General features: G+C 41.5%; 5 protein-coding genes and 1 long non-coding RNA gene across 12 annotated transcripts; 2 read left to right on the top strand and 4 right to left on the bottom strand.

The window, feature by feature from the left end:
• Positions 1–71,423: 71,423 nt before the first annotated feature.
• Positions 71,424–83,872, bottom strand: LOC147269445 (uncharacterized). Of its 3 annotated transcripts, XR_015110031.1 has the most exons (5): positions 83,139–83,872; positions 80,018–80,132; positions 72,010–72,112; positions 71,607–71,925; positions 71,424–71,525 (listed from the first exon to the last, which is right to left on the bottom strand). It is a non-coding gene; the product is annotated as an uncharacterized LOC147269445 (long non-coding RNA). The 3 variants fall into 3 exon arrangements; XR_015110029.1 differs by having other exon boundaries at positions 80,018–83,871; XR_015110030.1 differs by lacking the exon at positions 72,010–72,112 and having other exon boundaries at positions 80,018–83,870.
• Positions 80,917–87,037, top strand: foxf1 (forkhead box F1). The gene is made up of 2 exons (XM_086184958.1): positions 80,917–82,185; positions 83,175–87,037. The coding sequence occupies exons 1-2, from the start codon at positions 81,207–81,209 to the stop codon at positions 83,336–83,338; spliced, it is 1,143 nt and encodes a 380-aa protein (XP_086041084.1). The 5' UTR covers positions 80,917–81,206; the 3' UTR covers positions 83,339–87,037.
• mthfsd (methenyltetrahydrofolate synthetase domain containing) lies at positions 84,947–94,205 on the bottom strand. Of its 2 annotated transcripts, none has more exons than XM_086184946.1 (8): positions 94,065–94,205; positions 93,871–93,974; positions 92,313–92,426; positions 91,382–91,495; positions 91,172–91,262; positions 90,056–90,168; positions 89,149–89,274; positions 84,947–87,882 (listed from the first exon to the last, which is right to left on the bottom strand). In XM_086184946.1, exons 1-8 carry the CDS (start codon positions 94,090–94,092, stop codon positions 87,142–87,144), a joined length of 1,431 nt encoding a protein of 476 aa, XP_086041072.1. In that variant the 5' UTR covers positions 94,093–94,205; the 3' UTR covers positions 84,947–87,141. The 2 variants fall into 2 exon arrangements, with proteins under 2 accessions (XP_086041072.1, XP_086041065.1); XM_086184939.1 differs by lacking the exon at positions 92,313–92,426 and adding an exon at positions 92,496–92,609 and having other exon boundaries at positions 84,949–87,882.
• A 3,401-nt stretch (positions 94,206–97,606) lies between these two features.
• Positions 97,607–113,063, top strand: dbndd1 (dysbindin domain containing 1). The gene is made up of 4 exons (XM_086184902.1): positions 97,607–97,936; positions 101,921–102,064; positions 106,595–106,732; positions 111,809–113,063. Exons 1-4 carry the CDS (start codon positions 97,906–97,908, stop codon positions 111,961–111,963), a joined length of 468 nt encoding a protein of 155 aa, XP_086041028.1. The 5' UTR covers positions 97,607–97,905; the 3' UTR covers positions 111,964–113,063.
• LOC147269441 (mitochondrial inner membrane m-AAA protease component AFG3L2-like) lies at positions 112,181–126,657 on the bottom strand. 3 transcript variants are annotated; one of them, XM_086184746.1, is made up of 17 exons: positions 126,462–126,657; positions 123,554–123,647; positions 123,393–123,452; positions 123,196–123,314; positions 122,267–122,416; positions 122,096–122,170; positions 121,258–121,382; positions 120,898–121,171; positions 120,685–120,822; positions 120,400–120,553; positions 120,211–120,318; positions 119,046–119,171; positions 118,847–118,957; positions 117,924–118,039; positions 117,619–117,819; positions 116,584–116,778; positions 112,181–116,089 (listed from the first exon to the last, which is right to left on the bottom strand). In XM_086184746.1, the coding sequence occupies exons 1-17, from the start codon at positions 126,579–126,581 to the stop codon at positions 115,865–115,867; spliced, it is 2,391 nt and encodes a 796-aa protein (XP_086040872.1). In that variant the 5' UTR covers positions 126,582–126,657; the 3' UTR covers positions 112,181–115,864. The 3 variants fall into 3 exon arrangements, with proteins under 3 accessions (XP_086040872.1, XP_086040882.1, XP_086040891.1); XM_086184756.1 differs by having other exon boundaries at positions 123,554–123,644; XM_086184765.1 differs by lacking the exons at positions 123,554–123,647; positions 126,462–126,657 and having other exon boundaries at positions 122,267–122,361; positions 123,196–123,481.
• Positions 126,658–129,185: 2,528 nt separating this feature from the next.
• Positions 129,186–138,893, bottom strand: def8 (differentially expressed in FDCP 8 homolog). 2 transcript variants are annotated; one of them, XM_086184823.1, is made up of 13 exons: positions 138,754–138,888; positions 137,122–137,155; positions 136,964–137,036; positions 134,370–134,464; positions 133,560–133,709; positions 132,995–133,136; positions 132,663–132,827; positions 132,242–132,369; positions 131,409–131,522; positions 131,076–131,156; positions 130,288–130,428; positions 129,979–130,088; positions 129,186–129,354 (listed from the first exon to the last, which is right to left on the bottom strand). In XM_086184823.1, the coding sequence occupies exons 1-13, from the start codon at positions 138,765–138,767 to the stop codon at positions 129,261–129,263; spliced, it is 1,341 nt and encodes a 446-aa protein (XP_086040949.1). In that variant the 5' UTR covers positions 138,768–138,888; the 3' UTR covers positions 129,186–129,260. The 2 variants fall into 2 exon arrangements, with proteins under 2 accessions (XP_086040949.1, XP_086040959.1); XM_086184833.1 differs by lacking the exon at positions 137,122–137,155 and having other exon boundaries at positions 136,964–137,086; positions 138,754–138,893.
• Positions 138,894–144,179: the final 5,286 nt, after the last annotated feature.

Below are 144,179 nucleotides of genomic sequence, written 5' to 3'. Positions count from 1 at the left end.
ATTATTACTTAAATACTGAGTTGAGACTCTTGAACATCTTTTGTCTAAAATTAGGATTTCATGATGTGATATCCCAGATAATTCAACCATAGTAGATATTATACATATACCTGCTGATTTCTTTTCCAACTCAAAGAAAAAGAAACAATTTCCACCAAGTTCACCACAGAACATCTTTCAAAACAAGCACTAGGCTGGGTTTAAGGTGATGTAAACACAGATCTATTTCTGTGGCTATGACACACAGTGGTTTCTCTGGAAAAGGAACAGCAGCCCAACATTACAACAAAGGAGGCCACACAGACAGTGGCGGTTAGAACATCATTCTGGACCCAGACGTGGACAGACAGATGGACAAAGCGATGTAGGGAAAAGATCATGATTGCCAGCGATATACCCCATACGTCCCAAATTGTGAAAGTTAATAGCATGCTCATTTATGGGCGAAATCACGGGTGGACTTAGAGCTGATCCTCCGTGTAGGACAAGTGACTGCACATACGAGGAAATAATTTAAGTGTGAATTTAATTTGATGTTTATTTGAGTTTTCCAAAAATCACCTCCATGACAGAGAATAAAGAAGTGAGAAACAAACATTTCAGCGCAGTGGAGAGGAAGAAACGAGCCAGATCACTGTGGTAAAGTCAGCCTGACACAGAGACACAGAACAGACAAAGAGCTCCTCTCATAAACTTGGCAGTCTGGCAAACACTAGTGTACAGTGACACACACACACACACACTGCAACCTGGACCAGTAAATATATTTTACTTCACTTAGGAACACTGACCCATGGAGGGAATTGAAAATGTGGGTGTATCTGAAAGTGTTTTATCAGTAGTAGGGTTTCTCTGTCCACCACCTAGTAGGGATCGATCAGACAGCAGACAGTTAAGGGCAAACGTCACCCACACACTCCTCCTCTTAGTGAGTTTTGGCCCACCCAATTTACCCCATCAATCAATGGATTAGGGGCCAAAAACTCTCCTCCCTAATCCAACAACCTCCCCTCTCACCCCAAACACACAAACATATCACAACTTTGTTGGCTGTGCTGTTGTATGTCTCATAAGAGCGAGAGGTGAGTTGCATGTGATGCACAATCTTGCACCAAAGAGTTGTTTGGTCAGTTTGCAGATTTGCTCATGTCTGTACAAACAAGGTTCGTTACTGGACAAGCATGCACACAAATCCACGCTGACATGTTGAACAGCACAGGCATGCTATTCTCTTCATCACCCGCGTGGCAGCTGGAAGATAAAGAGCAGACGATGCACGCAATGTGGACACATTTGAATGTGTTTTATAAGCAAATAGTCATGAAGTGTCTGATCAACAAAGGTAGTGTGTGGTTTGGTTTAATTTGCCAACAGTTTTTAGGGTTATCAAGTTTCAGCTGAGTCAAGACTCGGGCAGATGGCTGGTCAGTGTGTGAGGTAGAATCTTGGAGAGGGCTTCTTCTCCGGGGGAGTCAACCAGAGTCATAGATCACTTGAAGACAACTATCAGAGAAGGTCAGCCACTAAGAGGAGGCCCAGAAAGATTGAGGGTGATATGGTTGAAGTGCGTATTGTCTGGCTGATAATACATATGTCAGCGCAGCAAGCTTTTCTTACGTATTGGTCATTTCTGCTTCTGCCATGACTCCACTGAAGAACCACTATAATGTTGCATTTACATGAATGTGGAATCTCCAGCTTCCCGCAGACGACAGCTGGAGACGCACACTGATGATGACTAACCAGCCATGCAAACGTCATCAGATTCACAAACAGATAGTAACTACTTAATGTCGAACATTAACAGTGACGGCAACCTTAAACATTGATGTCATCTCTGTGAGCCACTGAGTCAAATAACTTCGCTATGATTCAGCAGCAACATTTAAAGAAAAACGTCTGGGTTGACAAAACAACACGTGTCATGGAGTAAAAGCACTCACTGAGATGATGATGCGTTTATTGGACAAGTATCTTGACACAGAGCCCCCTGCTTCTACGGGGAGTCAGTTCAGTTCATTATCAGACTGACTGTGGTAAATAATGGTAAGACATGTCTACTATTCTTTCCTCCTTCATGTCACCCTTCCGATCTTCAGGCTCTGCTTCTGGTTTATTTCTACCCTGTTCGGGTCAAGTGTGACGCACGTTAGTAATGGCTAAGAAAATAACTGATGCTTTTTATTGCTGTGGAGTCATCCCAACAGTAAAGAAATGTCCCTCGTAAGTATTTGGGTCTTCCGCCTGGACCTCAGTACTGTGCAAACAGTGGAACCTGCTTGGCCAAGAGGCCAATGCCAACACCGCAGAAAGAAAAAAAAAAAAAGACATTATTCTGGTGTGGAACTGTGGTATGTTGGGATTCAAGGCCAGAAGGTTTAATATAACTATATTGCAAAAACAATACAAAAAAATACTATTTATCACACTGGGGCAGGGTTACATATAGTAATCACAATAATTGTCCACGACCATGAACGTAATCACCCCCTGTTCTCTGTAACATTAGAAAGGTGGAAGTGAAGATTATACACAAACATCAGGCTGTTTGATTTATTTAAATGCTTGATTTTCTGAACTGAATATTGTTTTGAAATGCATTAATATAAAATCTTATTAAAAGGTTGTTATTAAAATTACTGGGCATACAATTGTGTGCCATTGCAGACATGCTTTTCTTTTATGCTCATCTCGAGTTAAAGTAATATCAACATTGTATCGTGCAACATAGCAACAAAAGGTTCATATGCCATGCTCGAATCTGATATTCAGACATGTTTAAAGCCTGATATACAGGCAATTATTGTTAGCTTGATAAAAAGACAAATAGCTTGAAATACACAGAGCTTAGCTGGATATTCAAAAGCCATTAATTTGATATACTGACCAAAGTTAGCATAAACACAAAGGTGTTTAGCTTGAAATACACACAGATTTTAGCGACACATGCAAATTTGTTAGCTTGACAAATATAAGCTAGATATAAAGACAAAGGTTTTTATTTGAGCTTGATATACAGATATTCAATATTCCCTTGGTACAAAGACAAAGGATGTAAGCTTGATAAACGGTCGCATAATGCTCATCCACCATGTGCATTTACAGAAGCCAATGGGCCTGCAGTTACGACAACAAAATGACTACTGCTAAAAAAAAAAAAAAAAAAAGTGTTCATTTATCAGCCTTGTTTTTATTACGCTGACATGAAGGGTTAGTAGTTCAGATAATGCAATTCATAAGCACAAGTGAAAACAATGTGATAGAATGATGCAAGGTCATGTTTTGTGTGTGTGTGTTTTCATGTGTGCAAACATATATGTGTTTGTGGCTCCAACACATATGTGTGTGTGTGTGTGTGTGTGTGTGTGTGTGTGTGTGTGTGTGTGTGTGTGTGTGTTGTGTGTGTGTTAAGCTGCCACTGCTTGCCTGCCAGCACGTCCCCTGCAGGGATACTGATAGTCATTCAGATAAGCTCCATCTCCATTTACAATCACAGCTCCTGAGATAGAGTCTTTTTTCTCTAATAAGTAAATTACCTCTAATACCTTCTGTGCTGTACTTGGCTGCTCTCAGCCTGCTCGGGCCCTTATGGAAACCAGATGTTTTACCAGCCTGCCAACGCATACATGCACCATCTAATGTATGCTGGGGCAACACACAACCAGCTAACACGCAGACATTCACATGCATGCACATGTGCTCACTGGATGTGATAGGAAGCTTTGCATCTTTTTTCCACTTTCTGTTTATTTCCAATTTTACACACTTCCCTCATCTCAACTCCCCTTTACCTCTCTCTTTCCTCTCCTCATTTCACCTTTGTCCCCATCCTTTTATCAGTACGGCCAGCTTCATCCCCAACGGAATAATTTCTTTCACACAATAACAAACACTCACTTTGTATGAGGTTACGGGCCACATTCAGGCTGCTAATGAAGGTATCAATCGATCTTGAGGTGTAACTAGCTGGGGGGGCACTTGTTGATCAATAGCCCCACCTGGAAGACGTATTTATCCACGCTGGCTGTTTGACATTCCTCAAGAGTTGTGTATCAATAATGTAAACATCGCGAGGCTGTTAACTTTCTGCTAATGATATACTCTCGGCTTACGGATGTATCCATCGTTGGTTGATGATGTAGAACGAGAGGGTTAAACTGATACCATGTGCAGTGGTCAAAGTTTGATGTGTGTGGCTGCTACAGAAAAATCATATGTGTTTGTGTGTAAAAAAGAAAGTGTGTTTATGTGTGCATAGTGGTGGTTTGTGGGTACGGGGGGTTCGTGGATGCTCGCACTCACTGATCATCTTTACTCGGTGTTGTGCCATATGTGCAAGCGGACATACTGTTTCTTACCATGTGGTTTCCAAAAATACAGAGGTATGGACACACTCACTCCCCTACACCTCCACCCTACTAGACAAACACACAGCCAAACACTCAGCACAGACACAGTGAGAAAGCACAGGCTGACCCTCCATGTATGCTGCTGCCTGTGATCCGTATCTATTTCTGTGGGTTTTACAGGCAGCTTCACACCGCCTCGTCACACATCGTCACACTGAAGGCCCCTGAACACTGAGTCTTTGTACAGCCACAGCAGTGCGTGGGAAGAACCTTTAGCCACACACGCCACACCTTTCAAATCTGTGCCCACGAGTGTGTGTCACTCATTCTCTCACTCGTGGAAAGGATCCAGGTACATTAAGACTCAAGGTACTTTTACAGTATAGACATATTTCATGTTTTATTCTTGTCTGACAGCTGGGGTTACTAATTTTTGTGGATCATTAAAAAATATCACATCATGTTGAATTATCAAAACAAGCTGCACCTTGGGCTTACAGTTCTTACAGTTAAGGTTTTTGTCTGAACTTTTAATTCTAATCTTACTTACAGTACAGTGATATTTCTTAAATATTTTTTGGTATTGTGTGTGTGTGTGTGTGTGTGTGTGTGTGTGTGTGTGTGTGTGTGTGTGTGTGTGTGTGTGTGTGTGTGTGTGCATGCTTATTTGTGAGTGTGTGTATACATGGGGATGAAAATCCTAAATGGAGGACAGTGGTCTAAGTATTGGTGCAGTGTAGGGCAAATGAGACCCATCTGGAAGCTATTGGCAGAGGCTGAAGCCCCCCAGCTACAAAAGCTTCTGCCCTCCTTATCCTCCTTTTATAGGGCAAAAGCCACCTTTCCTTCTCTCTCTCCCCATCCTTGTCTCTGTGTCTCTCCATCCATGTCCCTCACTCTCTGAGGTGCAAACTAATTGTTGGGCAAAGAAATGTACATGCAACGTACAAGAATGACTGACATCACACACACACACACACACACACACACACACACACACACACACACACACACACTCTTGTTACAGGCAGCATCTCTTCCATTCTGACCCCAGAGGGAAGTGGTGGACCAAGCTAAAGATCCCTATCATCGTGGCCCCAGAGACACTGGGCTGATTATCAGTGTGTGTGTGTGTGTGTGTGTGTGTGTGTTCATGTGTATGCGAGGGTTTGTGGAAGACAAGCTCGGTCCCTGGAGAGAGGTGCATGGAGAGGAACCCTGAGGCCACAGGAAATCCACAGAGACAGACAGACTGAGAGAGTGAAGCCTGTCAGAGAGAGCAGAGGAGACGTAGAAAAGAAGAGTGAAGGAAATAGAAGTTGAGTGCGTCTGTCTGCTGTTGTCTACTTTGACACATACAGAAACAGACAGACGATCCATCAACATACAGACTGATGGACAAGTGTACAGTCCAAAGCGAGGGGAGGCTCATAACCAGCGGAGCTATCAATCTTCTGCATTGTAATGTTTATTATGACACACAGCTGGAGATCTTGAGGCTTTAGAACCTCCCAAGGAAAATCAAAACTTTTCATGTGCGTTACTTTATTTCAGTGCACACCAGCTTCTACCACGCAAGACAGTTTTGGAGTTGCTTTCAAGACCAGCTGGAACAGAATTTTGAGAGCATCAGGAACTACTGTATTATGACATATTTCTAAGTACAACAGGATAGAAAGGTGGAAAATAAGAATAATTTGACTGGAACACTGAAAAGTCATCGTATCCAGAGCGTATCACAGTAATGTTAGCTGAGGCTCTGGCGGTATTTTGGGGAAAGTTTAAGGTGGCGAAGAGCCAAAGACACACTGATGTACCAGTTTTTGTTAACCCGCTAACAAACGTAGCTCCTCAGCTACTAAACACGTACATGCAGCTAAAAGCTGAAGTCGGACAGACGGTTGGATACTGTGATATTATTGGTTGTAATTAGTTGGTGCATCTGTCATATTTTGTTGTACAGGAAGACAAAATGATTGGATTTCACAAAAAAATATTTTTTTTGGGGGGGGGGTGTATATTGTTGAAAAGAAGAATGATGTCATCAAGTAAATGAACTAAAAGTGTTAAAAAGTTATTTTTCATTTCAGCTGCTCATGTGAATGTGGATTCAGGAGGCCACAGTCCGAGAGGCTACAGCTGGCCAGCTCTCATGACTCAAGACCTTCTGCTTCTCTCAGCTCAGAGCCAACTTTGGGTGTCCAGCTATTTATATCTATTGAAACTTTATTGGGTGAAACAGCCGACCCATGTATGTTTCCCCCTGTGAAAGAGTTGCTTTGTAGAGGGGAGCCGCCAGGCCAATCCATGGCCCCTCAGCACGTCTCGACGGGGCAGTGTTTCCTCCTCACCCCTCGCCATGAAGGTTTTTCATGTGGGTATATTGTGATTTCACTCAGGCTGCTCCTGTGGCCTTTAACAGTTCACTTCCACTCCCAGTGTAGAAACTTCATGTCCATGCACTCATGTTGTAGAAGACCACCCACACAACCACACATTCATCTGCTTTCTCATTCGCTCCTTTTTCTCTGTCTCACATGCATAGAATCATGCTCACAGACAGAGCGCTATCTAAACAGAACAATCATCATCTTTGCATTTATCTTAAATGATGGAAAAAAAAATCCTAAATGGAGAACAAGGAAAAATCAATAAAAAAGAAAGTGGAAAGGTTGTGTCTAAAATGCTTCCCTCTGTGCTCTTTCGCCTAAATCCTTAAGTGGCTATGTGTCCTGTCTGTCTCTGTGTTTGATTACTGTGACTGGGCACTGTGCTCAGTCTGGGAACTCTAAAGCTTTGATGGACTCCATTTGGTTCCTAATCCCTTGGTGTGTTATCTGTCTGAAATGCCTGGCCCCTCCATCTACATCTACCCGCTTCTCCTTACCCCCACTGCCCCAGGCTTCAGCCAGCATCACCTGAGGCCCTGGACCGAGACAAGCATTTGCTCTGCTCTGGTTACCACAGCAGGCTACAGGGTGACACACACACACACACACACACACACACACACACACACACACACACACACACACACACACACACACACACACACACACACACACACACACACACACACACACACACACACACACACACACACACACACACACACACACACACACAAAAACCCTGAAAATGCATTCAACCATGAAGGGGTGAGTCAGTTCACCCATATTGAGCATTATGCAAAGTATGTTAATTTGTGGTGTCAATAATTAGAAAACACAGAATAATCAACATACTGTACCTGTACAGGGCTCCTCTGGGTGCAGAGTGTAGGGCAATGAATCCCCTCTCACTGGAGGGAATTGCGCTCATGTGATAAACCACTCAGCTATGTGCTCCCCTCGTTAATAAATAAGTAAAATTCAACAATGATCTTCATTATGAAGATGATCTCTTATTTTGATTCACTGCTTTATTCTGATTGATGGGTGGTTGTTGTGAATACTGAATCGGGAAATATTTTTTGAATTGTGAATAATGATGCTGCCATCTAAACGAACAATACGAAGCTATAAAATGGTATCTACGTTCCATAGAACTGTGGGTAGTGGATGGAGAAGATAATAAGAATAAAAAATAACGTGCAATTTGCATTTAGGATAGTTTTGTTGTAAATGTAGAGTACAGACAGATTTGCTCAATGCTTTAATGTTCTTAACTGTAATCTTTTTCCATAATTGAAGAAATATAAATTTGAAAAGAAGTTGCATTTTATTGTTCAGAAAAAAATATCCTGAAGTGTATTCTTATTCAATAGCATGTTCAGAAACATGCAAACACGCACGGAGCCACACACAGAGAGGTTTTAGAGACATCCTGGATATCAGATAGATGACGGATCCTCCAAGGCTCTAAAACAGAGCTTGCAAATTACCATCACCTCCTCCAACCTTCCACATGTATGCCTACTTTCTTCCCTTTTTCCCTTCTCCATTATACGCAGTCTCTCATATTACATCGTATAGGTTTTGTATGGTTTACAAGACAATTAACTCCGGAGAAAGCCTCGTAAGACAGGAAGAGCAGAGCTGCTCCTGAAAAAGCTTCCCAGTGATACTGTTTTTACTGGAGGAAGGAAAAAGAAATTTTGCACATTTATCAAGAAGAACACGAGAGTGATGTTATTTGGAATATGGACAGTTTACATCACACTTGTCCAGTTTTCATTCTATATCTAAACTGTCGGTGAGGGATTTGATTTTAAATTGATATTGATTCCATCAGCTTATTTTACAAATACTCCAGGTTAAGAACATTAACTTTACATGCCAAAGCTTTAAATAGGCTAAAGAGGTTGAAGTTAACGTTATGTAGCAGGCGGAAAGGCTCTGGGCTCGAGATGACACCAGTTCCCACTTGTGTAAAATGATGTTCAACTATCCTCTTCCTGTCTAACCTAACTGTGTGTGTGTGTGTGTGTGTGTGTGTGAGAGAGAGAAAGAGAGAGAGAAAGAGAAAGAGAGAGAGAGAAAGAGAGAAAACAAACAGGCACACAAAAATTCTTAAATTCTTGGTAGGCTATAGACTATAGTGTGTGGGCGTGTGTCCACATGAACGTACGTGTGTGTGTGTGTGTGTGCGCGTGTGCGTGTAAGTAAGGGACAGATAGAAGACAGAAAGTATCTTGTTAGGTAAACTGTTTGACATTCACGTGGAGGATGTGATAAACAGGAAACATTGAGACCTCCCGCAGAGTCCTGCAGCCACACGCCAGGGTCATATCAAACATCACCAATATAAACACGTCTGATACACGGACATTTATACTTATCAACTCTGTCAAAACATCAAAGTGTCGCACAGACATCGTCTCCCCGCATATAGAGCCACACGCACCCCGACAACTTCACCCAGAGCTTATTTTTCCAAATACTGTAAGTAATTTGCCCATCGTATTGTACATTAAAATAAATGACGGTGAATATACTTTTTATCCTCAGCACCATCTGTCCATCTCCCATAGGGGAGTGCTACCTTAAAACCATCCGATAGAGTGCAGAGGTTGTAGTCTACAGTGAAAACTGAGGGAAAAGTCAAAGAACGAGGCATAAATGACCTGTTTCTGTGTGTGGTACATCACTCTGGCAGTCATGTGGTAAATATTGTGTTTCCTGTCTCCTCCTTAACTGTTTTGGTAATTGGCTTGTGTTAACCCTGTGACCCAGTGACTGCAGGCCCAGGCCAGGCCAGTGTGTGTGTGTGTGTGTGTGGGTGTGTGTGAGTGTGAGTGTGAGTGAGAGAGAGAGAGAGAAAGAAGAGGGAGCACGGCATTTTGCTATGATTTGATTAGTGTACATGATCAGATAAAGGAAGCAACTAATAAACCCATTTTGGTTTAATAGAAAATGCTAGTTGGCTGTGTACATTTTTTTAGAGTGGACTTTTGTCCATCCATCCATCCATCCATAGTCTTCTGCTTATTTCTATTATTAAGGGTCGCAGGGGGGCTGGAGCCTATCCCAGTGTCAACCGGCGAGAGGCGGGGTTCAGCCTGGACAGGTCACCAGTCTATCACAGGACCAACACAGAGACAGACAACCATTCACACTCACAGTTTTTTAGTTTAGTTTATTTATGTTTATATAGCACTTTTCATACAGCGACTGCAACACAAAGTGCTTCACATAAATAAGAGAAAACAGGCAACATTAAATAAAATATAAAACAATACAATAAATAAATGTTAAGAACCCAGCCTTCCCAACCCACATGACCACATACATGCATACACCACCCCCCCCCACACACATACACACACGCATACACACAACCACACCTACAGTCAATTTAGAGTAACAATTAACTTTGTCCCCTCTTGATGTCTTTGGACTGTGGGAGGAAGCTGGAGTACCAGAGAGAACCCACAAAGGAACAGGGTGAACATGCAGACTCACACAGAAAAATCCTGTGCGTGAGCCGGGACTTGAACCTGGAACCTTCTTGCTGTGAGGCCACAGTGCTGACCACTGCACCACCGTGCCGCGAGTGGACTTTTAAATTTGACTTATGTTGTATCGTTTGCTGTTGGTTTCTTTCTGATATCACGGTCTGTTTAAAAGCAGTAAATCTCTATGTATGATTCCTATGATTTGCTTTTAAAATATCAAATGCTTGGAAAAAGACTTTTCAGAGAACGAGAGGGAAAGAGTGAAAAAAATGTGCTGTGGAGGAGAAACTGGCAGAGAGAACACATCAAATATTTTTTGATTGACAGTTGATTGATGTCTGCATCAGGAGCTCCCGTCAGACTGTCCTGCCAAGTTCAGTTGAAGCAGGTCCAATCAACTCACAACTACTGCAGTAAAGCCACTGATGTTAACCCTGTCGCGGCAGGTCAGGAGGTACCTTCTCACCCTTTATAAGCTGTTCTGTATAAAAATGTCAGTTGAAAGCATATTTGTAACTCTATAACCCACAAAGCAAAATCTGACTTGACTCCAAGATCCCTCGTCTGCAATGATTTGTATTTTCCATGTCATGTACACGAGGAAATAAATTATTGTAACTAAATGCCATGATTACAAGTAAACATCTACTGTGTGGGCATGTGCGTGTGTGCATGCAGTTAGTCAGAGCAAGGCGAAGCTCGGGGGCTGAGACTGGGGCCAGTTAGCCTGCTGAGTGGTTGGAGATACAGAACAAATGGGCAATTACAGCGCTCCCCTGTACCTCGTTTTCCAGGGAGGCTGATTAGATTGGCTGTGACATGATAACAGGCCATGTGCTCCATCTCTCTTCCGATCAAGTCATCCTCCACCATGGCGCGGCCAAAAGGGAGCAGCATTCCGTCATATAAGATATTGACTTTAGGGTTACAGGAGAGTCGAGGATCAGAGAATCTGATCTGTTTCGAGTGAAAGGTGAGGAAATACCAGCAGCACAACAACGCATCTCTTATGACACAAGCACATGTCAGCTGATTTTCACTTGAAGGTTCATTTGATTGGCAAACACACCCTCTGAACGGGGTTAGACATGTTCAGACTTGCATGCGCTCATGTAAAAAATGCAGAATTTTAATATCAATGCTTGGTGAAATAAATTGGTGATATAGGTCAGGGTTAGTATTCATTTACAGACATTTATACAGTTGAGGCTTAACCCCAAAAAGAATTCATCAACAGTGAGAAAAGCTTTTTTTATTTTGACCGCGCCTAAGAAAACATTTTTAGCTGTAGCATGTGCATAAGAAATATTTTTTCTCCAAAAAACTTCAATAATGTAGAATAAAAAAAAAACCAATTCATTAGATTTATTTTTTGTATAAGTTCTGCACACGTGAAATCCCCCCCCCCCCCCCCCCCCCACTCCAGCATGTTGTAGTAAAAATGTGCAAAATCCTCATGGCACAGTTTTGTTTGTGGCTGAGAGGGAACACTGGCTGGAACGCCTGGATATGTATTTTGCAGAAATTGGTGTTAAATGAAACAGCATGAGCTGAACCGAGGTGACATCACACCGGTTGAGCAGTCCAATCGTGTGCCGTTTCAATAGACGTCCAATTAGGCCGCCTGCACTTTCACTCACCCATCCGGCCCTATCGCAGTCAGACGTGGAGGTCTGTCCAAACAAAACATCTCTTTGTTTCCACTGGCACTGGCCACTCCAAAGCCCTGGCCCCAGCTCAGCCCATTCACCCATTCTGTAAAACTAATCTAAGATTGAGGCCATGTGTCGGAGTATGTGTTAGGAGTAGCGTTTTTGGGGGAATTTTATCCAGGGAAATTAACATGCAGAGTAGCATCAGCTCCAGAGTGAACACTTAATGCCAGAATTAGCGAGGAATTAATCCTCCGTTATACAAGGGATGGAACTCCAAAGTAAACTGAGTGTATATTTCACGAATATAAACATGTATTTCAGCGTACCTCTGCTGTTTGGGGTAAAACTATGAATGTGAAGAATTAAAAAGCGACATGAATGGTGTGAATTTTTATGGTTATTTATTTATTTATCCTTTTTAACTGTTCAAGTAACAATAATAAGTTGGAACTGTTCAACGTTCCCTCGTCTCTAAATCAGTGGGTTTCCACTGTGTCATGGGTTGTGTGACATCACAAAACGTGGGTGGAAAAACAATAAAGATATTAGAAGAAATGTAAAAGCGAGGAATAATATAAAAATGCAACTAACGAAAATTGTTTCATAGCAAATAAATACATCACTAGGGCTGTTTTGTGTTCAGTGTTTAAGATCTGGCCCCCAGGGGCTCCATATCTTCCTTGTGAGCTCTTTCAGGCTGTTCTGGGATGTCATCGTGGCAATGAGTTTGCAATCTCACTGACAATTCTGACTTCATCCCAGGATAAAGTCGTGCACGCAGGTATTAGATAAAGGCAAAGACAGGGGTCAGACTTACACTGTCGTAGAAATGACATCACAGCGCCTTGTATTAGTTGTTATTAATGGAGTATTAAATACGTTTCTGCTGGGAATCATCAGGTATTAGTCTGTTTTTTTCTCTCCATAATCCCTCCCTCTTCTCATGAAGACGGTAAACATGACCCCATCTGAGCTCACTGTTAGTCACCAGTCTCTCCCTGGTCCTCTGGTCAAGCTGGGCTCATTCCTCAGCTGCAGGCAACAGGTTTCATCTTTACTAAGTGCAGCTCCACAGTGGGCTCAGCAGAGACATGCTCCATCAGCTGGTCTCTCACTTTCCTTGCCCATGCCTGGAGCTTTGTCATCCCAAGGGTGGTAACAATCTCCTCGTGAAACTGCTTAAGATTTACTTTGAGGTTCTGAGGAGCAGAGAAGGGACTCCATGATAGACCAGACTTGCCCATCTCTGCCCCCTCAGCTGCTGATGAAGGTTCTCAATAGAGCTGGGCATCACCACTGACCTCCCGATACGATACGATTTTGATACACTAGGTCCCAAGTCGATACGATTCGATACAATATACGATACGATATTTTAGTTACAATACCAATTTTGCTTTGGTAATGGAAGAGATTCTCAAATGACTAATGCTGTAAATTCAATTGTAAAAGTAACCCTCTCACCTGCTGCATAATTAAATATTAATATTTACATTGAGAACTGACCATTAAACAATAGTTATACAACATCATGCACTTTTTATTTAAATATATGACCGACTGTCATTCAAAACAAAAGGGCAACTTAGACTTCCACAAACTGTCAGCAGCTCAGCAAGATGACTCGCAGTGTGGCGAGCTTCAATCGCCCGCGTTTGTAAAACGTGGGATATGAGGGACCAGTTACTGTCAGTGTGACGAGAGGTGATGGTCAAGTAGGAATCCGTAGCTCTGCTTGTCCAGCTGTCGCAAGTGATTTCATTGCAGTTGTGACGTTGTTTTTAACATCTCTGTATCTATGAGATTGTGACTTGACTCAGCTGTTTCCGTGTCAGAAGCACATAGCGTGGTTCCGGTGTCTGGACGAGGTGTCTGAAGCCTACATTTTCTACCACACAGTATGGTGTGAGATCCTTGCAGATAAAAATTGCCAGAGCCAAAGTGATGTTCTCTGCACATGGAGGCGTGGACGGAAACTTCATCCCAAATGCTTTCTCCAGCGAGGGTTGTTGCAGTGACTTGTAGTGTCCTGGTTGTTGACTCTTGGTGATGCCTAGTCAAATTACTCCAGATTAGTTGTATTTCCGTTGTACTTAACCTCTACTTTGCACATTTTGCACACAGCATTATTTTTGTCAAGTTGGGCGCAGTTTTCTTGCTTCTTAAAGCCGAGGTGCTGCCAGACATCGGCTCTTAAATTTGCCGGAGAGTAAAGTTGCGCTTCCGCCATCTTGTTGTTCTCTGATCGGAGGCACATGGCCTGGATCTCGCGAGATCTGATAATCTGACTGCAATAACGTTGCACTACGCACTAAATCACGCGAGACTAAAGGGGCAAACACAAACAAAAAAATAAACGGGTAAAATCTAATGCACTTTAAAAGATTGATACTGGGATTTATGTATCGATAATCTTTCCTACCAATGTATATCGATAAAATATCGGTATATAGACATTTTTAACCCACCTCTTTTGTTCAGCTTCTATCTCTTCTAGCCTCTTCTGATATTAATGACACTGGGCTCTCAGGTCTGTAATCATTTGAAGAGAGACACAAACGTCTTCTGAATATTTCCTCTTTCTTTGAGCTCGGACACTCTTGTAGCGGGCGTTATATTCTCTATCGTCAGATCATCTGGGTCTGGGGTCTGACATTGTGTCGTCCCCTGGAGATGTTCAAGGACAGCACTCAGGACCAATACCTTTGTTTTGTAGTAATTTCTCTCACATTTACTTTGACATAAATAGCTCTGCTTTCGTCATTCTCAGTTCTTTCGTGAGATTCATCTCCAAGTCCTCAAAGAAGGAACTGATGCCATCGGTCACACGTGCTGGGTTAAAAGCTTCCCTTTTTGCTCCTGTGTGTGATCTCCTGCCTGTGGACTGGTGTTTTAGTCAGTTTTGATCATTTAACCACCAAATCTGTTATCAAAGCAGCTTGGATCAGAGGGACATGTGAATGAACGTGTCAGTGAAACAATGGACACCACAAGACCTACGACCTGCCCCTCAACCACCTGTGATGCCATGATGCTCCTCAATTATTGCAACAAGAATTCAGCACACACAAAAACTCAACTAAACTTTAAAGAACCCATAACATGAGCAAAGCTCCTCCATGAACAGAGGACAGGATGTTATTACAGATGAATCCAGATTTGACTTCATGATTTGGGAAAAGTAAAATTTGTTGATTTTACTCAAGAGCCTCACAAAAAAAAATAGTGTCGGTAAATTATTATAACGTGACAAAAACAATTGTCTAAATATCCCTCAGCAGGTTTTGTGCTGATAGTTGACAGTTTATTTTTCATATATAAAATTAGTCGATTTTTAGTCGAAATTTGAGGGCTTCAGTCGACCAAGAATTTCTTTGGTTGATTACAGCCCTAATATACAGAGAATTAGTTTTAAAGCCCAAAAAGGTTTTACATTTTAAAGCTTTACTGAAAAGCAGAAACACATAAACAAAAATACATACAATCTATGTAATAAATTAACAATGAAAGTTATCTGACTCTGTTTGCATTTGTTTAGCAAGGCGTACTTAGATTATACACATTTCTTATGTTATTATACACTATTACACACCGTACCACAGAATGTGAATGAATAATAATCACTGCAGATACACTGGTCTGTATGCAGCATTACCTTGACAGTGCAGAGACTTGCTATTATGGTCCGTCCTGAGGGACCAGGACAGAGAAATATGAGCGGTATCTGCAGCGACACGGCCACGACCCCGGTGTGTAAACAGTGTCTTGTGTGTTGAGACAGAAGAGGACAGAGTGGGACGAGGCCCTGCTCCATCCAACAGACGCCTCGCTCCTCCACACTGCTGTGAAACATCCTGCGCATGAGTGAGATGATGAGAGAACAGGACTGAACAGTTGAGCGTGTCAAAGAGAAGGAGTGAAATAATGGAGAATATGAGATTCGACGTCTAAGTATAATGAGTTGAAAAAAAAGGTCTTGCAAGTTCAGTGTACCATTATCCTATTCTTGCACACAGATTGTATTATTCTCACATTTTTTTATTGATTTAATTTAATTGTCCCTAACATTTAATGTATAAGATGTTAGACTCTAAATGTATCATGATGGTTAAATTCAGGATAAATTTGGTACAGAAAGAGAAAATAAACCCATTTTTTTTTGGGTCATGAACTAGCAATCTATGTCTCACTGTAATAGTTGGCCCAAATCTGAGAAAAAAATGTAGAATTTTTTTAAAAAAAGCAGGGAGACAAAAATAAATCCTGTCAATATATAAGAATAAAAACTAAATAGGACTGTATCCTGAGAGTCACTCAGAGCTCCACATCTTCTAGCTGTGCCAGCAAAACGTATTCAGAAATCAACTGTATGACAAGTGAGGAGGGAGATTTTTATAATATTCTCAGTTAACCTAAAAGTGTTTATGAAAATTAAATACATTCTTTTTACTGATGTTTTGCCTTTGAGATAAATTACAAGATTTTTTTTTTTTTAAATTAAAACTTAATTTCATTCAGTGCAAAGAGCATGAACCCGCCCAAACCCGGGAAAGTCAAAAGACTACATTTTCTTTCATATTTTACTGTTCTGGCCTGAAATGTGGTTCTTCATGCTACTGCAGCACAGCTTATAGGTCATAGTTTACACGTAAGCAGACTAACGGGTATTGAACAAATTACCTCCTTGTTGGAAGTAATAATTATGAAGGTAAAAACACTATCAGTTACAGAGAGAGAGAGAGAGAGAGAGAGAGAGAGAGAGAGAGAGAGAGAGAGGAGAACTTGGCCGTTCTCCTGGGTGGTCCCAGTGAGGAGCAACAGAGAGGATGGGCAAAGAGGCAGATCTAAACTGTAAACCATCTTCAGTCTACAATTCTGGCACCAGCCAAAGGAACAGCCTATGAGTTCTGCATCAGAGCTGAGAGAGAAAAGTCACTGCAACAGTGACGGACACGAGATCAAGAATGGAACATGTTGGAGAGAATAAAGGTGATGAGTCATTAGAGCGCAGAAACTAAGGAGTGTGTGTAAGTCAGGGTTTCACCTACGCACTTACATTTTCATGAAAATTTCAACTCATCAGATACGCAGGTACTATATTTGTAAGCTGTTTGCTGACTAAGGGGATGAGACAGCCACACACACACACACACACACATATATATACAGTACACTAAGAGCTACAACAAGTAGGAAATGACACAATTTGCTTGCGATTCCAACTGTCAAACATGAGGACATTGACCCCAGCTGAAAGGGAGCAGTGTAACCTCAGAGCAATCAACTGTATGCTTAAACAGGCCCAGCAGTTTACCTTGTCCACAGCAGCACAGACCCACGAGAAGGTGGGGGAGCTGGCAGGCTGAGGTCAGACCATGCGGGGGGGGGGGGGGGGGGGTATGTGTATGTGGGGGGGCCTGTTTAGTGACAAATCCCCCTCCTGGATGCCCATTGTGAAACATACATGTCTGGCTCTCTCCCGGTTTTCTCTGGTCCACTGGGGAAGGAGCATGCTGAACTGGATGGGAGAGAGAGGGGAGCAGAGCTGGCTGGCAGGCACTCATCATCCCTCACCACAGGAAATTAAAGCAAACAATCAAGACCTTACATCCTGTCCATGAGACCACACAACGCTCTGATCAGGAAAGTTTGTTACTCTGTTTTTGCGTGCTTGTGTGTGTGTGTATGTGTGTGCACCTAGTAATACTTAGTTTGTGGGGACATTTATCTATCCCAGTCACATGCTTTGAAATGAAATGCAACTTCCTGTAACAGATTATAAACATCTTAGGGTGAAGACATGCGAGGTTAAGGTTAGTCTTAGAGTTTGGCAAGAGAAAGAATATTTTCCTATACCAAAGAAGAATAAAATCATGTTTGCAATGTCCATGTCAATAAAAAAATGACAAAACTACAATTGCAGCACGACTTTCCATATTTAATCTGCCCTTGACTTTGTCTTTCTGCCAGTGAGACAGAATTGAATATTGAAAGTACACTAATCCTGTAGAGTGTTTGAACAAACTTGATTCATAAACAAGGCCGATCCTTAAAATTAAAACTGCTGGTCTAAACTTGACTGCAAAACCAAAAATCTATGTATTGTCAAAAATGTCATGTATCACTTAATTTGGAATGATTGTGCCAATGCAATAAGAAAAAGAAAACTTAAGAGTTCTTACAATACTGACCTAAAAAAATGTTCCTTTAGTGAGATGTTATTTGTTGAGCAATTCTGTCTTGAATTTAGTGTAATGAGGTTTGTTGAACAGAAATTTCACTAAAATACTTGGCACGACAGGTATCCATCTGTGCTGAATATTTGACTGATGCAATGTGTGTCACATGACGATGCTCGTCCAACCTCAGCCTCTACACCTCACCCGTTCCTCTCCTCATATCCTTGTCCTCTCCTTTGTGTCCTCCTGTCTTAATCTGTCTACTTCCCCCGGTTCTCTGTACTCCCTCCTTCCTCCACCCCCCCCCCCCCCCCCAAGGGGTTCTCAGGTTACCACGCGTCACTGGTCCAGACAAGCTGGGGATTCTTTCAACGGGCAAATTACAGGCAATTAGGAGCCCAAAGGATAACATTTAGTGTGCAGGGGAAGGCCAACGCAAGAGGAGAGTAGGATTGTGCTGTGGAACACCCAGATCTTGGACAGTGTGTGTGTGTGTGTGTGTGTGTGTGTGTGTGTGTGTGTGTGTGTGTTTGTTTGTGAGTTCTAGGTGGACATACACATGTGCAGATTAAGTCCTGATAACCACCACTCAAGTCCCGCAGACAGGATAATCCAGCTGCTTTGCCCCCGACGTCGCTGCTTCATCTAACCCTCCGAAAATACAACAGAGTAGCAGATGGGCTAACTGAATAACAGCCTTATAAACTAAAGAGGTCTTCAAGAGTTTTGCAACTTCAAACCACTATGTCTCCCAGTACTGTGTGCAAGAGCAAGAAGCGAGAGAGGCAGAGAGAGAGAGAGAGAGAGAGCGAGAGAGAGAAAACTGTTAGTATGTGCTGCCATTGTGCATTTACCACTCTGAACCAACAGCGAGAGAAGACTGAGGAGATTAGATCTGAATTGGATGAATAAAGAGGAATGGAAAAATGTATCTCAGCATCTCCACATGATGGGATTTGATTTCTCTGAGTATCTCAAATGAGCCCAATTTATGCTGGGGGAGCTTTGTGCTAAATGCACATTTGGTTTGTGTTCTGTTTGAGTGGAGTTCAGAAGGTCAACGTCATCTCACTGATCACCGCTAACAAGATGAGGTTTCATCAAACACTGAGGAGAATATCTGAAAACCACTCCAGGTGGATTTTTACGTTTATTGGAGAAATGTTTCACCACTAAAATGTATGATTTTTTTTTTTACCAAGTACTGTAGTTGCTTTTAAATGTGTGAAATTCATGAATTTTTTTTTTCCACCAGCATGACTTTTCTGTGAATTCTGAATCCAGAAAAACTAGCCAAGTACTTGCTACAGGAAACCGAACATTAACAACACAAAACCATATTAAATCGCATCATCCAGTATAATCCAAGTCTTCTTTATTCAGTTATATGCTCAATAATGCACAAACACTTTGATTGGAGCTGAAAACAGCCAAACGAAAATATTTTCAGTTAGAGCACGAGCATAATCGAGTTATAGCCACAGCAATTTTAATTATGTTGTTTGGGTTTTTGTTTTTTTTTAGCTTAAGATATGTAAGAAGGAATTTTAGCTTAAAAAAGACTTGTATTGTATTTGCTTCTTCTAAATGTTGTTCATGTTCATATTCCGTTAACTTCAAGCAAAAAATCTCCAGTTAGCTTCTTCAGAGGAACCGAGAAGTCATGCAAGAAAAAAAAAAAGTTTTATAAATAAAAAAAATATATAAGTATTTTACAACAGACATGACACTTTCTGACCCTTTAAGTCTAATAAAACCCCAGAAATCTCTTCAAACAAATATGACATTTCCATATCTTGGATTCTCTGTTCCAGTCTTGGACAACCCTCATCTGGCAAGTATGGTACATGTTCAACCTGTTCACTTCTCCAACTGCTCCGGAATTAGCAAACTATTACATCAAATTACCCATCGCTGTAATTAGGTGAGAAAGAAAGAGTACAAGCAAGAGAGGATGAGTACAGAGAGGACGCTGCACTCTACAGCTGTGAACAAATGGGGAGCCAAAATCATAATTCCAGGCCTATCATTGTAATCACAGCTCCATCACAAATGGATTTTGTCAGGGCATGCCAAGTCCACTAAGAGCTGCTCCAGTTAAACATTAAGCAGCTGGTCTCCCTCTTTTTTGCATTCTCTCGTTCTCTTGCACACGCACACACATACATAAAACACACACACACACATACATACATTACATGGCTTTGTTTGTGTATTTGCGAAGAATATTTTTTTTGCAGCGTGAGCATACCTGTGTGTGCGCCTATGTTTATTTGTGAATGTGTGTGTGTGTGTGTGTGTACGTGTGTGTGTATGTGTGTGTGTTTGGAGTAAAGCTGGAGCTGGTTTGGATTAGTTCTGTGTCTTGTTCAATCTGACAACAGTGACGTGTGCCCCGATGGCCTGCACTATTGTAGCAGTGTGAGTGCGTGCATCGATGCTTTTGTTTTTGTGTGCATGTTTGTGTGTGTGTGTGTGTGTGTGTATGTGTGTGTGAGCGTGCGTGAGTGCGTGAACTTGTGTTTGTACCTGCCGCCTCACCGCTGGCTGGGAATGCAGGGAATTCTTCGGACTCTGACCCCACCCTGTCCCACTAGCCCAGCCCACTCCAGAGGGACATTGATGGGGAGTGATGGGGGTGCTCATGAGATGTGGAAGGAGGTGGGGTGGTGCTGGGGGGGTAGTGACAGTTCAGTAACACTCACCAGAGCCTGCCGTCCCCTGTTGTAGAGTGGCATCGCCCACCCTCAGTGCCAGAAGGGAGAGTTTATTTTTCTAGCTCCTGCTCTCCCGAGCGCTGGCTGCAGAGGACCACCGAGCGTGGGGTCTCTCTGCCTAGGCCCTAAGCCTCTTCTCCGCTGGCCGGAAATATTGGGGAGGGGCAACAAAAAAAAAAATGCTTGTGACCTCCACTTAAGGAGAAGTAAACACACGGCTGTGGTAGTTTAATCAAAAGTGCATGCACTCTTCTTTCACTGTCATGGGGGGGGTGGGGCGTGGGGGGGGGGTGGTATGGGAGTGCTGTAAACAAGGAGGCTTCTTGGACGGGAATGTGGTTATGCCAGGACTGAGGCCTTTAATGATTTCCTGCATGCTGAAATATACATGAAGAAAAATAAACATGCCTAAAATGTCCAAATTGTAATACGATGCCTTATATGTAAAATGAAAATAGATAAATAAATAAAATTGAACGATATCATGAGTCCTGCACACATGCTGCATCTGGTTAGAGAGGTTTATAATGATACATATCATATAGGTGCTTTCTGTATTTTACTCACTGATTCTAGTTGTGTATAAAAACATGTCTCATCATTGAGAATATCTCCATTTGAAATCAGATCCAATCTTCCTCCCAGCAATTAAATCTCACACCACTAATAACCGCCATCTGTTTGACATCATATTTATTTTACAAGGAGGAAGTCTATACCTCGTTTCCCATGTTCTCTTTTAAATCCATCAGCTTCTACTGACCCATGGGATTCTGATGAACTTTTCAATTTTTATTCTATTCATTCGTTTGAAAATTGACACTCATTTTAAGTGCATATTCAGACAATTAAACTAAAACTAGAGTTTAAATAGAAACTAAGTTGAACCACACATTACAAATTTTGTACATCTTTGTCTTATGACATTATTTTAAGTGTTTGAAAATGCTAAGAAGCTGAAAATTAAAACAAAATATTTGTCATCTAATGTGTAACGTAATTTTAATTCTATTCAAATAGATTTTAATATGTTTAGAGACATGTATTGCACCGGAAAAGATATCGAAGTCAAGGTACAAATACAGATGACCGTCCACTTACAGAAAAATTAGAATTTTCTGGTTGTGTATTTAACAGTAAAACTTATGCACTCTGAGTTAATTTAGTCAGTGGGGAAAGATTGTGCTGAGCAATTTCTCAGCTCATAAATATCAGTCCCAGTAAAATATCACTGAGCATAAATTAAAGCTGGGAGCAGTTTGATATTCCAGTAAAATGTCTGAAGCACAGGTGCATAATCATGCTGATAGAGGGTAGGAGGAGGGAGGGAGACACCAGCGATTACACCACTGGTCTCTGCGCTGCCAACAGTTACACAATGTTCTTCACATATCAGTGCGTGAGACATGTTTTCCACTGAAGATGTACTTAACCATCTCTATCACATGCCCTCACTTCCACCCAGTTCACAGATGAAATACAATAATAAGTCTCTTCAGTCAGTGTCCCCTCTCCGGTGTGTTTTACGTTGTCCTTCGGTTGACCTCATCCCTTCTCCCTGCTTCTCCTCACTTCCTGACATTTTATGGCAAGCGGACACAGAGATGTCCCGAGACTGAAAACCACACTGACCATTTAAAACACACACCGGACTGTACATTACTAATGCTAGAAAATAAACACTCCTCTCTCACGGGGGGCTGTGTGCAACCTGGCCTTCCTGTCTAGACCAGTGGAGAGAGGGTTAATGAACCGCTGAACGCAGTCTGAACATTGGCTATGGCATCGATCGTGAACTCGTTCCTCCTGAAACAGACCATCACACCTCCGCAAACACCTTCATGTCTTCTGTACTACCCCACTAACTCCCTCGCCCTCAGCAGCCCGCCTCCTCTTCCTCCTCTCGCTCTTCAACCACCAACTTAGACCAACTGTCACTCAGGAATTCTTCCTCCCCCCACCCACATCTCTTATTCTCTTGCACATGCGCTCTCTCTTTCCATGGAGAAGCGCCGTTTATACGACAGCCCAAGAATAAATGGTGGTCAGCAGTTCAGCATGTTGGCTCATCCAGCTCTGTAAATATGGATGACCGATTCAGCCAGAGGGAAAATGTGTGAGGATCTCAAACAGCGGCTGGATCTCTCTGCCAACAGAGCACCTGGACGGTGTTAATCACAGCTTAACATAAATACCGCTTCAAAATGATGGCGCACAAGCACAGTACATACAAACTGTCTTCTTTATGTGCGGGGACACATGCATGTAAGTACCACACAGACACTCACTGATGTAATAGCGCCTACGCAGCATCCATTAATGTGCTTTCCATAATAGAGACGGACATGGATAAAGGAGAGTACCTCCCACCAGCCTGATATTCAGGCTGAGAGCAACTTCAGTGAAGGGAAGATTTCATTTTGGCCAAACCAGACTGATGCATCCAGTGGCTTTGCCATCATTTTCTTTCCATTAGGATTCCCAAAACATTTTGCATAGGTTTAGCAAAACTCGCAAAGACAAACCGGCAGCTGGTCAATATTGAGAATAAAAATGATTTATGTACTGACAGTTAGTTATTGTTAGGTGTCCTGACAAAATGTGCAGTTGATAAAAAGTTCAGTCCTCCAAATGAATCCTTGTTCGCTTATTATTGTAACAAAAACACCAGCTATGCAAGAGAAATTACTACAATTCTGTATTTCTCCACTCATGGCAAATATTTTGGATATTTTTTTGAGAAAATTTATAAATTACCAAAATATATCATGCATTAACCACACACATGCCTTATAGATCACACTCACATGTAGGAGAATTGAATGAACATACGAGACGGGGAGATGAGACTTGTCAGTTTCCACTAAAATCTTTTTTTTTTTTTTTAACATGGCATTTTCATAACATACAACATAGAGCAAAAACTTCAAATACTGACATTTACAAATGTAAAACCAAATTTACAACATATCACGCCGATATTACATTACAGCCCCCTCCTTTTAGCAGTACACTAGCTTTAGCTTAGTTGGTTTAGCAGCAAGATTGAAAAAATGTATTCCAAGGAATTCTTAAATGTACGTGCAGATGATAAATAACACATTTTGTAACAATCCCCAAAATGTGTTGTTGTCAGTGAAGAATGAAAATGTAATTGTTTGAAAGAGCAGCCAAGATTGAAATGTTTGCACATTTACCTACCGGAACATGATATACAATACAAATATGTTGTTGTTGTTGTTAAAAAAAGAAACACACATTTTGAATCATACCCTGCTATATAAACTTGTAACCACACACTGAGTCACTTTACTCTTCACTACAAACCAGTTTACTCTCTGAAGCAGTCTAAATCAATCTTATGGCGTTTGGCCATCCCAGTATTTATCTCTCCGGGACCTGGACTTGGCCGTAATACATCATCCTCGCTGTCACTTAAAATACAGTCAGTTTGGTAACAAGTAAACACACGCTGTTGCACATCAGCCAAAGCTCTCCCAGCTCTCCAGTGGAGGGGGCCCTTGGTTCAGCGTCTCTACCCAGCCAGTGCCAGTGTTTGTCAGGCAAGCAGGAGTTCACAGCTGACAGTGACAATGTTTTTTACGGCCCAGTCTCGGAGCTGAAATAAACATAGTTACCAAGAGAGGCGTGTGTGTGTGTGTGTGCGCGTGAGTGTTTTAGAGTGTGTGTGTGTGTGTGTGTGTGTGTGTGCGCGTGAGTGTTTTAGAGTGTGTGTGTGTGTGTGTGTGTGTGTGTGTGTGCGCGTGAGTGTTTTAGAGTGTGTGTGTGTGTGTGTGTGTGTGTGTGTGTGGTGTGCATGAGAGAGTGAGCTAGATCAGTCAAAAAAGAAAGATATCTGTTTAAACTCCTTCAGTGCAGCCAGGCCACACAGCAGGCCTGATGCTTCATTTCAGTACTTCAGGTTACACAATCAGGTCATCCTCTCATACCTGCAATACTTGACATTTTTTAGACTTTTTCATCCTAATATACAGTTTGAAACCTTACCGTATCTAACCGTGTTATTGCTGTAGATGAATTCAACTTTGACTGGCTACAATAATAAAGCATAACAGTTTTCCAGACTCCATACGTTAGTTATACAGCTATTGACGACTGAATAATGGCATTATATATTCTTTTATTCTGCCTGCCGAATTCATCTGTAAGCCTACTTACTGCTGAGCAGAATATTTCCCATCAGATTTACCGTATGGCATTCTCTGAATTGTTTGCTTACGCTCCTGCATAATAAGCCCACAATCTTGCAACCGCAGTGTCCAAGCTTCGACCACAACAGAGCAGGTCTTGGTTTTCTGGATGGAGTCTGGTTTTGCTGGAGACGGACAAGATGACGGTGTGTGGCACAAAACTAGTTTGCAGATGTTCATTACTGCAAACGCATTACAACAAGGAGAATGTTTTTATCTTATGATTTTTGTCTTTCATAGACAGTGTATAAACATTGGAGTGTACAGTAAATGATAGGAATTTGATGACAGAAATGAGAAAATACACCTTAATGAGTTATATAGAGACCAATACTTTAAACTAGGGAAATGTTAAAATATCCTGATTTGATCACAAAGAAGTTGGTAATAAACCTTTTGGGGTTTTTTTATTTTGAAAGATTTGCTTTTAATAGTACTTTTCTTGTATTTGGGCCCATTTGTATGCACGTTGACAGAAGAACCAAATCTTTGACCTTTATTCTGGGTGAGGTAGTGCAATGGTCTCACTTCTCCTGTGGAACCAGCTGGAGTCTCTTTCCTCCCAGCCCATTAGCATGCTGTAAATCCAGCTGTGTCTATGTCAGACAACAGGCCTGAAGCAGAGCAGATTACTGGCTCCTCCTGCCTCACATCTCAACCGCACTGGAAGAGAAGCAGCGTACTATGATCAACAATTTAGTTTTTCTTCAGGGAAAAAGAGAGAGTTATTCAGTCCCTTGGTTTAAAATGAAATATGTATATATCAGCGTCCTGTCTGAAATGACATGAGTGAGAAATTTATTTTATCTCCTCACCTGCTACATTCAGAATATTGGCCATAAAATAAAGGTAACCCCTGTGAGGTGACAGTGGAAGTGTCGGGATCAAGATAAATCATATTGTTTCATGAAAAATGATGAAAATGAAACGAGATATTCAATTCCATCCAAATGCACTGTTCTTTTTTTGTTTTTTGCTATATTGACATTGATGTCAAGACCCCTGGGGAGGAGGCTCTGTTTCCCAAGAGGGTGATGGTTGAGTTTTCTTTCAATCTCTAATAATCAATTTGTGATCTACTGAGAGTACAGATCTAAAAACTGCCTCCACCACAGAGGTAGTATCATTGGTGAGTTTGATTCTGTTAGCAGGATCAGGATAAAACTATGGGACCAAATTTCCCCAGACTTAGAGGAGGGTGGACCAAGGATGAACCCTCTAAAATTTGTGGGAGGTCTGTTGAAACAACAACAACATCAAAAAGACATTACTGAAGTTGCTGCCCCATGATGGATGTCTCCTGACACTCATCTTGTCAGGGTCTTTTTCGAGTGTTCTTTGAGGCTGGTTCATCAATGCGGTCCTCCAGAGGTAAAATAGATCCAAGGTGTTGAGGAGGACTCTTGTGTCTGGCCCTTGTTCACATCTCCACAGAGCTTCTGGTAAATGGACTGCATTTGTAGAACGCTTCTCTCCAAAACTTTACAGTGTCGCCACATTCAAACAAATGCAACTTCACTTTTTGGTTTCATTTCATTCTAGTCCTCCATTAGTATCACGATGTAGATCTGAGGGGATGTCAAGCTTTGTGATGGAGTCCTTCCTTAGTGGTGTTTATTTCCTCTTGGAGGTCTGAATACGCCTTCTGAATTTTTGCTTCATCATGCTGGGAGTGTGTGTGTGTGTGTGTGTGCGTGTGTGTGTGTGTGTGTGGCTGTTTTGATGCAATGATAGCAGAAAGCCTCCTGTTTAAAACTGGTCCTCTCTTTCAGTGCTGTACCCGTTAATGCACAAGTACATTTAGGACATTGAGGCTGTCAGAGCAGGTAAACGGACACACATTTGATGACCAGTGAGGTTATGAGACCCATAACTAACCCGTCTACTCACACATTGATTAACCCTGAGAGTGTTTGGCCATTAGAGCCTGATCTACACAAATTAAATCAATATGTGAACTCTGTGATTAGTGTCAAAAGTATTACAACGCCTTTCACTCAGAAACCAGAGCATGGTACATTCCAGTCCTGCTCCCCACGTATCTGGTATGAAATACAAATACTGGACGATGAGGAGATGCAGGCATGGGGGTTATCGAGCAGTGACATTTTGTGCCCTGTCGATTTGGAGAACATGTCATCCGTGTGCTCCTTCTCCTCTCACCTGCTTAGTCCTTCTCTCTTACACACTCATAATCAGTTAAAACAATATTTCTCCATGGTCAAATGTCCATGGCGCTTGAGCAGTGACACAATTCTCCCCAGTGGGAGGCAGATCAGAACTCTGTACTCTCGCAGACCTCCCTGAAACCCACTGCTGCCTTTCTCTACCTGCAACAGCAACCATACAAGCAAATAACCGACAAGAGCAAAGGGCAGCATTACAACAGAGGCTTTCTCCTGGTGTAGACAGAGCTTTGCCAACTCTAAACACAAGCCACAGACATAAATGCCTGCTGTGTATCACAGTGTCCAGAATGCCAAAAAGGCCAACAGCAGGAAAAACAAAGGAGAGAGGAGGGTTACAGTACAATGGCAGGGCTGATGGAAGAATGGGGAGGTAACATGATGGAATTTTACCAACCACACTGTGTGTGGTGAGGACACAGAGGCAGTGTAATAGTGTGATTTCTTTGCTCCCTCTCCACCTCTGACTCATTGGCATTGGCCTTACTGAAAACAAGATCACTTTCTTTTTTTTCTTCTTAGCTGATTAATTCTCCTCAGTTCAGAAGCTCTGAACTTCAGACCTCAAGGTGAATTTGCTCTGTCCCTCTGGAGACAAAAGTTTCCAGAGAGGCATAATAATCTAAATTGCAGGGTCACAATTGAGATATGATATCATGTATCTGTGTTAGAGCTGGCTGACATGAAGGCAGGGACTGAGCAGGAAGTTAGTGATAGGAACAAATTGTTAACAGGAAGGAAATGTTTAAGTCCAGATAGCCCCTGACTCTACTGTAATATAGCTCACATTATAAGACACTGTCAAACTTTGCTACTGATCCGTAAGTTGGTATTTTTGAAAGAAAAAAACCTTAGCAAATATTTGACACATACACGCTAATTTAGTTTGTCTGCTTTACATTGTTTTCCTGTAATATCATCCGTCAAATACATGACACAGTGACAATCTTCCTACTGTAAAGCATGAGTACAAACATCATCAACCCTCGTCACTGTATTTTTGAGGTGAGGCTTCACCTTGTACTCTAAAATAAAATGGATTTTAAACTGGTAATAAACTCAACAACAAGTCATGTTTCTGAGGAGTTTCCACCACTTAAATTTATTTTATGAAAATAGTGAAGTTTGGGCCCGAGACACAAACACAACACATCAGTATTTAAGGATCAGTCAAAATGACCAGCAGGTGGCAGTGCATGCGGAAACTATTCCCTCAATGATGCAAGTCAATTAGCCTTATTCAGAAGAAATAAACCAAAAAATGCAACTACTGTAGGTTTCAGGAATGTAAATATAAAAGTTTTATCAGAATTTTAAAATTTTATCAGTGAACACATCCTGAACAAGGAATGGGACAGCGTGGAATTTTCATATTTCATGTCTTTGGTGGTGTATTTGCATTTTATATTAATAAAAACCAAAATGGATGCCAAAACATCACTGTGCCACTACTTGAGACTTATGATGTCCTTCAAAATAAAAGCAGAGGATCTGAAATTCAGTACAGACCTCCTCTCTCAGTGTTTTTCCATGCACCACTCAAAACAGCTCTGTGACCCACTTTTAGGACATGATCCACCAGTTGAGAACCACAGTTCCAGACAGGTTCTGGAACGATGTAAAGTACAATAAAAAACTGTGCATACACTGTTGCCCCTATACCTTTACTTTATTCCAGGCGAAATGACATTCGAGCTAAAGTGTGTGGACTCTTTTCTTATTTCTATCCTGAAAACCTAAGGCACAGAATTTTGCCAACAAGATGTGGGTTAAATGACACTTGCAGATGTTATTTGTTTCCACATTGTGATTTTTTATGACTCTTCAAGGACACGGGGTGTAGAAAAGAGATTAAATGGGATTTGCCATACGGAACAAAACACTAAGTTCCAGAAAGTAATAGTAAACAACTGCCCGCATGGCAACTTATCTGACAGCCATTAGAGAACGCTTCTCCACAGGAAAACTTAAGTTTAAAAGTGAAAAGGCAATTTATGTTTGAATTATTTACATGTAAGCTATATGAGATATATCATAATGAACTTATTGACAAGTTTTTGTTGCAAATGGAGTGTATAACGCGGTGTGGCCGCCCAGGCGGGAAGGTGCACATGTGGGCAGCAGCCCTGCAGTGGTAGACTGAGCCTACGGAGGTCTGGAGCTGCTCCCTCCTCTCTCCACAGGTTTAGTCTACATGACTGGAGAACTACGGGCACATCTGGATCTGACCACCACAAAGACTACGCCAGGGCACGTGCACCCCTGGACCTAAATAACATTACAGGCTGAAGTAGCAACATGGAGAGAGGAAGTAACTGTTGACTGATTCCATCAAAACACAACCTCACAAACTCACCTGGTGTCGGGTCATACCTCTCAAAGGTGTGTTGTATTTTGCATTTACAGCATTACATGCAGAGGCTGCACCACATCGTCAAGAAGACCTTAGATTCTGCAACTACAGTTTAGAAATGAGTGACCATGTGTATGTGTGTATACACTACAGTATGCATCTGGTTGTGTGAGAATGCAGGTAACATGGAGGCACACTGAGACGCGAGCTAGAGGATCAAAAAGGGATATGGAGCAGAGTGGTCTCTCATGGTTTACTTGCCGGCGGGGCTCCTGTCTCTCACAATGTCTGCTCAGTTACAAAGAGGGACGCAGCATCATATATGGATTACTAGTTTAACTGAAAATCTGCTTTGCCTCTTAAATCCAATTTATTATTTCATACATTTATTTACTGAACGTTAAGTTATATGAGATAACTTTTTATGGTTAAATATTCAAGGTGTTTTGCAATTAGATTATGAGTTGACCTTATTAAACCCCTCCCAAGTCATTTTTATGACACGAGACTTTGATTTATTACTTTAGTATTTCAGGAAATCTTGTGCTGACAACAAACATGATGTATTTTGCATGTCACAGTATCAGGAAGACAACACTTTATCCTGCAAAACATGTGGAGTAGCCTGGCTGGATGCCAAGCAACCGATAGAAAGAAAAAAAATATATCTGATGAATGTTTGCAAATGAAGAAGGAATATGAAAATAGTCTTCAGGAAATGTTCGTTCACTTGACTAAGAAACAGAACCTGGTGCCCAGTGCAAACTATCTACATCCATATAAAAGTCAGAGGGCCGGTATTGCCTTGCTGTGATTTGATGGAAAAAGCTAATGTTACAGTCTTCCTGCACAGTCTGCTCCACACACGTTAGTCATTACAGTGAGTGGGGGATTGTGGGAACTGTGGTCCTTAGAACAGTGCTGACTTCAACGCAACCAGAGGGGCCGCCAAAGTGACGAGCTATTTCACAGAGTTTTTTACTCAGCTTCTACAAATCCACACTCAAACATCTACTTTCCTCACGGATAAAATTTAATATTTCATTCTTTGGTGACACATGAGGGAGACCAGGAGCATCCAAAGTCCCGTGTAATGGCAAAATTCCAGCAGCCTCACTCGGATGTCCCCTCTTCCTGCTATTCTATATATGTCACCAGTCCTTTTGGAAGGGGGCTCTTGAGGGTGCCTTGCTGGCGAGATATTTGTCTTAACACACTCACGCACACTTGGCATGCACATACACTGATCCACACAGGTCACACAGAAGGTGTGCACATCCAAATAGGCATATGTGTGAAGGAACAGTTGTAGAGTTTGGGTATGATGGTGAGGAATGGCAGCCGTGGGATGTGGTCTGACACCTCTTGCTGTCTTTGTCGCTGTCAGCCATGGGAAACACTGCAGCCCAGCAGAGCTCCGGCCAGAGGCTGACGTGATGGGGCAGGATATGTTTCCAGTGGTGAGGTTTAACCATGCATGCGGACATGCTCAGAGACCTGTGGAGGAAATTCTCAGCACCCCTTGGCCTCTTTGTCTCCTGGGTGTCGGGAGTGCTGTGCCCCAGCTGGCCACACACGCACACAAGTATATCATTTATATTATATATATTTCTATATATATATATATATATATATATATATATATATATATATATTTCTATATATATATATATATATATATATATATATATATATATATATATATATATATATATATATATATTTCTATATATATATATTTCTATATATATATATATATATATATATATATATATATATATATATATATATATATATATATATATATATATACACACACACACACACACACACACACACACACACACACAGTACCTGTATTTAATTGTTAATTGACAGTTGCTCATTGTTAATTGACAGTTGCTCATTGTTAATTGACAGTTGCTCATTGTTAATTGACAGTTGCTCACTGTGGAATCTTCTGAACTAAAAATTAAGTTTCCAACCTAAATGCCTTCCTGATGACCTGGAGGATCAGCGAATGACCCCTTGGTAACCATATTATTATATCATCTGATTATATCACTTAACACAAAAGTTAAGGGATTTAAACTGTTCTGCTGTGGCAGTTATGACCCTGTTGCTCTCTATAAATTCAAGCTTGGGATAAAAGCCTCAGTCTTTCACATTCAAAAGCATCTGGAATTTTAATTGTTCCCATTGCACCGAACATTGGTTTCCTCTGACAAGAATATGAGTGGTTTCTGCGCTTAATGGAGAGTGACAATCCTTTAGAGTCTCACTACATGGCCACACATTTTCACTCACAAACTGTAGTCTTCCATTCAGTCACCCCTTTTTTTTTTTCCTCTCGGTCCCTCACTCTCTCCAAGAAACCTAGCCCCTCTAAGACCCCCATCCCTCTAACCATCTCTGGCTCTCTGATAGAATTAGGGAGTCCTTGAACCATGGTGATCGTACTTCCTGAAGCAATTACTATTAAAAAGAAGTTGCTAGAGAGCTGAGCATGCAGAGCACTGCAGTGGCGAGGGGGCTGTTTACAGTAGAGCTGAGCGAGGAGCCTGGTGACACCCAGGAGCAGCCTGAGGTGCCTTCAACAGGCTGGTAGATGCTGGAGTCAGTCAGAGTCACAGATGGTAGAGAGCTCCAGTCTGTTTCTACCAGAACCAAGTTGTCAAGGGTTACCAACATGATATGAAATGTAAGGAGAGATTTACATTACAGACAGATCACCAGAATGGAAAGGTCCCATTACACACACACACACACACACACACAAATAAACATAGGCACACACACAGGTATGCTCGCGCTGCAGAAAAAAATGTTCTTCACAAATACACAAACAAATCCATGTAATGTATTTGTGTGTGTTTTATGTATGTGTGCGTGTGCAAAAGAACAAGAGAAGAGATCAACAGATGGAAACGTCCCATCACACAGACACACACACACACACACACACACACACACACACACATACACACAGCATACCATGCATAATAGAATCAGGTTGAGTAATCGTTGGCTGTATAGATGTACCAAAATTTTAAAAAACAATTGACTCACTTTGAGAATATTTATTTGAAATAGTGATTTTTCTCTGTGTGGCCATGTATTTTACAGAAATGTCAGACCTAAAAGTGAGTGCAAAAAAATGCCCCAATGTCAAGAATGAATAAAAATCATAAATATATTTCATTTAGTCTAGTAATGCTGCATTATTCGTTCCTATTTTGAGATCTTAATAACACAAACCTATAGATGGCTTGTGGCTGAACGTCTGCAGCTTTCTGTTTTTCTTTTTAACTTCCACACTTAAGTAGTATGTCATTTTATTCAATATTATGGTCTTCAGGACAATTTCAAGCATAAACCAGCTGTTTATTTTTGGAATGGTCTGCATTAAATCTAATTTGTGCAGGATGGGTGCTGGCAGACCCTGGAATCCCCTGCAGCTTTGGAGGAGGAAGAGGAGGAATGTGACCCCCAAAGGTCAGCAGTCCCCTCTCCCAGGTTATAGGGGCTCCCGCACAAGGGCTGGGCCGGGGTCATAGGTCAGTCGGCTCGCTCATTCTACCCTGCCCTGGCGCCTGCCGGCACAGCCCTCAATTTGTAAAGCGGTAGAGGGTGACCCCAGAGGGCCCCTCCTGGCTTCCCTGGCCAAACACAGGCCTTAAACACTACCAGCCTCCCCCTGATTCCCTTGTCTCCCCATCCCAAACGTGGACCTATAGTCAAACACACACACACACTCAACACCAATCCGTCCTTAATAAGAGGAATTACCCCAGGCAGGGGCAGAGAAGAAGAGGCGGGGAGCAGGTATGCCGCCATCTCCGCCTCATTACTCAGTGGATTTATGTAGGATAATACGCCCCGTGTGTAGTGGCGCACTTGGGTGCTTAACTCCTTGACCTGCAATGTAAAAAAGTAAATTAATAAATACAAAGCTATTCTGTCTGTGGAAATCTGCCACGTCATTAGCACCAGATAGAAGCACACATCTGCGACTTCTCTGATACTTCACTGAATCCACAGCCTGGCATTCATACAAAAACAGAATATTTTCTTCCTACTTGTGAGAAAAGCTCCCCTCACTGATGCCAGCTTCAGCCGCTTGCACTTTGGAAAAAGCCATGGTACCCTTCAACTTCTGTCTGCCTCTGAGTGAGTTGCCAGCCTGTCTGTTTCCCTTGATGAGAGAGGCAGAACTGTTTCTGATACTGACTGTTACAGAGACACCAATTATCCTGGCCAATGAGGACAGGCCTCTGACAGCATAATTACAGGCAGCTTTGCCTCGCAGCAACCATATGCCTGGGTATGGCTACCAGTCACCAAGCAATTGGAAAAAGGAGACGAAAGGGAGGCAGAGTCAGAACATGGGGGTGGGTCTGAAGGTGTCCTAATCCACAAGGACCCAATGTCCTGTCTTGTCACAGACTCTGGGGCCTCTACACGGACTGCTGAGAGTCTGATTCAGCCCAGCTGGAGGAAGCGAGCGATCAGAGTTCAGTTGGTGCAGACAGAAGTAAAGTAAACAGCCGTGGTCATTGGGCAGGCCGTTAGCAGGCCTCGGACAGGTGAGCAGGGGCCGGGAAGACCACACACATTCACATACAGCCAGACCACACAGGGGCCGGGGCTCAGGGGCCTACACACGCAAGCACAAACCCCATCGACAGGGCTCCCCTGTGGGCAAAAGCACGCTGCAGGTCAGGGCAGAGCAACATGGAGCAACATGGAGCAAAGAGGAACAACAAACTGGCACAGAGCTGGTGAGGTGCCCTCAAACTGTAGGTCCTGATTAGCTTGACTTGGTTTTAGGGAGAAGCTGACACTTCTACCCACTGATGTGAGACATCATCCTCAGAGTATTATTACAGAGCAGAGCTGGGAGAAAGTAAACACAAACAGGAAGAGATTCATAAGAATTCTGCTGTTCCACTGCCAAATCGTAAAGTGCCATTTGCAGAGTATCCTCCTTCATGGTGGAGCCATGCTCCCTCTCTCCCTCTCCTTGGGAAAACCACATTTGCATTAGCAGAATAATCACATCAGGATGATAAACCAAAAGTCACAGACGTCGCAAATAAGCAAATGTCAAAAATATTTGTTTTAAGGTTTTGTTGTTTGACAGAGGAAATAACCACATAGAAGGAGAGACTTGGTTTTTATCAGATTTTTAGTTTTCACATTAAGAATCTACTATGTTTCATGGACTTGCTAATTAATATTTTGTTTACGTGACTTTGGATAAAAAAAACTAGATGAAAATTATGGGTCTGTGGTAACTTGATATAGAGCTGATTTTGTTGACCGGAGTCATATTTCAAGAAAATAAGTCATAATGGGTTGATAAAAGAAAAAAAGTGTTTGGGTGTTGTTTAAACCCATCAACATCAAAGACTTTATAATATTAAGAATGGGCCTTTTTTTCATACTTTCTTGCAAACGATTTCATTTCAGGGAAAAAACCTTATTATACTACACTAATCTCTCCTTGTCTCTCCTCCCACATACACACACACACACACACACACACACACACACACTGGCAAACACATTAGCACGCGAAGGCTAAACAAAAATAAATATATACCACACAAACACACTCACACAGACAGACACACACACACACACACACACACTCTCTCTCCCTTTCTCTCTCTCTTTCCACACGTCCACACAACCATCAGTCTCTTGGTTTATCTGGACAATGTCAGAATGACCCACGGGAGATGCTGTGAATGTGTATGTGTGTGTGTGTGTGTGTGTGTGTGTGTGTGTGTGTGTGTGTGTGTGTGGGCGTGCGTGCGTGCGTGCGTGTGTGTGTATCACCCTGACATAGGGTGGAGTGGGGAGTAATGCTCTCAATCACAATTACTCCCCACTGCCACCAGTCATCATGCTGCCTGCCTCGCTTCACCTTACCATGCGTGCGTGTACACACACACACACACACACACACACACACACACACACACACACACACACACACACACACAAACACACACACACACAGTGAAACATGCGGTCAGCATTTTTTCTGGAAAGACACGATGTTCTCTGAGCTCAGCAGCGAGTCCAGGCTCACCTCCACTGAGGATCTAGTGCAGCTGTCAGGGGGATCAGGCCGAGCAGGGCTGGACTGCACCATCTGCTTACAACACACACCCTTGTATGCATCAGTAATCCTCAGCACCATGCCTCCCTCTTCTTTCATCGCTTATCTCCATATTTAATACCACATTTATGATAACGAATGACAGGTAGCTGGGGCTGTGAGCCTTCCTCATCTGGCCTTTATCTCATAATGGTACGAGCTGCATTCTTCCCTCTAGCCCACGGCCCTGTAAGCCTTGATAAATCTTGGTCGCAGGGTGAGCAAACTACTCAATAAAAGTTTTTCTAGGATTTTAATGCGTTGTGCAAGTAAACAAGAGGAATGCTAATAGCAACATGGTTGATTTTTGATTCAACTGATTCAAGAGTTGTTTGGTGGAAAGAAAGCCTCCCAGCTAAGTCCAGCTGATGATGACATCAGTTAGTTGCTAGTTTGTGAAGCTCTTTTGAGCTAAGCAAGACAGACCGCTTCAGTTGGGGGGGGGGGGGGGGGGGGGCAAGTTTGACAAGGACATGGGTAGGGTTCAGTGTCTGGGCAGGAGGCTGAGGTCAGATAGGTTAGAAGAAGCTGGGGTTTGAGGTCATGGATGAGCGTATGACGGAAGGCTTGTTCTCATACGTAGATGATGCACTTATGAGGCAGACCGAGGATTTACTGTGATGGTTGTCTTGGGTCAGGGTTGGGGGAAGTCTGAGGGGGTCGGTGGTGCTGAGAAGTGGGAGCATTGCAGTTTCAGGGGGAGCTGGACACTCCTTATCTGGTGGCAAGGAGCTGGTGAAGGTCATGGAGCAGTGAAATATGGCTGTCAGGTATCGGGGAAGAATAACACAGACTCTGTCCTTCCTGCCTCAAGAGCGTCTGGGTCCCCAGCCGGTGCCACAATGGGGTCATCATACACATCAGTACGTTTCTGTGAGACAGAAAACTCTAACAGGCCTTACCCTATACAAATACCAGCCAGATTTTCATAAGTGCAGCGACATAATAACAATTAATTATAGTAAAATTTATTGGCTACTTTTACAAATTCAATGAAGCAGTGGTAAAATGTAACTTTTTACAGTTTTTATAACATGAACATTGTTGTCTTTTTCTGTTGGGCCCACTAAATTTGTAAGTTTCAGGCACAGGATTTCTCAAGCTCAATAATTTTCTGTTGTATTTCATGTATTTATTCGGACTTCATGTGCTGCCATGCTATAATTTAACCAACCGAGAGGCCTTGGCCCAAAGACCTGAGAGGACGAATATAACATAACCTGTTTTAAGTCGCCTGAGTCAGTGGTCACTCTGATTGAAAGTTGAAAGACTTTGGCTCTGATTCATCTATTGTTTGACCAGACAGGAGAAGTCCTCAGCTCTCTAAATTAGTACTTAATGAGACTCGCACGTAGGCTACTTCCCTCTGACCCCCGACATCCTCAAGCTTGTCCCTTGGTTCCTCTTCGGAAAAGGAGGACCACCTGGCGAGGAAACTTTTCTAAGGGAGTAGGGGCGCAGGAAGGCTGGAGAGAGTGTGACTCAAACACGGGTATTTGATCCTGAGACTCAACACTTCTGCTGCGTTGGCTGGAATACTGCCAACCTGGAGTGTGTGCATGCACCGTGAACTCGGAAAATCAACAAATCAAAAATGACGTCTGGTATTTCACCAAATAGTCTTACTAAGTCGTATTAGTATTATGAATTAGGTTTTGATTTGTTTTAATTAACAGACTTGGTTAACAAAACATTGTCTATGCCTGTAGTACTTTAGTATTGTGTCCCTTTGTTATTATCATTATTAGTAGTAGTAGTAGTAGTAGGTGATCGCTAGGAAAAACACTTTCTTTTTCTGCATCAAGCTTAACAATGGATATCATATCATTTGTAGCAATATTAGCTGAATCTTTCGAATGGTTACTGACGTTATTGATAGTAGTTTTGCTGTCTAAGAGGATATTTTCTAGCTTATTTAGAGAATATTCATGTGAAAAAAGAATCAGTGGCTTTGGGTGTAATATCCATATTCAGAGTTCTCGTTTAGGTTTGCCAGACAAAGTTGGACAGATGGACTTACAGTACAGTGTGTGTCTGGCTTTAACTTGAAGAAGAACACAATCCAACTTTCACTGCTTTCCACTGCTTTTTTTCTGTTATTATTGCTGTCTAACTTGTCCAGTACCGACGACTCTTCGCACGGGTTATGACCAATACATCACGCATGAAACATTAAAGTCTGCTCTCAAAATAGCACCTGCACTGGAGCTGAAACACAGATGGTGGTGAGGTTCTGTTTGGGCAGTGAATGAATTTCCATGCCCTTTCATATCAAACTCTGAGTGTGTACAAATATATATGGTTTTTTTTCTGAAATCTAAAATAACGCATTTGCCAATCAAAAAAGACGTACGCCCATCACAAAGAATGGAGAATGTATTTTTAAAAATACTTTATCAATCAGGCTTCATGATTAGATGTAAGTTTGTAAAGTAAGACAAAAAATGTTTTAAAAAATCTATTTATCGATTAAATTGCCTTTCAAAAAATTTATAAATCAATATTTTGAGATTTTATTTCTCCTGCTAAAATGACTCATAATATTTCAGTTACAGCTGGAGTTTTAGTTTACAGTTTCAACGTTTGCAGTAAACGAGTTAAAGCTCAGACATATATGTTCTACAAAGTTTTACCCTTAAAAATAATAATTTCCAGCAGTTTAATCACTTTATGTCAAACAATGATGAGCAAGTAGAAAAAGTCTCAATACATTTACTATTTGTTCATGATGTTTGCTCACAGTAGAACACACACACACACACGCGTGCGCACACACACACACACACACACAGAATCTGCAGCTGTATGAGCAAAGGTTTGCTACAGACCCCTCTAGATGGCGATCACATACTTTAAGGGTCTGTGGGATGTGATCTGAAGACAGATCCATGAATGAAAAAGAAAATCATGTGTTCTGTAATTTGCATTTCAACTAATATAAAACATCAGTTGAGTTATTTTGTTTGAATGATGTGTGTTTGTGTGTTGGCACAGACAGTGGTGGAGACCTTGTGTGTTTGATTTATTATTTTGAGTGCATAAATGTTGCACCAAACTGGAAATTCTGGAGAAATTCTATTAAGAACCGGGGGAAATTTAGGTACGTGTAGGGCGTGCGCACACACACACACACGCAAATACACACACACACACACACACTGACCGGGTCATCATTCAGAGACACTTTGGTCTGCCTGTTGCCCTTTCACATATTTTCACATATCTGCTGAGCTAAATGCTCATAATTGATGCATCTGTCTGTCAGCTGGCAGCACATGATTGGGCTAAAACAGTCCCGTGAAGAGAGAAGGGAAGGGTTGGGGGGTGGGTTGTATGAAGCAGAGTCTCACAGACCCCTTATATCTAATGATTTGGGGTCCCAGGGTCCCAGGCTTCATGGCTGTGTGGTCCAGAGCAGACACAGCAGGCTCAGTGAAAACTAGCCCCCCTCTGGGACAGAAACAACATTCATTCTTGAGATCAAATAGCAGCATAACACTCAAGTCCACATCAGATCTCACTACAGCACAAGAGACCTGTTATGTCGCTCAATATTGAACAGAGAGAAGCATTTAGAAATGTGCCAGATCAGTGTCACCGAAGTGTGGAAAAACCTTCATCTAATAAAGAATTTGATCCTTTACATTTAGGGGGAAAAAATGGCCACACTCAGTGATTTCAATTTAAAAAAAAATTAACATATATTTTGGGGAATTCATGATTTCTAGAAAGGAATTTGTTAATTGCTGGTGTTTCTCAAGTGTCCCAGTTTTTCCTTCCTCTATATATAGAAACGGTAATGGAATACAACCCTGTGGAATCCAGAGATGGAATAAAAGCCAAGGGGATCTGAGTGATTGCTACTATAAAACGTCTCCCAGGCCTTGTAGAGCTGTAAAGGACAAAGAGAGATAGTTGGACATGCAGGCCTGTTCTCAGGCTGCAAACATGCGCATGAATGTTTTTAATGCAGCTCCATCTCTCAGACTTCGCCCTCGTCTCCCTCTCTCTCTCTCTTTTTCTCCTGTTTTGTCTTCCCTTGTCTTTGCAAAAACTCTCTCTAACTCTCTTTTTCCTCAGTGTCTCTTTTGGTTTATGTCTCTCTTTGTGGAAGGCATCCAGCAATGACAGGCCTATTTATGGGTATGTGTGTGTGAGTGTGAGCCTGTGCGTGCTTGTGTGTGTATTGGCGGGGGGTTAAGGCACAAGTCGTCAGGGGGAAACAGTAACCAGAGAGTGTCCCTGAAGTGTCGGAGGGGGTCACAGAGAATCAGGGTTCTTCTGCGACCCATCACAGAGCAGAGCGGTCAGCAAGGAGTTCTTATCACACAGAAGTGTCATTTACAAGTCAACAACACGGGGACACACACGTGCATGAGCAGCCATGATAAACAGCATTGTACTATTGGTTATATTAGTTAGATAAGCATGTTGAATGTCAAATACGTGAACAAGGCAACCCATTCTTTATATAATCACACATCCATTATTTGTGAAAAAAGGAACAAAAACATGTAAGGAGCAAGTGTAGCTGCACAAAAGTCAACCATGAGAACAAACACAAAAAGACTGAGATCATAAAGATCAGGAAAATTACCAGGATCATATATTGTATGTAAATACATAATCAAAACCAGGTTGAAGGTGAGTAAAGGGTGTTTTTTTTTCTCACTCAATTTGAGGGTCTAAAGACAGAGGCTGTTGTACCTTACCCAAATGTGCCTAAAGTGTTATTTGCAAATGTGGGTTATATAAATAGAATTTGGTTTGATTTTGATTCAAATGTGTCATGTCAACATAATCTTATAAAACACTTAAATGGTATTGTATGACAAATTATGCACAATTTTTCGTGTATAATCCTGTCAATGTCCTAGGAACCATCAGTGCAAAGCCCCCTGAGAACCTGAAGAAAATGCTGGACATCAATTTTATTCTCAGTGGAAATTGTTGGATTTCAAGACAGTCCTGACAATACACTTTGGGCTCCCAGTTAGGGTCAAGGAATGATCTGAGTTTGTGTTAGAATACAAATAAACAAGTCAGATGTATTAGAAATAGCTGTAAATGTCTGTACGAATCGCTACAGATACTGAAAATTATCACTGGAAAAATGGCTGCAAATCTCCTGAAAACTTGCTCATGATTGCGTGGATTATACACAAAGTTTAGTGCATTTCTTTTTCTGTATGACTAAATGGGAAAAGGCTGCATATGTGGGCAAATGCTCCCAAAAGGAAAATAAATTATGAATCATATAGGCATTTAATCAAAATTCACTCTTTTTCTTTTCACTCTTTATGTGCAGAGTGAATTGATGCTTATGTGGTTGAGTACTCAAATACTTTAATTCTAGCCTTCTGTTTGTGTAGTGTGTCTCCAACTCTCGGGTGTGTGTGCGCGTGCTTGTGTGTGTGTGTGTGTGTGTGTGTGTGTGTGTGTGTGTGTGTGTGTGTGTGTGTAGGCAGTTGGGGGAGCAGCACAGTATGAGGAGAATTCATGTTTGTCAGCTCTCAGAGAGGTCTCAAATGTCTGTTTTCCTGACGTGTGATCCATAAATATTTGAAGTGGAAAGGGCTGTGCTTGTTGTAGGACAAATCTAATTAACCCAGAACTTCCTAAGGGTTTCTCCGTCTGTGAGGCTGCGTGGGTGTCTTTTACATCACCAATTCACCTCCTTAAAAGGGTCTGACTTCTGATTTAAGCCACTCAATTGTTGATAAATCTATCAGTCACCTAAATCATAGTTTTGATATTGATAACCATGAAGGAGGTGTTAAGGAAAAACTGTCAAATTTTGCTAAAGAAACAGTCATTTGTTCTTTTTAAGTGGGCAGCTTTTAGGTTGTTTTGTTTTTTTATACTCACAATAGTTTGTTTTCAAAGTATCAGAGGGGCTGCAAAAAGCTGCACGGAATATGATTGCCGCTGCAGAGAAAAGAGAAAAATGGAGACATCCATATAACTGTGAGACAATCCTTTTTCTGTTATTCTGTCCTGTTTCTCATCAGACAATCCATATAAAGTTCAAATTACGCTTCTTGGCATTGTAGTTTCCTCCAGCCCATGTCTGTGTGTTTGCTACACAACTACAGAAGCCTGTGATTCACTGCATTATACATCTCTCCCCTTGCTGTTCTCAATCTGACCCGGGCAGGAAACCTAGTGCCTCTGAAATACCAAAGTACTGCTGATTCCAAGATAGTCTTCCATCCTTTTAGCCAGATGAGACACGAGGCCTCTTCTCCTGAAAAAACCAGCGCTGGAACGCCCAATTGAAAAGACGGCTTGGGCGAGGATGTAGGGAATGAAAAGCTGTGCATGGATCTCATTCATGAGGGCTGGGGTTGCTGATTTCATTAGAGTGCACCACACTATTAGAGCCGCCTCAGTTTGCTTTGCACTCGCTCCGAGCCTCACATTTCCATAATGCAGGAGAGGATTCAGTTTCACACAAGAGGAGCACGCTCAAACCATTTCCGCTATAAACCACTTGCTTAAGTTATTATACATTTTTACAATAAATACAAAGGGAAATGCGGCCAGGCTCTTGTTAAAGGAGGTTAGTTCTAAAGCCACGTCAACCCACATGACGTTCTTATTCATACTGAGTCATGTGTCGAATTATTCTCCGACAGAAAAACACTCATGGTGTCTTTTTTTAGATCTTGTTCCACTATTTTTATCCGCTACACTGTCAGCTTTTTTAGCAGCTGCCGGAGTTGAAATAAGGTGAATGAAGGTGCTTGGTAACAGGTACGTCTTCAACGGCAAGATCACAAAATGTGCTGCAAAGGAGAACGGCCTCACAGACAAGAAATGAGCTCAGTTTAGGTCTGCGCTCTCGGCGCTGCCAGCAGTTATTAAACACACAGACGGAAGGCTAACGCCTGCTCCAGATGTTCCAGCACAAGCAGCAACAGGGAATTGGATGAGACCTTGAATTAAAAAGTATCACACACCGAGCATAGAGTGCACTTCCCCTGTGCCCCTTAGAAGTGCTATTCCATTTCACTGCATACCACCAACAGTGTAGCGCTGAGGCAGGATCATGAGAGCGCCAATTAGGAGCTGTTGGACAGGATAGAGAGTTTAAGAACAATACTGCCTTTATTGGGATTTCTCAGTAGCCAGCCGGTTAGCACAGACAGTGTATGTATGTTGATAGTGGTCCTCATGAAGCTGCCTTTGAAACACAGTTTCAGTTTCATTTTTGTGTTTATTGATCAAAGCATCTGCTAAAAGGAATCCTCTCTTTTTCACTACAGGCTCTGGTTCCAAATATTATTTATTTATATACATATGTTAAATTAGCCAGTAAGCACTCTCCCACTGCTAGCAAAGAGGCTACATTGACACACTCTATCATCAAAACCTGTTCACACATTTTCTGCTCAAACAACAAAAAAATAATTTTCTTGCGATCCAAAACACGATCCATCCACCTGCAGAAGCTTAACACTTCGCTTTCCAATTAAAATACACACATCAATATTAATATTATCAATATTAAAACACATACATTGCATCAACATGTGCTACAATCCTCTCAGAAATATGAACCATTAAATTGAAAGTAGCCCTTCAACTGACCACTGATACGGAAGACAATCAAGATGATTTCTGGAAGCCCAAATATTCCTCTTCAAACCATTTCGCGTAAACTGAAGGAATTTGATGAAAACAAAAATATAAATATCTTAAAGGCCTCAAACAGTTCTCAGAATCCAGGCTCCACAATTTGATCCAGATAACACCAAAAGTTAGTCAGTTAACCTGATCCCTACGAACTTCTTCAAATACGCATTCAAGTTTCTATGTTTGCGTGGAACCATTGGTTGGAGTGTGAAGTTTCAGTCATCAGGCACCACAGGGACGAAGTCAGTTCAGTTTAATTCATTTTCAGTGATGAAACTAATGTTCGCAGCTTTGCTGACATGCACGTGTTTGCTCTGACACAAAGGGCTTGCTGGGACAAGAAAGTGTACTTGGAAGCAGCTTAAAAAAAAAAAATTTTACACTTAACAGAAGTTCAGAGCAAAAATAAAAACAGACTCAACTACATAGACACTTCTGTTAAATAATTACTTTTTAAGAAATACATGACTATCATTTAATAGTAAAAATGCTCCACTCAAATGCTGCTTACCTCTTAGTGCGCTGATGACGAACGCTTATTTTTACTTGAGTCAGCTTTTTAATTATCTACATGCAATTCATATATTTTTTACACTTTTACATGTATTTACAAACTTTTTCTTCTCCATTGTCCTCCTGAGAAATTCCCTCACACACACATATATTTAATATGAAATCTATGTTATCGTGTTTGACGAGGGATTCAAGGGTATTTGCCTGCATTTGTAAGTTTGGATGCTACACGTTTTGGAGCTGTGGTGCTGATGAAAGGCTATACATCACTTAAAAAATAAGATTATAAAAAGTTGTTTAGTCTAAGTGGTTGTTTAGTTCAGACCACCTGAGGCTCTGACTGACTGGCGGACAGACGGAGAGAGAGTTGGTTTGGGTGAGCGTTCTCTTATCCCCACAGTCCCTCACGGCAGCAATCAACCTTGTCATGTTAAGAACTTTGACGTTTTGTCTTTGTATTTATTATGAATCACATATGTGTCATTGTGAAGAAAATCACTTAGCTTTGCTTTGCTCTTATCGTGATGTTACCTCAGACATTAGCGCCCATCGCTAAGTGGCGATTTGCATTTCACACTCGGAGCCAAAGTCATACGTATTCATATTGCATATTTGCAGTGCATATTGTATTCACAAGTGTGACTGTGTAGGTGAATGAATCACTCGCGGTGCATGCGAGGTTTCCCAGCTCGCACAAAAGGCCACAAGTGATTCACCCCGATTAATACAGCCTCAGAAGTTTTAACTAGTCCATCTTAAGTGGTGCCGCGCTTCAGTTACAAGAGGAAAACCAGCATGTATGAACCGGATGAGCTGACAAGCATCAAAGAATGTCTTTGTAGATAGTATAATTATTTAACCAGTTGTTGAAAACTATACCCTAATGGATAGATACACATTTGTGGAGTTTTAAGGCTTGAAATAATCGCTCTTCTTTTCCCTTGTCTCCCTCATTTGGTCTTATCTTTGTTGTAGTACTTGATGGTGAGACAGTGGGAGATCATGGAGGCAAATAGAGAACATACATGCCATGTCGTCAAGTCAGATAAGAGACTACTCAGAGTGTGTGTGCGTGTGTGTGTGTGTGTGTGTGTGTGTGTATGTGTGTGTGGCGTAGAATAGTCTGGGTCCCTGATTGCCTTTGCCAGGCTTCCCACATTAAAGTGGCCTCTGCCCCAGGGAAGACATTCCTGACTACATGGCAAAATGGAGAGGGGTGGGGACTATGGTCAGGAGAGGAGCAGATATGGAAGAGGGGAGTCAAGCTGGAGGTTGAGGGCATTTAGGTGAAAAGGGGCTGCCAAAACAACTCCCAGGCTTCATCTGGCCTGCATCCAACTGTCTCACACACACTTGTTCAGTTTCTCTCTAACAAACACACACATCGGCCCAAATCGCCCCCGCCACATGTTCCTAAGTGCGGACCGCACAGGGGGTAGCCCCTCCACCACCCCGCCCCCCCCCCCCCCCATATCCCATTCCTCTCTTCCCCCTCTCAGCTTTAATTGAGAAGACAAATGGATCTTTCAGTGCTCACTACCGCGCCACCATACATCAGTCATGACAATGTTAGCTTTATAACGGTGGGCTCGCTGTGAGCCGAACCATATGTTTGGTCTGCGCCGCACGCACGAGCAAACACCTCAATGCTATGCTAATGGCGCCCCAGTAATTGCCTGTTGTTTTATTATTAAAGGTAATTTAGAAGCTAATGGAATACATTCAACATTGTGCATCCGCCCCACCCAGACAACATTTTTGAGGGCCCACTCTTTTTGTGCTGGGTTTCGAAAGACTGATTTGTTCTCTTCTGAAATGAAACATTCTTTATCATGACTGAGTGGATTAAATGAATTGGTGGTTTAGTTTGAATTGGTTGCTTATTATTGTGTGTAATTTTTGTTACTTTGTCCGCCGAGACTTTACAGATTGATCCAGATATGGAGCAAAGGCTGAGTTACGGAGGTCTGGCAGTCATGGGCCACATGCACAGGTTGTGTACACAACAAGTGCAGCGCATTTCTCACCTGTGACAGGAACTAAGCAAACGCATGTTTAAAATGAAAAATCTCAACATGCGTAGAGGTAACAGAGAGAGATCACTAGCATTACAGGTGCTAACTAGAGCCAATAATGCAGTAAGAACGTCAACCTGCAGCTTGAAAAAACATTTACTGATTGCATTTATGTATATAAGTGACTTGAAGAGATCAGCTGAAGTGAAAAGATAAAAGTTATACTCAAGGAATGAAACAGTTACCTGTATGCAAATGCACGGACAGCAACAAACAGCAGCATATAGAATCATGCTACACATTCATACGGATGAGTGGAAACAAACCAGCGAAGCCTGATGAATTAAAGGCTTGATAAAGAGTCGTGTGAATATGATAAGTCTGAAGTTTAGCTATCAAGGAATATGACAGAGCTTCATCCTAAAGAAAAGCAGATACTCCTGAGACATGTCAGAACATGTCGCATCCAAAAACCAAGAATCTGCCACAAGGTTTACAAATGTGCTGTGCCACAGTGGGGAGGTTTTTGTTTTTTTATAAAGCTCTGTGGATACACGCTCACACACACACAGTGAGAAAAATGTTTATCAGTTCATCCTTCAGTTTTTTTCTCCTTTTAATCTCCAGTGAGTTCTCAGTTTAGATACATTTTCATTCCTCATCACTTCTATTATGTGTCGTTTCGTTTTTGTGTCACCGACTGTGACGCCAGCTCAGTACCCTGGGATCATCTAAAGCTGAGTAATCATCATTGCTGCTCTTCCTGGTCCATGCTCCCATGGTCTTTCATGCCTGGCGTCCGGCATGCCTATCCTCTGACTGGACTTAATGTCATCTGGGGCCCAAAACACCAAAATAACAATCTTCCCTTGCCTCATCTGCTCACTCTTACCATTCAAATCTGTTTTCCACTGTCCACCAGTTAGCCAGATGGGACAAACGTCTCAGAAAGTGTTGCCCTGACCGCTCACCACAAGCCTGTTGTGTATTTTATCACATCATTTGCGCTTGTTAAGATGTGTAGTGACATTGTAGGATTTTGAATCAAACTACAACTATTAAACTCCATCTCCAACTGTTTCTACTCTCTCTCTCTCTCGCTCTCTCTCTCTCTCTCTCGTTCCCAGGAGCATTTGAACATTAGCCAGAGTTTTTATCAGAGGGTTTCCAGCAGGCTCCAGCAGGCCTTCCCAGGAGAGGAGACCACAGGAAGTCGTAGGATGATAAAACTGGGCCATTAGTTGGCCAGCACAGGACCCTAGGGTTCATTACCCCACCCCCCCCACCCCCCCTTGTAATCTTACTGCAACAAAACATAATCCTGAACACACCTCACACCCATTACATTATCCATCTGTGCTGGTTTATCATTTACACTTATAAATTTGAGCTATGCTAAAATTCTGCCTGTGATACTGACTGGTCATTTTCATTCATTATTTGAAATCACACAGACAAATCTGAAAAGTGGGGAAGGAAACTTTTTCAAAAAAAGCTGCCATAACTGCATAGGAGGGAGATGAAAAACATCAACGTAGCAAAGAAAAGTCACGTTTTGACGGTATTGTCACCGCTTTTATCATTCTTCATAGAGCACTGGCCGTTGACCTCACTCCACCACACTATTCTGCTCTTAAGTTGTTTTCACACCTGCATAAATTTCTTAGCTCGGGTTTGAATCAGTTGATGAATTTGTAAACTTGAGGCGTCTTCTCCTTGGTTTAGTTTGTTTTCATAGAAGATGTTCGACACCAGGAACCAGGCTGAGAATTCCTCTTCAGCAGGTCTTTTTTTTTTTTTGGAAGGGTTATTCAAGTATGCTTCAAGTGTTCACACCTGCCCGAAACAAACCTCACCAATCAGGCAATCGCTACAGCGTTCATTTCAAGCAACTAAGAATGTATGAAAGCAACCTTAGAGAGCAAAGAGAATACTAGGTGATAGAGCTTGTAGTCCGATACTGTTCTTTTGAACACTAAGAACACTTTAAATGTTCCCCTGCTGCATTAAGCAATTACTCAGCACTTTGCCAAGCAGCATGAGTGGGTGCAAAGAGGACATAAGGATAAAAACAGCTGCCTGTGAGGTGACGTCATGGCCTTGAGTGCCACTGATTTATCTCCCAAGAATAGTACACAAAAACATGGCGCTGCAGGTCTTGAATAGTAATGTGTGGATGCAGATAATTAATTGGCAGTGATGTCTTGTGGAAGTGATGACAGCTGATAGAGAGAACAGCTGGAAGCGACAGTGACACCAGAGCTCAGCACCACGTAGCACTCAGCAACAGGGCTGATACCAGAGCTCAGGAACCACCAGTGGAGGGATTCGTGCTTCATGATGTTCAATGAACTGCTGCGTTTCCTTGTTTTAAAAGCAAAGTAGGAATTTAAAGTAGGTAAGTTTGCTCCAGTACATTTAAGAATAGTCTTTGACCGTCTCGTGATATTAAAGTGGCTGTAGCGAGGTACAAAACAGTCTAAATATCATTTTACCTGTCAGGCTTGTGTCTTAAACAGGTCCTAACCCTGTGTTGCCTCCTTTAACAACCAAGAGTACTTCATTTGAACTGACTCACTTTCAGTTGACTAAATTCAGCCTTCTTTATGGGGAGTACTGTAGGTCTATAAAATGTTGTTCTTTGTTGCATTCCTTTGCCAATCCAGAGAGAGCAGCCAAATGACCCTGATGCTCTTGGGACCCCCCATCCCCTCTCCCGTCATACCAGCAGATCAGCCCAGCCAGTTTCCTTATCTGTCCACCACTCAATTACCCTGTGGTACAGGGGGCATTTGAAGACTCAGACACGCAGCCTGGAGGTTACATTGGGCTGAACTGGGAGGAGGCACAAGTTGGCCCCTTAACCCTCCAACACAAAGATAAGACAACGGAGCAGCGTGTTGGTGTTAGCGGAATCTATTGGCAGAATTTGAATAGGCTGTTGAGAACTAAGTTTTCATTAGCATAGAATAACTTCAAACTAACTGACGCATTTTCGCGAGTCAGAATGAAACCTTACAGAGAGCAGGTCTTCCTACAGGAGCTCAGAGTGGACAAACCAGCACCTTTTAAGTTTAGTTTGCTCTTGGTAGTTTCATTACGTCTATATCCATTTGGGAATCGGCTTTAAGTTAAAATTTTACTGTCATCCATTGTCAGCCTGTCAACCAGCGATTGATGGGCAACCAGAGAAAATGAGATAGGATTAACACAATATTTCTGTAATTGATCCAAATGTCATTCAGAAAACAAGTTCTTTACAACTTGTTTGTCATCAGTGCAAAGTGGAATCATGTTCTAATGATTTCTGAAATTTTGGAATGTTCCTTTCACTTACACCCTAGGATGGCTATGGAAGTCAGAGCTGTGTGTGCGCCTCCAAAGCATTTGATTTTACAACATATCTCAAGCTTTTTGCCATACTTTAATACAGAAATTGATTTTTTTTTAATCTACATAGGAGTTACTGGGCCCCTGCTATTCCTCCTTTTTTGTGTGTGAGAGATAAATACTTACAGTACAGTAAACAGTACCAGAAACCATTTGCGACCTAATGCTCTGAGTTCCCACAACAGGACTTCAATCAAGACTGTGCAGTTATTTTCTTTTTTCCAATTGTATTTGAGTTATCCAAGGCTAATTATAGGTTCCTGGAGCTGGCTAACAATTTTGTGCTGAAAGAAGAACAAGAAATAAGATCGTAGCGGACTGACCCTGCAAACTACCGTAGTTGTCCAGCAGGAGGGGTCAAATGAGAAGTAGCAATCTCCATCTTCACCACTAGGTGTCACTAGATCTGACACGCTGGCATCATCTCCATGACAACAGCGCCTCTTATGTCAGTCTCCTGTTTCATTCCAGAATTATACGAATTTTTCTGAATCCCACTATTCAAACGGAGTTTTGTCACGACGTCCGATAGCACAAGGTTTGTGGTTTGGTTCGAGGGATGTCTCATTTCTCTTCCTCCTCTCTCAACCAATGGAGTTCTACTGCAGTTTCCAGTGAAGACTGACTGACAAAATTGTGTTTGACAGGTTTCTGAAGATGTGCATACCAAAGGTAGGTTTGAACTTGAATTAACTTTTTGACCATGTGGGGCAACAAAAACAAGCACTGAACTCAACATGGACACGTCACCTTTTAAGTTTATATAGCAAACAGCTGCTTATTTACACATTCATCTGCAGCAGAGCAACATCACCATTCATCTGGAGTCGTGTTTCTGTCCACCTAGTAACTTTAAGTCCAATATTAACTCACTTTTTTCCACCAACTGAGAGGAAAGTACTTTACTCTTAACTTGCCAAATGCTGTACTACATTCAGTGTATTTGCTGTTTGGATTTAAGAGATGTTTTTCTCAATACATGTGCTGCTCTGGATTAAAATGTATATATATATATATATATATATATATATATATATATATAATGACAATACGAAGGTGTAAGATTGAACAGCTAAATAATAAATAACAGCTATTTGATGAAATATTCAAAAATAGTAACAGAACCAACAACAACGAAAAAGTTTCTGAAAATAACACTTTCTGTACAACCATTCTTCAAGGGTTTTTAATTTAATAAAAATAGTAAAGTAGTTAAGAAATGTTTAGTTAGCAACTCAAGTGACAACTCCTGCTGGATACTAACACATCTTGATTTTTTTTTTTTAATCAAATTTCATAAACACATACGTATATGTTTTCTCTCAAACTAGATAAATGAGAATGAAATATTCAGGAGTTCACAAACTGAGTTCCTTTTATGTTTTTCCCCGGAATAGTAACTATTTTTTGTGCACTTACTTAGTGGTATGCATGAGTCTTCCTACCAGAGATGGAGAGAGTCAGGGAGATACAGAAGTGGGATGGAGCAGGAGGAGCGTGTGGCTGAACGTAGAGAGGAGGACAGCACAGAGGGCTTGTCATGCCTGTGTGTCTGCGTCCGCAGGATGTTTCCCTCCTTTTAAGGCAGCGATGATGTGGGTACTTGTGCTGGTCTGCAGTTCAGTTGCAGAGAGCAATTTTGTAGGATTGCTCAGATTTCCAAGGAACCACATCGTTATTATCCTTAAGTGTTGTAATACTTTTAGATGTCACTACTTAAAAGCTAAAAAAATCTTGCTTTTAAAAATGTTTTCATCCCTCCAGCAGTTTGTATGTAACCTCTAGTCCTTTTATCAAAGTATCATTTTAAATGAATTGAAGGTCCATTATTCATCTCTTCCAACAGGCTCACTGCAGCACTTATGTAATACTAAATTGAATATACCAATGTCTTATAAATGGGCACAAATTCTATTTTTCCTCATAACAGGACTTTCAAACTAGTGCACTTCAACTGGAAGTGTTTCACGGCTAAAACCCAATGTCCCTAACTTATTTTTTTTTATCATTATTGACAACAGCTTCTTGACATGACTTTCACTGTTGGGATATAATGTTTTATGATTTGTCACAACAGTTACCATCTGGTTAGATTTAGGCACACAAAAGACTTTGTTAAACTTGGAAAACATTGTCAGATAGGTTAAAGTTGTGAAACCCTGTTTTATAAATGAGACTAAAACACCCACCTCCTGCTGTAAATTCATGATTTGTTCCTCATTTTTTAACTGCAGTCGATACTGCCAGTAACATGACTTGTTGAACTGGGGCTGCGGTGCAGGGACAAAATTTACTTACAATTGAAATTTTTTGCTGAGAAAGTCATGCTGCTTGTCGGGGGAGGGGGGATTTCTGACCATGTACAGACATCCATATATTAAATTGAATGACTGTTACACGAACTGCAGTGAGCCTCTTCCCCATTTGAACTGACTCTCAGCACCACCAACATGGCAGATCAGCTCTGATTCTGTCACTGTGTCACATTATCTTTCATCCACAGACGTAGATTTATCGGTCTGTCAGCACCCGCCTGCCTCCTTTGAGCTATCACACCCTCAGTGTCCTCACCTGTCCATCCATCACGGCCACGACGCTCGGTGGCATCACTGGCTGTTTGCATGTTATCAGAATTTGGAGGGGTGGAGTTGAGACTGAAACCAGCTGTGGGCGACTTGTGCAGGACTCAGCACTCCGTCAGCTGACACGAGCTTGACACGGTGACAGCGGCTGAGCTCAACCTCTCCTGCATGTCTGCAATAAGCACTACTGAGGTTACAGTTTGCCTCTCTGTGTAATAATCAAGCAATATGCACATGGGAAGTTTTTAATATGAAGCACATGGTCAGCTGGAATTACTAGGGGATTCAATATGTTGCTCAAGGACACTACAGCAGAGCAGATCATTACTGACATGAGGGTTTGCACCAGGCTGCTTTGGTTGAAGGGTGGTCTCTCCACTCACTACAACACTCTGCCAGCCTGGATGCCATCGATAGAGAAAGATTTAACAAAGACTTTGTAGGTTTGGGTATGCTTGCATGTGGTTCTCATATGCATGTGTGCAGACATTCAACTTCAGCAATGTTCTCCCCTCTCTCTTTTTCTTCATGTGTGTTCCACGTGTTCCAGCCACATATATGCAAATATTTATACCGGGTGTAAAATGTTCTTGATCTCCCTCCCCTGTTTACTCTCCTGTTCTTTCTCTCAGCCGACTCTCACACTGACCTTTTTTTTATCCTGACTGAGAGTGACAGGAGGGAGGGGGCATGGAGTCATGGGGCAGAAAAAGAGCAAGTGAGCATAGAGTGAGGTCAGGCCAAGAGAGAGCGAGAGAGTAAGGTGAGGAGAGAGACACATGTAGTGAGTGGGGGAACAGGGAGAGCTTTCAGTGTGATGGATGACTTGTCATCTTATAAAAATCAAAAGCCCAATCTCCCAACTCCTCTTTTAGCAAAAGCCTACGATGCAGTCGTGCAATGAGGCCCATTGGGCTAATTGTGGAGTAATTTGACATCTGTTGACGTCTGAAAACGTGTTAGCTACTACTGAGAGAAAGAGAGAGAGAGAGAGAAAGAGAGAAAGAGAGAGAGAGAGAGAGAGAGTGGGGGAGGGAATTATCCTTGATTTCAAAATGAGGCACATGCCGCTGACCACGCTAGGCGCACACGCTTCTGAAATGGGAACAAAAACACGGATCCAGTTACAGAACAAAGTATCACATTTGCGGTCTTTGTCATCAGCTTTGCTACAGTTTGATCAATGGGATTTGAGTATAATCAGCCTGAAACATGAAGTAATGTGTTACTGAAACTAATGAGCTTTCTGCTGGGTGGCCTGTAACACACCACACACATGCTAAACATATATCCTGCTTATCTTTTACACACCGATTTACGTTCATCTCTGTCATGATCAATAAAACGGCTCTGTAAAATAATGATGGACTTAAATCATCATCAACATGGATAAAAATTCCACAGTCAGGATAAGGGATAATTCTTATTTAGCAGCTGTATTGCAAAAGATACCTCTCTGGACATATGCAGAGTTTTATTGAACTATTAAATCCTTAAAATCTCAGGAACAGAGGAAACATTTCTGCGGTCAAGGCCAGTATGCGGATTATTTTTCAACAATTGACATTTCTAGGTTGCTAACAGGGTGCTAAAAGCTAACATGTCTCCTGCTGAGTCCTTCAACTCTACATTTCGTACTGCGTAAAGGTTGTATGACCATGGCAAGGAAATAGAGGTAGAAACTGGATTCTTTTCCAGTGTTTTGGCAAAAGTTGTGGAAGAGGCCTTAGGGTCATTAGTGAGGCTGGCATGAGAAGTTGAACGAGATCTGTTAAACACTCTCCAATTATTCAGCAGGAATGAAGACAGTATTTCCCTGAATTGAATCACAAAGGCAGTCTTATCCTCTTTTAAATGGCAGCTGTCAAAATAGTTCCTCTAACGTGAAGTAGCCAGGAAGCAGAGGCACGTTGCAGGTCTCTGCCCATAAATGAACTGCTGGCCCTGGTATGTATGTGGACCTCTGCACCCTTTCTCACTCTTTGCTGTGACCTTGCAACAGAGCTGCCAGACTGCTGCCAGCCTCCTCTGTGCGGTCTTGATGAACACCTAGCTGGTGAAGTAACCTCGTGGTAAACAACAAAGCAAATATAACAAATAGTAAGGAAAGGATGTGGTGAGCAGATAAGAGCGGTAATGGAAAATTGCCGCATAAATGAAGACGCCAAGGCTCAACTGGAGGATGAGGGAGAAGAAAACAACAGAGAAATGTCCTCTCCATGCACCAGTGGATGACATCACAGCACTCCCAGCTTCCATTAGGGCCTAATAAATGAAGGCCTAACGAGGCTGAGTGGGTGGGAAATATAGGCGGAGGCGATGGAGGGGGGATGGCCTGCCACCCCATGCCTCTGTCAACCCCATCAGGAACACTTGAAGGAGGGTGGGAGTCAGAGAGGTTTGTAGCAAAGCAAGGGTGGAAGGAGGCTAAAAAAACCTCTCGGCCCATTAGAGAAATCAGGCCGGGACTCTAAAAACACCCTGAGAGCAGAGAGGCCGAGTGGCCCTGGTGTAAACATATGGTGGGTGGCAGCCCCCGAGCGCTCTGACAGCCAACGGCGGCCATGATGGATCTGTGGAGTTATCTCATTTTCCACTGTTTTAATTAGAGGCCAGGCTGTGAGCCTCGGCAGCTGGCTCCACTGTACTGACTCCTGTGGCCTGACAGAGAAAAATGTCCACAGATATAGTTGCCAAGTTCAGCCCAGAGAGAGAGAAAACCCGACCCTACCTCTGTGATCCATGACCCTGTTTGCAGGTTGCATTTTGACCGATATTACACATTAATATTCTAGATGGTTTCCTGTCATATCTTTGCAACTTTTGTTTTTTCTGACTCAGTTCCAATGAGAGAGCATCATGGGCATAATTTGGATGGGGGGGAATCACCTACATTTACATCTAATTAGAGCCATGGATCTTAGATGACAATGACAGGATGAGTTAAGGTAAAAGGTATCTGTCCACTAAATGAGCCTGGAGTGGAATTCACAGGGCACCCTGTTCTTACATGGTGTCCTAACCCTGTAATCCAGCACAGCACAATGAAAGACAAAAGACTCAATCTGCCTCACACAGTTTCTGAGGGACCCTTGACAGATTAAATCTGCATGTTGAGATGTGGGCAGAATTCTGAGCTCTTAAATATGACAATCACCTGCAAATATTAAAAAGAAAGAACTCACTAAATTGTTTAATTTCAGACGCTTTTCTGTAATTTCAGTGGATTTAGTGCATGTAGTAATCTTACCAAAAAAAAAATGCCCTAAAATTATTTGAGAGTTGTTCTGTGATTTTTACAGGTTTAATTTTCAGTTTACAGTGTGACAGAAAAATGACAGGTTTTGCTTAAAGAGAGTTCAGGTCATTTCGAACAAAACTCCCTTTTATCACGTTTATATTGTGACAGAAAAAAAACCCCGGTATTTACATTGCCTGTTCTCATCACCATGAGAGTGAAAAAACTTTGTCGATTTAAAAAGTAAAACAAAACCCACAACAAAACTTCTTATGATGGTGTAAGTAATTTTGATGTGGCAAAAATCTTCCCTCAAAAATACCTGAACCATCAGTGCACATCTGTCTATATAAATGTGGTCAATGCAGACGGTAATTGCAGTCAATTCTGTGAAACACATTGTATTCCTCCAAAGATGTTTACAGCTGAATTAAACTTTATTATATAGTGAGGCAAGAAATTAAATAATGAAATTTCTATAGTAAGATAATCATAATAAAAAAAACCAAATACTTGTTCAAAGGGGGAGAAAAGAAAAGAAAGCGTGAGCATGAAAGCAGTTGGACTGAACACTTGAAAGGAAGAGGGTAAAATCATGTCAGTGGTGTTTACACTAGACCCCCAGCTGTGTGTGTGTGTGTGTGTGTGTGTGTGTGTGTGTGTGTGTGTGTGTGTGTGTGTGTGTGTGCTCGCCTGTGTGTGTTCTACTGTTATTCTTATTGTGAGTTGACTTCAATCTGACGTTCACTATAGGGTGGCATTAATGTGGAATTTTTGTATCCCAAAAAGTTTTCTTCTTCTTTTATTCTTTAGAAAAACCATGTAGAGTATTTGATGAATAACAAACAAAAACAATGAACTATTACAGAAAAATACATATAGATTTTTCCAGTTATACTGAAAGTGTATCAATTACAAACACATGCATATAGTGTAAAAACATCTATGTACCTGTGAGGCAACAACAAATTAATACAAACACACACACACACACTGTTACTTTGACCTTACAGTGTTGACAGTTTTCCTAACCATGTGTTGAACTTCCTGTTGGCACCATTCAGGAACCTTCCACTCGCCCACAATAGAACCACCATACAATAGAATCAATGGTTTTTGGACACGCTCACTATCTCACTCCTTATCTCTTTCCGTTCTCTCGTATTGTGTCTCTTACTGCAGCTCACAGAGATTTACTCTCCAGTTTCCCTCATATTTCTGTCTTCTGCTCGCTGCCTGTTTAGAATGAACCGCGACCTCCGTTGCAGAATGGCAGGGTGTTATGACAGCAAGCTACTGTTAACTGTGTTTGGTTTGGGAGGACGGGACACACACACACACACACAGAAGCCGTGAAATGCAGACACATACATGACACATACATCTTCATCTTCACAATTACCATGGTACATGAATATGTCATCTCTCTCTCTCTCTCTCTCTCTCACATACACACACACACACACACACGCGCGCGCGCATGCGCACACTCACACATATCTGGCATCAGCCTCTCCAGATGGAGCTCATCCTCACCCTGCCTGAAGACATATTTTGACTGTTTACTCAGAATTTCACTATATCTGGCCATTGTTAAGCCTACTTGGCTCTGTAAATACATTCACAATCATGTTTGAAGTGGGAGGATAGGATGTACTGCATGTACCAGTAGAGAACCACTATGGTGTGTGTGTGTGTGTGTGTGTGTGTGTGTGTGTGTGTGTGTGTGTATACTTCAGGAGAAAGCGAAAGGGTTTTCAACAACTCCTGGATCGTGAATGTACAAGTGTTTGGTGTGCAAACATTTCTTTTGAGGCCACTAACTTGTGAACTGCTTGACCTGCGCAGGTGGGTGTCATTTTGCAAAGCATGTCCTGTCTCCTCAAGACATTTGTTTGTACACATGATGAGTTAGTGTTAGCTGCAGCAGGATGTTTGGGACCTGAACATGTGTGAGTGCACATCGGTGTGTGTGTGGATAGGTGGGTGGGTGGGCTGGCTGCTTGGCTGGACGGATTGGAGTGCAACTGCACCTAGACGTTACCATGACAGCTTGCAATGCCTTTAAAAGTCATTTTATTTCTCTGAATTAAAAGATTAAATTGAGAAACTTGAAATCTGTCATTGTGCTAAATTACACGCCTCCTGTAGTTGTGTAAAGTACAGTATACAATGCCTTCTGCAGAGGGAAAATAAACACATTTGAATCTTAGAAATAGTGGAAAAATGTAATGGTCGACAGAGCGGTGCCTCCTTGTACTATTGTCTTCTCCACATTCACTTTTTCCACATTTAGCATTGGTTGCTTTGTTGCATGCTGAAGGAATGCAGGGTGAGTAATCACGGGGGGGGGGGCAGAGAGGTGGATTACTCTGATGAACTGAAGAGGTGATGGAGACAATTAAAGAGGCCACAGGGTGAGAAAAGATGGACTTCTAGGAAGAAAGAAAGGCGGGAGGGGGAGAGAGAGAGAGAAAGAGAGAGCAGGAAAGAAAAGTAGAAAGAGTGTAGAGGGGCCTCCATGCTTGTCGTTATGCCGAGTGCGATCATTTGGGTTGATTTGGATTAATGCTTTAATTGGGAAACACACACAGACCGTTAACATCTGTATCCCATAGCAGAGGAGTAGCTGCCAAGACAAACCAGTGCTGCGTCACACAGACAGATTCGCCCAGTAACAGGAGCACTCAAGCAAAGGCTTGAGAGAAACACAGGTTTAATGGTAAAATAGAGTGGGCTTAAGGCCGGGGAGCTCTAGGTCATTAAACTGGCACTGCCAACCCAGAATTAAGATCACACACAAAGAGCATGTCTGTGGAGGCTCAAGGAGCTGAAGAATTACAGAATTACATCTGCTTATTTCCACACTGACCACCTTTGCCTGTGCATAGCAAAGTAGAGCAACTCCCCTCCGTTTAAAATTTCCTGAAATATAGTTGAACCTGACGGCAGTTCAGTGTTCAAACTAACACTATCAGAGTCCACTTGTCTTGTGAAAAACCATCTGCAGTGTGTCAGCGTTAAGCTAACTGTGCTATCCTATCCGAGCTGAAGTGAGATTAAAACCATTGTAGGTTGGAGACGCAATAACAACATAATATCACACTTCGGATGATGCATTTGAGTTCAAATGGGACCAATCAGCTCCCCTGATTGAATTATCACATGTGGTTCTGTGACACAAACCATCAGGTAGGTAGAAGTGGAAGCTTTATTATTTTAGCGAGACCTGCGATGCAACTTTTCTTTTTCTTCATGATGCACGGCGGTGGAGGACAATAAGAACATATCCGGATTCCTGACATGATGAACGTGCGATGTTTGGTAATCTACCAACAAATAATAACACTCGGTAGATGACAGGTGACTCCCAAAGGTGCACCTGTAATCACTGCAACACCATCACACCTATAAAAAGATGCACTCAACCCTGACGGGATTCTTCAATGCTATGAAACCCCACAGTGCCTCAGTCTGAACTGAAAAGGCACAGTCAAAACAAAATATAACTTAAAAATCCGTAAATCCCAATTAGGGCTTTGAAATCTGTACAGCAGTCCTCTGTCCTCATACCCTCAGTGATAAGAAAAGTGCAATTAAAATGATTCTAATAGGAAAAGAGAGAGAAACCTTTGCAGGAGCAACAGAGGAGGGTTCACATCAGCTTTGTGCTGAAGAGCGATAGAGTGTATCGAGCATATAGCAGGCCGACACACGTGAAGAAAGTGCTGATATTCTTGCTTGTCCTTTGCTGCGAAATCAAGTTAATTTCAAGTTGATGTTGGATTCTGAAAGTACAATGTACAGTACATCTCATGGTCGTCCAGAAACGTTATGGCAGACAGGAATGTAAAATTCATGAGCACACACTTTCTTACAGACAATTGTGAGAAAATGTTTTCATCGTGACATACCGCCTCTCCAACGACAAGCAAGCCTCAGAACAATGTAAGGCAACACACCCTGTCTGTGTGACTGCTGACCTCTGAGACTCCTGAGCCCCAGTGCCTCCGCTACCATGACTGGATCCCTACAACACCACTCCAGACCTGACCCCCATTCATTTGAACCGACCCTTCTTATCAGGTCTGCCAGTTTTGGCCGCCGCTCACAGATGGATGTAAGAAGCCCCTCCCCTCCTCTCCCCTCCCCTCCCCTCTTCTCCTCCCCCCCTCAGCTCCACTCACTCTAAACCATACACATGTCAAATCTCTCTATTTTCCTTCTCATGCATTCACACACATGTGAAACCACATGCTGTGGGAAACCATGCTGACTCGATACACATGGACAGCGCAAAGAGCAGAGTGGAGTGTCAAGGCCTCAGTTGCAGAGCGTGAGGCCAAGAAATCAGGCCTTGCGGAGGGTGATTAATACAGCAGAAATCTCCGGCTTAGAGAAAGGCCACAGTATCCAGAGAGCATTCCAGCCAGGCCAAGACCGACAGATCTCACACACACACTGACTGCCAAGATGGGTTTCGTGACTGTTTCCTCTTGTCCCTGTACAGTTTCACATTCGACCGGCTGCGTTTGATCATGCAAGCCTGCAACATACTCACATTTCCATACCTAATTAACAACGAATGGTGAGGCGAGACACGTACACGCATGCACGGCTGAGCAATCTGACCCTTTACTCATGTTCGGATTAACAGTGCTGCCTGTCAGATGCAAACAGTTGCTCTTTGACCATATACCACACACAGTGACCGTACTGGCTCTGCACAAGAGCGTCAGACTTGCTTGACTTGATTATGAAAATTATTAAGAAAACCTACAGTAAATAACAAAGAATAAAACGAGGGAATTCCACCAAGTTTTATACACTGTGTGCACTGACAGGAGGAAGGAAAGAAGCTTAATACACATATAATGATGAATGTATCCTAAATCTCAGATTTCATTGGGTAATTGATTTAACCTAAGAATGTGTTTTGATCATAACGACCATCAGACTTGGGTTAGAAATCAATCCACAAGCACAAATAAGTGTGACGTCTTCCTGACACCTTAATGAGCCACCTGTCTTCCCTGTAGTGTGTTGACATGTTTCACCTCCTCAGTCTCTAGCATGCTCTCTGGACTTGGCTTTTGAGGTTTTGGCCAACAACACCTTACAAGTGTGCAAATATAACATGCCTTTACTAAGAAAACCTGAGTGCAATTCAGAGCATCCCGGAAAATTGACAGATTTGGCATTCTTCACTCCAGTCTGTGGAAACCACCTCCACTGGTGCTTGAAAATTCATAGTAAAAGAGTAAAATGATTCAATCTGACATGTAATGCTCAAGGTCATGCCTTGCTGATTAGATTTATTGTTATATTAAGGAAAATTTAGTCAGCTTGGCTGTGGTTGACAGTCAACCTGTCCAGGCTGCACTCTGCCCCGCCCCCAATCTCAGCTGGAATTGGCTGCACCAACTGGGACATCACCTGAGCCATGGTGTGCGCTGTAATGTAGCACTGTATGGAGCAGCAGCCAAAACCAGCTGATTTTCCAAAGAAACTCAATGATCTCTTCTTTCAGTCATTAACCAAAGCTTGTGGCCATAGTAGAGTGTCAGAGCGTAAACTCACAAGACAACTGACAGTGTTCCTCTTATTTTATGCTAAGTGTATCAGCATTTCCTTGTTTCTTACAGCAGGGGTGGACACCCCAGCTCTCTGGTACTGCGATGCCCCATTGAGCACAACAGGAATGACGTAGGAAGTTAGCATCGGCAGAGGTTCCCTGACCCAAAGAGTCAAGGGGATTTTCAATCATTTCAGAAAATAAACTCAGTGGCATGCAAAAGGTCATGACACTTACAAGTTATGTTCAGCAAGATAATCTTCACATATGAACAGTGGTGGCAGTAGATAAATATAAATATGCACATATATATGTACATACACACACACACACACATATATATATATATATACACATATATATACACATATATATATATATATATGTATATATATATATATATATATACACATATATATATATGTGTGTGTGTGTGTGTGTGTGTGTGTGTGTGTGTGTGTGTGTGTGTGTATTGCAGTTGCTATGGGGTGCTTAACATTTCAGGGATGGTCCTCAGATTTCAACACCCATGACGCACAAACACATCTCTTTATTGCGCACAGGCACAATGCAACAGGAGAGCAAATACATCTACCACGCTGCATGTATAGTTTCATTCTGTATTACAGAGCGTGATATTCATCTGCATACAGTACATAAGCAAGCCTGCCTTCATACCTTGGAATAAACCTAGCCCACAACTCAGGCCCTGCACACCCACACCAAGCGTTCACTGCATTTTACGCAAGCACACCTCCGCCTCAGGCGCAAGGATCATAGCTAACATCAGCTAACGGATAAACAATGAGCTAATTCCAACCATACCATACGTACAGGAATTCAGTTCAGACTGTGCGTTAACGGGGGGGGGGGGGGGGGGGTGCACTTACCCTCTGACGTCTTCACAACACACCAGTCCGTCTGTTAGTCGATCTTTTTTTTTTTCGTTCTTTCTGCGCTGATTGCCAACTGCCTGGGTACTGGTGACAGTAGCTGCATCTCTAAGTTTCAAGCTGCTACTAAAACAGCACGAGTCTGACTCCGTGTCACGAAGTGGCCATTAATGAAGCATGACACGAGCCATCACACACACCGCCCTTCTGTCGCGTAACTATTCAAAACTTGCGCTAAAGGGAAGTGGACGTAGGGTCAAAGTGAAATGCGTGCTTCGCCATTGGCTGACAGTTATCACCTGCATGAATTGTTTCCTTATTCAAAAAAAGTTTTGTGTCTTTTTTATGTTTTCTTTGATTTGGGTTATAGAACTAACAAGTAAATAAGATAAGATAAGAAAATCAAAAACAGAATTTCTTGGGGGTGCTGCTGGTGGTGGTGAGGGTGGGGTTTGGCGATGGGCGATCCAGCGCACCCAAGCCCCTTTCCTGGCACCGCCTATGGAAAGAGCGCCACCTGTACTCAAATACAATAATTACATCGTTCTATGAAAGATGAACAGAGGGCAGAGGCTGACTTCAACGTCACGACAGCTCACTGTCATCTTTGAGATGACATGGCAGATTGAGACGGTCATTGTTTGTATTTGTATTTAGGAACATCAGTAAGATTTTTATCAAAAGAAGTGTCATGTAACCTGGAAGGATGAACGACCGTTTTCCTACGTTCTAGTCCTGCGCCCAGTAGAACTGTGAGGCAGCATTTTAATGTATGGACTCACTGAGTCTACCTCACGCTGGAAGCTCACTGGAATTGTCAGGTTTTGTTTTTTAATCTAAAGTTGAAGTGTTTGTCGAGCATTGAGTATAAAACCAAATAAAGAAGACCTGGATTATCCTGGATGACGTGTTAGAGAGTTTTTAATCCAACGTTTTGTAGAGTTTTGCTGTTATTAATCTTTGGTTGAAATTAGCTTCCAGCACCAAGCATGTGGCTAGCATTTTCTGAGGTCTTATTCAGTAAGAAATCATGCAGATGGAAAAAAACAATGAATTCAAGATGTCTAATGATGAGCAATTGATAAACAAATAATATTTTTGAGTGAAGAATCATTTTAACCACTATTGGTGGAAAAACAACTGAAGGAATTTTTAGGACGTGTGTTTTTAATCCTGCCACATCGCTTTCCAGAAGAGAAACATCAAAACCAGGCAGGTGCTACGGCTGGTCAACAAGAGGATGGTCAAAATTATAGGCGGTAAAGATTTTCACACAAAGACGATGCCTCTGTACCTAAAAATACAACTGTGTGCCTCCGGAGTAATCAATGCCAGCACCTTTTCTATATTACATAATCCCTTAATTAGTGTAATGAGCACCCTGAAACATTAAATTACCGTTTTCCACTAACGAAGTAAACATCTTCACAAAAACAAAGCATCAAATGCAGATCAAAACAAAGGCCTTCATGACGAGCGTGCAGTCAGGTAATGGAGAGAGACTCTGAGGTTACGGGAGTGGGAGGTGTTGACAGTGTTAGTGTTTTGCCTGAGACGGCAGCATGGGTGTTTTCCAGTATTTACGTCAGTATTTACACATGTGTGTACAGGTCCTTCGAGAGGTTTACATATCGAGGGTAATGGGATAACTCTGGCCTCTACCAAGAGAGAAACAGGTGCTTATCTTGTCAGAGCTGTTGTGCTAAGCCAACCTTTGACCCCCTAGTTAAGAGCCAATTGAGAAATTAAAACAAGAAATTTGCGCGCCTACGCCTACGCCCCCCCACCCCCACTCCTCACTCTACGCTCCTATTTCTTTCACATGCACTCACAGGAACAGAAATGAATGGTAAAGGTCAGCCAGACGATGAATCATTTTATAGTTATTTCCTCATATCAGTCACTGGTGCAACACATGAGAGAAGAAAGACATAAACTGCAAAAACAATAAGATAGAGAGAGGATGTGATTGTTACTACCCAAAGCAGGGTTTTCAGAGCTGAGGGTTTGGGGTTTCTGCTGTAATGTGGAGGAAGAGAAGATTGAGGGGTGTGAGGGGGAGTGGACAGGAAAGGCTCACCGCTGTGTGGGGTCCACCTCGCGTGCGTTCACCACCGGGGTCTGGGTTATTGATTTTCAGGCATGAAGCAGGAATATTGTCCAGGGTTTTTCTTTGCTCTGAGGAGCCTGCCAAACTCTTTCTAGTAAGACTGCTCCAATTACACATCTCTCTCTGACAGATAGACCAACATTGTCTCCTCAGAACTGTAAATTGTATTATAACCATTTCTTTAGGTTTGGTAACAGTATTACGAAACCAAGTCTATTCTTTCTACTTTCTATTTCACAATGAAATGTATATATATATTTAAACTTAAAAGACAGTGTTCCACATTGTTGTGGCATGGCTCTGTCAGTTCTTGACTCCAAACTAAATACACCCTAAATTTAGTCTTATTATTCTGAAGGATGTCTAAATAAAAATGTCCTATATTACCTCAAATGCCTTTTAAAAGCCTGGTATAATATGTGTTTACATGAGCTAACAGTACAGCAGCTTGCAACACCTCCTCACTAAGTGATAAATGAGTTGTTTCCCTTTAACTTGGACATTTGCGCTCTGCATGTTCGCAATTACACCAAGAAATTCAAGGGAGTAGGAAGTACAATCATTGCACAAAATGTTTCAGCTCTCCCCACGACTCTAATAGCTTCATCTTGTCGCCACATTGATCGTCTAATTCCTCACAAGTGTATCAGGAGTCTACATTTATTATTTGGCTGTTCATAACATGAAAATATCATTCCATAACATGTTTCAAAACATAATGATTGTTTTACTAGTTTGATAAATATTCAGATTATAGCTTTTTTAGACAGACTTATGATGATGAATTTATCAGAAGATGTGATGACTGCATTCAAGTCATTATATAAACCTCTTGCGACATTACCAAACATTCTCATGAAACTTGAAACTTGCAAAAAAAGTTATACACAAAGTTTTGCGCATAATCCAAAAGATGTCACGCAGCACGAGTGATCCCAAAATGCCAGACTTTTGATTCAGAGTGGAATATGCAATATTTCAAGACACAGTCGTTGTGACAATGGTGGGGTTAAGGTCTGGTTAGGTTTAGGCACAAAAATGATCTCCTGCCTCATCAGGTTAGGGTTGGGGTTACGGATGGAGCAGCGCGGCCTCGCTAAGGAGGAATTTAATTCAGCTGTTTGGACCCACAATCTCATTCTTTCAGTCACCACCCAATGCTTGGAAAGATAGAAATTTGAAACATTAATCAGAGTTTAAATTGAGAGTTTCGCCTTTACGGCAAATGCTAATTAGCACTTCATTGCTGTAAAACAAGGTGTGACATATAAGGCTGTATAGCTTGTTTTGATTTTTACAAATTACACATTTAAACAAATGAAAACAGTCCAGAGTTTTGCAACTCAAAGCGCTGATGAAAAATACATGGTAGCGCGGTGAATACCAGGAGCCAGAAATAACAGCTTGTAGTTAAAAAAAGAAGAAGAAGAAGCTCTCATATTCATATATCAATACTTATTTTTGGCCTAAGCTGCTGACTGCTATATGTTTCCCTGACAAATGCCAAGTTCAGGGAGAGAAAGAGTCTGGCCAGCAACCAGACAGCTTCAGTAGCCTCACTGGTCACGGCTCTGGCTCTGAAAATGATTAAACCTCTCAAATGAGGAAACAGACGACAGCTGAGCGGATCTGAAGATCTTGATCACTGGCCTGCACCGAATGCTTGTGCCACATAGCTATCAGCATCGGGATGAGAATAGCTTGTCTCAGTTTACCACACCAGGACAGCATCCATATGTAAAATAATGACAAACAATTGCAAAAAAATGTAGACATCCATAAGCTGTTATTTACCGCCACCTTCATTCACTGTTACTGTCCCAGGAGAACGTCTTCCAGAGCAAAATACATGCCCCTGGGTAAGTACTTCTGAGGGGCCTTGAAAAACTGATAGGTACAGACCACACTTGTAGGTTAACATAGAGGTCTTGTGGTGGCATTGATTGCGTGTTGGTTTTCAACAACAAAAACAGATCAAAATGGAGGTAAATGAGATTGTTGATGCGTTCCATTTCATTTTGGTCTTCTACTTGTTCACTGTTGCCTTGCGTAGCTCTAGTCGAGTTTGTCGCGGCATTACTGCAAGGCAACAATAACCTCTGGCTTCTTGGGGCTGTGAATGTGTGACTCACATAATTACAGTTCCAAAACTCAAGGACAAGCAAAAAGGGACAGATTAGGGGGCTGTTCCTGTAAAACACCTGGTAAGAGCCTCGAGTTCCTGCAGTGGCACCCTGTTGCAGTTCTACACCCAAACACCACCACACTGCGAGTCAAACAAGTAGATGTAGACATGCAATGACAACTAAACTGACAATATAGTAACCATCGATTGGGTCATTTAAGTTATCTCAAATTAGGACTTAGCCAATTATGTCTTGGTATATCATTTTTTCTCTTTGTTGCTAAATCCTTCTGACTCTCTAACGCTGTCTCCCACAGAAGGAGCTGTCGAGTGTTTACGGTTAGTTCAACTGAGCCTATGTGTCTCCCCAGTAATCTTCAGGCCGCGGAGAGAGCTGTGGATGGTAGAGAGAAGCCAGCCGTGCTGTTGCCCGAGGGCTCAGGGCAGATCTGGGATTGAGGTTGATAATGAGCAGGGGGATAAAGTAGAGTTATGGGGGTCTTATCACCCTGAGCTCCTGGGTCACGCAGCACTGCTGGTGGTCACAGACTACTTCATTATCTCAACAAAAAAAAAAAAAAACACAGTCAGCAAGCAGTGGACTGTATCTGTGGTATATTGAATGATGAGTGCATTATTAAACCTTTGACAATGTAAATAATTAAATACACAATTAAGTTAAGATTATTAACTACCGAGTATTTTGGGGGAAAGGATGGCTTAACTCCTTCCTGGTCATTCAAAATCAGCCCCCAGGTGACGTCCTCCCTGGATCCAGTCACAATGAGCTGTGCAGGGGTCAGAGGAGGAGATAGAGGAGAGTGTGGTGGGGGGTCAGTCAGACCTCAGGCTGTGATTTGTTGACGTGCATCAGACGGGAGTCAACCAGAAACTGAATAAATCACCTCCATGGCACCAGTGACAAAACCCTGATAATGCCGCAATTGGAAGTGCACGTTTGCACCTCTAAACGTGCATTAACTACTGTGAGCCAACACGAGGGTTGATTGCTTCACAGCTTTAATCTTCACAAAAAAGATGAAAGAGGCCAGTTGCTTGTTTTTTTTTTTTTTCATATTCAGCCATTCTCTCCAGCAAACTTGTAATGTTGTGCACTGCGTGGTTGAATTTACACTGGCACTGCAGGGAGGAGGAAGTTAGTTTTATCATGCATGATCCCAGCCAGGATGAGACAAGCCAGTATTTTCTTACCATTACTATTCTTACTCCAAGCCGACCGCAGACACAGAAGCTGATGAAAAGATTGATTGGAGGAGGTTAAAAAGCCATTTGATACTGCTGACTTTGATTTAATGACGTGTTTTAGGATTAAAACAGCGTGATCAGCAGTAGGCCAGCAAACTATCAGAGCAGCATAGAGGTGACAAGGAACAGAGCTGCATCCTGGGAGCAACTACTCCATCTATGAGGTAACTTTAAAAATAAAAGTTAATATTTTACACAACAAATGTCAGTACAGATATTCTGGACTAGCAGCAGCAGTTCATCAGCGTTTCCATAGCAACAGCAGTGAAAACAGGAGCAGGTCTCCAGCTCTTTCCTGTGTGGTGTCAGTATGTATCCCATTATGGTTGTGCTGTGTGGACAGACAGGCTCGGCCTGCTCACCACAGCTTTATTTATTTGACTGTCTTTCATCTGCAAACCACTACAATCTACATCAGAGGGAAATCCACTCTGTGTATTCCATAGGTGTCATTTAGGATTGATTCCCTGGAATTAGCAGGCGTAGGAGCAAAACCATGTGGCTGTCTGTCTGTCCATCTGTCTGTCTTTACCAGCACCTGCGTTGAGACTCTTTGGATGCTGGGAGATGGAAAAGATTCTCACTTTTAATTTCACATTAATTATATGCATCAGGGATCCCCAACTATTTCATTCTCATATGAAAGCTTCAGAGGCTCCTGTCATTAATATTCTTTTCTTCATTAAGCTTCTCTCATGAAAAGAATCCGCTCTTAGACAGGCACAAAGTTCGACATCATGTCAGGGTTCATTTTTCTTCTTCCCATCTGAGCCATATACAGAACCTATAAAATGTCCAAATGCCGCCACAGCGTAAATAATCCCGTCAGCTTAACTTTGGGAAAATTCAGAGGAGGATTTGTGTAAGCGTGTTTGAGTCATGACCCCGTCCAGAACAACTGATAAACCAGAATGATCCCGGGTCAAACTGAGATAATAAGGGCTCCAGTATTTAAGACCATCATGTATCATACATGACGATCATTATGCAGTCATACGTCATTAGAAGTCTACGTATTCACACGGGTCCGGGATCGTTAGATATTTGGAGAAAATGAATATCTTTGAAGTAAACAACAGGACCACCAACAGCTTCAATATGCTGACTTTGTCCAATGTTTATCTTATCGCTACCAGAGAAAACAGGGAATTTATCACAGCTTCTGAAGTGTTTTAACTTGAATTTCGAAAGATCAAGACTCCGAGGCTAAATTTATCTCCCACAAAGTGTTCTCACATGAAACATAATTTGTATTTGTGTTGTAGATATAAAAGGAGTACAGAAGAACTCGCCTTCACTGTCCGCTTAGCATTAATTTGTTGGTTCAAATGGTCTGCATCATCCTTAATTTACCACAAAATTTTTACACTTTTAGAAAAAAAAAGCGTGATAGTCGGCTAATCAAATCCCTGAGTCACATATTTATTTAGGAGCTTTCAGACAAAACTTCAACGAACCACACGAAGGAACTCTGTGATAAGCACATTAAATGAAAACTAGAGTTGCTGGCATGTTGGTTGTGTTAAATTACAATTCCAATCAGTTTTATCATTTTTTTATATATATAAAAAAAATAACATTGAAAACAAACGCAAGAGATGAGAACATCATTTGGACCAAAAAAATATTAATAATCACACAAAACAATCGGAAGTGTGGAAAACAAGTTTTAAAAAATACACTTTTAATGTTATTTGAATACAGTTTTATACAGTCCGATACAGTATTCAATTTTTTAATTCACTAATTAAATTAAATTAACTTTTTTAATGACATTAGGTCAGTGCCTACTTTCATTGCATAAAACAACTTCATAATAAGTGTTAATCTATCACAGGCTTCAAAAACAAAACCTGCACATTAAAGTCTGTACATCTTCACTTTATGTATTGACAAAATAATTAATTTGAAAGGAAACAGATTTATGTTGTTGTATTACTGATATTCTTTCCCATAAAAAGTGTATTTTTACATGTATGGATCAATCATTTGATTGATAAGTGTGTAGAGGAACTACACACACGTGGTGAGAACAAATCAGAACCCCGAAAAATAAAATATAACATTTCTGATTTTGGTTTGGGATCAGTTATTTTTATGTATGCAGTTCCTAAAGTTCTTTTTTTTTCTCAGAGTAAGATTTAAACGTCACCGTTGTTTTCGGCTATGCGGTGTTGTGAGGGATAGATGTGAGCTTTTTCACAAGCAACTCTCGGTTCGTTTAGTTGAGAGGACGACTGAGACCGACTTGACCGATCCAACAAGAAACATCTGCCAGCTGATTGATTCCTGATTCAAATCGCCCATAGCAACGGCTCAAGCTCGGGCTTTTAAAAGAGCTGTTTCACCTTAATACATGGCCCATTACCAAATGGCCATTCATCACATGAGCCCTGGCTCTGTGAGTTGCCAGTGTAACACAGTGCCACAGTGCTCTCTGTCTCCAGTCAGGACACACTCAGCAGCATGTCCACTTTGCCGTGACTGTGTTTACTTCGCCGATACACAAACGCAGCCTGCCACGGGCTCTATTAACGAAGCGAGAAGAAACCTCTGCTGATACAAAGAACACAGCCTGAGTGGCTCTCTCATTTTATACACGCAAAACCGGCACATACATCTCGATGGTCATTTACAGGATATTACAGCCATGTGAACCCAACAGTATCTTAACGCGCTGAAAGGCCAGACGTTTACATGTCTTTGCAGCTCGGCTCTCTCTCTCTGTCTATCCTGTTGATCCTGATAAAGATACACACCAACTACATTTGCTGCTAAATGTTCCAGAGCGGGTACAAAAGCAACAATGGGCACCCTCTCATGAAACACTCAACTATATTTTAAAATTTCACAAAAATAAACACTTTCAGCAAACCTTTAATTAGCACGAAACTGTGTTCTTTAGTTGGAATTAAGGAGCTTCAGGCCCAACTGTGGTGAGCCTGATTACTTAATAATATGGTGATAAACACAACTATCAATCAAACCCCTGACAAGACTTACAATTCAGGAGAGATCAGCCAAAATAAGAGCTGTTGACTCTCTCATTGTGGTTGTGTGTGTACTCTGTGAGTGTGTGTGTGTGTGTGTGTGTGTGTGTGTGTGTGTGTGTGTGTATGGGGGTGTGTAACAGGATACTCATGACAGTCGGCAATGAAGTTACTCGCACGGATGTAACGATGGAAAGAGATAAAGTGTCATGTTTATTACGGGGCAGATGAGCAGATGCCTCTTAAAATGGACAGTTGTGTAACTGAAAATCTAACGTCACTCAGCACGGAGGACAACGATGTCTGAAACGCCGGTCGCCATAAACACACCTTGGAGTCCACCAAAGCCCTCGAGGAATCACTGCCTTACATTTGATGATTCAAACTCCCTTAACATTACTCTTCAACAAATATTTTGAAGCAGTTCAGCTTGTAGGCAGTCAGACTTTATAAACTGATGAGAAGATAATTCACGACCGTGAAACGACTTCACAGCGATTTGGGGATCAACACAAAATCACTTTTATAGAATGTTTTCAGTGAGCGTCGGGATCACTCGAACAATTAGAGGGGGGTTTTGCTAAAAATAACTTCATTTTTAAACAAACCTTCAGCTGTGAGTGAAACGTGACAAGTTGAGCCAAAACACGACACCAAATGCAGATGAAATATAACGACCTTTGAGTCTGAGACAGCAGAACAAGTCAGCGTGAATCTTTGGTTGCGTGATGACATGATGCTGTTATGACATTTTTCTTTTGTGAAAACCATGACATGTAAAATGTGGCTTAAAATCATTTGATTTTAAAACACCTCCAATTATGGTCTCAAATGAATTGAATAGAGGTGTATTTTTGAGCTGAGAGAAACTGATTTTTTTTAACCTTGAGACGAACCAGCATCTTTTTGGGGACTGGGCGACTGATCTTCATTGTGTAGCAGTGGCAAAGTGTCACAACATCTAATACTGTGAAAAAAGAATTTAGTTTAAACACACTTTCAGAGTGGATAAATCATCAGCTCGGTGTATGAGTCCATCTGGTCTTACAGCTTACAGCAGCTGTCGACGCACACACACTCTTGTGACTGTCACAGCGCTGCTGTTTTGTGTAGGTTAAAAGTCTTTGCAGCAGAGATGATGTGGAATAAATACTGTCTGTGAGAGCTAAATCTCTGCTGCACTGGGGGACTGCAGCTATTCTCTCTCACCTCGCCACTTGTAGCAGACCGTGGCTGATTTCCTTCCTTGCGTGACTCCAGAGTGTAAGCACACAGCCAAAGTGTCTCATCATTTCTCACTTTGATGGCCTGATATAAATGAATGGGTATATATGATATACATGGATGAGTCAGGGGTCAGTTTGGGGTGGTGAGTGGGTGGGCGGGGGCCAGTACATCCCTCCATAAGACATCTTCCATTCTCCAAAGAATTCACAGTTTCCTGTGGCCAAAGCCACACGTCTGCCCACTCCAGTCTAGAGGAAGGAGAAAGAGAAACACGGTTAGAAATAGAGAAAGAGAAGGACACCACACCGGCAATTTGAGTGATAGATTACCTTCTTTTCTACTCTGCTCTTCAGCAAAACGGAAAGAATGCAGTCATGATGAGCCTGTATCAGAACCCTCAGACAGGACAAGATGTTGGCTGGAGACAAAATGGAGGGCATGAAACCAGGTTCATTCAGTAGAAAATTGACTTATAGGACATAAACTTGTTTATACGCGCCTGCCAACGTGTCTTTTGTGGTGATCGGCACTTTGTTAAAATGAGATGTCTAAGAAAGTCCTGATCAGCACTCAGTCCGCTTCAGACTACGTTATTGCAGGGTTGTGGAGGTGGAAGGGAGGGATAGCCACTTCCTTTCAGGCCCCAATCTGAAGAAGGGCCAAATACAGTCCGACATCAATCACTTTGCACTCCACAACATTCCCAGTACCATTGTTATAGAGCAGACCTACGGAAACAGTCCGGTAGCAGGTGGAAATAAAAAGCCCTCTGACAACTATGGGGTAAGATTCTTCCCAGGATCCTCCCATTTACACAAGCTGGAGGGATTAACGTCTGGCTAAAACACAAACACACACACACACACACACACACACACACACACACACGCGCAAATATTTAGTCAGCAATATTCTCACATGCACAGCTACATGACTACATGTAGTAACTGACAGCTGCAGGTTAACTTTAAGTAGAGCCAAAAATATTTTAATATGCATGTTCATGATGTAACCCCTGACATACACAGAAAAAACTTACTTATAGAACACACACATACACATCAACATACTTTTTCTTCCAGGGATATGAATAGAGAATTAGAAGAATTGGTTGCAGTTAAAACTTTGCAAACATCACACTAAAAACTTCACAGTGACATTAAGCTCAGTTTAAAAAGAAGTGACGTTATCCTTCTGTCCATTTTCTATCGCTTATCTGTTAAGGGTTTGCGGCACTGGAGCCTATCCCAGCTGACATTGGGTGAGAGGCGGGGTTCACCCTGGATGGGTTGCCAGTCCGTCACAGGGCCATCAGGAGCAATTAGGGGCTCAGTATCTTGCTCAAGGACACTTCAGCATGGTCACCGGGGGAAGTGAGGATCAAACAAGCAACCCTTCGGTTGCTAGACGGCCACCCAACCTCTGAGCCACGGTGCCCATGATGTAGGGTACGTGTAGTACTTTGGAATAATGATACAAATGATCAAATGTTTCTGTGATGTAATGAAAGAGATAGAAACAGCATTCAGACTGCAGTTATATTTGCTTTTTCCTACATCGCCTGGTTGACAGATTCCTAAAAGTCCTAAAAGTTATTTCACACCTACCCAGCTACGATCAGTAGAACTTACAATTTACAATGATAAGTATTTATAAATCCAATTACAAATCACATAAACTGCATCAGCCCCTACCACTGTTGCTACTTGCTCAGTGGGATTCAGATTTTTCAGCAAAGCCGTCAGCCAATTGTTGACTGTAGAGAAGATACGATTAAGCAGGGTTGCCATAATACAAATAAAATTGCAATGTTTTAATGTGAGGGAAAATCCTTGACTGGTGTTACAAAGGTGTGTTTTCTAACTGCTGATATTGAGTCCTGGTTCTTTCACAGTCTAAAAAAAGTCAAACTGAGGTGAGGGATCGTCTGTAAAGTGGATGCAAAAACACCCAGGAGAGCCTTTTAGCTCCCGCATGCTCAAATTATACATCTGTGTCCTCTCACCCGTAGCCCACACGGCAACCAGCTTCAAAAGAAAAAAATCATAATGATCATCAATTATTGTTTGGATATTTGTGCCAACAATATTAATTTCTAAGTGGGACATTAACAGTTACACAGCCATTATTTTTAGGCTCCATTAAGACTGATAAATATTTTATTGTTCGATGGTTTTATACGGTTGTGAAGGGTTTAATGGAGCATACACAGCTGTTCAAGTCACTGGAGGAAAAATGAAGCAACTTCTGGATGTACTCTTCTAACCTCCCATGAGTACAGACAGTAGATTTAATTCTTCTTTGACCTCCCCCTCTTTCAAATGTTGCTTTGTAAAAAATACCAGCTTCACTATTTGTTCCTCACTTGTCTTCTTTCCAGCCTCTCCCTGTCTTCATCTTTTTCTTCTTTCCATCCCTGGCACTGCCCAACTCCACCACAACGCCTCCCCCTCAGCGGCAATCTTCTCCACTCTTCACGTGCGATCGTAGGCTAAAACCTGGCAGGATCACTGTCACATAATGCCCATGCGTGTGATGCTTCGCTGGGACCCCCCTCCACTCAGGAAATGCTCTCGGCCTTTTTCCCACCCTACTGCTCCGCTGTGGAGAGCTGGGCATTACAACCGAATCCAGTTACCATCCCAAAGCATTCCTGACTGATTCCAACCGCTGCCTGGCTATGGGTTCCCACAGACAATGAGGATATGCCCTAATTTCAAACCGGCTGGAGCACTGGGTATCAAGTTGTGAATTACCAAAGCTGTTTATGGCAGAACAGAGGAGTTTGAGCTCCATAATAGGCAATTATAATGCCCACTCATGCCCCCCCCCCCCATTCAATTTGTGGCTTTTCTGTAGGTGGGTTCAGTTGTGTGCAGATTAAAAATATCCAAGCCATTCCAGACAAAGACTGCAAAGGACATGGAACACACAATGCACAAATGATATCTCCCATTGTGGTGTACTGTTTGGGAATTCTTAATTGCTTTTTCCAAAGCAACTTGCCACAGGAAAATCCCCCTTCTGAGTAAAGAAAAAAAAGAGTTGGTGGGCTATGTGTAAACAGCATAGATATTGTATAAACACGTATGTATAAACCCATGTTGCCCCATCAAACTGCCATCAAGCCAGTATCAAAGCAGCTAACCTGCAGCACAGCCAGCTGTGGCCTGCGTCTGCCCTCCCTCTCTCTTTTGTCTTCTCCACTGTGGTTTCTGCTTCAGCTCTTATTATTGATGTCTCTCCCTGCATCAGACAGACCATGATGGACCAACCCTGGGAGGTGTGCAGGGCTGCAGGGTGGGGCACCAAACAGGCTCCCACTCGCTGTGTGGGACAGACTGAATGTCCCAGGAAAGGCCAGCAAATGAGAACGGTGAAGCAAACATGCCAAGAGAAGCCTGAAAGACAATCGAGAAGCTTTGTCTTTCTTGCTTGTTTTGTGAAAAATGGAGCTGATAGAATTTCATTACGTACAGATGGTCATTATTTTATGATAGAGGGTGATAAGAGGAGCAGAGAACACGTCTAGATTTCACAGTGTATTAAACATGAATGTTTTCCTTCCAGTTCTATATTGAGGAAAAACACATAATTAATAAAAAATTTGAAATCTGCAGGAAATATAAAGGATGTACTCTAGCCAGAATATGATGTGATCATTTTCCAACAAACTGCTGTTCAGATATAAGAATGAATGAAAAGAGAGGAATATTAAGAAATCCTTTCAAAATGTGAAAAATATTCAAGACGCAAGTTTAAAATCAATCTAAATTTCATTTGCTTTAAAATAAAACAGAACAACAAAAACAACAGTTTAATGTTTTACTGTTCTTCAAATGTGACATATTTTATTTGAGCCTTTTAATTTTTTTTTTGTTTGGGTTATGAATGAATGAATTTGAAGTTATAAACACAAATGTGCAGGTCTATTTTTTATTATTATTCAGCATTAAACCAAAATTACTTGGTATCTATCACTTTGATGAGAAAAATAGAATTAAGTCCAAACCTTTGTGGTTTTATTAGAGAAGTCCTGACATGCTGTATTTCACATGCATTAAGTACAGAAAAATAAAAGTCCCTACATGAAAATATAAAGCCAGATTATTGTAAAACATGAATATATCCAGAAATATTGTTGCACGATGTCTAATAATGTTGCAAATCGTTCGAAGGATGAACACAAAAGCAAACCTTCCATTTAATCACCTATATTTTCTTTCTCTTCGTTCTTTTCATGTCTAACCTTGATGCCTGGACCTGCAGCAAACCTCATCTTTTTGTTATACTATTTTTTTTCCTGTTTTAAAAATTAAATAAAATAGCACTCTGCCATCTGAAACACCCATTTACTATGAACAGGTATTTAAAATTACCGAACATTTTCCCTGCAAGTGCAAAACCACATTTGGACAGTTTGGTATTTGTAAAACCTCTGGACTTGCCAGATCCTCCCCACTGCTGCCCTTCATCTCAAATTATGTGGTACTGCCTATGATCACAAAATAAACCAGAAAGAATTTTACAGATGCCTCTATTATTATTTTTCTTAAATATATATGGTTTTGTTTTTTTTTTGGATGGTTAACTGCCAAAATCTAACACGTGACAAAGGGGTGAATACAGAAACATGGAAATAACAATCTTAGGCAATCTTTAATTTGTCAGTAGAGCTCACAAGGGACTGTTGCGGGAAGTTTTACTGCGGGGGGCCGGGGGGTTCTCACAATAACGCCTGCATCAGTGACTCAAGTCTTCTGGAATGGTTTGATTTAACAAAAAAAAACAAAACAAGAAAAAAAACTTTGTTTCGAGAGATTCCAGATATAAACCTCGATGTGTACTGAGGATCCGAGGAATCCTGCAGGGTTGACAGCACTTGTGCTATCAGAGGATCCTTATAAGGTTTTCGCTTACTGTAAATGGCGAGTCACGTGGTCGCTGCATTGAATCAAATGTTAGACGTAGACTCATTTTAAGACAATTAAATTTAGATTAATAAATGGCTATGTCAAAGCAGTGTAATCACCCAAATATCGTAAGAAGACCCTGTTGTGATTTTATAGTGTGCAGCTGAGGCAAACAGGTGTGGAAAAATACAGTTAGACATTGACAAATGAAGACTATCTGAATAAAGATAAAAACAAAAATCAATATAGTTACTGAGGAGGCAGCATTTTCGACGTCCAAATGCTGTCTATAAAGGATAACTGCAGAAGGCCGGTAAAAATCAAGACAGTTTTGGGAAAACGACTCTAAATAGCTATTGCTGTACTGTTTTAAAGCTTCAGTAAGAATAAATAAATAAATAAATAAATAAATAAATAAATAAATAAATATGAAGGGGTGATTTGACTTCAACGGCAGCTAAAAAAAAAAATAGGCCTAACATGAATCAGATTAATTTTCAAAAGATTATGCCTCATTTGCAGCACAGCTCACAGTTTCACTTGATATCAGCATTTATTACTGAAGCCTGAGGTGTCAGGAAACATTCCCTGCGCTCACCAGGCAACACACACGAAGGGACGCGCTGCTAATTGAGGAACTACTTTTCCTTACGCCTTCATTCCCAAAAGTCGTGAGGCAAATTAAATGTTAAAATATTAGAGCGCACTTGTGTCGCAGCGGATTGCTGGAGAGGGCGGCGACCACCGAATACATTTCCAATTCACGTTAGCGACCAAACCAACGCAATCAGCGGTCTGCTAGCAATCCCGTCCTTTCTCGTTCACATAAACACCACTTAAAGGAAAATATACACGGCCACCTACAGCGCAGGGAAAGTGATGAGGGCTCGGCCTGCCCGCCTCCACATTACACTGTTTTCAATTAAGCGACAACGCTGAATGAAGTCGAGGCGACAAAGAGCCAGAAACCCAATGAGGATGACCCTGTCATTTGACCCCCCCCCCCCCATATAAAAGAAAAAAACTAAACTCGTTGACCTTCAAAATTTAACATCATTCATGCAACTCTGTGTGGATGGCATCCATATTTGTTAATTATGTTAATAATCAAAAAAGAAAAAGAAAAGTAAATAAATAAAACGTAAATTTCATTTTTTTCCAAGAAGCCTTAGGCCTGTAATGTAAAAAAAGAGAAAGTAACAGGGATTAAAGGTTTCAAGAGTTGTTTTTAGTGCTTGCATTGTTTGCTTTTGGCTTCCACAATAAAAAAACAAAAAAAAAATGAATTACCTTCTAAAATCAAGCCTTTTGCAGGCCAGGAATTTAGACCCCTTTTTAACATTACCTAACTTACAAATTTAACAGGTTTTAACCTTTTTTGCAATAAAAGGATCATGGTTTGTTCCAAATAATAATCATTTTCAACCTGGAATTTTTATTTTCACGTTAAATTGAATTTTCAACAAAAATTGCGGAATAAAACATGTTAACAGAGTGTGATTTTTAAATGTAGAAACAAGAATTGCTGCGACATAAACGAGTTCCCGAGTACTGTATGATTTTAAACGGAAGGGGCTTGACGGGGAGCGCGCTTCAAGTTCAAGTCTGATTCGTTGAACGACGTTGATGGATCATTCTGTCGCACGATCCTCCACTGAGGTCCCCGAGGCCTTCAGGTGACCCTCTGGGCCTCTTCCAGCACCGTTTGTCTCTCACACACAGGTTCGTTTGTATTGGAATCTAAACTGCACTAAATAGACAGCGTTTCATCCATCATCTCCCACCAATTTAGTCCGCTGATGCTGAAAACAACAATTCTCCTTTGTTTGCGTCATTGCTGATAAAAAGCTTTTGAACTTATTGACTTTTTCACTCGTTATGTACAAAGTTGAAACGCAACAAACCTAAAAAAAAATATGAGAATAAACACTGAATTGAGAGTAAAATAGTAATCTTAATATTCAGTCTCTCCTACAGTAATATTCAGGTCAGGTGGCCTCACATATTTACATTTCTTCGCCAAGTGACGTGTGATGCGTCATTGCACGAGAGTTCAAGCTGACTAGAGAATGTTACCAAATTACAAAACATGTAATGTGTACAGTGCCTCGGAACACTGCTGCAATGTGATTTTAAGGGGGCATATTCTGGCTCCGGAGCACTAAATAACGGTGAGACAGTCCGGAAAGCCTGTCAGGACTGTGCACTCTGCGGTGTACCTCCACCTAAGTGGCCGAGCATTCCTGAGGATGCAGCGCTGTCAAATATTTCATGATGGGACGTCATGGAAAAGTGCATGACTTCGTCTGCGATGGAGCAACTGGGAAGCTCTGACCTCGAGACTTGAGCCTCAGTGACGAACATAATCTGCCAGCGACACTCTTATGGCAACTATTTCCTGCCTTTTCGCGCTCGTTACCTATCGAATAAACGTGGTTATGCGCCCTTAAAGAAGGTTTTAGATGGCAGATATGCTCGACAGGTAGATTGCGATTGTATAGATTATCATATTAAGACGTCAGGTTCATACCCAAATATATATATATATATGTACACACACATTTTATTTCTAAAACTTCACTGTATGTAATTATAAAGAAAAATGATTTTTCTCTTCAGTGAGGAAAAAGGAGAGCAGCAGGGAGTAGAGCGTCAGCGTCCAACACGGACGTTTCTGCGTAAACATGAGCCTCTTTAAATGGACTTGCGGGTAAAAAGATATTCGTCTTATATTAGGACCTATAGAGAATAAAGAAGAACATGACATGGAGCGAGTGGGTGTGTGTGTGTGTGTGGGGGGGGGGGGTGTCTTTAATGGAATGAAGTCATCAGCGGTAATTAAATGCAGTGGGCAGAGGGAGGACGGGAGCGCGCCTGCCCCTGGTGCGTGCTGGGTGGTCCGTTACGCTGATAAATGTGTGGCCCTCTCTCCAGCCGAGTGTCCGTTCAGGGACCGGTTAAAACAATATGAACATTCATTTATCCCTGGCATTGAATCTCCACTGGGCAGAGAAAAATAATAGTTGTGCGTCCGTCTCCTTTTTGGTTGACAATGAAATTTTGACAATCGATTGTTTTCTCGCTTCCCCCGCGGCAAACCGCCTGGAACAAACAAGGCAATCATTCTTGTTCTGGACCGGACATCAATAACCAATTCTACATTTGTGTTACACTTCATAAAAATACTACTATTTCATCTCATTCTTCTGAAAATTGAAGACTTAAAAGACACTGAAAGGACATTTCTTTATGCGGGGAAGAAATATCTTAAACGGACAGCTTTTACGCACAGCCATATCCTCCAATTACGCACCAGCCTGTCAAATTGCAAAGTGTCCATTCTAGTCTCGCTTCTCTGGTGTTATATTCCACTCTGTCAAAAACAGGAGTGTTCATAAGCCTCTGCTCGAGGTTAGAGGCGCAACATGCTCCAATGAGTGAGCCCACGGAGAGGCAAAAGGTTGCAGACTGCAGCGATCGAGATCTCCAGGGAACAATAAGCAACCTACTGTCAACAGTTTTAGGTTATAGACCGATCGTCTTTCAGTAGCCCTCATACGCAGCTGCGTCAATGGCAGTAAATCTAACAACAATTACGCATTTCGATTCAAAAAAGAGGTAAATTACGCTGATGTGCAGCATCTTTTTTTTTGGACTGAATAACAACGCATGGAACGAGAAAGGTTCCGTAGCTTGCGGCATCGTTTTAATGATCCTGGAACGTCATATAACACAAAATAAACATCTCTATCGTTTAACACGGCACATAAATAAAGTTCCGCTGGTGATCTTCTGACTAAAAAAAAAACCTGTTGAATCCAGCTTACTTGTATTCCTGGATCATTCCGGTGGTAAACTGCTGGCAGGAGTCGATCTCAAGTCTCCGTCCGAGTTTCTGAGCTCACAGTTCGGCTGAGCCTCCAACTCACTCCTCCAGCGTTCCTGCGTAAATATTATGACTGCATTACACAAACAATATTCTTGTGTAAAAACGTCCACCATCTACAGAAGACACCATGCCCAGACGCGCATATCGCATCAGATTGAGTATTAGATGATCTAACGGGGCTTTTGCTTGATTTTTTATTTAAAGAAGGCCAGGGAAAATGTTTACATTCTGCTGTATAAACATCCTGCCCATGTTCCTGTCTATCTTTCACAGAAATCGGGAGGGTGGTTTTAAAAATGAGGGGCACGCTCTTTGGAAAATGATTTTCACGCAGTAAACATGTTTTTGTTTTTTTTTAATATTTCAGAAGTTAAGTTACAATAAACATCACTTGTTTCCCGCAGAGGAGCAACGACTTCACCGGCTTTAAAACTGACATAGACAAAGACATTTTATTGACCCGAAACTAATGAATCGAAAAAAAGATTGAATCTCAGAATTATATTTTTGTAAAATTGATTAAAATGAAATATTTTATGGTATTTTTTTTCAAAAGGATTTTATCTACACAATCTGTGGCCTGTAGGCTTTGCATTTGTGATGACGTAGTAAACGCTATTAATGTTACGACACATGCATGGCGGATAAAGTCCATGTTATATTAAAGATAGAATCCTTATTTCCGTGTGAGGAAGAGAAAAAACACACACATATCCCTGAATAGTGAAAGCACACAGATGTGCAAGCTTCCAGCCCACCACTGGAGTAGGAGGGAACTGGGCGGGTCCCAACATCAGAATGTCCAAGACATCCAGCGCCAATGCGCTGATGGCAACAGATAAGTAAAAAGTGAGCTCCTCGGACGCACGACAACACACCAACTGAAGTGGAAAGCGGCTCCTGTTCTGCTGCTTAATTCCATCTCGGTCGCTGCGTGCAAGACTCCAGACTGCTGCAGGACAGAACCGACAGGAAGAAGTTCGGACTTTCGTTTGGCTCGTGCGTTAAGTTCACCCACAGGCTCTTTTCGCCTCTTTATGTCAGTGAGTCAGTGTCGTTGCCGGTTGTGTTTATAGGTTTGGAAACAAACATCTTCTGTTTGCCATCACGACGACTAAATTTAACTAATGACGGCAGAGGTCCAGCAGCCCCCAGCGCAGACTCCTGCCCAGAGCAGCCCTATGTCTGCCCCGGAGAAACCGCATGGACAGACAGCGGTGATGGAAACCGCTTCCTCCACTACGAAAACCAAAAAGACAAACGCGGGCATCCGCCGGCCAGAGAAGCCTCCGTATTCGTACATCGCTCTAATCGTCATGGCTATCCAGAGCTCTCCGACCAAGCGCCTGACTCTCAGCGAAATCTACCAGTTCCTGCAGAGCCGCTTCCCATTCTTCAGGGGCTCATACCAGGGATGGAAGAACTCCGTGCGTCACAACTTGTCCTTGAATGAGTGCTTCATCAAGCTGCCCAAGGGCCTCGGCCGGCCAGGGAAGGGCCATTACTGGACTATCGACCCGGCTAGTGAGTTCATGTTTGAGGAAGGCTCCTTCAGAAGGAGACCCCGGGGTTTTAGGCGCAAGTGCCAGGCGCTGAAGCCCATGTACAGCATGATGAACGGCTTGGGCTTCAACCACATCCCCGAGACCTACAACTTCCAGGGTAGCGGCGGTGGCCTGTCCTGTCCACCCAACAGCTTGTCTCTGGACAGTGGGATTGGGATGATGAATGGACACTTGGCAGGTAGCATGGAGGGGATGGGTCTGTCTGGGCACTCCATGACACACTTGTCGACCAACAGCGGACATTCCTACATGGGAAGCTGTACGGGATCCAGCGGGAGTGATTATCCCCACCATGACAATTCCGCCTCCCCTCTGCTCACCAGCGGGGGAGTAATGGACCCTCACCCGGTCTACTCGAGCTCAGCTTCGGCGTGGGCTCCGGCCCCCTCCGCTTCACTGAATAACGGAGCTTCCTACATAAAGCAGCAGCCTCTGTCTCCTTGTAATCCCGGAGCCAACCCGCTGCAGCCGAGTCTGCCGACGCATTCATTAGAGCAGCCATACCTGCACCAGAACGGCCACAGTACCACAGATTTACAAGGTAAAACACCTCTAATGTCTACTGTGGAAAACTGTAAAAGTTGGTAAAAGTGCAGCAAGTTTGACCAAAAAAACAAAAGCAGAACGTGGAACAAATTAATTTTGAGAGCGGCCAAACTCTAAATTAGATGGGCCTATGATGGAAAATACCGAGTAACCATTTGAATTGTGCTGCTGTCACAAAAGAACATCTGCGTTTTATAATTAAAATTAGGACAACCGTGGGAAAGGGTACAACGAAAATAAACCATATTCTCCCGTATAACTCCAATTCAAAATAAAAGCAAGATATCGCGATGGGTTTAAATCTCACATGGTTTCGGTGTCTGGAAGTATTTGAGAGGCACGAGAGGGCAAGTCTGCCGGGACAGTTTAGAGCCGTGCCAATCTCGGCGCAAGAAAAACAAGCGCGGTTACGACCAGGCTGCCTTGCCCTGAGGCCTGGGGTCCTCCGGGACTGGCGTGCGAGAGGGCCACTGTCAATTAGCCCTGGAAACCCGCCTCCCCTTTTTAGACAATCTTTATCGTGCTCGCTAAATGGACTCCAGGCCTTTGAAGAACATGAAAGTTGGATTTAGAAGAGGCGCAAATATGTTTCATACATCTTAAAACGTGAAACTCAGCTTTGGAGGGAATCTTTGTGTAGGGACACAAAAAAAAGAGATAATCATTTATAGAATAAGTCTATTTTTCAAACATATTAATGAAACTAATGTACTTTCGTATAATTATAATTACTATGGACACCCGTTCTGACCTATTAGGACAAGTCTATGTTATCTATATTAAACAACAAGGAAATCCTACAGATACACAACGTTTTTATAAATGATGTAACTGTTTTGTTTTAGATCAGCACAAATACAAAAATAAATCAAAGCAAAAATAAAGACGGCGCAGTATTCGTGTATGTCCTCATATTTTTTTTTAAATAAAGGAAGAATCTGCCTGAACCTGCTGTATACGTAATATCTCCTGCGTGTTTTGCAGGTATTCCTCGGTACCATTCCCAGTCTCCCAGCATGTGTGACCGAAAGGAGTTCGTCTTCTCGTTCAACGCTATGACGTCCTCAGCGATGCACTCGCCGAGCAGCGGCTCCTACTACCACCACCAGCAGGTCTCCTACCAGGACATCAAGCCCTGCGTCATGTGATGCCACCCCGGACAATCTGCAGATGAGAGGACGGTGTCACAAACTTGAGCCCGGTGAACAGATCGAGTAAATAACCACTGAGAGACCTAAAGGCGTGCCTGCCTTGGCCCTGGAGAGCGCTCACTGCTTCAAGTGCACCGGACTATTTCTGTCGCTGCACGGAGACGAGCCGATCACAAGCAACCACGTAATAATAATATATAATAATACAAACATTTCATGCCGTCAGCATCGACGAGCGGGTTGAAGGCCTGCTGCTGTTTGGTACTAAGTCCTGCAGAGCGGATGACTACCACTTCACACTTGTTCATGTTTATTCTTCTTGTTAAAGTAGGCCTATGTAAAAAAAAATGCACACTTCCATTTTCTGTTTTTTCTTTGACAAATTAGACTGATGCTCTTTTTCCTTTTTCTGGACTTATATCAGCGTTGACTTTTGAAATGAACTATCATGGACATTGTATTTATATGTCCATACTGTATAAAATGATTAAGACACTTTTTGAATAGCCTATAAGCGCAACTTTTTTATTTATTCTGAGGGCCTACATATTTTAATTTCAGGCGAATTGGCCAAGGAGGTATATTGGCAATATTTGTCAGAACGCTTATTTGTTTGAAAATGTCGTTTGTGTTATGATATGTAGACCATTAATTTTCAGCACAGTATACTTCTATATTGTTTAGTGAATTTAGCGAGGGTCCACCAGTGAGGGCCAATCGGACACAAGTCATTTGTAAGAAATAAAAAAAAAATATACATGTGTTGGGCTGCTGAAGCCTAAAACCTCAAAAAAGGATCACGTTTGGATTTTATCACACTCTTATAATACCTGGCAAAATTACCTGGGACATGAACAACCACTAAAAATGCTAAACAGGTATATAATTCCAACACATCATCTATTTGTATTCTCTTCCTGAAAGAATATTATTGCACAACTATCCAGACTTGCAATTATTATTTGATTATCATCAAATCTCTGCTGAAATCTGAGGAAAAAGGCACTTTTGTTCTAAATTAACAGCAGCTATAACACCATAATATGGTGAAAATGATGGTTTACCGCAGCTCAAGCGAATTAAAAGTCTTTTTAATTTATTTTCACTTAAGTCTGCACGGACTCTGTTCAACAAGGTATCAAATGATCTTATAGAAATGTCTATTGAATTAATGCAAAATTCAAAATACTTATTCCAAATGTCCACAGGCTCTTCAGTGCGCAGACCGAATCAGAGGCAGGAGCATCTGCCGAGCTTGCAGAGTTAAAACCTGTAGCTTGAAAGCTGTTGCTTTTTCCCCATCTCAAAGTATTTATGTCTCAGAGTAGCTTGCACAATAGAGTCTCGTGGAAATGCAATCAGTGGTGCTGGTCTGAAATATGAATACAATTAAGTCAAGGGTGTATATATTTTTAACAAAGAGAAAAAGATTAATATAAAATAAGACAACAAAAACCTAAAATCTTCAGTAACATGGAGACGTGTGGCTTCTTCTCTGGGAAGAATAACTTCTTCTTGGTCTGTCTGGCAAAAGCATGCAAAATACCTGATTTAACAATCATAATAAAAAAATTAAAATCTACCATACGGACATATTTGATTTAAGAGCAGGTAATGAATGCTCTACTAAGACACCTGAGCGAATTCAAATGTCATGACATGATTAATTACCAGTTTTAACAGGCTTCACAACACAGCCACAGGGGCTATGAAGCTAAAGAAAACTATTATTTTGGTTGGAGGCCAAATTTCTTCTAGGTTCTGAAAGTGTGTGATTGTTGGTGTTCCTGGTGAGAGGAGAAAAAACAGGGTATCAATGTGTTTTGTCTCCAAATAATTCACTCAGAATAATCAGAGCCCACGCTCCTCGACCAGGGAACAAAATGTACCAACATGTATTTCAAGGTCCGGTTGTTGTTCTTCTTTAGGGTTCTCGTCAGACTGGTGTACATACATGAACCTCAGGCTTTAACGTGGTATGTCGTGTCGCACTCTCCCAGCATGACCACTGACTGAACTCCTGTGAAACGGCATGCCAGCGAGCAGAGCGGTAGTAGAATCTCACATTAACTAACTGATGACATTAGCCGCGGCTCAGTGTCCTGGCGGGGCTGAAGCAGTGAGATGGGTCTCCACAGCTGTTCCCCGGGCCAGGCCTGGATCACAGTTCCATAAAAAGCTCCAAGCCTGCTCTGTGCAGACAGACATGATGTGGGCTTGTGTCTCAACGTGAGCACTTCAGTGAAAAGAGCCGGCCCACATGAGTTACCAGGTGAAGTTTGTGCACGAGTAAGTCACAAATGGAAGTTTTTGGCTCCTGGCGTACAAATGTGTCTCACATGTGTATAATTAAGTATTTTACTTCACTGGTGCATGGGTTTGCCTCTTCATCTGTGCTATAATGGTGCAGTACAACTGCAGGTTTCAAAACAAGATATGTCGCCGGTCCATGAACAATGAGAGAGAGCAACTGTTTTTGGGAACAAAACTGATGGTGCAGAAGCTTAAAAATGCATCATCAGCTGTATACAACTACACACACAGGTACACCTCCTCAGCAGGCGTCAACAGTACCATATTTAACTTTTGACCTTTGCTGCTTCTTCAGAAATCTGTAGAATTGTTGGTTTCAGGGTAACAATCTTTAGATTTTTAAAATTTTAGAACCAAAAGCATTAAGCGAAGGGAGAGCACCCTTTAAATATTGATAAAATATGTTAGGCATTGAGCTGATTTTCTTTAAAAAAAAAAAAAAAAAGGAAGACACGACACCTGAACCAGCAGTCAAACGCTTTAGTTAAGAATGTTATAAAACATTACAAACATTTAACACTAGAAGAGTTCACCCCGGCACACTGGCGTCTTTCTTTTACTGAGTGGTTGAAGGCTTATCAAAATGATGGAACAGATATGCAGAAGGGAGTCATTTTTTTTTATAAATAACACTAGAAATATCACTATTTAAAGACACGACCTCTTGAATGTGTTAGTATTTTGAAAATCCTTTTTTCCCCCCCGGCATCACATCTTCAAACGCACTGATAATCATTTGACTATTTGGGGAGAATAAAATGTAGTCCCTCATGGCCGTTACATTCCATCATGTTGCTGGATTCTATTATCTATAACCAAATTCATCTTTCAGTTTATGAATTTAGTTTAATCTCATGCGCATCACACCAAACTGATGCGGTATCTTCCTAGTGCGGTGATATTTTTGGGGTTGTTGTGTGAAAAAGAAATAAACTGCGTCTAATAGACCATCAACAAAAACCACGCCTACAAAAAGGCCACACGGCAGCACTGCCTGCACCACAAGGTTCTTCTCTGGTTTGTGCCAGTTCACAAGCAGATAAGCACACTTTATTTGGGGGAGGAGGTTAATTATTGCGGATTCTGTATATAAATTGCATTTAACCCTGGTTTAAAAATAGACTGCATGTCCTGCTTGTGATGTCAAAGACTATTTCTAAGAATCACTCCAAAAAACAAAACAAAAAAAAAAGAGCCTTCGCGATATAAAAGCTCTGAGAAACACTCATGAAACCAACCAAAAGACGTGTGTTTGAAGAGCAACCTAAATATTCTGAAATGGTACAGTATTTTTCAAGTAACTTATTTCATGGTGCTGTGGTTTCTCTTCACATTTGAAGGTCCTTTTGTTGCACCCTGTATTCATGTTCATTAACCTTCACTTTCTGGTCCTATTGTGATATCCTGAAATATTAAAATACAAACAAACTTCATTTAAGGCATTTGAGGGTCGCTCCACTATGAGTACTTCTTGGACTGAGCTGCTGTTACTGCTCAGTCTCTCCATTGGTGTCACTCTTTGTATCTGATGGTGCTGTTTTAGATTTGGGAGCTGTTGACGGTCTCGGTCTCCTGGACACAGAAGGCCTCTTGCCTCCACGTTGGCTCTTGGCCAGCTCAGCCTGCAGGTTCTGACCATTCAGACAGAGCCCCTGCAGAGCCTCCAGGGCCAGCTCCGCAGCCTGAGGGTCACTGTAGTCCAGGAAGGCCCGGTGCTGAGCTCCCTGCCAGGTGAGCCTCAGTGGTGCAGCCTCTCTCTCTCGGAGGGCAGTTTTCAGCTCGCTAACCCGCAGCCCGGTGGGGATTCCCCCCAGATAAACTGTGGTCACACTGGGAGGGAACTTTCGCTGGGACCCAGCTTCACCTCCAGTGTCGTCCAGACTCCTCTCCCTCCTGCTTCTCCCCTTTCTTCTCTCATTGACTGCTCCCTCCCCTCCTCCCTTGCCTTCACCTCTGCTTTCTCTCCTCACCCTACTGGGGCGCTGTCTGGCTTTTTGATCCGACTCTGTTTCTTTCTCCTGTTTGGAGGTCTGTCTGGATTCTCCCTCAGCATCCTGCTGTGGGTTCTGCCTTGGCCTGCGTCTGGGTGGCCTTTTGAAGGGACCAGTTTGCAAAGCAGGCTCTGTTGCAGCAGGCGCCACCCCGAGGGTGACATCCTTTCCAGCCTGCTCCTCCAGAGCGTGCAGCTTCTTCAGGATAGGGATCTTCTCCAGCTTCTCTGTGTCCAGCTGAGGACACAAAACTGGGCAAGCTCAGTGAGACTGACCCAGGAGAGGTATCACACACAGCTAACACCTCTGCCGTGAGCTACTGCTGCAAATCAGCAGATTAATAAAAAATATTAACAACTTAAAAGCTGACAGATTAATAGGTGTTATTTCATTGTACTCCGGTCCATAATAACTCTCCTTATAGCAGTAAGACATTTCACTTCCCAAGCAGTTAAAAATAAAGACTGCTCTCTTGATTTGTTGCGTCTTCAAGTGTCTTGGCAGCCTTTGATGCTGACCAGTCCTGTAAAGGATATACGAGGCTATTGTTTTTACAGTGGCCTGTTTGACCTGCTGTTCCCCTGCCCCTGCAGAGCCAAGCTGGCTGGGCAGAGGAGTCTTTGATGATCAGACATGGCCTTCCTGTCTGTGAGGTCACTGGGCTCTGTTTACTTACAAGCCTGTTTGAAGGAGCCCAGAGATTTGCACACAACCTCTCCACGTGATGAGAAAAATGTCCCTACAATGTCTATTTTAAGACAAATGATCAGGTGGAAAACAGTACAACTGCTTGGGTTAAGAATCAGAGGCAGTTTAAAGTCGTGACATACAAGGAAGTACATGACATAGTATCTTTTATTATTCTGTGGCAACTTTTATTTTTCTTTGTTTCTCTGTGTGTGTGAGTGTGTGTGTGTGTGTGTTATCTAGTTCCTTCCAAGAGTAGTCAACTGTGAACTTTTTATAAGGTGTATTTTCATTACATGTCCACAAGAGGGCAGTGTTGCGAAAGAGAACGATTTAATATTTTATTATCATCTGTTCAATACTACTTTAACTGATCCAGTTGAAGGGTCATGAAGATATGCAGTAACGTAACCATACTGGATAATCAAAAAGTAGGATACAGCATAATTACCACTGCAGGTGTTATTCAACTAATAACATGAATTCTACAACCAAAATGGGTTTGCTAAGATTTTGATTTAATTTGATGAATTAATTTACAGAGCTAGGGCACTTCAAATCAAAGTACTGTTGTTTATCTTTTTATGTCTATAATCTTGTTGCATTATCGGCCCATATTCAATAATCATACATTATAAAACTTTTAAGATAAATACAGTAAAAGACCGAAGAACTGATTGGGTATATTTTCCAGAAACGTACAAACTGCAAACAGTTGCTCATTGGGTTTTGATATCAATAAATTCCCAACTGAGATGCGACTGAATTGAGGACCCTCAGTATCAGCACAAAGAGTAAGGAAAGGTTTCACGTTACCTTCTTCCAGATGATTCCTTGAGGTTTGGGGGATTGGCAGTTCGTTTTAATGACTCTGGTAGGTGTGAGTATGTAGTCCACTGTCAGGTCGTGGCTCTCAATGAGCTGCTCTGGGATGTCCATCACCTGGAAGAACAGATATTACTGCTGGAATGGTCATTATTTAATGACAATTTAAAAAGTGACAAATTCATTTAAGTCGTTTGAAAAGCAATGTATAGATATTTTGGCTATAAATAATAAGACACACGTTCTTTAATGTTAAACAAGTGTAAAGGAACCACTTTTGAATATGCGCAAATGCTATTTTTGACACTTTATAGTTTACTTGACACGAGGTGTTGAGAGAAGCTGCAGAAGGCAGTCAGCTGGAACACCTCCCCCTTCCAAGCATGAAAAAAACCCTACAGTGGCCTAAAAGGCTCACTTGTGCCCTTCTACAAAACAAAATACTTCCATGTCCAGCAATGTAGGGGGCAGTTCAGAGTCACATAGTCTGATCACAAACGTGGCAATAGTGGAGAGTTTTTGCTAAATAGGCACATGTTGTCCAATGACACTGCTGCGTTTGGTCCATAACCTCAAACTTTCATCACAAATATGGACTAAACACTGAGCATAAATGAGCCCCACAGCAGCACATAGAGCAGCAGTAACATCCACTGTTTTAAAGATGTGTTAGCAATACAAACTTTAGTCAGAGCTGTTTGGTTTGTCCATTCTGGGCTACTGTACCTACCATTCCATCGTTTTTGACTGTGGTGTGTCATGGTTTGTGACGTGAGTATAGCCGTAATGTCGACAGCTTTATTGGAAGGGGAATTTGATCTCTAATGAGCAAGACAGAAACTGGATGACCTTATTCCCTGGAAAATGTGACCTGTGGAGATGAAATGAATGAAGTAACCTGGCAGTCGTGGACAACGGTAACCACCACGGTGGACTCGCTCACAGCTCCCATTGAGGACATCATGGCGTACTCCAAGTCTGCAAAGCCCTCCCCTTTCCCAATGCGGAAGCCTGCAGGAAACAGAAGCCATGAGAACATTTTCAAAGTTATTCATGAACGTAACCTAAACAAGCTACAAGTGCATTATTCCAAAATAGTCAACAACCAAGATCACATCATGCAAAAATCTTTCAATCTAAGAACTGCACTACATTAAAATACAATGACAATGAGATCATAGCAATGTTTTCAAATCATTAAAATAATTCAATTAGCTGAGGTCTGCAAACACTGTATGAGAACCATATGGCTTTGTACATTTGGAATTATATGTATTAAACATGTTTGTCTCACCGCAGCACTGCATCAGTTATCGGAGGCATTTCGAAAATCAGTGAGCGATGGGATGATTTCTATGAACTCACAAGGATCTGAAATGGGTTTGATTATGACCATCTGCACCCGTTCTCATTGTGCCTCTCTTCAAACTGCCCTGAGAGGAGTGAGCCGGTGCCTAGAACATCAGCGGTGATTGCAACACATGATTTCTAAAGCTACAGCTCTTCTCAAAAAGATGACGTTCATCACACAAAGCATTGGATCCGATAACATACTGGATGTTTTGTAGTCATTACGCCTTGCCAGCGTCACCGGTGCTTAAATGATTCCTGGGTATACTTTATTGTCCCTGTGATAGACCTGGCCATAGCCCAATCACTGTAATTACCAAAAACCACAAAGCTTCATAAATCAATAAAATATTAGGCACATTAACAAATCATCTCATATTCCTAAAATGTCCACCAGTGCAGAAAGTGAAAGTGAAATCAAAAGGTCATTGTCTGTATGGATCAATGACATTAATAACAATCTGTGCCTGTCAGTGTCCAGAACAAACACCTTCAGTGGACAGACTATCGCTATATACTGGAACATGTCATATAATTTGGTCCCTGTCCATCATTTTGACCCATACATGTAGGAAAGTAGGCCCTGGGTTGAAAAATAGAGGAATTTCCCTTTACAGCTGCCAACATTAAACAAAGCAGGGCAGATGAAGTTGTGGTGCCTCACCTCTCTCTGACACAGCCACAGAACCAACCACCACCAGGTCCACTGTCACTTTGGCATCCAATCCAACGGGCACACTGAACTCTTTCACACCCTGAAAGATCAGATGGCAGGTTGGACAAGTTTCAGTGTTGGTTTTAAGTGCACAGGGACTTCTGGAGCAATTATGGGTGAAAACGCATATGACAATAAATGACATCACAAAGTTCAAACCTGAGAGGAAGAACATAAGCGCAGCTGCTCTTTGCTGGCCCCCTGGGGGGGGACAATCTTGTTGAAAAGGCCAGTGCGAAGGCGAGGAGTTGGTACCAATAAAGTTTTGTGAGCCTGTAAAGATAACCAAACATTATCCACCAGCCATTTGCAGTTAATTTAATATGGTAGTAGAGAATGTTGGGCAGGATCAGTGAGTGATAAGAAATATATATCATATTGTTTCAATTAAAATTCCCAGAGGTCACCCAGAGACCACCATATATAAACATGAAACCTAGAGTAAAGGCATTACTTTGCCTAGAAAGTGTATTTTGCCTTTCAAGTACTCATAAAAAGGTGTATTTAGCTCATTTTCCCCTCCCCACATTACTTCTTTGTGAATAAAGAATGCAGTCAGAACCATCAACATGTATTTAGCTTGATGCTAATGGTGACAGATGGCTAACAACAGTGTGGAAAAAAAACAGCAACCAAAAATGAGTGCAGATGGGCGTGAATGAGTAGGTTTAACTGGTGGTGGCACCCTGCACTACCAAGGACAAGCACCAAACTGGAAGGCTTATAATTTGTGTTGTTTTTTTCCCCCAGCTCAAATCAAATTGTTTGTTGACTACTGAGGATGCAGCTGGAGAACAGAGAGGTGGATTATACAGAACAATGTGCTTGAGAGCTTGCTAACTGACAGTTTAGGTCGTTTTTGTAGCTGTTGTTAGCCGACAGTCTCGGGGAACATGTCATCACTTTAAGTCTTCAATATAATAAAACTAAAAGTCCTCATCATAGAATGTTGCATCAAATAAAGATATTTGAGTCTTCAATCACATTTCTAACACTTCCCCTGATTACTGTTCCTTAGTTACATGATATACCACAGAGACAAATAACATTTCTGCCTAGATCTCTCATTTCTGTTTCTTGAGATTTTCACCTGCAGCACTGCCAGCCTGGCACCCTCAAGGGGTTTATCAGGGTCCACCTTCACCTCAGCTGTCTCGGTAAACACCTGCAGCTCAGACACTTTGGCACAGGCTGTGAAAGCACCCTGGTTGAAAAACGGGGGGGGGGGGGGGGGGGGGGGCACAAGAGTACAGTTGTTTCAGTGCAAACTTACTTCCAGTGTGACAAAGCGGGCTTGCTGCTGAGGTCTGTCTGGGTTTATTTTGACTGTCTGGCTGGACTTGAACTCCTGCAGGACTGCAAGCCTGTCGCATGCTTGAATTGCACCCTGGCCAGTAAATACACAGACAGGACATGCAAAGCTCAGGAACACTGCTGAATTGCAATGCAAATGTGATAGCATGAGCTTTCCCCCCTCCTAGTATGTTACTTACAAACAGGGATGCAAGATCCTAAAGTTCAAAAAAAACATTGTTCAAAAATTTGTGAACTCTGTTTTGTTTGTTCCATGTGGAAACCGTTATATTGAGTTGTGCGTATCCAAGAAAAAGAAGTGCAGAGAGGAGTGAATAAATGCCCATACGCAATGACAACAGAGCATCGTTGTGACAATATCTATTATTTATTCATTTTTGTTCAGAATGAGTGTCTCTGAATTTTTCTGTCATTTACTGGGGATGTTTCTTTTCTTTTCTTTTTTTTTTTTTACACCAAACAGAACTGAAATTGTGACCTAAAAATCTACACTAACAAATTGAACTGTGGGCTTGCTGAACAACTGCACCCTTATTAATACTGTCTAACAAGTGTGCCTTCAAAAGAGATGTCACAGTATGAATTTGAAGGGGGCGGCACAGTGGTCAGCACTGTTGCCTCACAACAAGAAGGTTCCAGGTTCAAACCCCGGCTCCAGCACAGGATCTTTCTGTGTGGAGTCTCCATGTTCTCCCTGTTCCTGTGTGGGTTCTCTCTGGTACTCCAGCTTCCTCCCACAGTCTAAAGACATCAAGAGGGGACGAGGCTGATTGATACTCTAAATTGACTGTAGGTGTGACTGAGAGTGTGAATGGTGGTCTGTCTATACTGTATGTGTGCCCTGCGATGGACTGCCGACCCTTCCAGGGTGAACCCCACCTCTCGCCTGAAGGCTGCTGGGATAGGCTCCAGCCTGAATAAATTTGAAGGTTACCTAAATGTCACAAGGATAAGGATCAATAAAACTAAGATTCGGGACAAAAAAGTGCCTTAAAAAATGATCCTCCTAGAAAAGCAGGGCCATCGTCCATAGTAGTCAGTTCTCAGCAATATCCTGCAGTGTCTGCATCCAACACACCACAGAGGCCCTGAACTTTACAAATAAAGCTTTTACCTCCATTTTACTATCATCTCTGTGGGATTTGAGTTGTCATGGCTACACTTCGTCGTTATGTGAGAGATTAATCCACTCTACATTGAATCCTCTTATAAAATGAATGGGCAATCATAAGTAACTGGTTGAAGCCATATTAGCGGTCCCATTTTAGCTGCAAGTGCACGTGCAGTTAGCTGCTTTGGTTCTGGAGTTTATTTTAACAGTTTATTTAACTTGCCTTGAAATTTGGAATCCTGTTGTGGACAGGCCTTGGAAAATTGGCCAGATTATTATCTTCGATGTAGTCCCACACTTTTTGACGAATGTCCCATTTCGTCGCTCCTGGTGAGATAAAACAAACTTAGCAAAATCCACAGTTAAGTTAGCTAAGTGCTTCTAGTGCTCTCACTGACACGGTAAAAACAAGCATACCTGGCTTTATCTGTAAAACGGGCTCCATTTTGTTATCTGTGCTCTAACTTGGCCTGTTCGGTTCTACTTCATCAAGCTAGATCTCACATGTGAGTCTGTAACATAATACGATAGGAACAGCTGCCTGTCAATGTTTATCATTTCTACGGCAGCGCGGGAGGGATAACAGTCACAAAGCGCGAATTCTTAAGACCCTTTAGCCAAGTGTTCCGCATTTTTTGATAAGTGCTATCTGCTCAAAAAATATCTCATGACTCATCAACCTTCAGTGGATTATCACTATTATTGAAAGCGTATTTTTTGGTCTCCTTGACTCCGATAAAAAATTTAATTAAAGCACCATCAACTGGCATTCTTTCCAATGAGTGCAGCTAAGACCAATTTCAGTGGTTGCAAGTCCAATTCAATGAGAAAACGAGTGATCCTGCCCGATTTATTACTTCAGTAAAGACCTCTGATGCAATGTGCGCTTTATTTTCCGATTAAGTACATCATACTAGCTTCATTGAATCATTAGGTCACTGAAAGTCATTTATTCTGTACTTTTACTATGTGTATTATGTGAAATTCAAGCTTCTCAGAGGACAATTTAGGGGGGAAAAAATTGCATTGAAATATTTGGATATGTAAACAAGATAGAAAAAGATTTGACATCCATCTTGAACTTTACATGCTAGGTTAGTTTGTGGTTCATTTGAAGACATTGCATACCTCACCAAACAACATACATAGATCAATTATTAGACTCATAAACTGTCACTTCATTTCAGCGCAGTAAAACACACCTGCCGTTGTGAAAAAAACTTTAAATGAGGTAAAACTGCATAACGAATCATAATGTCAACTCAAATGTGGAGGTGTATTGCATTAAAATGTATTCATGTTGTTTTCATAAAGTATTTGCATTGATTCAACAAGCTCATTTTAATGAACATTTTTCACTCCCTGTTTTCAAAAGAAATAGCATCATTATCCTTTTAATTCAGAAAAAAACATCCGATTTTTTCCCCCCTGTGAAAACATGATCTCATTTATTCAGTAAAAGGGGGATTTTGTCATCTCAGGTGACTCCAGTATGTTACTATACAAATGTCATGGCAGCAGGCTCTGAAGCTGTGCTATCAGTTTGTAGTAAGATTTAAGCCTGTTGTACATAAGTACTGCAGACTGTATCTGCTGTACTGTAACTCAGTTGAGCCAGAGCACCACCTGCAGGCCCTCAGCTATTATGTGCTGGGCAGTCCAGTATTGAAGAGAATGATTATGCTAGTAAATCCAGTCTGACTGTCTGTCTTCACCTTCATGTTTCAAGCTGTCATCATGAACATTTGAATCATACTCAGTGTATGATTTTCAACATCGTATTCCCATGAGAGCACCAGTCATTTCTACACTGTACTTTACCTCCCTCACACAACCACACTAAAACTCCATATATGAGCCCTCACATTGAGAATTGAGAGCCTTGCTTCCCACAGCCATCGTGGTCAGGACTTTGCAGTGAAATGCAAGTGGATGGTTGTGTTTGGGGTTGTTTTGAAGTAGCTGCAGATGGCCTGAAATATTGCAGTGAAGACAGAAAGCTTGGAGAGCATGAACTGTTTGACATTCCTCCAGTGATGATGAGAAAGCTCTGCTGGTGAGCAACTCTTCCATACAAGGAGTGACGGAAAAAACTTAAAAATTCACAACATAAAATCTAGTCAAAGTATGTGAATATAACTAAATTATAAATCTAGGGGCAAAAAAATAGATGTTAATTTGCTAATCAAGTAAAAATATCATCCCTGTGAAACAAAATCCAGGGAATATAACACTGATATCTATTGACTTCACCTTTTCACTGAGTTGGTTGGAATGTTCTTTATTTGGTCTCAGATAGCTCAAAAAGAGGTGACTTAATAAGATAGTTACATAAAATGATGATTCATTCATAACAAAGTCCATCCATCCATTTTCTTCTGCTTATCCTGTTAAGGATCATGGGGGCGCTAGAGCCTATCCCAGCAGCCTTCAGGCAAGAGGTGGGGTTCACCCTGGACAGGTCACCAGTCCATCACAGGACCAACACATAGAGACAGACAACCATTCACACTCACAGTCACACCTACGGTCAATTTAGAGTATCAATCAGCCTCGTCCTCTCTTGATGTCTTTGGACTGTGGGAGGAAGCTGGAGTACCAGAGAGAACCCACACAGGGAGAACATGGAGACTCCACACAGAAAGATCCCGTGCTGGAGCTGGGGCTCGAACGTGGAACCTTCTTGCTGTGAGGCGACAGTGCTGACCACTGCACCACCGTGCCGCCTCATAACAAACTAATCAAAGAAAAAAGGCAGCATCAGTGTTGATCCCAGTCTTATCAAAGCAGGCGCACACAGTTTTTATTTAAAAACATTTTTTTTGATAAAGATGATAATTAAGATGAATTTGTAGAGCTCCTTTTGAATTTGTTTTGTTTTTGTTTTTTTTACTTTACATGACAGATGAGGTATCCAAGAAAAAAACAACTGCTATACATGTAAGGAAACCTGTTTTATCATAACCAAATTTTCCAAAACTCCTGCTCATATGTTTCATATTTGGAAACACTGACGTCGTTAATGTTTGAGGCCCAGTCTGGGCTGTACTACTCTCACTTTAAACATTCAGTTCGATTCAGTATTGATTAATATACTGTATACCACTGTACTTAAAAAAAAAAAATAGGCAAGTTCCTGAAATTCAGTAATATCTTCTTGGAATATCTGTTTGTTCATGTTAGTTAAGTTATCTCAAGAGCAGTATTTATATCAGGGTGTTTTGATATAACAAGCCACTCAGTTGTTTGGTCCCAGGAGTGGTTGGTGTGCTGTGATTTCAAGTTGTGGTAGCTTTTGATTTCTCATGACTACATGAGGAGGCACATCTCACCACTAGAGGGCAAGCTCTACTTGTAGTTTCTCCTGAGGATTTCATTGTCTCATTGTCTTTTGATGGCAGGCAAGTGCACACGCTCATTACCAGACATATTTAACGTTGATCACTTAAATGCTCATTGATGAGAGCCAAAAACTGTGTGAAGCCATGTGTCATTCCATCATCAGCCACTGACATGACCAATCATCATCATCACCATCATCATCATCATCATCATCATCATCATCATCATCAGGTTTGAAAACTTGTTTTAGAGAAAATTGTTTGGATACATACATTGATCTATTATCTCTCTTTCTCTTTCTCTCTCAATCTCTTTCTCTCGCTTTCTCTCACTCACATTCACACACACGCACACGCACACACACACATGCACACACACACACACACACACACACAAAAACCACCCTGATACCCCCCATGTCTTGGCAGGGTGCCATCTTCTCTCTCTCTCTCTCTCTCGCTCTCTGGATCTCTGTGGATTCTATACATACCAAATGGAGCCTCACAGCACTGCACTTACTAAACACAGTGGCTTAGGAATGTGAGACAATGCCGCTGTTCCCAGACACCCCCCCCCCCCCCCCCCCCCGGTGGACTAGCTCTGTGAGGCAGTGCAGCACTCAGACACCTCTGATGGCTGAATGTGGCAGGTGGACTCTACGAGCAGAGAAACCAGCATCATTACCTGTCTGGAAAATCTAAAAAACCAAGGGGCAAAAAAAAGGAGGAGGAGCAGTGTCTTTGGAGAGCTGAGATCTCACTCTGCCTCTACCCAACCCCCTTCTCTCTCCCTCACATGCACACTCCCCTCTCACAGACACTCTCTCCCCTTGCCTCTCCCTTCTTCCCTCCCTGTTTGTCTCCTCCACTCTCCGATGCTGGTGTGGTGAACTGCAGGACTCTCTTGGCTGAGCTGCATGGAGGCACAGGGAGGGGCAGGGAGCCCAGGTAAGAACCATTTTCTGCTTCTGCTTCTTCATTTTCTCTTCTCTTTGATGCGCTGTTTTGTTACATTACATGGAGAGTCTTTGTCTGAATGCATGCAATGTGAATTGGCTGCCTACACTGTCTCTTTTATGTGTTCACAGTGTGAATGACACTTTCTACACAACAGCCTCTTTGAGTGATGTTTGTCAAAGGTGCTTGTGATTCATGTCAAGAGTTTGTCACTGATACGTGTTAAATATAACAGTGCACCAACCTGTGATCATCCATTTGTTGAGGTTTCACCCCCATATTTCACGTTTATAATCTATTACCTATGGCAGTGCAGGGCTTTTCATATCTGCACACCAAATCAGCCATGCAAAAACTGATCTGATGAAAGACAAAATACTGTACTGGCCTTTTGTTGTCCGTGCCAGCTGTACAGTAGCACTGGACAATGCCTCAGCTCCGCATTGCATTTCAACACGATGTGCAAAGTGTTAAGGTTTCCAAGTCTCTCATTTCATATTGAAGGGATGGTGAAAGTTGCTTGAAGAAATCAAAAGAACATGCATCACATGTATGAGGTGAGGCAACACAGTGAAGTGTAGATTAGAATGTCAAGATCACATTAGCTGCCTCTGAATCTGTGGTGTTTATCCAGCCAGTGACAGTGAATGATGTTTGCCCCATAAGTTACTTTAAAATAAAGTACCTGCAGCCACTCTCATTTGCATCTACACTGTTTTGAATGAATACATTACAATTACTGTGTGAAAACCTATCCTGGAGTTACTTTGTTCTACTTGTAAGGCTATTTGTGTGCTGGATCTTTCAGGGTCTAATAGGAGCTTTAGCAAGAACACTGTAAAAGAGAGATATTTATAAGAAGGATTTGGTACTTCAGCATGCACAATGACCTGGTGACAAGGGTATTGAGGGAAAATGTAAATTTCTCCTGCCTGCGCTACCTAATCAAACAGTGATTGATTTATTGAACACAGGCACTGAGTTTGATTCCACTTTTGGCAAACGCACGGCACATCATCTCTCACTTTATCTTCGGCTCTCTCCATCTGTCAGTCTGCAAGTGTTGGCAGGTTCACACAAAGTCTCGGCTGACAGCTTGAGATGGCATCAGCCATTACCTGAAAACAGCACAATTGTGTCCTGTGTTGACTTTTTAGAAGTGACCTTTGCTCCTTAATCTCTGACAACTTTACAGCTGATTTGACAGGTGATGGCGAGATCATCCCATCTGTGTATACTTGTTGTCCTTTACAGACAGATAATACCATGAGCTCTTTATGTTTGTGGCTGATTAATGTCCAACTCAACTTCCACCGAACATGATATAATCATACATGAGTACAGAAAACATGAGAATAATAATCACAAACAGGAGGAAACCAGTATAGCAGCTGATCCAGACACACATGCCTGGTCAAAATAGAATCGGAGATGCGAAAGCATGAGATTTTCACTAACAATGTTATCGCACAATTGTTATGACATCTGCCAAGCAAGTCCTCTTTTTGGTGTTGTGTGTCTGTTTGTCTGTCAGACAGATTACACAAAAATTATGATTTTTTTTTTTTAACCAAACATGGAGGAGGGGTGTACTGTGAGCTGAGCAAAAATCAATCAATTTGCTTTACTCCTAAATTGGATCAACCAGGTCAATATCAAACGTAATCAAAAACGCCTAAAGAACTTTGTCATGGGTTACTGTGGTTTTGGATCAACTATGGTACCATGGTTAATCAGCCAAATATCTCACTGTAGAACAGGAAACTGCTGTATCTGGACACCGCATAGTCAGATCTTCTCCACTTGTTCGATGATAATACTGGCCTGACTACATTTACAAGCTGAATTTAAGTCATAGTGCCACCTAGTGGTTACAGGAAGTAAGCCTTATGTCACAAACATTTGATTCACATCAGAATTACACTGTGTTGTCTTCGCACGTAGCACGGTAACATGTTAGTAACCGTGCTCTCCAGCGTCACCAAGTGAGCGCAGGAGGTCACATTTGCACCACTGTGCTCTCTGTAGTCTGCTTCCACGATGAATTCATGAAAAATCGAAAAATGAGCAGGTTTCATCACCCACCTGTGCTGCAGAGGGAATGGCCAAACTGGGTAGCACAAAAGTGCCAGGGGACAGACATTCATCTTGGCAGAGCAATGTGCTCTCTGACTGCTTTATAGTTATTATCAGCAACAATATCTCCTTAAGGAATTGAACCAAAGGGATTTTGGAGTCCCTCACCACTTTATTATGATTAAAATGTTAAGTCATTTTTTATGGTGTAAGCAGTTGTTTAAAGTCTCCCATTCGGAAATATGGGTTGGGGGAAAACAGTCGTGCGGTCGTATTATTTTCATACCTTAGACGAGTAAATGTACGCTATGATTACCATCACGGTTCATATCGCAGTCCAACCACAGATCGATGGGATGGATCAATGGAACATGTCTTGGACAGCTCATACAGTGATGCACTGTAACAAGAGTCATTCCTTTAGATGATAAACAGGAATACCCAGAATTCTAAAACATGTCAGGTTTCTGTACGAGACCCAAGCTTCGATGAGTTGATAGATGTTTGCATTTAATTATCATGTAAATGATCAAATAGCAGTTGTGGGAAAATCAGGACAAGGGTTTCAGAGGGATTTCAAGCCTGATTGTTTGCTTGATGGAAATGAAAACTAGAGCGACTTGTCGTCTAAATATTGAGCAAACATTTCATTACAACAGCGGCGGTAACGCTATCGTCTTCCTAGTTGTGTTGGTCCTCTCTGGGGTAATCAATCAATAGCGAGCAATGAGCTTCTCTCAGTGAAATCAGAATCCATCATGATCGACTCCGGCCAGCGCCTTCACACACTTTTTATATAAGAGAAATTCATCTCTCTTAGAAGGATACTGCAAATAGCAATGGCTTCAGCCATCTGGTACGGTCCATCAGGAAGCTGGTACTCCCACACTCCTTTCCATTAACGCTGCATTTTATCAGCAACAAGACATACAGCAGTAACATTTGTGTGGTTAGCGAAATGTTGCACATGGACTTTCTTCTTTTTTGCAAGGTTTTTTTTTTTTGGTGAAAAACACAACAGATATTGTTATTCGGGGGGAAATTATGTTTTTAGCCTACATGTTTCAGAAAAAATGAATCATGTTGCTTCAGGAACTTCAGCTTCCTGCCATTTGCGAAGTACAGTTGTACATTGCTTACATTTTTCTGTCTTTCAGCGAAATGCAAGGCATTTCACTATCCTATCTCAGCCTTCTCACATTCTAGCACAACTTTTCCCCCTGCAAGTAAGGCAGACCTTTAACCTTGATCAGGTTCAACTTTTTTAGAGTATGTGCACTCTCCTGTGTTTAAAAAGGGGCTATTTTCATTACCTTCTATTTTCAGAGTTGTTAATAACCTGCAGGAACTTGTTTTCTTTTTTGAATTTTGGATGTTTGAGACAGGTTTTGGATGACTTGATTAAGGAGCATGACCCTTTCAGAAGACATTTTCTTAACAGAAATGAGGACGTCAGCCCCCAGCATAGTGATTACAAGGTGTTGTGATTATAAAAGAAAATTCTATTCCCGGTCTTAAACAATGCTGTGATTATCTATGCACTTTTGTTGGTACACAGTCATTGGTTGGAATTATAGAAAATGGGAGAATGTGTAGACTTGTACAATGTAGTTGTATGGATTGTGATGAATGGCAATCAGGTGAGTTACTGAAGCACAGCAGATGGAAGGTGATACATTTACTGAGGTTCCATGTCCTGCTTACAGCCACAGCCATCTTAGTTTTATTATTGCTGCATTAAACTTTGTTAGATTATATTAGCTGAGATTGGCAGTGAATTAATTAAAACGGAAAAAAAAACCCTACCCCTTAATGATTTTACTAAAAATGTAGAAACAAGATCAATAATTCCAACAATTCTCATTGCTCTCTTGAACTCTTGTGTGTGTCTGCTAATAGAGCCCAATAAAGATATCCAGAAGCTGCTAAAGCCCCCCAGTTCAGGTGACCTATCTAAGGAGCTGTTCCAGCACGCAGCAGGGGAGGAGGAGGGCGGCCTGTCAGGGCACACCGCTAGCCTGCTGCACATCACTGAGAAGAGACGTGAGTACTGGTGCGAAGAGTGAAGAGGAGAGCTATTAAGAATGATATCAAGTAGTATGAATATTTATTGGCGGTAAAGAGGGGATGTAAGTTAATTAGGGGTTGAAAATTCCTCAGGCAGGATACCAAATCAATAGTAAGTGTCTCTAATAACAAAGGAGATAAGGAGTATTAAATAGAGAGTAGAGGATAGTGTGCTGCTCCGTCAGAGGTGGTCACTTCTGGATTCATGTGCAATAAAATACAACAATCAACGTAAAAACCACAGGAGTGAGCAGCACTAATGCCTTTCACACAGATGTTATTCAGGGATATACAGTATGTTCTCATGCCGTCCAGGTTTATCCTCTCTGCTCTTGAAACCCACTGAATGATCACTGCCTTTTTTTAGGTATTCATTCTCTAAGGTCACTGCACCACAGCCTGAAAGGCTGAAAGGACTCATTGTGCACCAGTGCTATACAGAGACAAATACTGGGGCTACATGGGTGACAAGGCAGCCTTTATCTGCTTCACTAACTAAACAGTTTTTCAGAGAGACAGCTCATCCAGAGGCTAATGTGTGTGTCTGTGTGCTTTAATGTGACCCTCTTGTTAGCCATGCCACCTGGCACAGTAACTAGCTGGTGGAAGAGAAAGAGATTTAAAAAAACAAAAAAACCAAAACAATACATGGACAAATCTTATCCTGAGAAAAAGATGACTTCAGAAATAAGTTTTTACACTGATTTTCTTTCTTTTGTTGAGAGATCAAGATTACATTTTAAAAAATGTTTCCATTTAATGGAGACAGAGCCCAACTGCATCCTTAATGGCACAGAAATAAACGATTTCCTCCTGCTGCAGTTTTACAGGGACTCCTGAGTCATTTGCAACATTTATTTTTAGGAGCCTGGAGCAACCAGTCAACCCCCCAAAAAAAACATATCTTATCCCAGACGGGAGCAAGTTGGCAATTAGGTGTGACAAACGATGCTCTAAGGAACACACAGCATATGTTTGCATGCATACATACAAACCCACAAATCAGCAGTGTAAAGATAAGAAACATTAAAAGTTGGAGTAAACCTTAAACTAGACCTTTATGCTTCTAGATGCAAAGTAGATAAATTGACCCGCTTAATGTGTTTCTGATTAAAAATGACATCCAGTGTTTTTGTCACCGAGTGGAAAATTTAGTTACCATATTTTTTAAGCAGTACTTTTTGAAGAAACTAACTCCAAAGCTTAGCCTTGTCTCACCTTCACACCTCATTTTCACTCAACCACCGCCCACTCATCCCTGCTCCCAAATGAAAACGCCTCCCTTTTTCCCTTCTTCCATATTCCAGTTTTTTTTTTGTTCTCTTTTTTTTCCACTCATCTGTTCTTGGTCACAAGAGAAAAAAGCAATTGAAAGAATATGGAACATCAAATTGATAATATGCAAACAATTATTTTCTCACCATGGGTATACAGATGAAAGGAGACGTATTATTTTTCATTTCTTTTGTTTCACAGACACAGGAGGATCGCAAATGGAAGATTAAGGGCACGTTGAGAGTAATGAAATATGTCAAGGAGATAAATGCATCAGCATACATACACAGGCTGTCATGTGATGCAAGAATGAGTGGTGGATTTTGTAGGTGATCTCTCCGCTTGGTTCAAAATCGAATCCAAATGTCAGTGTGAATTCCTTAATGTTCTTTGTCCACACTGGCATCTCTCCCCTGATTGGCTTTTAAGATAGAGGCAGTTGTTTGGCCCTGTCTGGGAGAGAGAGAGAGAGAGTTATGATCAATTATTTAAGGAGAGGGTGTGGGAGAGGGGAAAAAGAGATGAGGGAGAGGTGGCTGAGAAAACAAGCACAGAATGGGTATAGAGGCAGAAAAGTAATGCAGAATGTGTTGTTTAATAAAATGCATTTATCACAAGCTTTAATCCCTCCTGCCTCTCTTCTTTTACTATGGTTTCATTTTCACGCCATTCTTCCATCATTCTTTCCATACTGTAATTTTTTTTTAATCTCATAATTTCAAATCCTTCAGTTTTTGTTACATTTTTCTTTCACTGACCACCACATGATGTGATAATGTGTCAAAATTATACAGTATGACAGCGCCGTGGAGACAATGTCAGTGTAAATCAGTTGTAGTGGTGGGTCAAAAGGACCTGTGTTCTCTCAGCCATTCCAGTGGTACTGAGTGACACTGGTACTCAATTTCAACATCAAGTATTGTGCTGTTCAGAGACTGTGGTCATCTCACATCAGTGAGATGGATCACTTACCTGATGTAAGTTCAGGTCTTTGAGTATCTACAGTACAAAGGCCCTCGAACTGACAATGATATTCATGTACCCACTACAAGGCACTTCAGAAAATACTGTTTTACTCGGTGAACATTCAGGAGGTACCTGCCTCTACAACCACATCCCCTATCACCTGTGCTGTCTGTGGCAGCCATGGGCCAAAGACTGGCCTCCATAGCAAAAAGACTCACAAGTGCCAAAGGCAGGACTGGCATGGTAGGGCACAATGGACACCGTAAACAGAAAATCACCAAGGATAAGGGCTCCACATTTACACTGATCAAACCAAAGAAAGGGGGCATCAGACAAGACACACAGATTCCTGCTAATTCTTGGCTGATGGAGGGGCTGTCTTTTATTACACCTGGGGCAGCAGCTCTCAAGATGGACCCATCTAAGGCTGTCTGCAACCACTCAAACACTTGTGCTTCCAGTTTGCAAACTGGTTGGCCACCGTCTGTCTGAGATGCCACCCAATTTGTTCAGCAATGTCTTTTGGAGTTGCTAAACCGCTCCTTGAGGGGACATCTCCGAGAAATGATTTCTGCCCCCACTTTGAGGGATCCTGGAATTTGGCAGGCTTTTAAGGAAAGAAGACCTATGTCGGGATGGACAGGTGCAAGGGGAGGGTGCGGTGTCCCTTTGCCCTTTCAGACAGTCCACCACCGTGACCTCATCCTGACGTACTTCCTTGCTAGGATGACCGAGCTGCTGTAAGATTTGACAAATCGATGTGATGTGATGCGGGGACCCAACCATGCACCCCCATAATGAACAGACACCTCATCAGCTAGGAAGCACCCATAAACACATAATGGGGAATGTCTGCTGTCTACATAAGTTTTAATTGTCATTCCTAGCTCCCTGAGCAGCTTCAGCACTGCCTCCACACTCTTAGAAGATGTTGGTGGACTAAGGCTCAGGATTACTCAGTCCTGCACTGCAGAACTACCTGACAATTTGAGAGACTTATGAATAACCCAAGGATAGATGAGCCCAAAGTCCCAATAAGATTAAGTGATATGAGATGTAATATGAGAAAAGCGAGTGTTGGGTTGATCACACCGTCAGTTTTAGTTGTTAGCTGTGTGAACCTCCTTGTTAGATGTCTCTGAGATTTTTTCAAACTGAGAATCTGTTCCTGACTCAAACTGAGAAAAGGCTGCTTGCAGGTGTGTGTAAGGGGAACAACATTGCAGCAAAACACCTGAGCCTTCCGTGTAGGCATCAGATGGACTGGCTGTAGTTAGATGAATGACACGGCAGACTATTTTCACTCAGGGTTAGTGGTCTAAACAGAAACATCAACACCTTTGACAGAGGTTTTCAAATAACATGGGATGATAAAATCTTTCCCAATGTGCCCACAGATAGCTGGTGAATTGTTTGCCAGATTTGACGTCTCTTGACCGACAGCTGATTCGTAAGGAACAACAAACACTCCTCCATCTGCCTCTGCGCAGCCTCCCAGCACGTTTCTCATGCTAAAAGATTAGCTCAGCTCCATTACACAGAATCGGTTCCTAAATTGGATGAAGCTGAGACAAGCTGATGTACTTGAACCTCTCGCAAGACTTTATATATATTACAGAGCCTCTGAATAAATTTCACCTTACATACATTACATAGTCAGCCTGATTGGAATGTCGAGCCCGGCACGCTGCTGGTACACAGCACATATTTCAGTGTGACCCTGAGCAGCAGTCATGACTTCTGAGAAAAATTAGCGCAGAAATGAACAGGTGCAAAACATCCCAGGAGGAAATGGAGCTCTGTGGGTTAGAGAATGGGCTGCAGATGCCATTTCTCCTCACACTAAAGCTCTTGTTTCAGTTCATAAATCAAAACCTGTGATAACACACACAGCGTGAAAGAGAGGCTGACTACAGTAGGGAGCTTAGAGGCTGATTAAAGAAATCTACCGTGTGTGAAATATTTCTGAGGTAGAGAGCCCCGAGCTTTACAGAAGATGCACTGATGAAACTGGATAAAAGAGTCAATTGGTTCTTTGTTGAGATTGATTTTATAATAATACTGCAAGGGTCAGCTTGCCTGGTTATGAGAACAGAGAAGATTCAAGAGAACCCTAACACAATGGGCTGCCAAGCTTTGTGCTTACTGTGTATGCAGTTTATCCCTGACTTTCTTCCTAGATGTGAACAATTACGTGGTTAAGTTGTGAAGTTTAAATCTCACATCATCTCCAAATATTTTTCTGATTTCCTCTCTGCCTTCTAGAACCCCTGAGTAGTGTGTCTTCTTTAGAAGTGCACTTTGACCTCCTGGATCTGACCGAGCTAACTGACATGTCTGACCACGAGCTGGCTGAGGTGTTTGCTGATTCTGATGAGGAGAACCACAACGAGTCTCCAGCAGGTACGAATCATCCTGAAATAAGTAAGAATAAAGTCCTGCAGGGATGATGTTAGCTTGTGAAGGGTGAGCTTTTATTTTCAAAGGGAAAGATGTCAGGAGGGGACAGGCAAGTATGGCTAATAGTGACCATCACAACCAAGAAAATATGCTGTCAAGGTGATAGGGTGAAGTCAGCAGAATCATGGGTTCCCTCCATCACAAGCCACATGTTTGCTCGGCAAAACAAGAAACAAATGAACAGCACTTTGGTAATTTTTGAGCATAATATAATAGTTTAATCATGTAATAATGTAAAATGATAGAAGTCCAAAGCTGGCTGTGGCTAACTATAGTGTGGACACATGGCTTCTGCGTCACCATAACTAGCTAGCTTCTTCTGCTTTTGGTGTGATGACACTGAAGTGCCTTTTAGTCTTTTTTTAAGGCACATGCATGCTTCGAAATTCACGACATGTTTTATTCCACTGAACAACAGTTAGAATATATAAACTAGTGGGAGCCACTGTATTTCAGGCACTGAAATGATAACCCCCAAAAGTTCTACAGACTTAGGGATGAGGGAACTGGATGCTCCACAGCGACATTCCTTCACCACTTTTTAACTGGAATACAAGGGAAAGAGGAACCTCTTTCACAGCTAAATACAGCACATATGTTGTTTAAGCACCAAGCATATTGTAAAAGTTAGAGCTGACAGAAAATTCTATGTCTACCCTAACATTCTAACTGAGACATGTAGGCTAATAGTAGCTACAACAAAGATGTAAAAAAAATAAATAAAAAAAAGCATATACTAAGCATATGCCAGTAAAATATGGAGCTCTAATTATTTAGCATTGCACACCAGCATTTTGAATTCTTGAAACAGTTCAAAAAAGGATCAAAGCAGGCGAAGCAGAAACAGAGGCATTTTTTAATGGTTATTATTGTTTTATTTCAACTCTTCAAGGCATTCTTCAAGACCTGTAAGCAGACAATGTGTAGAAGCAGCAGTGTTTTTCCTAAAGGTGTCCCACACATATGTTTCTATTTAGCTGACAGCCAGCAGGGATAATAATAATAAACAACCTTCTCTCCCCGTATGTTGCTTTACTTGAACAAGTGTATGTGTGTGTGTGTGTGTGTGTGTGTGTGTGTGTGTGTGTGTGTGCGCGTGCGCGTAGAAAAAAAAGCCATAACATGAAGTTTTGTGTGAGTTGTTCCTCCTCCTCAATCTACTGAAAGCTTATTTTAGTAACCAGCGACACAGAGAATGACAAGAGGGAATTCTTTCTCTTAGAGAATGTCTGACCTCTGTGCAAACATGCATAATAAAAAGGTGCGACAGTTCACCTTGCATGTGTCCCAGCAGCAGCAACGAGATGAAGACCACCCTATCTCTTTCCCGCTTTTCAAAAGGAAGCAAATATCTTTTACCATGTTTTATTCATGACCTAAATGCCTCATCCAGCATTCAGACAGTGAAGACTGCTGCAACACTGTTGCCTCTCTCAGCAGGCTCGCAGGGCTTCGCTTTAGACGGTGTCTCACAAATACTGTACTGTATATTTCCTATGTGGGTCAAATTGTGAAAAAAAACTTTCTTGATTCCATCATGGTATTCTCAATGAGTGCTGAACCAATCCACGTGGGTAGGGAATCAAAGGGTAACACAGGGTGATGATGGTTGATGAGTGTGTGTGTGTGTGTGTGTGTGTGTGTGTGTGTGTGTGTGTGTGTGTGTGTGTGTGTGTGTGTGTGTGTGTGTGTGTGTGTGTGTGCAGGCAGGAGCATAGTCTGCCAGAGAAGAGATCTGCCGCCAGTTTCCTGTTTAAATCCACTGAAAAACAGATTTTAATCAAAAATATCACGGTAATGATGAGGCTACCAGGGGAGCGTATTGATTATAGTAATATCCAGTTAAACAACATCTTTCCCTTTTCTTTTCCTCCTTCTATCTAATGTTCCATATCATGGCACAGCTTGTTAAGTGTGAGTTATTTTCCCAGCAGACCATCTGTGCTATATGCTGCTGTCTTCAGTTCCAAAGCCAATTCTTTAAAGGCGTTTTACAGCTTCTACTGCAAAGAATTATGTGTGCATGTTTGACAGAAAGTACAGGTGCAGAAGAGGATAGGAGAGTCACATCTGCTGTTCTGCTTCCTGCTAATACAGATTAAGTCCTGCTGTCACGAGACGGACAGCTGTGTAACACCGTTACAGTGTTAAAAGCTCTAACAGCTTCAGACTTGTGATGGAAATAAGAGACAAACAATCATGAACTGTTTGTACATTCAGGAAGAAGTGATCTGTCTTCGTTGTTAATTCATGCAAGTAAAAATAAATCAGCCATGAGTGGATGATTGGCTTCCTTGCTGAGAGTCCCAAAATTTTGACTTCAGAAGAATCATTTTCAGCTTTTGCTTCTGAAAGTCTCTCACCACCACGAGGCCTGTCTGTCTGTCTCTCTGTTCGTTTCTGCCTCGGTTGTTTTACCCCCAATTCTCTCTCCTTGTCTTCCTAAGATATTAAACAGGACAACAATTCAGGATGGCTTTAGTGTCTTTAAGCAAAAGAGTCCTGCAAAATCACGTCATGTTGTTGTTGGTTTTCAAAAGCTTATATAGCTCTATAGCTTTCGAAGAAAGTGTCATTTTGAAAAAGACTGAGCAGGAATGGCAAAGAAAACAACAAATCCCTCAGGGACTTCAAAACCAAAGGGAGTTTCATTTCATAATGTTGGAAGACACCCTGTATGAAAGGGGTTCTCATAGCCACTCTTCACCGCCGGTTTATGGATTCTTGTTTTGAACCCTTGAGTTTGGTATTTTGGTTCTCACCATCTTTTGGAAGCAGACCCCATTTACATGAGAACATGAGGCACCCACGCCCTAAAGCACATACTCATTAGCACCAATTTTACTCTAAACTGAACAACAGTTTGTAAAAATGATTTTGCTCTGAAGATGACGTGAAACAAGCGATTGAGACTGACTAATCCAGTCTTCGGATTGTAAATGTTGGCAGTATGTGTGAGTATTTGAATATGAATAAAACTGTTGAGTGTGTGCGATTGTGTGCATGTGAGAGTTGAGGGAGAGGTTAAAGCATGTGAGGGGAGGACCAGATGGGTGAGTGGGTTCATGATAAATGTAGGCTCCTGAATAATTTACTTTTCCCTGCTGGAAATAAGTTCTAGTCCTTCAAAAGCCATTTAAACTGTTATCATAATTGGAGTAACCACACTAGCACATTATTAATAGATGCTTATGTCTTGTTTGTTTTCTTTAGTCATGTGTTTATTTTATCCCTTTCACTTCTCTTGTCCTATTTTCTAGCTTATTCGGTGGATTAACTTGTTATTCCATGAAATTTCCGAACTAAATGGTCGTTTTCTAATTATACATCATAACTAAAATTCACAGCAAATAATGTGCTCCCGTCAATGTTTCATAAAGTCTTTCTTTCTAGAACTGCACTCGATTTAACAAACAAAAGACTGATTTGTCAAGTGTGTTGGCTTCTTGTTTTTGGATCTTCTTGATGAATCATTCATTCAGTGGTTGATTACCCTTTAAAAACAAGAAATTGTGATCGATGTACTAGAAGAGCGCTACTAATGCAAAAAGTGCAATCCCATCTCAAACCAGTGCCCCCGGTGCTGCTTCAAGCTTTTCATGACTCCACAAATTATTTACTCCTTGAAAATACTTTGCAATAACCAATAGAGCTGTGCTAGGATTATGGAAATGAGTGTTGTTTCCCTTTAATGGTTTGAAAGACAAGGACGTCGTGGCGCATGTGTTTGCATGTACTATGTAGGTACAGATATGAACACTCTTTTTGCCTTCCTTGTGCTTTTCACAGTCCAGGGTTTCAAAAACATTAAGTTATGCAGCATGCTGACAGAGGAGTCTAATGGCTGCTGGGCAGCCGCACAAAGGAGGTACTTCACAGTACCTCATAGCTGAGGGTACATTGTATGACAAAGACAGCAAGAGAGAGAGAGAGAGAGAGAGAGAGAGAGAGAGAGAGAGAGAGATAGGGAGGGAGGGGGAGAGAGAGAGAGAGAGAGAGAGGGATGGAGGGAGGGAGAGAGAGAGAGAGCATCTATTTATGTTGTAGGGAGGTTTTAAAGTGACCTCTCTGGTGGGCAGACATTCCTGTTGGGGTTTTCTGAGGGCACCAGTCATTTAATCAAATAGCCTACTAGTGCAAAAAAAGCAAATGATAGATGGAAACATGCACTGTGTGCACATTCATGAATGTAAACACGATATGTAGCAGACGCACATTCATATAAGTTCATAAATCCAGCAGACATGAAGTGGCAGGTGTTTGGTGCAGCAGACTCACCCCAGCAGATTGTTGTCCTGCTCATTAAAATCCAGAGGAGACACCATCAATCTGAAGCGATCAATATTCTCACTCCACCCAACAACCCCACGCCCCCTTCTTTGTCTGTCTCCAATGTGTGTGAGGATCTGGAGCTTTGAGGATGCAGGAGTGTTCACTTAACTAACATACACCATAGAAACCAGTCAGCTTTGTGTCTGGCGCCTTGCTCTCCTAAGGAAAGGTTTGACATCACCACCAAGTGGCGTGAAACTGAAATAGCTACAAAACTGAACAATCACATCATTCTATGGCGGCTAAGTGGCCAAGAGTACAGCAATACTTAAAGAGAATGTGTAGCGACATTTAGAGAATTTCTGCTGCTGTTTGTGTGAGACATCACATAGACCGGATTCTTATCTCATCTCAACAGAGCCTTGCAAAGCACCTATATTCAATCAATAAGATCCAGAAATATTACAAGTGTCATGCCTATAATCCTCCATGGACAACCTGTTTAGCGCTAGCTTGTGTTCTGTGTGTGTGTGTGTGTGTGTGTGCACGCGCTGCTACTGAGAGTTAATGGTCTTGATGGATAGAGCTCTGGTGATACAATCCACCTTTAGCAGCTTAAGAATAATTCCTTTTCATGCCAGTAAACATTATCATGACTTCCAAGCCCTGTTTAAACGATGAAGCCTCTTTGTTCATATATGCCACTATTTTAGACCTCTGGATCAGAACACAAGCTCTGTTTTCTAGGTTCCCATCAGCCGGTGCTGCCCAGAGGTGGGTACATGCGCTCCCCCTCGTGGACGCGCAGCAGCAAGGTCGAGACCCCTCGAGAGAGAAAGCACCACAGTGACTCAGACACCGCTGAGCCTTTAATGAAGATGGAAAGGCAGAAGCAGCCGTGAGGTCTGATGTGAAACAGCGGGACCACAGAGAGAAAAAACCCAGACCAGACAGACACAGCCAGAGTGAGAACACGAAGAGAACCAGGCCACTGTGCACTCACGTAATGTTTCATGGTGCTGAACAGATGAGTTCAGGGAGAACTCTGGACACTGTGCTCTGCATTCTAAAGATGTGCAATACCCACATACACACTCTCTCTCTGTCTCCCTCCCTCCCTCTCTCTCTTTCTCTCTCGCTCGCTCATGCACACAAACACAATCATGTTTTTCATGCAAAGGGTTCTTAATGCACTCTGTGCTGCCAGAAGATTTTAAGCTTAGTTTTTTTGAATGAAAGACAGGGTATGAGGTCGGCAGAGTAACAGCTCCTCCATTCTTACAGCATCTCAGGGTGGACAAAGCCTGGACGTCTAGACAAGCACCAAATACAAGTTCAAGTTGACTGAGATTTACATCAAAATAGCAGGGCATGAGATTCACTTAGCGGGAGGCGTTCCGTTGCTTGCAAAGGAACTTGAGCAGTGGAAGTGGGTTTCAGCGAGGCCAAGCCCTATCAATTATTTGTCGTCATGTGGTGTAATGACAATTGCCTAAATAAAAGTACTGCACTTTTCTCACTGAACTTTTACAGAGCCCTCAAAAATTACTGGCAGTTGGTGCAGACAAAGTTAAAAGATAAACAGACCAAGATGAATGTGAGAATCAAAACACTTTTCTACTCTCTAAACATTTTCAACAATTGACTGGATTGTTTCTTTCCATTATTTTATCATTTTGGAAATGATGACTGCCGCATCTTCAATCCAAAGTTGGTATTCAAAGGTGATGCATTCACTGGATGTGTACTACATAAGATGTAGTAGAATTACACAGACAAGAGGATTTGCATGAAGACCAAAAAAGCAATGAAGTGCCAACTATTCGTAATTATCTCACAGGAGATGAACGAGCTACAGATGCAACACTTTAATCTTTTTAACAAAAGCAGTTTATGATGACTTGATTTATTTATCATTTAGCTTGTCTACACCAGAGGTGCCAATAATTCTGAATGCTGAGTCAACATGGATCAGAAGTAACACTGCTGGTAAGAGAATAAATCAAATCTCAGAAAACAATGTTTTTTGTGTGATTTGTTAGATTACAATATTCGGAACTGTGGGAGGAACTGGAGTGTCATTTTTTTCTGACGATACTTTCAGTCGTTACACTGAAATCGGTCCAGTGGGACAAGCTGCAGGAGTTAGAGTGGATTCAGGGAGTTAAACATGGGAGAAGTAAACAGTTAATGTGTCTACTGTAGACACTGTATTAATTTCAGTGTGAAACTCAGAGCCACCCACAGGTCAAAAATGTAATTTTATTCCTCTGTGCTTTGGTCAGAGGTTGTAGTCACTAAGACAGGCTTTTTACAAAGAATGACTATTTTTAATTCAAAATCCATTGTACTTTTTTCCATCCTTTAATTTCTTCCATTTGAGTGACCTAGAGACCCAAATCTCCTTCCATAATTACAAGGCTAGAAACACCCCTTTTTACTACAGTTCATTGCCTCCTATTCTTTATATGATTTAAATACAAAAATGTTTTTGTTTTGTCAGACACACTATAAGTTAACAGCTTCCATTTGAAGCGATCTGGATACTCCAAATTAGTTCCAGCCATTAGTATAAGCCTGTTAATACAGAACACATCTCTTTTTATTAAATTGTATTGCCTAGTATGTTTTTGTGAATATTTTAGTTTTTAGTTTACTTCATATACTGCAAAACTCGAGGTTTTTCTTTTTTAATAGCTTCTACATCAAGAGAATTAGGGCCTCCAGATCTTACCTTCACTTGAGCCAGTGAAATGAAAAATATTCATATATTAAAGTAATCTGGAATTTTTAATGGAGGGAGAAGAGTAGGTGTTTTCAGGAGGTTAATGTGGTAATTGTCGCGTTCCGAACAGCACTCACGTTATTCGACAGCATTAATCATGCTGGGTGCGTGATGCAAGAATAATGATCGAAACATTGTTTACACGGCAAAGAATTCTGACATTTATGCCAAGAAATTAGGCAAATAAACTAAAATAAATTGACAATTTAATGCATAAAATCTTTTTAATTTCTCTCTGAGCCACAACAGCTTCACATAGTCAGTCTTTCCTTTACCCTCGCATTTTAATTTCTAATCCTTTCTGACATGTAAAAAGAGATACTCATCAGCAAAAACAGTACATGATCAAGCCGACAAAAACCCAAATAGCTTTTACCAAGACTGACACAGCAACAGCCCGCACAAAGTGTATAGTTGTGTCTTTGGTGCCGACACAGCCTGCTCCTACTGGAAACCTGCATATTCAAGCAGAACGTGACTGTAAAGAGAACTAGAACATTAGAATTGTTCAGAAAATGTTATTCACAAGAGACCATTACAAATATGGAGACTGAGGTAGTCTGAACGCTTTGGAGTCAACGGTCTGTAGAAGAGGCAGCTCTGAGTGTGAGTGTGTTTGTGTTGCAGTTTATACTTGCTTGTTTACTCTATCACTATGAAACCCTGAGGACCAGAAGAAAACAGTTCAGGATTCATGTGATCAACCCTGTAATGCTTTCATGGACAACATGTACAAATATATTTTTCAGTTAAGATTAAGCACTAGTGGGCGGCACGGTGGTGCAGTGTTCGGCATTGTCGCCTCACAGCAAGAAGGTTCCGGGTTTCAGCCCCGGCTCAGGCACGGGATCTTTCTGTGTGGAGTCTGCATGTTCTCCCTGTGCCTGTGTGGGTTCTGGTGACCTGTCCAGGGTGAACCCGCCTCTCTCCTGAAGGCTGCTGGGATAGGCTCCAGCCCCCCCGCAACCCTTAACAGGATAAGTGGAAGAAAATCAATGGATTGACTAAGCACTATTATGCTGAGATTGTGTTTAGTTGAAGACAATTGTCCTGGCAATTTAATTACATGGTACCATCACATGATGTCGGAACTGTGTGTCGATATCAGGAAACCTACCTCTCACATGATATCACTCATTCTAAATTTAAACATATAGTCTCATTTGAACTCTGCTGTTTTTCTTTCCAATTTGACCTAATAACTTTCATGAATATGACAAGAAGTTATTTTGTGGTGTGTTGGCCGATTTTACTGCATTTATGTAGTAGAAAGTATCTCCAGGAACATTCACAACTGGCCTTCAAAAATGCCTGAGTTTACCCTCTTTAATACACCCTAACATTAAAGCAACCACTGTGAACATTCAGTTTGAGTTGACATCAGCGCCCCCTTCAGTGAAAAAGCAGAAAGACAAATGCATTTCTCATGATCATTGTGCCATTGCAGAGTTGCAGATCCCTTTTGGCTCAGGCTGAGAAGTGCACACGTGTTGGTTTTGGAAGTGAGTGACAGAAAGATAAACGGACTTATTTAGTTTGCTGGATGCCATACTAATAATGCCTCTTATTTGATATGAATATATATAAGATTACAAACCTTATAGGATGCTGGAGATACAAGCAACATTGTGGCTTGTAATAGTTGTTTTAGTAACATTCCATGTGATGTAAGAGAAGTAAACACTGAATTTCTGGTCCTTGTTTATCATAATTGTCATTGAAGGCTGAAAACAGGCTTTGACAGGCACTATGGGGGGGTGTATCTGCTGGGCGGTGGTCTTGTCTGACTGTCAGTCACATGAGCAGTTAAGAGTCCTAGAAACTGCTTAAAAACGGTTGTTATCCTGCTGGAATATACGCAATATTTTAAAAAACACAATAAAAAGATTGCACATACTGGAGGTAATTAAAAAACACACAACTGTCCCTACTGTTGAAGCTGTCAGTGGGACGAGATCGGGATTGTTTCTCTTGACAGCCTGCAGATGAGGGAAGACCAAACTGCACCAGAGATCCTCCTACAAGAAGACGGCTGATTTGCTTGATTGATTCTGCTGATGCTTGTCATCCTCTTTGTTTCTGTTCCAGTTCTTCAGTCCCTCAGGTAAGAGGGTGTCTTCTTCAAGTTCCCCCTGTCCTACAAAATCCTCATACGATGATTTCTCATGAAAAGGACGCGGTCCCAGTAGTTCCACCATGTCGTCTTTGTCTAGAATCTCTCGTTCTAGGAGACGTTGTGCCACCTGCAACAGAGGAAGCGTTCTAATCAGCAAATTATATCAGTTAAAAGGAATTTAGTTTGGCAATGCATTTTTGAAAAAAAGACTTAAATGGAAACAAGACCAAAAGGTGCTTGTGAAACAACAACGGAAACGTGTGGAATTTAACACTGCTGATGGTAATAAAGGAAAGAATGTGTTCATCTTCTTGTTGAATGTTTGAACTTCACTGCGTGGAAAGATCTCTGACCTGAGAAAAGTTGTTTTCACATTCACTGATTGAAGGTCAGCCAAAAACATTTCTGGTATCAAAAATAGTTTGGAAGCAAATCCTGGTCCGATAATATCGAACACAAACAGCTCTCAATTATCTGGTGATTTTGTGTGCCAATAAATGTGGTGCCTGTGTGGAGGATCTCACCGCTCGCTGCTCCTCACACGGAAAATTACATACTCATGCCGCACCCGTAAGAAGTCATCGTTTCCATCTTGCACACCACTCTCTACACAGTTCTCACCTTCTCCACCATGACTTTTTTGTCAGTGACAAGCTGTAGTGTTCGTTGGAAGGCAGCCTCTATGAGCTGGCGGACCTCCTGGTCTATGAGCTGGGCTGTAGGCTCACTGAAGGGCTTCTCCATGACCAGGTCACCCTGCTGAGGGAGGTCGAAAGACATCTGGCCCAACGCCTCACTCATTCCAAACTGTACAACCTAAAATACCAGGAGACATGAGAACCGATGTTTACATTTTCATATGTCAAATGACAAATATCTGCTTTAGCTGAGATAGTCTTTTGGTTGCACCCTCATTCTTTGACGAGCCATTACGTGGTGCACTCTGATAAAAGGGAAGGTTATTACAAGCCAAGGACTTGGAAATCCGTTTTATAGTAAGACGGAATCCACACATGCCTTTATACTGCGACTGCAACAGATCAACTGCAAATTTAAGAGTACAGTGGAGTACTGTTACAATAATAGTGACGCACGCGTGCAGTCACATGTAGGCCACCAACATTTCACAAAAAAATCCAACTTCAAGGCCTCTAAATATTTGGATGGGAATAACTAATTTTATAAGCTGGAGGGAAGTTGAATATGAGCTCTTAAATGTGCCACCATCTCAGAGTTAAAACCTTGTATTTCAACGCTGGAATGTGCGATTCCTGGTAATATGAATGAATGACTCTGGGCTGCAGAATCATCAACAACATCATAAACATAATACAATGAGTCTCATTCATGAAATGTTCGGATGCACAAATTGGGACTGTCGTACTTAATGACTTGTTTTATCCCTCAGTTTAGTCTTGCAGGCAAGCAAAGCCTGATGGCTATTTGTCTGGCATTCCTGTGGTGTACCTCTTTCCAGCCCTGGTGGTTGCAAGAGACACACGATGGATGCCAGGAGCAAGGAGTTATCAACAGCCATCAGGCTTTCCTTCTTGTCTGTAAGACTAAACTGAGGGTTAAACAATCTCACAATGTGTAAGACCAAATACGTTCACAATAATGCTGATTCATGGTGTTTTCCAGATGCTGACAGATCACCTGTGCATAGGCTGACTGTGTGACTTTCCTGAGGTCATCTTGTGCCCCAGTGGTGATGCGATGAAAGAAAACCTGTTCAGCTACTCGCCCCCCGAGCATCATGCACATCCGGTCAAACATCTGCTCCTGGGTGAACAGGTACTGTTCCTTGGGTAAATACTGAGCGTAACCCAGACCCTTTCCTCTGGGAACAATTGACACCTGTGAAAGGAGAGCTGTCAGTGTGATTGTTTGGTGAACATAGTTTGAATGCAAATCAAAAACTTAGAAATTAGAGAAAAGAAGCAGCATGAAACTGTGTGTACTTTAAGTAGAGGGTCTGCATGTTCTAGGAACCAGCCAGCAACAGCATGTCCAGCCTCGTGATACGCCACAGTGGTCTTTTCTGGTAGCTGCAACACGCGTGTCTTTTTCTCAAGACCTGAGAGCAAAGACACCGACTTAATAAAGTGCAGTGTACGCAGTTTGTCTGACATTTGTATAGATTTAAGCTGATGCAGTGAAGTCTGCATGAGATAAAATAAAATTAACACTCGATCGATGGAGCACGTCTTGAAATAAAGATTTGGTCATGGATCACTAAAGAAATAAAATTAGATAAAAAGTGAGAAATTGAAGTAGTAGAATTATCATCTTCTAGATGTTTACCTTATGTGGATTATATAATGTATTATATAATGTACTTTTTATATCGATGTCTTTGAAGGAATAACTTGAAGGCTAATGAAGTTATGTTGATTTACCATGCAGGCGAAATGCCGTTTTCACTTGGAGGCTTTTTTTTTTTTTAACAGATGACTAAGAGCTCATTGCATGGGACCTTTGGGTCAAAATCAATAAAAAAGTGAACTGAACACACAATACTAAAGGAAGGGACAGGTATTTTTCTTCCTGAGGAGACTCATGTTCTCCAGCTCCTGGAGTTTGGTTTGGCTTGTACATCCGATTCGAATAGAGCATAGTTACACTGATGCTTCAGATATGAATGTTGCTGCTTAAAAGCTGTAACATTCCTACAGGTGGAAGCTTCACACAGATCTTCAACCCGGCAACACATCTATCCAATCTTACCTTGGAGTTTTTTTAATTCAAAATTTAACGTTTCCCCTGGCAGATCATTTTTTGTGTGTAAGTTGGTCCACCACTTTCACAAATATTTGCATTGAAATCCATGTAAACCATCATCAATTCTGGCAAATACCATCTATCAAACATGTTTGTAACGTACCTCCAATAACCCTGTCGACCGCGTGCTCGAAGTGTTTGGTGTTGATGTACGGGTTGCTGTGGCGCGCTGCTATTAGAGCAGCCTCATTACACACATTGGCAATATCAGCCCCTGAAATACACAAGAGGCAACAATCAGGTTTGACACACAAAACTAGAGATTAAAACAAAAGACGTAGAAAAGCACTGTCAGTTCTTACCAGTAAAACCTGGAGTTAAGGCAGCTAACCTCCTGGCTAAAGCCACAACTTCTATACTTGAGTCCAACTTCAAGGGTTTCAAATGCAGCTTAAAAATGGACGCTCTGCCCTTTATATCTGGTGGGCCTGGAGAAGAAGGGAGCAAACATGTCATGAGTAACAAATGACTTTCAGGACATCAACTAGCTGAAGGGGGAATATTATAATGAGCAAAAGTAGGTTTATAAAATGCTGCAGTAGAAGTTAAGCATCATCACATCACAATAACTGATGAACAGGCCACAATCTCTCGAGCACAGAAACCATAATTTTAAGAAATAAAGTTTTAAACTTAGTCAAGGTGTTTCAAATGGACTAATATGTCAACTCTGTCATAGATTACAATGATACTGTACTACACTCCCAGGATGTGTATTTCACAGCTCATTTTCATGACAACAAGCGCCTTTAGACACTGTGCATAGACAGAATTCTTATTAATGTGCTTCCTGACTGATATATTTGAATGTCCGCAACAAAATGAATTGTGTTAATGCAAATCCAGCGCATCAAACCGAGCAGGTGCGATGCTGAAAACTCACTGTAGAGCAGCAGATAGCGCTTATAGGGAGAGAGGTGTGAGTGGGGAGACACAGTTTTAGGTGCAACACCAGAGGAGAAAGCACAGACACTCAGAAACACAGTGGCTAATGTTGTTAGCATCAGCAGCTAGTTTTCTAATCCATCCTTTAAGGAAAGTCTTCCCTCTTATTTTGATCCAGTTTGCATTGTCGGTGAGTGCTGGCCCCACCCACCATTTTCCAGCAACACTACAGAGTAAATTAGATCATTGCAGACAGAAATAGATCAAATATCCTAACCTCAAACATAAAAGTGCATGTTCACTTTAAGTGACATCCCTCAATGACAACTAAAAGGCTTGAAGGTGTTTTTTAAAGTCAAACCATGAAAACATAATGAGAGTGTCAAGCTGATGAAATGGCATTGACAGAAATCTTTCTGATAGATCTCTGAGATCAACGAAACGCATATATTAAAAAATGACTATTATCTGCAAATATCAGGGATGTCCTGTTATAATGGGGCATCCCTCATCTAATTTGGTAATCATAAATTCAAAAGAAACATTACCTAAATTTCACTAAAATGGTGGACTACTGAGCACCTATGTATATGTGGCGATCGAAGCGTCCCGGCCTCATCAGCGCCGGATCCAGGATATCAGCCCGATTGGTTCCAGCTAAAACAACCACATTGGTGCAGCTGTTGAACCCTGTGATGAAAAATCAAAGATGTTTTACATCAGGGATGGAAGAAGCTTACAAAGACAGAGAAAGTAAAGGTAAGTTCTCACCATCCATTTCTACGAGTAGCTGGTTGAGTGTGTTTTCTTGTTCGCTCTGGTCACCAGAGTTTCCTCTGCCTCTCTTCCGGCCCACTGCATCGATCTCATCGATGAAAAGGATGCAGGGGGCGTTTTTACGAGCCATGGCAAACGTATCTCTTATCTGATATTGGAAAGAACAGAGATTTGTTGAGTTTCCAAAATGAAATTTAATCATACGTGAATTCATGGTGAAGCATCAACTCAAATATGACCTATCATTCAGCTAAGTCCTGCGTTCAGCCCAGTACTGACCCTTGCGGCACCCACGCCAACAAACATTTCATGGAACTCTGAGCCATTGACGGTGATGAAAGGTACGCTGGCCTCTCCTGCAGTGGCTTTAGCCAGCAAAGTCTTCCCAGTTCCAGGTGGACCTGATAACACTGCACCCTGAAGAATGAGGTATGAAGTGTCACACCAGCAAAGAATTCTGACATCATGATCAACTCTAGAGAGATGGCGTACCTTCGGGATCTTGGCTCCCAGGTCCCTGTACTGACGGGGGTTCTTCAAGAAATTGACAAACTCCAAAATCTCCATTTTGGCTTCTTCACAACCTGCAACATCCTTGAACCGAACACTGATGTTGTCTTTTATTAACTTGGCTTTGGATTCATTCACGCTGAAGGGGTTTCCTCGTGCTCTTCCTCCTTGAGTTCCTCCCATTGGCCCGTGCCGTATTGCCAGAAGTAAGAAGCCAACCAGTAATAAGGATGGGAGGATGTTTAACAAGAGTGTCCTGCAGAGAAAGAGACAGCGGCTCAATCAGCCTGGAATGAGCCCAGCCACTCGCTACCAAGGTACCCAAGAGATCAGGTTTCTCACCCGTCACTCTCGCTGCTGTAGAAGACGGGTACTTTGTGAGAGGACTCCAAACCCAGTTCCTGCTGAGCTAATTCCAGGTTCCGCTCAAATGATTCGACGCTGCCGATGTTGAACCACAAATAGCTCTGAAACAGACACACAAGACGTGACATTTGACACACAGAAAACACAAAACAGATTTTTGCTAGTAATGATACAAAATGCAGTTCAGTCAGTTTCAATACCGCGACACCTGCCACATAGAAGTGAGAGATTTGATATTTTTTGCAGAAATGTTATAAATGGGGATTAGAAAACTATGTCTTTGGTCACAAACAGCATCAGCATTGTCTTGAGAACTGCGCAAACACAAACATTCATGAATCCACAAAGTATCACTTCTCACCAAAAATGTCACATTGGATGATACGGCACGGTGTTAATGGGGACCATGCAGTACTCAACAACAGGGGCACAGGTCCAAGCACATCATGCACCACCATCAAAAACAGACTACAGCTAGACAGAGGAAGGTGACCGACAGGGTTTGGTTAAACTGTGACACACTGGACATAGATGCTAACACCCGCTAACATCTGGTTTTTGTCTGTAATGGGAACAGATTAATATCGGCCCCAGCTGTTATCAGCACCAATCTAAAACCCTGGTGAACCCAGAAATCTGCAGCCCACTTCAGCCTTGGTGCTGTGTTTCACGCAACTTGGACCACTTTTCATCATTTTGGCAAAACTTTAAAAAAGATTATGTAGACTGGTTTTCGAACACACTCGTGCACAGGAGGCACCGCTTTGAGGACTGCCTTTTATCGGTGTCATTGAATCATTTTCTGGCTACTAACCGCCTCTGATGTGTTCACTCCAGTGGCAGGAATGACTTTAACATATTGCTTGTTGACAACTTCCAGGTGATCCACCTGCGGAGACATTCCCATTTGATGAAGAACAAACATAACGGGGAGCGACATCCACATTAGGAAGATACCAAAAAGGAAACAATGTCACCCCCTTACCAGACCTCTGCTCAAGTAGCAATGCACAAAGTCCCACCAGGAGATCTGGGCTCCTGTCTCCCGCAGATAAAAGTAGAAGAAAGCTGAGGCCATGCCTGCAACACCCACAGCAAGGTTACGTGCTGCTCTTTCATCCAGCGGGAAATTATCCTGTTAGAGACATGATGGTTCATCATTTGATTAAAGGAGAGATTATTTAAGTGTGTTACTGAAAAAGAACACAGGAACACACGCGGTGGATTGAAGGTAATGCTGATTTCAGTGGTCTTTCATTTCTGACTAGATGAGATAAAGTGAGGGGGATATTTTAACATGAAAATGAGTTCAAATTGAGTTCCATAGCATTGCCTTTAGTCAGAAGAACATTCTAATAATCAAGGGTGGCTAACAGGGTATTTTTTTTCCTATACTGGCTCCTGAACGTTATCCTTTGTCTCTACCATTTAAAATCCATTTAAACAAATTGAAGATTAAACACTATGCTGAAAGTCTTTGGTTTTCAGCTCCTTGACATTTTCACACACTCCGTTTCACAAAATGGAAATATAAACCATATTACCAAAATGTGGTTGAACCTAATTTGGGTTTCAAATCTTCAGTTTTTGTTTCAGCACATTAGCATTTTTCCACTTGCAGCAGTTTTACAACATTAGGGTCTAAATAGAAACTAAGAGGTTTTATCCTTAGGACCTGAACTTTGGTATTAAAAAAAAAAAAAAAGAACTGAGACGGAGCTGAAACAATCTGATCGGAGCCATTAAAGCAGCAAAGTTTGATACCCAGTCAGAATTATGACCTCATAAAGCTCCATATCCATTTATGTGGTATGTTCTGCATTGTTAGTGTCACCTTAACGCTTAATGATGATGGAATAATTATCAACCGCAACAGAGAACATGTCATCAAATAAACCTGACAATATCGGACACCTGAAAATACGTCCACCACTGGGATTCTTCCTTTTTCTCTCCACTTTGTCTTTCATCTCCCTCTTCATTTGCATCTCGTCCTTCTCTCCCCAAAGATTCTTGCTTTTTGGTATTTTCATCTGCAGATTAGAGGAGAACGAGTCATCCACTGCAAAAGAAAAACTGAAAATATAAGTTGTACACGTGACGAGTCAAACCTCCAGCTGATTTGTTGGCGCTTGAGGTTCCTTCGCTCTTTGGGAAAAACTTTTCAAACCCTGAATATACCGAAAACAAACAAAGGAAATGCCTCACACGCTAATCTAAATAAGATGTGGGTCAAAATGATCCAGCGCAACTACATCAGAAGCTGCATTACCTCTCGGTGGTGGTTTGTTTGAGCTGAGTAAGCGAACCAGAGGGACACTGTGTTGATATAATCCTCCACACCTCCTCTGGGTCAGTGACGTCTTCTGAAATAAATGTACTATATGGTGAGTATATTAGCAAGGGAGGCGGGGCCACAAAAAGAACAGTAGAACACAAAGACGTCACAGAGAGGCATTAGTTCAAACTGTTATGTTTTGTTATCAACACAATGACGCTGGTGAAACACAGTTCCATCAAGCAGCTGATATCCAACTGCAGACTAACTCTGATGCTAATGTGAGAAATTTTGTCAATGTTTTTCTAAACATCTGTTTACAAGATTACCGAAATCTCATTAAGACTCAGCGTACTGGACAGTGTCACACTAACCTAATAACCTCGGCTGAGCTTCGTCTGTTGGTTCGATTGAGATTGACAGCAGGTTTAAGCAGACCAGAGGTGGAGAGGCGCAGCATGGGCTGAGTATTTTTGGGCAAATCCCTCTGACATGACGAAACGTTCTAACACTGGTCTACGCAAAGATTTCCTCCCTTCAGGTACTGTTCTGTCACCAGCATTACGTCAAAACTACCGGACATCCATCCAGCCATTTTCTACTGCTTATCCTGTTAAGGGTCACAGGGGGGTGGGGGGCTGGAGCCTATCCCAGCAGCCTTTCGGCAACAGGCAGAGTTCACCCTGGACAGGTCACCAGTCCATCACAGGGCCAATACATAGAGACAGACAACCATTCACACTCACAGTCACACCTACAGTCAATTTAGAGTATCAGTCAGCCTCGTCCCCTCTTGATGTCTTTGGACTGTGGGAGGAAGCTGGAGTACCAGAGAGAACCCACACAGGAACAGGGAGAACATGGAGACTCCACACAGAAAGATCCTGTGCCCTGACCTGAAGGCATTTCTGAGACATGATGTTAAAAGAGAACGTGGCAGACCAATGGACAGAGAACCCAAATTAGAGAATGGCTGAAAGTGCTTTGAGTGCCTTAGAGATAGAAAATTGAAGCCACATATGTTACTCTAAGACAGGGGTGGGCAACCATGTGCCATGGAGGGCCGTGTGTATGCAGGTTTTCCTTCCAACCAAACACTTTAACAGGTGATTCCACTGATTAACACACCTTCAGCCACAGAGGAGTGTTAATCAGTGGAATCACCTGTTAAAGTGTTTGGCTGGAAGGAAAACCTGCATACACACGGCCCTCCATGGCACATGATTGCCCACCCTTGCTCTAAGAGAACCTTAAGTGAGATTGCTGGCAGTGAGACACGTTCGCTGCTGTCCGTTGTGCCATCCACGACATCTCCTCACTTCCTGTTATGGCAACAATTTGCATCTCAAAGTCTGCAACTGCAGAAATGCAAAGGGTGATATTGTTATCCAACACTGCCAATCTGCACTTAAATCTTGTCCTTTAAATGCAACTTGATACAACTTCCACTGATGAGAGTCTAAATAAGATACTTAATCACAGCGGCTGACCCTCAATCCTCATTTTGTTGTTATGAAAACAGTCAGTCACTGTGAAATTAAACATCCTGTGCAATAATCTCACTGCAGAGGTCGCATGAATTTCATTTCTGTTTAAGAATGTACCTCCTTCCTTAATCCCTGTTTAAATGCAAATTATGCTAAAAAAAAAAAAAAAAGTCTGAAAAACTCCGTTGTTCTCCCAGTACAGGACCGGTTCCACAGCTCAGGACTGGCTCCAATACAGCATGATGGTAAGATCACAAATGGACCTGATCCAGCCCAATCCTGATCCCGCTACAAATAGAAGTACAACTAAATTATTGGTAAACTTCTTCTGGAGCACTTGGAAGTCACACTCGGATAATCTGCATATCTGTCAGCACCAGCACTGACACGGAGCAGCCAGAACCGCCTCAGAACTGGCAGATGCTGCGGCTCTCTGGGGAACCAGAAAAGCACGTTCTCTTTGTGTTCACACACACACACACACACACACACACACACACACACACACACACACACAAACATCATGAAACGGAGGAAACCAAACAATAAACGGGAGGATTTTCCGACAGTAATTTGGTGAGATTACAGTCAATTTAGGAATGATACATAAACAGCGCTTCAGCTTGTTTGGTTTCCATGATCTTTCCGTCTCAGGAACACGGTGTTCTTTCCCACGACAGCAGTGCACTGGAACCACATCGAGGTGATTGTTCACCATTGGGGTTCTGCTCTCACCCCACAAGCATTCGTTAACAAACACCATCTCAGAGGGAAATAAATACCTGTCAGCTACAATTAGTTACCAGCTTCAGCTACTAAATAGTTTACAATTCAAGAGTTTTGCAACAACGCACGCTTATCAATGTAATAGTGCCAATATGAGTACCAGAATGTTCACAAACCATCCCAACAGTTGATTAAAGATCAAAATAAACAGTTGAAATGAAAAAGAAATAGAATGAATTAGCTTCCCATTCCCCAACCAACTGCTACAATACTATTACAACTAATAATAATAAAGATGATAATAATAATAATAAAGATGATGATAATAATAATAATAATAAGATGATAATAATCCTGCATTGACATGAGTGACGACCTTACGATATAGAAAGCTTTAGTAAATATTAACTTTTTAAATTTTTTTTTTTTTTGTAGCAGATTTTCTGGCTTTAGTTACTTTGATAAACTAAATCCCCAGTGCATGCATGACTGCTGCAGGGTAACTGCAGGGTAACAGTACCCTCGCGGTGTGGTATTTTCCTGGGGTGAAGGCTTTGAGTACTCGTCCCGACTCAGGAGCTGCTGCACCTCACTACTGACCCAACTGATGCTCCTGCAGCAAACGTTTATCCAAGTTACAATACAGTCAAACAACGGACGTTGACACAAAAACGACAACTAACACGTACCAGCGCGACTGCATCGCCTCGGTGAAAAGAAGTAGAGAAGGAGGTGAAATCTCGACTCCACGTACGAACTGTCCGAACTCGGTTCCGGAAGGGTCCGACACTCGCAGACAGCAGTCCCATCACGATTGTCAACGTCTCCGGTCTTCCGCGGACTGTTCTGTGGAAGTATTAACAAACACCGTGCAGCCGGTGCAGAGAATTCCAGATATCTCGCGAGATGTCCTCACAGGGAGCGTGTGAAATTGTTGCGGTGATGCTGCTGGTGCTACGGGGGGGGGGGGGGGGGGGGAAGCGGGAGGGGGGTCATCGGGTTCACTTCTGTTATGTCTTTGTGACCATTTTTCCTGATTGACACTGCTGTTGTTGCTCCATACTTTGTATATATTTACCTTTAAAACACCGCACGGCGACGTGAGTATTCACCCAATCCAGAGTTTAGTTTGACAGGACACAATGTTCACACATAATGTTGCGTAACGCCTGTGGCCCCTCCACAAATACATATGCAGTACAGACTGTTACGGTCAGTGTGTATCTATACGTGTGTGTGTGTGTGTGCGCCCTTCCCATATTATAGAGCCGTCAAATACTGCTGCTACCTTTGCTGGATCTGATATACTTCAAGGTTGTGCATCAGCAGACTTTTAAATAGAAGATCCACTGATGCACATGGTTTCAGTCCTGATTCAGCTATGAAACAAATCAGTTACCAGGACTGATTCTGACTCCAGAACTCTTTTTTTCTGATTGTTATCATTAGTCTTGTTGGCATCATGTTTAATCTTACATCATGCAGCTGCTATAAACCCCACAGCACCCAGGAGCAGAAACTAGACACTGTTCCACTGAATTTAAATGTTTTCCAAAAGTTTTTATTTGAAGTTTAAGTATGTATGGATCAGAGTCTCATGTTAGTCAGCCCCCGGTTCCAATATTCTCGGTCCCATGTCCCTCCTCTACTTTTATATAAGCCCCGATTACAGACAGAAATACCAATGATTTACTTCTTTCAGAAAATACTCACTTTAATTCTTAATATTTTTTGTAGAACGGAAATGAAGCTATTATACTGATCATTTACCTGAGGTAGTCAGGTGGAGTGTAGGATCATCTTTCGAAGTACAAATATGATGTAAAGACAATCAAGGGTACCAGCAGGACTGTGGCGTCAGCATTTGAGAACATGTTTGATACTGAACGCCCCTTTGCTTTCTCTTGTTGTGACTTCATTTTGAAAGCGTACAGTTAGTAATGATCATTTTATTCAGGGCAATGCTTGATTAAACTGCACCATCACTGCTGGGATCATTGATGAATCTAAGAATGTTGAATCTTTTTTTTTTTTTTTTAACAGGGTACATTGAAATTTGCTTTATTTGCGCACAATCCCGCCAGGTGCTGCTTTTCTGGACGGGCAGACAAATCTCAGCGTTACACCTTTGCCGGTTTCCATGAGTGGATGGTGGAAACTGATGATGAGGTTTGAACATTTCAAACACTGATGTCTCAGATATTTCATGACTTTATTCATGCGCGACTCCACGTGATTTACAACAGAACAAGACCTTCAGCGACTCCACTGATGTCCATTAGTCGAAAATATAACATACAGTACATCATGCTGAATGACAGCACAGTCACGACTCATTATTCTCAAACTAATATTTCAGGTAAACATTTACACATTGTTTTATAATGCGTGCATACAATGAGCTGTAACTCCTTTAAGACTGAAACCATGAACATGAGGGTAAGTATATTTCGATGTTTGAGTACCAGCTGTATGTAACCTGATGATTGAGGCACACGACGTTTATGAGTATTCACACCTACTGTGTTTGCTACACATTCCACTGAACTAACCTGGGTTCTACACAGATCGATCTGTTGGAAATGACTTCACAGTTTTCAATAGAACAAACAAATATTCTGTAAACATTTGTCCTAACAAAAGTACTTTTAAAGCATGCTTTGGTTACATATATGCTGTCAACATTAGTTTCAAATTACATTTCTAATGGTTTTATGTACATTGGGTTCCAGTCAAACAACCTGTAACTTTGCAGGACTACATGTGCGCTGATTCTACAGGAATGCTAAAAAGAAACTGCTTTAAACACAGGAAACAACTGTTGTCAAATGTTAAAACACATCAAGTGATTACAAGGCTGGGGCGGATGGCTTTTCTAAAAGTGCAGCTACAATATCCAGTGGAAGATATTTTTGCTTATTTTGTCTTTGGAAGAATGTTATCATCTTCAAATTGCAGTGCCAGAGTCATGGCAAACCTTAAAGTTTAGTATTCAGCAAAAGTTGGCAGTTCACTTAAGATAAATCGAGGTTTGTTAATGGTTCCTCTACAACTCCTGCATGCACCTATTGGTAAGGTAGCATTTATCTAAAGGCTGTTTATTTTTTACATTCACACACACACACACACACACACACACACACACACACACACACACACAACTTATTTCAGTGGTCAGTGCATCCAATATTAATTTAAATCAAGAAGTTGGATAAAAATATGTTATTTTCCAGATAGGTGTATATGTGTGTATATATATATATATATATATATATATATATATATATATATATATATATATATATATATATATATATACACACACACACACACCCTGCTTTATTACATAGTGCACAGGAAGATAAGGACACAACAGTAGAAACTTCAACACAAAAGTGGAGACAAACAGCTAATCTTGACACTCAGCAGAGATTTTTGCTCAAGAAAAAACACTTCAGGCCAAGTACATCAGGTGGTTCTCGCCAGACTTACACATCTTTCACATCTGACACCTCATCCTGTTTGCGTTCAGTCATCCGGGCACATCGTGGACAGGTTGTGGAGTTGTCATAATAACAATCTCTGTAGAGACACAGAATAATCAACAGCAAGTTTTATTACAGAGTTGTCTACATATTCAAGTTGTTTTTGTACTGTAACCCTATCAATGATACCTGGCACCTTCAGAATTAACATGAACCTGAAAGAATGTGGACTGATCAAAACTACTGCACAGTTCCTCTACATTTACACAATTACTGCTTCCGATAGCTGGCTGCACGAGTGAGACGCCCTGTCTGCACTGCCTGGTCGTTGAGCATCCGAGCATGCGTTCTCTGCCACAGGTCTCACAGTAAAAAGACAGTACGCCAGATGAGCCCCAAAGGAATGTCTGCATGTTGCTTTTTCTGAGAAAAAAACAGCAGACTAACTGTCTGTTCTGGGGAAGACTGAGCGCTTCCAGGCCCACTCGTTACAGCTTGAGCTCTAAATATTGTAACTACAAGTTTCATTTAAAACTTATATTTAAATCATGTCAGTTAATGATCAGTAAAGTGCTAGCTATCAGCTGGACGAAAAAAAAAACTTCAAATGAGATCACTATTAACTGGTTCTTTTATCGTGGATTAGCGAAACCAATGTAAGTCTTCACAAAAGTCCTATGAGTTTAGGATGCTTCCTTTTCCAGACATTATCTTGACTTACCTGTGGAAGACAGCAGAGCAGTCGTGGCAAACTGAGGTGTGGCTGTCAAAAGGGAACAAGATGTCTCCCTCCCTACACAACTCGCACACGAATCCTTTGGCCTGACAACGCTACACAAACACAGAAAATATAACAGGAGGTCAGCGTTCCAGGGCTGTTCTTTCTTTCTCCTGCGAATAATGATCGCTAAATGATCGTTCTTGTCTAACAGTGGTTAATACCCAGGTTAAAAGTCATATAAAGAAGGCAGAGGGGTTACAAAAGGAAGTTTGCTGTGTGCTCACTGAAGTACTTTAAGAATACACTCACCTCACAGTCTAGTTTGATGTGTTTAGCAAATGTTGTGTGGACTTCAGTGAGAGAGCAGCTGAGTCGACCACTAGAGATGTCAATCAAATCCTGTAGTGAGTACATGTCATCATTCTCCACAAAGTGCTGGCGGTCTTGAAGCTGTAGAACACAAACCCAGGGAATCAGTGTTATTGCGTCACAGAAGTACATGCATGCGTTGGTACTGTGTGAACTTTTGGTGCCTATGAGCCAAGAGCAAATACATTTTGTGTTGTTCAGATGGCTTTTGTCTTTGTCTGTCAATTTTTGTCTCATGTCATATCATTGCCAAATTGATACTAAGTGTCGCTCTGCCACCAGATCAAATAACGGAAAAAAATAATCAATAATGAAGCATCTAATTTAACTTAAAGTGCATTTTACTTGACAGCAAAATCCCACCATCAACAGTGATTTATAATATCATTTTCATCAATGTTATTTAAATATCTTGGGTTTTTTTTAATAGGTCTGTTTTTGTTGACTTCAAATATTTGTCTGAATTGTTTCAGCTTCCAATTTGCATTTTTACAGTTTATATAAGTGCAACTAACACATTTGGAAATGCTTTGATGACAAAATGTACATGTTGTGAAAATGACACTGGGCCTTTGTAAAGAGTTTACTAGTATACAGCTCAAAATTCACTGTCTGAAAAGGATTTACATCTGCAAACATTCTGGGTGCTGCATTAACACTCCACCACATGATGGTGCTGTTGTACCATAAAACCTACTGCACATGCGTGGAAAAGACTGTATCCATACTTGCAGAAGTAGTCGCGCCTCCATAGCCTCCTTACAGGTGATAAAATAGGGTTTCATCAACAGAATATCTTGACGAAGTTTCTGTTTATAGGAACACAAACATTCTACTGTCACTTAGATGCATATAATTTCCCTTGTGAGCATTTACTTGCAGATTTACTTCCATTACTACAGCACCACCACACAAATGCAGCAACAGTTAAAAAAGTGCTGTGTAATGGAAAAGGATTCCCTTTAGTAGAGCTGCAAGTGTGAAATATGATTTGAAATCAATATGTAGTTTTATCTACGTAAATTCGTATCAAACAAACCTTCTAGTCAGGTCCTACCCACCCTGATTTCAACTAGTTCCTCCACAAAGTTGAATAACAGCGGGTTGATTTCTTTCAGCTTCAGCACCGGTCGTGACATCATCAGGGCCAGGTAGCGCAATGAGGAGCGACAGACCTGACAGAGAAACACAGTCAGAACAAAGGGACGCTAAACACGGCCGAATGAACACACTGATACCACTTTTACACAGAAAGTGATGTGGGTTGCGAAACCTGTGTTGGTGGACAGCCTGTCCATCTATACGCATCATCTGACCTGGCTCCACAACCCTCTTGTCCTGGCTTGAACTTGAATGTGTGTCAGATGGTGCAGGACTTTTGCAAATTAGCAGCTCTATTAGTTAAGGGCATGGAATCTAAGTTAATTGATATTTAAACCACATTTAGTAGTGAATAAATAGGATTTGACAAAGTTCCCATCAAGCCACAGAAGACATGCTTCAACAGGCTGTGTAGCTCGTCACTAATCCATTAGGACTATTAGGACTCTTATGGATTGATGGGGTGGATGGATTTTACTTTTGGAACATAGTTTTGTTTATATCTGTCAGAAGATAGTGACAACAACCTGATTTAATGATTCACACATTTTACTGTCTTCCCCACTCATGTCATGTTCAATCTTGTGTTTCTTAACTGGCCTGTTCTTGAGACTGGATTTTATTTGTCTCCACCACGAGTTTAATTTAACAACCATCTCTTTTTGAAGAACTACAGTCAGTGAAGTAAACCCACATTACACACTCACAAAATGTATGTCATTGTATGGAAGCAACACAACATGAAAGACTGATATCTAACATGTTGAACACATTTTGTTATGGTTTGCGGTACCTTGCGTGGTTCAAACTCCCAGTTGTGGATGACACGAGCGGGGATGATGGCTGTATCATTCCAGTGACATGTGCTGCAGTAATACTGGCCTGTGTAGTCACACTGTCTGGCTTCACTGGGCACACCCCCTACAAGATTAATATGAAAAAGCCAGACTATGAGGCAGTTTAATTTGAAATACTCAAATAGATATGAAAATTGTAATGCAATTAACTTCAACTTTTTTTTTGGAGAAAAACAAATATGTCCTTTTAATTATAATCCTGGCCAAATGTGTACGGACAGTTGTTTTAGCTCATCAACTGTCAGTCAGCACTTTCTTTGCACTGCAAATTGACCCCGTTCTGTTCATAATATAATATTGAGAAACCTAATGTGACAATATTATATAACAATCTGATCACAGTACAGTTGTACTCACTCAGTGAAATAGGTGTGCGGCATTCTGCACAGCGGTAGTCTTGCCGGTCGAGTCCGATCTCAGGGCAAATACTGAGCTCGTACTCAGACTGGTGGCTGACCTTTGACCTCACACAGGGTTTAGTGATCAGGTTCATACATTTACTATGACATCGGTAGTAGCAACCTGAGAAGAAACAGTCAACAGCCTTACAAATACAGTCAACACTACAGTGCCTGGCTTTCCCAGACTCCTGATCGTGACAGCTGATTTCGTGAGGTGATATGAAGTATGACATTACAAAAAGATTGCGATACATTCATGAAGCATATGGAAGTGTGTGTGTGTCTCACCTGTGCAGGTATACCAAGTCTGGATGAGACCCCAGATAATAGTGCTACACTTGTCACAGGTCTGTTTCACACTCTTGCTCTTTTCCTTAGAGAACCGGTGCTCCAGCACCATTCTCAGATTAGGTTCATCCTCCTCAGGGTCCTTTTAAGGGTCAAAGTGGGAAAACAATAAATTATGGGAGACAAGCCACAGCACTTTACAACTCTGTATATGACACAGCTAGAAACAGACGTACTGATCAAAATGGACTATTTAACATTACTGATTTTTTTTTTCTCTTCCGATAGGAAATCTTGAAAATTATTTGTTGTGTTGTGTGTGTTGTGATTACATTTGTTTGTAGGTAGGTTTTTTTTGGTCAGTAATCAGTTTATTTTATTTAAATCTTTGTAAAAAAATTTTTTAAAAAAGACACAATAAAGCTTAAAAAACAAATAAATGAAACACACCATTCAATTTCTTGGCCAACAGAATTCAGGACAAAATAATGATACATTATAGTGAACATTTAATCAGCACCAGCAGCAACGCTGGGCTCTTGTCCCTTCTCTTCTCTGTACCAACCTTAAGTTCCTGCAGTTTGAGGCGAAGATGGATAAGTTTCACCACCGTGTCCTTCTGTCTCTCCGAATGTTCTGGCAGTTCCAAAATAAGCTTCTTACACTCTTCTATGGCCAGTTTCAACTGTTCAATGTCAGACGCTACAAACGAACCCTGTAGCAGGAGAGAAAGTAAAAGAATGTCTGAATATAAATGATGCAGAATGTCCTGTTCTGCATGTCACCACTCTTGGTTGTATAAGTTGTAGCTAGAGCAACATTATGTGTTTTCTGCTGAGCAGCAGAGACCTCTGCTGATACATGTGGTAATATAAAGGATGCAGGCACGTTCACATCTGTTAATTTAAGAATCGCCCAAGGCCTGCTGATCATGTTACAATAGTACTGCTGTACTATTGTAACATGATTTGAAGTGAAATAACTGATTTTGAAGTAGAAACAAGTTTAAACATGGGGAGAATTTTTTTGACTACTGTCAAAACTACTGTGACCTCCTTCATGCTTGTAACTGATCTCAGCACTGAATCCACAGCAATTGTGTTAAAATGCAATTGCTAACAGCTAGCTTAGTGACAAGCAGTAGGTAAGGGTTTAATTCTAATCCTTCTGAGTTTTAATAAATGTCCTCTGCAGTTCTAAGCTAGCTTCTAGTAGTTGAATGTAGCACCACAGATTCATAGTCCAGAAACAAACAGAGCTGGGAATGGGAATGAAAAAGTACCACTTTCCTTATTCCCCTGTCAGAGTACCATCCAAATGATGGTTTAAACAAAAAAATATACATAATGTTGCTTGCAGTTCTAATGTTCCTTACCACAGGTCTTGAGAAGTGGTCCTCAGCCAGACCAAGGTCCATTGTCCGATCTGAACTTTGGATTCGGGTCCCAGAGAACAGCTCAGGTCTCGCCTCTACAAAAACACAGACCAGTGTGAAATGGAAGAGCACGTGAGTATACACACTGTGGTTCTGTAAGTGGACTCCGTCATGCATGCTTATTTCACACACACACATGACCGCTGCCACTAGAGACAATCCCTTCACTCTCACCACTCAGGAATTCTTAAAGAAAGACAACACTAGCAAATAGAAAACAGGGATATTCAGGCATCAGTTCCAGTAATGTGTTTGCATGCTATTTGACAAGAAAGACGGCGATTGTGACATTATATTTGCTACTAAACAAGACATACAAACCTTCGTGACCAATTCTTCAGTAACTATCTATAAAACAAGTTTACAATCCATCTGTTGCATGATATTCTTGGAAATAAGTAACCCACTGTCCTGAGTTACATTCGTCAAAGCTCTTTGAGCTCTCTAGATGCCTTTTAAAGTCCTGACAAATGTTAAAATATTATGATTCTTATTAGTCATATATTTACAAAAAAGTAACATGATTGTAATTATACTGGAGTAATAACAAGTTAACAAATTTGTAACGTTTCTGAACAGTAACAAGTTAGAAAAAATTAGTGTCCTAATGAGGTTTTTTTTTTTAATGGCCACTGAAGCAGTTGAACAAGCTTCAAGCACAACATGTGACACATGACAACCTTCACAGAGGACAAGTTAAGAGACAGTTGTCTACTTGTGCCTGAACTTTAGATTCCAACAATTTCAGAGACAAATAATTAGCTTCTCAGTGTGCTAGATGATCCTCTTGACCAACAAGGTGCTTGCTGACGTTGTCAGCAAATTTGAGCAGAAGCCATAGTGGGCAGTAGTAATACAAGACAGGGTTGATGAGAGCAGAGTTAGCCGGCAGAACAACAGAGCATAACCAGGTTTGACTTCTTCGCTACTACCACCCAAGGTTATCCAAACAGCTGGGATGATGCATCTTGCAGCATCGGAAGGAAAAATTGCTGGACATGTGTGTCAGTTAAATTAAATTCTACATTGAGCGACACATCCGTAATTTTTAAAATGTGTTTGTTGTTTTGTTCTTTATACCCACAAGTACCAACAGGAGGATGTTCACTCACGTGACACAATTTCTCAAATGATATCAGTAAATAACAGTGAATTGATGCTCCAATGGATCTGAATCCCATGTTCTTCTTTCACTGTTACGATATTTTCTGTCAGACATTTTGTTCTGGATAAACAGAAAACTAGAAGCATGAATAAAAGACACACTGTAAAAGGCAGAACGTTCAGAAACAAATACGCTCCCTCCCCATCAGGAAGAACTGCGTTAAGATGCAGCCTCCATGTAGACTTGAGCACAAATATAATCCATCAAAATGACACTGTGAATAGCCTTAGCTTGACGTACAGGTTTTATAGAGATTCTGTAACAAAGATGTGATGATGTAAAAGCATGGTACTTTTCAAGTCATATGGCTCCATATTTCAAGCATGATAATGTCTGAGGTGTGAGCCAAACTCCTTCCTAACATGAACTTATATACTGGTGGTAACAATTTCCAAAGCACAAAGTTTGTAAGGTACTCTCAGGAGAGACTTAAACGGCTGATTAAATCCTTCACAAATTAAACACCTAAGAGGTGCTATGGCAATTCAGCTATATCACTGAGTACTACAATGATTAATTATGAGTATGTGTTTTCAATGAGAAGGAGAAAAGTTGCTAAATCAAGAACTGAAATGGAGAAATGTTATATGAAACCAAGGAAAATGCTATTAATCTACAACACCAATCCTACATTTACAAGGAAAGTACAGACCAATTCTCAACACCTGCGTACACCTCTGAACAAAACATGTCGAGTGAATCCAACTCCTCAAAGCAGAAAATGAAGGAGAACGCTCAGATGACACACACACCGGTGAAATGAGCTCAGCTAAAAAGGTGTCAGAGTTGCCTATCAAGATTATTGTAGTTAAAAAAAAGTCTTCCTCAAATACAAAAGTGTTACTCAGCAAAGCTTACACTTGTGATTTTCATTTCCTCAGAATAAACAACAGCCTTTGCAACTTCCTTGTGCAACATAATATGTAAACTTGCACTCTATTTTTATCAGAGACCAACTGAAAAGTGTTGAGAGCGTAAAACAGTGGTCATTTTGAAATATCCGAATAAATCAGGTTTAATTGATAAAGTAATTGCAGTTCAATTCTATTTAGACAGAACAGGGCTATAATCAATGATATTCATTAAACCTGTGTTTAGCCGGTAATGACATGTAAAATTGGCAACTGGGAGAGGGGCCTATTAATCTGTCAACAGAAGACTTAATCATGAGTCTTTGAGTGAAGCATACAGCAGAACCAGGCACACTGTAACTACGGTAACAGTGACATTTAGAAAAGCAAAAACCATCAGCAATCAACAACCAACCTGTTCAGTCAGGAAACAAGGGAAGAAAATGCACACTGATAACCACAATCAATCTACCACACAGTTTAGCTGTTTCTTGCTATGAACTTGTGGTAAACATTACCGTGCTGCAGGGGCATCTTGCCTTCATGGGGACCATCCTCTTCCTCGCCACGGTCAAAGGGATTAAGGCGGGTCTGGCGGAAAAGTGCAAGTCTCTCATCATACTCCATTTCGTCGGCTACATCTAAGAAAGACAAAATATACTACTGACCCACTTACATTTGGTAAATTGATGCTGTGTTGTGTTCTGGAACTAAGACAAAGAGGTGAAACTTGTGTCAGTCATTTCAAAGAAGCTGATTAGCTCTAACTCAGCTTCAAAATAGAAAAATAAATGCGTATTTGAATGTGGAATGATTGTTTGTGCTAGACAGGATGAATTTAATATTTCAAAACCTGCTGATCTGCGGAGATTTTCACACACTCCCATTTCTAGGATTTCAAGAGAGTTATACAAAGTGGTGGTGGTGGTTCTCTGTGGGAAATGCCTTGTTGAAGGAAGTTTATAAATGAATGGCCAGGCTGGTTTGAGCTGACATGAAGGAAACAATAATGCAAGTGAAGACATGCTACAACTTTATTCGGGCCTTGAATCGGATAAGTCAGGATTAACCAGGAAACTGACCAAAAGTGAAGAGTGGCAGTCTTGATGAGTCTCACATTCTACTGCAACATTCAGATGGCAGGTTGAGAATTTGGAGTGAACAATAGCAGTGGAACAAAATAGCGATACCCTGATATATCCTGATATTTCCTTTTTTAATACAATATCAATACACTGATGGCAAATCATTTTTAATTACATGCTCGAGAGAAACCTTGATGCACGTTTGCAACTTAGCTGTCAAACTCTTTGAAAGTCACCAGTTTGCAATATATAAATCCATAGTTCCTGCTTTTTTGGGAGGGTATTCCTTCCTCAGTTGCATAAATATAGTTACGTGACATAGATTTGTCTTGCAATATATCCATTACTGCAGAATTGTAATCATAGTGTAAGTAAAGTATTGTGACAGGACTATATCTTGTTACTCTGTGATTCCCAGCCCTATTTGCCCTTGTAAAAAACTTCGTATTGATCCATGCTGCCTTGTATCAAATATTCAGGCTTCTGCTGCTGGTGTAATGGTGTGGCAGATTTTTTTGGCATACTTTGGGCCTCTCAGTACCAACTGAACATCATTCTAATGTCTCCTGCCAAAATATTGCTGACCACATCCATCCTTTTAGGACCACAGTTTCTGAAACAATAATAATCAAAAGGCCACTAGATCTCAATCCAAGAGACTAACTTGGTGACGTAGGGCAAAACGAGAATTGCATCATGAGGATGCTTCCCACAAATCTGCAATAACTCCATGATGTGATCATGTCAATAAGGACCAAAATGTTCCTACCACCTGGTTGAATCAATGCCTCAGCGACTCAAGACAGTCCAACCTCTTCCTAACTGCTGGTCCAAAGAACAGGATATAATCAGATCTGATACAGAAGGTTCCCTTTTAACCAAAATACTACAACTATATTTCTCACTGAGCTGAGCAACGGGGTCTTCCGAGGAAACACTACAAAGCATTCAAACCTATTTGCTCAACTCATCCATTCTAACCAATCAGTGTTGTTGTAGACGGTCATCATTTTTAAAACGGTAACCATGATTATCTTTAGAATAATGCTGGTAAACGTGTATAAGTAAGAAAATAAGCGAAGCCCTGATGTTAACATTAAAAAAAACGGTAACGTTACATTAATACATGTAAACAAGCTGGCTAATGCTATCTAGCAGACAACCATGTTTTGATGCTAATGTGTTAGTCTTAGCTAAATTGAAGGGTATGGTCGGACGCTTACCCCGTTGTTGACATTAACAATCATCAGGGAACCGCCAGTTGTGAAATGTGTTAAACTGTCGATGCTTGTGGTCAAATGTGAACAGTTGTATTGTGACACTGTCATCAGCAACGTAAAGAAAAAACGGGAGTGAAGTCGAAATTCGATACATGCTACATATCCGGTCTATGTTTTCCAAAATAAATCTCTTAGCCCAACATTGCAAAGCACATTTTGTGTATTTAGCAGGCATAGATTCGAGGATGAAAAAATCGCGATAATCACACCCAATAAATAAATAAATAGGGGGAAAAAAACATAATGCTTTTGAATATTTTTTCAATGCACCATGTCAAGTAGATTTGGACGGAATGGAAGCGATGTTTAGTATTTTACTTTGAAAGTACAAAATCTCACTTCCGATTTTTTCATTCCTTTATACTAGAACAGGTTAACAGAGTTGAAAAGACATTTTAATTTAACGGGATATTTTGTCTTAATGTGATTCCATATTATCTGATTTTAAATAATAGATGAATTAGAAATTATCTCACAACATCCGCGTTTTTAAAAATTTATCACAGTGCATCCACAATACAGCCTATTAAACACTAGTAATATTATTAGTATTATTAGTAATCTGAGTAATATTCTGAATTGTTTATAACCGGCCATTTCAGAACAGTACAGCTTAATCGTTTGAACTCTTTGTTCTTCATTATCTTGAATTTTTTTCCAGTATTAGAGATTCCACAATAAAACATGAGTGAATATTTATATCTAACAATCTGTACGATTCTGAAGCAACAGCACATTTTGAATTTAATTTGAAACCCCATAACTCCCCAGTCTTTCTCACAGATTTCCAGTTACAGAATTGAATAATGTATTTTTGTCACAGCAAATTAGTTGTCACCACAAACATTGTCAAAGCCTTGAGAAAGAAAAAAAGAAAGAAAGACATAAAACAGACACTATCATTTACAACAGTCTTGCTGTTGCTGTTAATGATCATGTGGGGTGCACATCAGAGTTTCTCAACCTTGAAATGGAAAAGCCAATTCATGAATCGAAGCCAATGCAAAGAAAGAGGGTCAAACTCATCAATGCTGTTCATGTAGACTGGTCAGTTAAACAATAATAATCATTTTAAAAGTTCTAAGCCTAAAAGATTCTGATTCTGTGACATAAGTCAGTTTTATGAACCTAATTTCCACACGTTATCATATTGAAAGAAACTAGAAGCTTACTTGTGTATCAGGTAATTTATATATATATATATATATATATATATATATATATATATATATATATATATATATATATATATAAATACATTTCTGGCACATACATTGGATAAAGCAGGATTTGTGTAATTTCTTCATGGTTTGTTAATAAAAATGTCTTTGCTCAGGACGCTGAGCAAAGGACGCTATGTTCTCATTTATAAAGAGATCCACTGTTTAAAGAGCTGTTTTTAGTAATGAAATGCTGTGTTTGGCAAAAGCATGTGACCAACCTCTGACAACACTAGACACACAACTTTGTGTAACTTTTATCACTGCCAATAACAAAACTGGGACTGAGAATTTTAACCCAGACCTTCTCAGCATGACTTAGTCCACCAAGTCTTTGAGTTTAAACTCATGCATTGAAGGTCTAGCTGTGAGAAAAGAATGTCCCGCCCTTTTTGGGCCCTTAAGCAACAACATAAATACTGTCAACACAGCAACCCCTTTCCCTTCCATCAATCCATCCATCCAATTTCTTCTGCTTATCCTGATAAGGGTCGGGGGGGGGGGGGCCTGGAGCCTATCCCAGCAGCCTTCAGGTAAGAGGCAGGGTTCACCCTGGACAGGTCACCAGTCCATCACAGGACCAACACATAGAGACAGACAACCATTCACACTCACAGTCACACCTACAGTCAATTTAGAGTATCAATCAGCCTCGTCCCCTCTTGATGTCTTTGGACTGTGGGAGGAAGCTGGAGCACCAGAGAGAACCCACACAGGGAGACCGGGGCTCGAACCCAGAACCTTCTTGCTGTGAGGCGACAGTGCTAACCACTGCACCAGTGAGCCGCCCTAGTTTTAGTCCGTTATAGTTGGAAAAAAAAGTATAGTCTTTTAACAAATTAATTTAGGTCGATAAGTATTGAAGACTGCTGTTGGGCAGAAACCTTTTATCTACATATTTCAACTGTTCTTTCATGAATTGATGCCCAACTTCATCATATTGAGTGTTGTCAGTTCTTTGCCAGGCTACATCTGTAGGTTTATTTAATATTTTGTAGCTCAATAAGTTTTTGTCTTTGATTGTATTTGTGTCCATCCCTGAGGGTCCAACCCTAAGGGTTTCTATTATTGCTAACTGATCATTATAGCGTGAGTGTGTTTATTGTCTGGATGGCAGCTGTGGAGACTCTTCCTCTTCTGGAACAGAGCTGCTTTGTGCAGCTATAATTGAGGGAAGTATAGCCTTCATCCTAATGTACACTAAGTCCCACTTCGGTCATTATTTTTGTGTATAAGTAATCATGACAGGGTTATTTATATTAACAATTACAGAACGGGTCAGAAAGGAACATGAACATTGTTAAATTGTTAACATCAACATAATATTTAGATTAGGCAGGGAGACATTATAACTTTTAGGCAAACATGCTGACATTCTTTTTAAATTTCATGTTTCATTGACCTTTTTTTTTAGATTGCCCATTGGAGTAAAATAGAATTATAACAAAATTAATATACAATCATTACAGAATTTAAAATAATTTGAAAATACAACAGGAATTAGAAATAGGGGATACGTTTGTATCATTTCATCAAATTTGTGTTGTTTTTTCCCCTCTCCTAAAAAGCCCCCCCCCCCATACCCCACCCAACATTTTAGTGTTTGAATGAAATCATAAACATTTGTCATTTCTTTCATTATGAATTTTATAGTTGTTCCACTTGGAATTCCCCTCTCTGCAATGTTGGTATTTACAGCACAGCAACTCAATTTGATCATGAGTTCAACAAAAAAAAAATCCTGTGCAGTTTTATCAGTTTTGTCCGTAACAGCTGAGAACAGCCATCTTGGGTTATTGGGCCTTGAGCAGTTTTTAGAATTTGGATCCTTAATAATGAAAATGAGATGAGGAACAAATGTCTGTCATACATGTGAATATGCCACACCGTTTTCCCACAGAACAATATCAAAAATAGGCAAGATTTGGGAGCAGGTTTTCTTGGAACACAGCAAGCAATACACACTCTTCTTGAAAAAATAATGAAATTAAATGAAAAGAACCACTAATTTTTAAAAGGGCGTAACAGTACAAAGTCATTTTTAGTCTTTATCTGTAAATTTTATGTTAGGTTTTGTTTTTGTTTTTTTATAACAAATTGTCTTTCTATTGAAAAATAGGGCATTGGAGGTTGAGTGTGAAGGTCATTGCTATTTAAAAAGGGAATTTAAAGCCTGAGCCCATGGGGTACAGCTGGGCCCAGACCCAAGAGGCAACATGGACTCGTCCCCCTGTGGACCCACCACCTGTAGAAGGAACCGGAAGGGTCTGGTGCAGTGTGATTTGGGCAGCAGACCAAGGCAGGGGCCTTGGCTGTTTGATCCCCAGACATGGAAACTGGCTTTTGGGACATGGAATGTCACCTCTCTGGTGCGGAATGAGCTGGAGCTGGTGGAAGAGGTTGAGCATCACAGACTAGATATAGTCGATCCCACCTCGACACATAGCTCCAGGACCGGAACCCAAGTCCTTGAGAGAGGTTGAACTCTCTCCTTTCTCTCCTTCTCTGGTGTTGCTCCAGGTGGGAGGGCTGGGGTGGGTTTTTTGATTGCCCCCAGACTCTCTGCCTGTATGTTTTGGTTTACACCAGTGGATGAAAGGGTCGCTTCCCTGTACCTTCGGATCTGCTGCCTAACCCAAGAACTTGCTTCTCTTAGTGCAACTGTATAAAAGGAAGTGTCTGCACTTTTTGCTGAATTTGCTTGTGAACGAGTCTAATTAGCAATGGAGAAATATGTTGCTGCTGTTAACATGGCAAGATTCCACATGTGTGATATCTGACTCGGTAAGATACTTGAGACAAGCATTGAGGAATGTTTGTGAGCTCAGCCACTGCTCTTGAGAGAGCTGCCAAAGCAGGAAGAGAAATGGTTTGTTCGTGGTGCGTGCCACCAAGTCTCTCAGAGGTGGAATGCAAGTCATACCTCCACATCTGTTACAGGATTAATGAAGTCAAAGATTTCTGCATGTGGTAGACTCGCTGGTGAAGTACTGAAAAAGGCAGGACAATTTAACCGGGGAAAAAAGGCTAGCTGATTGGGTCAGCTATGCCTTGCAGTAAGATTGCATGTGTTTAGCTCATTGGTAATTTTGTGGAGGATGAATACAGCCTCATTCAGCTTTGAGCGTGACTTCAGAGTTCACTTTCAATTCATGAACATAGTCATATGAAAACACGGTAAACGAAGAACAACCCAACATTTGTTTCCTGATACGTGTGCAAATACTGCTCTGTTTGAACGAAAAAGCTAAAATTACAAATAAACAAGAAGGCACCCTGAAAGTGTGTACCTCCACCAAGGCAAGGTGACCTAAGTTCTATCATCCTACCAAACTTCATCATACTCCATCCGCAACTTTTGAAGTAGGAGAAAAAAATGATGACATCTTAAGTGAGTGACGGTTGTCAGTCTTTCAGTCGTTGGACAGAGTTCATCTGTGGCAAGCTAAGGTGGCTCTTGCCCTTCTTGTTCATGGAGGTGGTGGGAGACCTCACGCAGGTGGTCCTCTACCGCTGACTACCGTTGAGACTGAGAGCAGTTAGTCCCAGCAGCAGGGAAGACATGACGGCCTTAACCTTCAGTGTTAACCAACAATGACTCCTGCAGGAACGGAGCAGGTACTTAAAAGAGAGAGACGAAACCCTGGATGTTATAAGTGGAGCCCTCCCACCCAGCTGGTCCCTCTTTGTGTCTTAGTTTCAAAGGCAGATGAACAGCATGGCAAAGGTGACCTGTTCAAAATGTTAATATCTAATTCATTTTGCTGGAGATGTTAAGAACTTTCAATGCATTTGAAGGAATTCAATGGGGTCACACAGGTGGACATAGTACATGTAACACCTTCAATCTTGAGGTTTCTTATGGGACACGCAGGGTGACACTTAGTCTCTTCCAAAGAGTGTTCCTCTCTGCTCCTCTTCCTGCAGTCGCTGAGCAGAGCGGTAACTGACTGGACTTCTTGTGATAATTAAAAGTGCCGTTTGGCTCACGAATAGAATCTTATAGAGCTGAGGTAGTATTTTGACTCACTTTTTTTTTGTTTTTAATAAAAGTTGTTTTTTTTTAAAAAGGACATTAAAGACAAAAACTGCTCACATGTTATTAATAAATTGTCACAAAATGAAAATGTGAGAATAACTTCTATTTGA

The sequence above is a fragment of the Aulostomus chinensis genome, chromosome 2 (assembly GCF_037954235.1).
Source record: "Aulostomus chinensis isolate RoL2024-O1b breed Wild chromosome 2, RoL_Achi_v1.0, whole genome shotgun sequence".
Classification (NCBI taxonomy): domain Eukaryota; kingdom Metazoa; phylum Chordata; class Actinopteri; order Syngnathiformes; family Aulostomidae; genus Aulostomus; species Aulostomus chinensis.
The sequence above is the reverse complement of the archived record's forward strand: the minus strand, read 5'-3'. Positions and strand labels throughout refer to the sequence as shown.

Bases quoted from the DNA above. Each gene is read 5' to 3' on its own strand.
- foxf1 (XM_086184958.1), top strand. From the start codon at position 81,207: ATGACGGCAGAGGTCCAGCAGCCCCCAGCGCAGACTCCTGCCCAGAGC. The intron at 82,186-83,174 runs GTAAAACACCTC...CGTGTTTTGCAG, and splicing joins CAGTACCACAGATTTACAAG to GTATTCCTCGGTACCATTCC.
- mthfsd (XM_086184946.1), bottom strand. From the start codon at position 94,092: ATGGAGCCCGTTTTACAGATAAAGCCAG. The intron at 93,975-94,064 runs GTATGCTTGTTT...TTATCTCACCAG, and splicing joins CGTTTTACAGATAAAGCCAG to GAGCGACGAAATGGGACATT. The intron at 92,427-93,870 runs GCAAGTTAAATA...TTTTTCAACCAG, and splicing joins ACAGGATTCCAAATTTCAAG to GGTGCTTTCACAGCCTGTGC.
- dbndd1 (XM_086184902.1), top strand. From the start codon at position 97,906: ATGGAGGCACAGGGAGGGGCAGGGAGCCCAG. The intron at 97,937-101,920 runs GTAAGAACCATT...GTCTGCTAATAG, and splicing joins GGGAGGGGCAGGGAGCCCAG to AGCCCAATAAAGATATCCAG. The intron at 106,733-111,808 runs GTACGAATCATC...TCTGTTTTCTAG, and splicing joins CCACAACGAGTCTCCAGCAG to GTTCCCATCAGCCGGTGCTG.
- LOC147269441 (XM_086184746.1), bottom strand. From the start codon at position 126,581: ATGGGACTGCTGTCTGCGAGTGTCGGACCCTTCCGGAACCGAGTTCGG. The intron at 123,453-123,553 runs GTAATGCAGCTT...CGGTATATTCAG, and splicing joins AAACAAACCACCACCGAGAG to GGTTTGAAAAGTTTTTCCCA. The intron at 118,040-118,846 runs GTACGTTACAAA...CTTTGCTCTCAG, and splicing joins GGTCGACAGGGTTATTGGAG to GTCTTGAGAAAAAGACACGC.
- def8 (XM_086184823.1), bottom strand. The intron at 134,465-136,963 runs GTAATGTTTACC...GTGTTTTTGTAG, and splicing joins CAAGATGCCCCTGCAGCACG to AGGCGAGACCTGAGCTGTTC. The intron at 129,355-129,978 runs GTAAGTCAAGAT...GTGTCTCTACAG, and splicing joins TGCTCTGCTGTCTTCCACAG to AGATTGTTATTATGACAACT.